At 41.6% G+C, this 144,179-nt stretch overlaps 1 protein-coding gene and 1 non-coding gene across 2 annotated transcripts; both read right to left on the bottom strand.

Moving 5' to 3' along the window:
- Positions 1-13,130: 13,130 nt before the first annotated feature.
- On the bottom strand, positions 13,131-116,701 carry LOC145406713 (flavin reductase (NADPH)-like). The gene is made up of 5 exons (XM_080277813.1): positions 116,567-116,701; positions 80,122-80,228; positions 67,716-67,807; positions 55,582-55,749; positions 13,131-13,291 (listed from the first exon to the last, which is right to left on the bottom strand). Exons 1-5 carry the CDS (start codon positions 116,699-116,701, stop codon positions 13,131-13,133), a joined length of 663 nt encoding a protein of 220 aa, XP_080133939.1.
- A 15,251-nt stretch (positions 116,702-131,952) lies between these two features.
- Positions 131,953-132,071, bottom strand: LOC145407000 (5S ribosomal RNA). The gene has a single exon (XR_013898664.1). It is a non-coding gene; the product is annotated as a 5S ribosomal RNA (ribosomal RNA).
- Positions 132,072-144,179: the final 12,108 nt, after the last annotated feature.

Below are 144,179 nucleotides of genomic sequence, written 5' to 3' on the forward strand. Positions count from 1 at the left end.
CAAACAAGGGATAATGCTATGGCACACCTATTGTCTTACTTGGCTCGTATCTCTGACTGGGGTAAAAATAATCTTGTTGTTTTTAATGCATAAAAACCTCAGTTTTTACACCTACCATCCCGACACAGTCTTCCACAGGAGTACCCTTTAAGGTTTAATAATGTCCAGCTCAATCCTGTATCATCCTTGAACATGCTTGGGATTTCATTCATTCGGGACTTATCTTGGAAAAATCATATTGCATCTCTTGTAAAATCTGCTTCCAAGAGATTAGGTGTGCTAAGCCGACTCCGTACCTTCTTTACCCCTGCACAGTTGTTGACTTTATACACGGGTTTTATTCCCCCCTGTTTAGAGTACAACTCTCATGTTTGGGGAGGCTTCCTACATACAGATCTTCTTAATAGGGTGGAGTCAAAGGCTTTTCGTCTCTTCAACTCTCCTCCTCTTACTGGCTCCCTTCAACCTTTGTCTCCTCGCCACACTGTTGCATCTTTATCTCTTTTCTATCGCTACTTCAATGGTCACTGCTCCTCTGAACTGTCTGCTTGCATCTCTCCACCTCTACGACGGGTGCGTAGCACCCGTCAAGCAACAAATTCTCATCCCTTTTCTGTCCAACTCTCTAATGCAAAAGTTAACCGTTACTCCAAGTCCTTCATTTATGCAGTAGGTCAGCTCTGGAAATGTCTTCCTCTGTCTGTATTTCCTGCTTCCTATGATTCCCAGGTTTTCAAACTCAGTTTGTCCAGGCATCTCGAAATAATTGGATCTTGAATTTGTCTCTCTTGTTTATTGTTTTTGTTTTTTTCTGGGAAGGAACGGTTTGCGGGCTCCTAGCCTTTGGTTCCTTCTTTCTTGCAAAAAAAACAATAGGGGAAGACAATACCATCTTGAAAAAACGCGAACAGCAAAAACATTCATTGGGAAAGCATCCATCACCCTGAACTACTTTTTGGAGGTACTGTATAATCGACATCGAAAGTCCAGTCACCTCCTCTGCTCTCTCTTCAGACTTTGAAAATCATTGAGGTGAATCCGCAACACCCGACACTGTTGACACTGATCTGTTGTCAAGTGAAGTCATCAGTCGTCAGCACTGGACACTGATGATACTCATCTCTTGCCAAGAGAAGTTATCAGCCGTCAGCGACTCAACAAGACACTGGAGACATTGATCTGTTGACAAGTGAAGTCATCAGTTGTTAACAGTAGACACTGATGACACATATCTGTTGCCAAGTGAAGTAATCTGTCGTCAGCATTAAGCACCGATGACACTTATCTGTTTCCAAGTGAAGTCGTCAGTCGTCAGTAACAGACAATGATGACAGATTTTTTTGCCAAGTGAAGTTGTCACTCGTCAGCAATGGACACTGATGATACTGGTCCCTTGCCAAGTGAAGGAATCAATCGTCAGCAATGGACACTGGTGATACTGGTCTCTTGCCAAGTGAAGGCATCAGTCGTTAACAATAGACACTGATGACACTTATCTGTTGCCAAGTGAAGTAATCAGTCGTCAGCATTAACCCCTACACCGCGGGCATGTTTACCAATGTTCTGCGTGTCATGCGGGGTTATTCGGGCTCCGACAGACTCTCAAAAAATATTTGCCAAAAATCAGTTATTCGTCCTAGAATATTAAAATTAAGTATGCTTATGGTATATACCTTCAGCTTTCTCCTGGAATGTTTGTTGAGCCTTCGTCTGTTACCGTAGGACTTATGGAGACCTCTGAAGTTGGGTAACGAAGTCTCCACTTTACACTTCCCGACAACCCCTAATATGATTACCACAGCCAGATAATAACACTATAAACACTACTCTATGATTTTCAAGTAGTTTGGGATACATACTCCAAAAAAAAAAAAAACACTGTGAAAGCAATGAAAATTACGAGCGCGTCTGACCGTCGCACTTGCGCTAGTTCGCTCTTGGTACTCTTGTCATTTATTATTCATAAAACCCCTCACACTTTATATTTCTATTACTGTATCACACTTATATATATCTGGAGTTTTTCTCCATAAGTTTCCTTCAGTAGTATTAGTTTATTGTCACTGAAGTCATTCAATTTTTCATTCAGTAAAATACGTAGAGAGCCATGGATTCACTTTCACTGTTATAACATAAAGTATTTGTACTCATATTCTTATATTACTAATTACTTACATTACTATTTACATTTTCTGTTGTATTTTCAATATTTACCCTTCTATTTCATTTACACTATGTTAGTCACTGTCACTTTCAGTAAGATAAAACTATAATACACTGTTCAATCATATGTACTGAACATCCATTGCTTTCACTTTCTATTTACACATTATTTCCACATTACTCTCCTCTCCCACTTGCACTTTTAGAACTGCTTCTGGCTGTGGTAATCAAAGAAGCAGGTAACACAGAGGGGAACCTGGCACTCAGCGCACTGCCAAAAGGTGCGTTTATGCTCAGGTGTGCAGCAGGTGGTATGTGCACACACATGACACCTGCGGATCGCAGCCTTCTTTTTACTTGTGGCAGGCATTAGCTCCAGTCTGTGCCGATCCATATACGCCCTCTGCTCAAGTCGGTCGGAAAGTGTTACTGGATGGCGCCTTGGAGTTGCTGCTGTCACCCTACCATATCTTTCCAGCAGCTGCTGGACACAAGTCCTGGCGAACAACCTCAGGGAGAAGGACTTGGGTGGCTTGACCTTCATCTTGTACAGGATGAAGGCGTTCAGCATCGTCATATCTGTGAGATGCAGAAAAACTTTCCTGTACCACCTAGTATTCTTCCTGAGGCAGTCGATCTCACCAATCATCATGTCGGACTTGTCCACCAGCCGCATGTTGATACTGTAGTCTAACACAGCATCAGGTTTCATCACAGGTTCGCCTGTCCTACGGTCGACCTTCCCACTGTCTGTCATTTCCCCCTTATGTACGGTGGTAAGCATGTGCATGACCCTCTTGTCATGTCACTGTATTGCCAGCATCTTCTCAGACTTGCGTAGGTGCACGTCTCCTCGCTGCGAGGTTCCTGCCTCTGTGAATTTAGGGAAGTGGCCACGATTACTTTTCACAGTGCCGCAGGAGCCAATGCCGTGCTCTGAAAGGTATTTGGCAAGTTTCGGTGCTGTATAATAATTGTCTGTATACAGCACATGATTCCCACCAAAATACTTTTCAAGGAGCACTTTCACTACACAGCCTGAGAAGCCAAGGGGGGGTGTTTTATCCAGATCGACAGTGCTGGCTGAATAAATGACGAAGTCAAGGATGTACCCCGTCTTACAGTCGCACAGTACAAAGAACTTAATTCCAAAGCGGTGGCGTTTGCTTGGAATGTACTGTACAAACCGAAGACGTCCTCTGAACAAAACCAAGGATTCGTCAATGACAACCTTCTGAAAGGAGTGGAAGAATGACATAAACTTATCCTTCATTCTGCTCAGAATCTCCCGGATCTTCCAGAATGGGTCGGTTTGGGAAGGTACATCGTTGTCGGCAAAGTGCAGGTTTCCCATGATGTTCCGGAAGCGATCTCTGGCCATGTACTTATTGAAGGTGGGTGAGGGTAGTAAGGGGTCCATGGACCAGTATTCTTCCAACTCATGCTTCTTGGAGTGTGGCATGAGAAGCATGAGGGCAAAGAACACATACAGCTCATGCACTCCCAGCATGGACCACTGCTGCATCTTGGCTGCACCTGTACCACTTGCAGCACATTGTGATTCATACCTGTTGGTCTCATCACATATGTGCTGCATGACTTCGTCATCTAGGAAGGCCAAAAGGTAGTCCACACACTCAGCATTATCGTCAAGAGTGAAGGCAGGCTGTACTCCTGAGGAGCTCTCATCAAAAACTAAATGTTCTGGCACAAAATCGGACCATTCCGTCCACGCGAAGGCGTCCAGGATACTCTGTCGTGGCGGTGTAGGGTGGGTGAGGGTGGTGCGTGGCTGTGAGGCAGATTTACCCCGTTCAAGGTCACTCGCACTGACCCTGGGTTGCCGTACAGCACTAGCAGCCCTTACTCTAGTACCAACTCTACTTTTACTTGTCCGGGATTTACCTCTTCCTCTACGGCCTGAATTCACTGTTGATGCTGGTGGTGACTCCGACGACGAAGACTCCGGAGATAACTCAGCAGACAAAGAGGAAGAAATGAGTGAAGTGGGGCTTGGGGAATGGGGAGGTGAATCAACTCGGGACTCATGGCGGTCTGGGTCATGCGGGGCCATTGTTCTGGGGCTAATACGCCACCTTTTCACTCCCTTCCCAAATTCCTTCCCTTGCTGCACTAACGGCTCCTTTCCCTTGGAGCTAGGGATAACTTCCGATACTGAAGCACTCGTACTAGCACTTTCTGGCACGATTACCTCACCCGGCTCATCACATGATTCACCCGAATCATCAAAATCACTATCCATCATCACCATAGACAATTCTGCTAGTTCACATGCCACTGCAGAGTCACTAAGTCCTTTCCTGATTCCCTCACGACTTTTTATGGGTGTAGAGGTCACGGGGCCCTTTGCAATGGGCGCAGAAGTGACAGAAATGGCGGGGCATGAGTGCGACATGGTTTGACCACAGCGGAGGACAAGGAACTAAATGCCGTGGCTTATCTGAGAAGGCAAGGGTTGACAATGACACTGAGGCTGACAGCTGCTAACTTACATGCTAATAAATTATTGGTAGAAAATCTCGGCAATACATAAAGAAATAGGTAGTTCCAGGTGAATGTAAATGTCACTTAGGCTTCTCCCTTCCTTTCTGATATATATTTTTATTACAGACATAGATTACAAGGCATAATTCCAAGGGGAAATTACCGTGGTAATGTAGCGAATGAATGCACGTGAGGTGTTGTCAGGTGATAATTAGCCAATTCCTGGTGTATAACACTATCACTTACCTTATTTTTTTTTGTATATATTATTTTGTATAAGTATAGGGCATAGGGCTTATTTCAATGGATAAAATCTGTGGAAAAATCCGGGGGAGATTTGCTTAGCGCAGCGCGGCCTGGGAGGTGAGAGGACAGGGTAATGGAGGGCAGGTAGGCAGGGGAGTCAGGAAGGGGGGAAAATCGCTGAAATGTCAACAATGGATGGGAGTACAGATGAGATTTGGAGTGCTGACTAGTGTTGGACATTGGCAGTACTGACAAATGATACAAGCCATCACTTGAAAGCCCAGGATAATTCAAAATAACACAGAATCACAAAAGTGACGCCCCGCGGTATGATCCATTGCGCCCGAGCGTCACGAAAGTGACGCCCCGCGGTTAAGGGGTTAAGCACCGATGACACTTATCTGTTTCCAAGTGAAGTCGTCAGTCGTCAGTAACAGACAATGATGACAGATTTTTTTGCCAAGTGAAGTCGTCACTCGTCAGCAATGGACACTGTTGATACTGGTCCCTTGCCAAGTGAAGGAATCAATCGTCAGCAATGGACACTGGTGATACTGGTCTCTTGCCAAGTGAAGGCATCAGTCGTTAACAATAGACACTGATGACACTTATCTGTTGCCAAGTGAAGCCATCAGTCATCAGCAATGGACACTGATGATACTGGTCTCTTGCCAAGTGAAGGCATCAGTCATCAGCATTAAGCACTGATAACACTTATCTGTTGTCAAGTGAAGTCATCAGTCTTCAGCAATGGACACTTATGATGTTGATCTCTTGTCAAGTGAAGTCATCAGTAGTCGGCAATAGACACTGATGCCAGTGATATTTTGGCTGTGAAGTCAGTCATCAACAAAACACTGATAACCCGATGTGTTGTGAAGTTAGCATCTGTTAGTAAAGGGTGGTGTTTCAAATGGAGTGGAAAGGTATATGAGAGGGGGATTTGAGCTGGGGGGAGGGCAGTGAAATGGCGGGGGTCAGGCTACATGGAGGCGATTTGTTTGTGGCTACCCCTTACGGGATTAAGGCGTCTGGCAATAGATAGATAGATACTTTTAGGTGGCATAGGTGACTTTATAGCACCTTTTCCTTACAGCTTTATTTAGCTGCTTCATCGTAATATTCTCTCGTGATATTTACCGGTATATCGATTTAATACTGACAGCGTTTGCATGAGCGACATCCAAAGGGATATTAGGTGCAATGTACAAAATTCATCATCAAGGAAGAGTTGTTACTACAGTGTATCTCCGAAAGCCGCTCAGAATACATAACACTCTCAACAGTGCAGGCTGCTGCAGTCACCACATTAACCATTGAGAGACAAGTAGAAAGAGCGACAAGACTTTTAGTGGTGACTGAACAGCATATTGGTGTTGCTTTGGTCTATGCAATATATTAGTTTTGGTCAATAATTATCATCATCATTATCATCATCATCATCATCATCACCATCATCATTTTCGGTTAATATCTGCTTCTGTTTATACGGGTCAGACGGGTTAACCTTCACCTTGTTCTGCGCAAGCTCATTACTTATATTATTAGTGCCCAATTTTCTAAATGAAATTTCATGAAAAACAAACACTTTATTGCATATTCCACATTATAATGAAAAAAGAAAAAGTCCGTTGCAACACTATTTTTAAAATTTGTGTCTATTTAAATGTTGATCCTTTTTTAAGGACCATGAGCACATGGATGACTGATATGACCCGGTTCCCCCATTCTGCTGTCTTTTCATAACATAAAATCTTTCAACTGTTTAAACTGCTTTAATCCTTTCTGTCTAATGAAATACAATCGTATGACTTGAGTAACACTGAAACTGAAAGGTTCTTTTTTATTTTGAGCATGGACATAAATATTTCTCTTGATGTGATTCATTTCATTTACCTATTTTGTATGCCATTGTCGATCACAGTTGCCGCCCATATGGAAATCAACATTGCATTTGGTAGAATGCTTACTTGCTTTCCTTTTGCACTGTGCGCATTTCTTTTGCTTCCCACCTTCATTTCTTTCAAGTCCGTGTCCTGTAGGATCAAATATGATGTCTTGAAGTATTCTTCCTTGCATGTTTTTGGGACGTCCTGCAAACTTTGGTGTAGAAGGTGATGAAACCTTTAAGTAATACACTGCATGAGAGCGCTTGAAGTCCAGTAGTGGTGCATGTGTTCATGAAATTATGGTATTTGGTATCCAGGCATTCACCACAGCGATATCAATGAAGTTCGTGAAAAGACTAAAGTACCATTTCCTTCCTCTCACACCAGTGCGGTATTTCTGAATCAACCAGTCGAAACGATCTGCTCCCCCATGTACTTGCTATATTTGCTGATCAGATCTGACTGTGGGATATACTCGTATATGAACCTGTTTTCTTTGCTGCATCAAGGTTTGGCAGAGCCAAGTGGTGTGATACCCTGATGATTACTTCCAATCGTGACAAAACTGTTGTCGTGCCGATTTATAAACAAGATTTCATTTCATTCATCAAATCTGCAGTCTTATACTCCGCGTTCTCTGATTCTTATGTCTGCGTTGCTCTGTAATGGACATTTAACAGTGCGTGTAGCACGTGTTAATGCAATTCAACTGTACCACTTACATGTGGTGGAAAGAACGTAGGGTCCCTGTCATCTGTGATAGCATCATCGAAATCTTCATCATCTGTCAGCTCATCAACTTTAGTAATGTCATTTCTGCCCACTACTTCAGATACAGGTGCACAAAATAGTACGAAAAATCATGGTCCTAAAAAAGTGTGTGGAGGGGGGGGGGGACCATAGGCTATAATGAGTTAATTTAGTGTGGATCCCCTGCATGTGTTGGTCTGCAGTAGCCTATGTTAGTGTTGTTTTACACTACGTTAATTATGGTTCATCCAACTTAACATCGAGATTTTCGTTTTTTTCCAGGATATTTATTGTAATACAGTGACATAATAAACTATACTATGGCTCTTCAGCCTTTCCATTGCACTTCTTCATGACCAGCGTTAAATGCTGATGATAATCTCTTGTTGAATTTTAGTATTCAAAACAGCGAGAGGCAGTTTTAGGTAGTTTGTCTATGGAGGCCCTCTGCCTGTAGAGAGGGAGGGGTAAGGGGTGGTAGTAGCATTAATAGTAGTAGTAGAGCAACTCCGGTCTGTCTGGCCGAGCAGATGCATTGACCGTAGGTAAGCAATCACCCCTCCAGGGACATCCCTTACAGTGAACCGATGTTCACATGCAGTGGACAGCACCTCACCACAACAAAGCGTGGCAAGTGTGAGGAGGTTTGGTTCCTGGATGGACGTCATTTTACCACTTAGCAGGGGTACCACAGTAAGCTGCACATCACTCTGCTATTTGGTTACGTGGTTAACACCCAGCGTTGTAAATGGTTTCGTGGGTTACAGTGTAATTAATAACCGAACTGAAACTTTACAAATTAATCACACTGTCCTGGCCGAGATTTGATCTCAGATCCTTGCGCTTCACAGGCTCGCACGTTACCACTGGGCCAAAGAGAGGATCCGCACTTTGCCATTAATCAACGCGAGCATTTATACACCCCATTACATCACTCTTTTCTCCCCTTGGTGATTAATTTGGTCAGTTTCTAACACACGGTACCGTAGCATCAGAGGCCACCATTCGGGGTGCTGCGGACCACACTGGACAGCTCACCCCCCTGGGATGTAAGGACTAAGATGCTGTCAACAACAGCATCGTTGCCCTCAAGGCCTCGCCTCACATCCCACACCGCTGCCACCCAATGCAATAGTCGAACTGAAACTTAACAAATTAATCACATTGTCCTGACCGAGATTTGATCTCAGGCCCTTTCACTTCATAGGTGCGCACGTTACCACTGAGCCAAAGAGAGGATCCCCGCTTTGTCACTATGCAACGTGGGCTTTTATGCACTCCATTACAACAGGAAGCCATTAGACTTGTCACTCTGCAATAACTTTTGGAGGAAGTTGGCAGCGTTACATCAAGGGAGTGGATGATGGCTGGCAGTACTTACCACTTAGGGGGAAAGGGGTTATATGGAGCAAGCCTTTACACCAGGATGAATTATGTTTCCTGTGGGGAAAAGGAAGAAAGGAAAAAAAAAAGAAAAGAAATCGAATCTAACTAAAGCTATTTGCAGGGGATAATACATATTAGAACATAAGGGTGACATACAGTAGTTCTAGTAATACGGATGTTTCTTTTTATTAAACATGAATTAAAAACAGCGTGTGTTACCCCCAGACTCCCTCAGATCGCGACCTCTAGAAGAGCATTGCACTTTGTAGTGAAGGTCACAGCACACTGTCACAGTAATGAGGACTGTTATATGGTACACACATAGTTCGTGTATTAATATACCGTATGTGCTTGCAAAGTTGCAATTACCTATAACACTAAACCACACCACAGAATGAAGTTCTGATGGCATTAAAAGCACAATGCGATAAGTTTTGCGGCACTGTTACGAACTTAGCAACGTTTCTCTTTTTGAGTAACGAATGTGGTAAATCGGTTGAAGTTGAGCTTTTGTTTCGCAAACAACAATCTTCCAAATGATAATGATAAAGGTTGATTTTCTATTCAGTTTCTGAATAATTACAGGCAGGATATATATATATATATATATATATATATATATATATATATATATATATATATATATATATATATATATATATATAAACATGAGATATTTTAAAAGCCCATCATGGGTCTTCCTCCGTAGATTATTTTCATGTATTTTGTGCGTATTTGAGGTCAAATTCCCACTCCCTCTCGTAGTCAGGTTCACTGTGTTAACAAAAAAAATTTCTTTCAAAATTTCTGAAGATTAGCAAATTTGTACACTTTTAGAATCATCAGAGCATGGAGAATCAGAAAATCAATTTTGGCATTTGCACACACCTGCATGGCCGCCATTTTGGATTTTCAAAATGACCACCATAAAATACAAAGTTTGCGCTATCTCAGCTTCTAGTCAATCTAGAAACATAATTAACTTTCCTTATCCTATGTTTTCTGGATCAAGGAAACCAATAAAGGCCTCAGAATAGTGCTCAGGTTTATAGAAAAGCAACAAACAAAGGCAACTGAAAACCATTGTCTTTATATTCGTGATGTAACTGTATTACATAGTACATGTTGCAAGTCCTTTGAAGTTATAGGTATGGGTTTATAATGAAAGAAAGCAGCCATGTTAGTTGTCAGGCTGAACTATACTGTTAAGTTCTATTCACAAGCTTCATCACTGTCCTGAGTGTCATTTTCGGCATTACAGTCCACGTCATTTTCGCTGTCACTTCCACACAAACAAAGGTCTGTGCAAGCCAAGTTGTATCTCCTGCATGAACACCCCTGGGTTGTGGAATGGACTTTACACTGACATCTTACCAACTCTACAATGGCCTGTGGTGCAGGTGGAACTTTCGTGATGGTAGGTTGTATCTCACCATGGTCATCCTGATAATAGCCATGTTTGAGTCGGTTGAACAGACGTTGCCACATCACGGTGGCTTGGCGTCACAACCTACTCTGTACACGCACACGTTCAATGTGCTGCTCAAGGGCACCAACTGTAGGAGGCAACTTGCTGCTTCCTGCCAGATGTTCGCAAAGTAGATGCCACCTTATGTCAGGAATACTTGTTATATGCGTGCCGTTTGGGCAGCAAATTAAGCATACAGAGTTGACCAATGCATCCTTCACCTCCTGTGTTAGGCGGCTTTCCTCTGTCAGTTTCATCAGTGCTGAGATGATGTTCCGATCAACCTTCATGTACTACTGAAACCACTTGCTTTTGCCTGCTACAGAGAATCTTCCATTGTCTGCTCCAGTGAATGAGTGGAATACCGATAGTGCTTATCCCAGCGCACTTCAGATTAGCTCAATCTCCAAAGTACCCTGATACCATACATATTGTAGTGTGTTTGCAGAACTTGTCGCACTGTGCAACAGCCAGAACCAAAACATCGGTATCTGGGCTGAAGACGACCATCCGTGCTTCTGGAAAGCACTGTGATGCAGCTGCTGCTAAACAGATAATCAGTGTATCACCCACCTCACGGTTGTTATCTTCAAACTGTACGTTGCGGTTGCTTCTTGTGTGGCCTGATGCTGATGTGATGACTAACTTTTGGGAGCCTGCGTTATTCTTGAGTACTGCTTGTGCAAGGTATTCAATTAGATCAGCTTTCGTCTTTTCGTGAGATAGGAAGCGTCCCATTGGTATGTGTTTAAAGTTTGTCTTCGGCAATTTGGTACTGAATGGGATGTTTACCCTGTCGTCGTTTCTCCCTTGTTTTCTGCATCTTAGTAGGTGTCATTGACCACAATAACCTCGTTGAAATCTACTGCCAACACCAGGAGTCTGTCATGGAAGTGTTGGTCAAGATTTTTGACTGTGCTGAATGTCCCAGGTTTCTTTGCCATCTGTTGGACGAGCACCATTCCATCCACAATGGCAATTTTGGGATTCTCAGAGGGTGCTGAAGATGTTTCTGCTTCACCAACATGTTCCTCAGATGCTGGTGCCTGTGCATTTTGAAGGGTTTCATTTTTTTTTCTAGCTTTTCGAGGCAATGTATGAGCTTCGACTTGTCAGTACATGGAAAGATGGATCCATCTGGGGCAAACAGTGTCCTGGGAGTCAGAGTAAACTCGTAATTCCCGACTGTAGTCTTCAGATCGATGTCCCGGTTCGATGTGGCTAGAACCATAAACCGACCATCGAGTTCTTTTGTTTCTTTCAGATCCACCGATTGGTCACGGACCTTGACAGTTTCCTTCTTGTTTTCTGACAAGAACAAGGCGTTATTCTCCTTCTTGACTGGTGCCCACATACTGACGTCTCTATTGATGCATCCAGCAACGTACTCTTCATACAGTTTCTGGCCACTTTTGCCAACATTCAGAATCTGCGACACTTTCTTGGGGAACATATGCATGTGTCATGAAGTTGCAAAGCTAATCGCTTTCTGCATCAAAGGGATTCCCGTTACTCAGTATGGCAGCCTTGATCTTGTTGACAGCGTCTTGCTTTTCCTTGACAGCACTTGGTTGTACCTCATGGTGCTCTTGTGGTTTATGAGCAGTGACACCAAATTGTCCTTTAAAGTCTGTTGAGAGGCGTGACATCTCTGGTATGGCCAGAAAGAACCGCTGCCGTGCGTTGCCATTATTGGAAATACCAATTAACCCAGAGTGTATCTTCGTCACCTATTTAGTTGTTCGCTTGCGTGGTCTGCGCCAATTGAGACAAACAGAATATTTTTTTTTTTTTTTTGTATCAGTGGCATATATACGCCCCTGGTATCACCGCCCTCTGGAAAGATAAAAAGTCCTAAAAGTGATGCAAGTGTTAGAATTAGAAGTCTAATGAGGCCACCAGTGGTTTTCTTGACTCAGAAAACGTAGGATTAGCCCATTTAATTGTGTTTATAGGTTGACTAGAAGCTGACATAGCACAAATTATGTATTTTATGGCGGCCATTTTGAAAATCCAAAATGGCGGCCATGCAGATGTTTACGCAAATGCCAACATTAATTTTTCGTTTCCCCATGCTCTAAAGATTCCAAAAGTGTATAGTTTTGCTATCTCCAAATATTTTTAACGAAAAAAACATACTGAACCTAACTATCAGCATCAGCCCGCATTTTGAACCCCGATTTTAAGCAAATAAAGTGGAAAGAACATAGCATGTTAAAGTATGCACTTTATTAGCTTTTATGGTATGTTATTATATTGTGCAATTAATTAATTTGTATAGTACCTAAGTCAGTATATTAGATTTAGTTTGTAGTACAGCATATTAGTATATTAGATCGTATAGTGTAGCAGGTTGTACAGTATATTAGCAGCGTAGCTATTAGTTGATTAGAGTCACTTAGTATAATAGACTGTAGTATCAGTTTGTACAGTATATCAGTTAATGTACTGGACTAAAATTCACTAGTTTGTACATTACATAAGCTTTGTTAATTGTACAACATATTATTATATTTGATTGTGCAGTGTATTTAAACTGAACAGTATATTATTGCTGATTGGCAGCAGTGCCTACTGTGGTGATAACTCAAGTCCTACTGCTTGCTTGTTGAGGCAGGAAAGGCACCGACTATTATTGCCGAATATACTGTATATTTGTTCACTGTCAATTGAACGGTATATGCCTTTAGTATATCAGTTTAGTACGTTAGTTGCGTGTTGGTCTACATCAGTGCTTTCTGTGTGGTGACAGCAACCATCTTCTGGTCGTACCGTTCGGTGTTAAGGCAGGACAGCATGAAGGCAGCCACGTCAGCTCTGGTGGTGCTATTAAACCCAGTGCCTGTCTCGACCACAAAGTCCTCCCTCACCGTCATCTCGAGACCTGTGACCGGGAATATATATACAGTATATTTGATTGTGCAGTGTATTTAAACTATACAGTATACTGTATTATCGCTGATTGGCAGCAGTGCCTGCTGTGGTGATAACTCAAGTCCTACTGCTTGCTTCCTGAGGCAGGAAAGGCACCGATTATTATTGTTGATGGTGGAGAGTGAAATCTGAAGCAGCTACTGTTTGCAGATGATACTGCACTGGTGGCTGATTCAGAGGAGAGATTGAGACAGTTGGTAGAGGAGTTTGGAAGGGTGTGTGAAAGGAGGAAATTGAAAGTAAATGAGAATAAGAGTAAAGTGATGAAGTGTACGAGGTTGGTAGATGGTAGGGGGATGCAATATAGTTTTGAATGGTGAGTTGCTTGAGGAGGTAGAGTGTTTTAAATATTCAGGGTCACATGTTGCTGTGGATGGGAGAATAGATGCAGAAGTGAAGTTTAGAATGAATGAAGTAGGAAAGGTGCTGGGAGGAATGAAAAAAGTGTTTAGATGTCGTTCGCTTAGAATGGATGTAAAGAGAAGGCTGTATGAGGGTGTTGTGGTACCGAGTTCATTATATAGGGCTGAAAAATGGAATATGGGTGTAGCAGAGAGGAAAAGTTTGAATGTAATGGAGATGAGGTGTCTGAGGAGTATATGTGGAGTGATGCGTATGGATCGAGTGCGAAATGATGAAGTGCGAAGGAGAACTGGAGTTGTTCGGGAGATGGCTGGTAGAGTTGAATAGAGGGTGTTGCGATGGTTTGGGCATATGGAGAGAATGGATAATGAGCGATTGGTGAAAAAGATAACTAGATCTGATGTGAGAGGTGTCAGGCTGAGAGGGAGACCACGAATAGGATGGATGGACAGTGTGAAGAGAGCGCTGGATGCGAGAGGGATGTCTGTTGAGCAAGGAAGAGTGGCTGTGCGTGACAGAAATAAATGGAGAGAAATTGTGAATGAATAAATGATGACGCAGCCCTGAGGGGATATTCTCCCGCATTTGGTCTGATCAGCTACTCAGGTCAGGTGCGGGTAAGGGGATGGGTCTATTATGATGTGGCAGGGGTAAACCAGCCCTGTTGTCGGGCCCTGCTGCGGATGTCACTGATTGCATTGCGCAGTTGACCCTTGTGTGGTGTGATTCGGTGAGGATCTGTCCCTTCTTCCCTTTGGGGCTAAGATGCGAATGAATGTGTTTGAACGGATGAGTAATTTGGGAGTGTGTCGTCATGTCTCGGCTACCTCCCTTTCCTTGGGGGAAGCAGCCTAGGTATACAGATAGATAGAATATAGATAGATAGCTAGATAGCTAGCTAGCTAGATAGATAGATATAGATATATACATTCTTAAAATTGTTAAAATGCCAGAAATATATATATATATATATATATATATATATATATATATATATATATATATATATATATATATATATATATATTGCCAGACGCCTCAATCCCGTTTGGGGTGCCCACAAACAAATCGCCTCCAAGTCGCCCTGTACCCCGCCATTTCAGTCCCCTGCTCCCAATTCACACACCCCTCTCTCATATACCTCTCCACCTCATCCCTCCATCTCATCCTCGGCCTCCCCCTCCCTCTTCCCCCCTCCACCTCATTCACATACACTCTCTTCGTCAGTCTTTCACCCTCCATTCTCTCCACATGGCCAAACCACCTCAGTGTGTTCCTCATAACGCTTCCTATCACATCCACATCCACACCACAACGCTCCTATATATCCTCATTTGTCAGCCTGTCTCTCCATGTGACTCCACAGGCTCCTCTTAAATAACTCATTTCCACTGCTCTCACTCTTGACTTGTGTCCTTCCAACAACGTCCAGGCTTAACTTCTATACGTTTGAGTTGGTATCACAATACTGTCATGCAGTAACTTTTTCACTTCCATGCTCACTTCCCTGTTTCTTATCACTGCTTTCAAAGAACCAGCAACCTTTCTTCCTTGCTGTACCCTTTCAAGCACTTCACCCTCCAAACCTCCATCCTTACTCATCACACTACCCAAGTACTTAAACTTACTCACATTATCCAATTCCTCATCATCCAGCCTCGCTGTACATTCACTGACTTGACCTCTCTCAAAGACCATCACTTTACTATTCCCTACATTCTCCTTTAGATTCCGTTTCTTACACACTCTCCCAAACTCATCCACCAAGCCTTGCAGCTCCCCTTCGTCTTCATTCAACAACACATTATCATCTGCAAACAATAGTACAGGGAGTTTCCAAACACTATCCTCTCTCACCAGGGCCACTCCAACATCCACTACCCTACCTTGTACCTCTTTTATTACCCCATCCATGTGCAGATTGAACAACCATGGAGACATGACACATCCCTGTTTCAACCCAACTTTCAAAGAGAAAAATTCACTTAGTTCACCATCCACACGCACTGCAGCCTTCGCACCATCGTACATACTCTTCACAGCATTCAACAACTTCCCATCTACTCTATATATTCTTAACACTTTCCACAATCCTTGTCTATCCATTCTGTCATATGCTTTCTCCAAATCCATGAAAGCCGCATAGAACTTCTTTCCCTTCTCTAGAAACTTTTCCACTAAGGATCTAAGAATGAATATCTGATCTACACGACCTCTTCCCTTCCTAAAGCCTCCCTGTTCTTGTCCAACTAATTTCTCTGTTCTTTCTCCAACTCTGTCAATAAGTATCCTACCATACATTTTTCCTATTATACTAAGAAGACAAATGCCCCTATGATTACCACACACTTCTTTTTCCCCTTTTCCTTTGTACAAGGGAATAATTATACCTGACTTTCAATCCTCCGGGACTCTACCTTCCTCCCAGGCCAATCTGCACATCTTCCACATCCATTCTACTACTATCTCTCCCCCATGTTTCAGCATTTCACCACACACTCCATCAATTCCTGGGGCTTTCCCCGATGTAACTTTCTTCCTTGCTTCCACAACTTCTGTCCTACTGATTTCTTCCTGTCTTCTCATCTCCCTCCTTCTCCCAGCCATTCCCCAGCCACTTATACTCGCATTACTTCCATCCTCTATGTTCAACAATTCCTTAAAGTGTTCTCTCCATCTGCTTAACTTTTCTCCCTTCTCCACTAGTAATCTACCATTTTTATCTTTCACTCCCCTGCTAACTTCACTTCCACCCTGTCTTACTCTTTTCACCTCTTTCCAGAACATTTTCTTACAGTCCCTCCACTTTACACTCAAATTCCTTCCAAAGTCCTCATCCACTCTCTTCTTACTCTCTCTTACTAATATTTTCACCTCTCTCTCTCTTTCCACATATAACTCTCTCTTCCGCCTCTCAACTTCTTCCACGCCCCTATTTCTCATCCATTCATTGTATACTTTCTTCTTTTGTGCCACAGCCTGTCTCACCTCTTCGGTCCACCACGCTGTTCCTTGCACCTCCCCTCCGTCTTCTCTTCCTTCCACACACCACATCACATGCTGCACATATTTCTTCCGTAAACACACACCTTCCACGTCTCCCATATGTTCCAATTCATATTTGCCCAATCGTTCCTCCACTTCTGTCTGATACTCTGCCTTTTTCTCATCCTCTTGTAACCTTTCCACTCTCCTTGCAACTACTCCTTCCTCTCGTCTTTCCCTTCTTCTATTCCTCCATCTTACTTGAATCCTAATTCTGGCCACCACCAAGTAGTGGTCAGAAAGTCCACTCCCCCAACCTCTATAAGCTCTTGCATACATTACACATCTTCGCATCCTTTCATCCACACACATATAATCAATCATTGCCTTCCTTTCATTCAGTTCACCACCCACCCTTCTCATCACTCGCCATATATACCTGTGGATCATTTTATGCCTGAAGAGGGTATTGGCTATCTATCTATCTATCTATCTATCTATCTATCTGTCTGTCTATCTATCTATATACTTAAAGTTGTCCAAATGCCAGAAATGAGTCATAGCTTGGGAAGTGGTGGCCTGATTTGACTGGAAATTGCTTTATTCTTCAACTTTGAGGAATTTAATCGTACCTTCCTATAACAAAAATTGCACTAAGTTCTGTACTTTTGGTTGTTATTGTAACTTCAGAGCCCACAAAGAAGTGATCCGCCTAAAGGCCACCGAGTGAAAGGCCAGAAATGAGTCATAACTCGGGAAGCGGTGGCTCAAGTGGACTGGATATTGTGTTTATATATATATATATATATATATATATATATATATATATATATATATATATATATATATATATATATATATATATATTGTTACATAGCCTATGATTTCATCATCCTTTGTGTAATTTTAACGCACAGTATGCTGCATGTTTGATCACGAGCGTGTTCTGCCTCAGTTCCCCCCTTCTACCGTTATAGTAGAGTGAGTCGACATCTCTGTTATACTTTGCGGGATTGTCATCTCTTTGTCCCCATGGCTTCATTTGCGCGTCCTCATTACAAGTTGTATCAGGCTCTGCTGGCCCCTATATAATGAGCTCAGTCTCTGCATCATTGCCACTTAGATCTGCTCCTCATTTTGTTCACATCTCTGTCCTCCCCTGTACAGATATTATTATTGTGAGTGCTCAAGAAATCTCCAACCATCTAGCAGCTGTGTGTAATTTGAGTATAACTGTTGTTGCATTTTGTTCTTGTACTGTATAGCATAAGTTTAATTTGTAGGCCTAGTGAAATTGTAATTTATGTAGGGTTCTTTGTCAGTCATTTTTGATAATAGTTTGTATCTGTAATAATTTATCTGGCATTCACTGAGTATTATCTGGTATCTCATTTTATCAGGGCTGACTTAGATAAATTTACTCTTGCTAATTTCGTGTTAATAGAGGCTATTGCAGTTAACCATATATTTAACCTGTTTATTTGCCATTACATTATCCTTATGAGTTCTGAATGTTTTGTTGTTAATTTAAGCATTAAACTTTAACTTGTAATTTTACCTAACTCTTTTGTTTTGAACCTGGAACTTTACGGGACAGTAGTGACTCTTCGTATTCTCACTTAAAGTGTACGTTATCTTTCTCTGTTCCGTAACATAAATTTGGCGACCTCATATCAGGATATTCAGGATATTATCATAAGGATATTGTTTGATATTTTGTGACTGTGATATATTCATGATGGCTACTATTTCTACACTTGATGAAGCCAAGGACTTTTTGTCAAATGTGCAAACAGTGTGTGATATAGAAAACAGAACAAAGAATGAACTTAAGCTTGTTGCTCAACAATTGGGAATTGCAGTTCACTCTCATCATTCTAAGGATCAAATTGTTGGCATGATTAATAAAAGCTTGTTTAATGTAACTCCTCCAAATGAGCAAACGCAGATTGAATTAGCTAAGTTACAGCTAGCTCTGCAGGAGGCTCGTGCTAAAGAAGCTGAATTTCAGGCAAATGCTAAGCAGGCGGAATCTCAGGCTCGTATTGAAGAGGCACAGATACAGGCTCAGGCACAAGTTGAACTTGCCAGGATTCAGGCAGACCATGAGTATCGCATGAAACAAGGTGGAACTGGATCATCTAGCTCTGATGATTTTGATGTGGCTAAAAATGTTAAACTTGTCCCTCCTTTTAATGAATCTGATTTAACAAAGTATTTTCAGTTGTTTGAGAGGGTAGCTACAGGTTTTAATTGGCCTAAGGAGTATTGGCCAGTACTCCTTCAAACTGTTCTCACCGGTAAAGCTCAAGTAACTTATGCATCTTTGCCTCAGGATCAGTCTGATAATTATGATGTAGTTAAGAGCTTGATTCTTAAGGCCTATGAGCTTGTCCCTGAAGCCTATAGAGTAAAATTTAGGACAACTTACAAGCAAGATAAGCAATCCCATGTTGAGTATGCAAAAATCAAAGAAGATTTGTTAGAGCAGTGGTTAAATTCTAAGAATGTGGATTCTGATTTTGGTAAATTTAAGCAGATGATTTTGCTGGAGGATTTCAAAAGGTGTATTTATAAAGATGTAAGCCTATATCTTGATGAGAAAAGAATAGATAATTTGTCTGATGCTGCAGTTTTAGCTGATGAGTATGTTCTCACTCACAAGAGATATTCTAGAGAAAAAGGGAAAGCTGAGAGTAAGTACGTTGCCTCTACTCAGAGTACAGGTAACAGGAAAGAGAATAAGGATGATGTTTCTCAGGAAGTAAATACCAGCTTCACCTCTAGATTTCAGAAAAGTAAATGTACTTATTGTAGTAAGCTTGGTCATACTACGGAGAGATGTTTCAGGAGACAGCGTGATGTGAACAAAAAGGAGTCTTTAAATATTCAGTCAATTGGTCTAGTGTCCACTCTTGAGAGTTCCCAGAATTCTTTAACTGAGTTAACTGAACCTGCTTTGAGGGGTAACTTAAATTCTCATGATGGAGCTCCTCTTTTGAGCAGTAACGTGGGTGACACTCTCAAGAGTTCATGTGCTAATTTCCTGTCTGATGGTTTTGTCAGTCCTCTGGACAGTAATGACAGGAAATCAGTTCAAATATATCGTGATACAGGTGCTTGCCAATCCCTTATGCTGACCAGTGTTCTAGGCTCTAATGTTAATTCCTCTGATGAAACTGTAATCTTACAAGGTGTAGGGAATAATTACTTCTCTGTTCCTCTGTGCAAAGTGAATTTAGAGTCTGGTTTTGTTAATGGTTCTGTTATGGTTGGGTTGGTTGAGACACTCCCAATGTCAGGTGTAACTTTCTTACTTGGAAATGATATTGGTGGAAGTCAAGTGTGTCCAGCTCCTCAGTTGTCTAGTGAGCCAGTGGCTGCGTCCCAGGATTGTGATGTCCCTGATGTGTTCCCTGCATGTGCTGTCACTAGGGCTAAGTCTAAAGTTACTGGTGATTTAGAGGATAATGATGATGATGATGTTATCCTAGCTGACACTTTTCTTGCTAATTTGGACCACTCACCAGATGAGGCAGTACCCCGTAGTGTTGATAATTTGTCTCGTCAAGAGTTGGTTGAGTTGCAGGTTGCTGACCCTGAGTTGAAAGGTCTAGCTAACTCTGCTTGCAGTGAGGAAGAGTCAGCTGGTGCTTCTACTTGTTATTATGTAAAGTCAGGAGTACTTATGAGGAAGTGGAGACCCCCAACAGCATCAGCCGACTGTGAATGGGAGGTTGTACATCAAGTTGTCATCCCTCGTGTTTGTAGGCAGGATATCATTCGAGTGGCTCATGATTCCAGTTTGGCAGGACACCTTGGAGTGAGGAAGACTGTGGCACGCATTTTGAAACACTTCTACTGGCCAGGTATCTTCAGGGATGTTTCCTGGTATTGTAAGTCTTGTCACACCTGTCAAGTTGTGGGGAAGTGTAATCAGACCGAAAAGGTTGCACCTCTAGTTCCCATTCCTCCTTTTGAGGCGCCTTTCACCCGTGTGTTGGTGGATATTGTGGGCCCTCTTCCTAAGACTTCTTCAGGATTTTCTTATGTGTTGACCATGATTGATATGGCTACTCGTTATCCTGAAGCCATTCCACTTAGAAATATCTCAGCAAAGAACGTGGTTAAGGAAATGCTAGGGTTCTTCACAAAGTTTGGTCTGCCCAAGGAGGTACAGTCAGACCGGGGAAGTAATTTCATGTCAAATGTTTTCAAGCAGTCTCTGAAAGAGTTGGGCATCACCCAGATCACGTCTTCAGCTTACCATCCCCAGACCCAAGGAGCGTTGGAGAGATATCATCAAACACTCAAATCGATGCTCAAGAAATACTGTTTGGAACATCAGAAAGACTGGGATAAAGGTCTTCCATTCGTTGTGTTTGCTGCAAGAGAATCTCCAAATGAATCACTGGGCTTCTCACCTTTTGAACTACTGTTTGGCCATGAAGTAAGAGGACCCCTTAAGCTACTCAAGGAATGCTGGCTGTCGGAGGAAGATGACGTCAACCTGCTGGAGTATGTGATGAAGTTCAAAGAACGGCTGTCCACTGCTTTACAGCTGGCGAGAGAGAATTTAGGAGCTGCTCAGGAGAAGATGAAGACTTGGTATGACAAGAAGTCCAGGTTACGCCACTTTCAGCCAGGAGATCAGGTTTTGATTCTGCTACCAGTTCATGGGCAACCTCTTCAAGCCAAGTTTAGTGGCCCTTATTTCGTGGAGAAGAAACTCAGTGATGTCAGCTATGTCATCGCCACACCAGATCGTAGAAAGAGCAAGCAACTATGTCACATCAACATGCTAAAGTTATATCACAGGCGGGACGAAAATAATCCAGTCTGCACTGTAGCTGTTCCACCCGAGTCTACAAGTGAAGTTCTCCCATGCAGCATGAGCCTGAGTGATAGTTTGGGGAAGAATCCTGATATCATGAATGATCTCCAGACTAAGCTTTCTCATCTACCACCCAAGGAAAGGCAGGAGTTTTCGGCATTACTGCAGGAGTACCCGCAAGTGTTCCGTGCCACTCCAGGAAGAACCACTGTGTTGATGCATGATGTCGATGTTGAAGACGCAAAGCCAATTAAATTGCCTCCTTACCGTGTGAACCCAGTGAAAGTTCCTCTCATCCAGAAGGAGCTTGGCTACCTGTTGGACCACAAGATGATTGAGCCCTGTCAGAGCGAGTGGAGTTCTCCTGTCACTCTGGTCCCTAAGCCAGGTGGGTCACAGCGGCTTTGCATTGACTACAGACGTGTTAATCAGATAACTAAAACAGACACTTACCCTCTCCCTCGTGTGGAAGATTGCATAGACGAGATCGGAAAGGCTAGGTACATAAGTAAGTTTGATTTGTTAAAGGGATACTGGCAAGTACCTATGACTGAACGTGCTAGGGAGATCTCATGTTTTGTAACATTAGGAAAGGCTTTTGCATGTTCAGTAATGCCGTATGGTATGAAGAATGCACCAGCCACATTTCAGAAGCTCATGAATGTTGTAACAGAGGGTTTGGCAGGGTGTGTTGTTTATATTGATGATGTATTAATCTTCAGTGACAACTGGAAAGATCACCTATGCCATGTCAGTAATTTTCTTGACCGTTTAGTTCATGCTAATCTTGTAGCTAATTTATCAAAGTGTGAGTTTGGTCAAGCTGAAGTTCAGTACCTTGGGTATGTAATTGGTGATGGACATGTTGCACCACCAGGAGCTAAAGTTCAGGTTATAAGTGATCTTCCCAGACCTAAAACTAGGAAAGAGCTACAAAGATTTTTGGGAATGGTAGGTTATTACAGGAGATTTGTTCTTAACTTTTCAATTCTTGTATCACCACTTACAGACCTACTGAAAAAGGGAGTTAAATTTGTCTGGACCGATTACTGTGAATCCTCTTTCAACAAACTTAAAGCTATTTTATTAAGTCAGCCAGTGCTCGCTACTCCAAATTTTGCTAAGCCTTTTAAGATGGCTGTTGATGCAAGTGATACAGGAGCTGGGGCTGTTTTGCTGCAAGAGGATGATCAGAGTGTTGAGCACCCTGTATCTTATTACAGTAAGAAGTTCACTCCACCTCAAAAGAACTACTCAGCTATTGAGAAAGAGCTTTTGGCCTTGATTTTGGGTTTACAGCATTTTTCATTTTATTTGTGTTCTGGTTTTGACCCCATAGTCATTTATACCGATCATAACCCACTGAAATTCCTTAGTAAGTTTAAAGATAAAAATCAGAGATTGACAAGATGGAGTCTACTTCTTCAGGAGTATTCATTAGACATACAACATGTCAAGGGGAAAGAAAATGTTATTGCAGATTGCTTATCTAGACTTTAGACAGATTGTTTTAGAGTAATAAGAAATTTCCTTTGTAAATTTCTTTTTTCTTTGTGGGGAGGTGTTACATAGCCTATGATTTCATCATCCTTTGTGTAATTTTAACGCACAGTATGCTGCATGTTTGATCACGAGCGTGTTCTGCCTCAGTTCCCCCCTTCTACCGTTATAGTAGAGTGAGTCGACATCTCTGTTATACTTTGCGGGATTGTCATCTCTTTGTCCCCATGGCTTCATTTGCGCGTCCTCATTACAAGCTGTATCAGGCTCTGCTGGCCCCTATATAATGAGCTCAGTCTCTGCATCATTGCCACTTAGATCTGCTCCTCATTTTGTTCACATCTCTGTCCTCCCCTGTACAGATATTATTATTGTGAGTGCTCAAGAAATCTCCAACCATCTAGCAGCTGTGTGTAATTTGAGTATAACTGTTGTTGCATTTTGTTCTTGTACTGTATAGCATAAGTTTAATTTGTAGGCCTAGTGAAATTGTAATTTATGTAGGGTTCTTTGTCAGTCATTTTTGATAATAGTTTGTATCTGTAATAATTTATCTGGCATTCACTGAGTATTATCTGGTATCTCATTTTATCAGGGCTGACTTAGATAAATTTACTCTTGCTAATTTCGTGTTAATAGAGGCTATTGCAGTTAACCATATATTTAACCTGTTTATTTGCCATTACATTATCCTTATGAGTTCTGAATGTTTTGTTGTTAATTTAAGCATTAAACTTTAACTTGTAATTTTACCTAACTCTTTTGTTTTGAACCTGGAACTTTACGGGACAGTAGTGACTCTTCGTATTCTCACTTAAAGTGTACGTTATCTTTCTCTGTTCCGTAACAATATATATATAGATAGATAGATAGATAGATAGATAGAAAGAGATTGTATATAAATATACTGTATATCTATCTACCTATCTATCTATCTATCTATCTATCTATCTATCTATTTATATATATATATATATGTTTATATCTATCTATCGATCTATCCATAACTATCTATCTACCTATCTATCTATCTATATATATATATATATCTCTCTCTACATATCTATCTATCTATCTATATATATATATATATATATATATATATATATATATATATATATATATATATATATATATATAATATGTATATACATATATATAAGGTTGTAGGTGGGGGTACTCACCATCCACTTACTCGATGTAGTGCTGCTTTGGGTGTCTGCCCTTTCTTCTCTTCCTTCCTTCCTCTTCTGTCTTTCTTTCCTTCATTCTTTCCTCTTCCTTATGCCAATGGGTGACTTTACACTCCCTTTTCTCTCTTTCTTTCCTTCATTCTTTCCTCTTCCTTCTGCCTATGGGTGACTCCACACTGAGTGACAAGCCAAATTGTTTCCTGTACACCAGGAAACCATTTACTACCACGCTGGGTAGAAACCATATAACCAAATTATGGCGACTGGTTATTAAGGAGCTCAGATCGGATTTAGCAAGTGCAGGTTTATATCGAAGGGATGGTTGGGGTTTATTGCTCACTTAATGCCACTCAGGGATGAGTGAGGCTGGTCACTTATTTTAAATGTCAGGACCAACTTGCCTAACCCCGGGCTCCTACGCTCCTCATGGGGCAACATAGGATTGGATGATGGATACACACACACACACACACACACACACACACACACACACACACACACTTGTTTATGCCAGTCTGTTTTTCCTCTATGCCCTTGCTCTCCTCAGGTTGAAAACCACTGTTCTGGAAACATGGGTGATTCTGGCCACAGTACATGTTTGGAGTTTGGCTAAAGTCGCTCAGGTCTGCGGGCGTGAAGAGGGAGCATCAGAACGCTAATATGGTATTTCACTGATGTTGCTACAGTCTACGGGGGTGAAGCATCTCTTTTGAATGAAACGTTATGAAGGACAGACCGACAAAGCCGTCTCTAGAGATGCTCCCACATTAATTAAAAAAAAAAAAAAATCACAACTGAAGGGGATTGTGTATTTTATACTTTCATCCTTTGTCATACATACAACCAAACAAGAGTTGCTTATAACAGGCTATACTACAGTATTATTACCTATCACTCATAAGGCAGCCAAACAGTTTCCAAGCCAGACTTTCTTTGCTTAAACTTTGTAAAGTACTGCTTGCTTATACTTCTATCTTCATCCATATAGCTACCAAAACATTTAACAATCAAAGTAAGGGAAAAAAAAAAACTATCCGCAAAAAATATTTTGCTGGTAGTAATTAACCCATTAGCTCCCAGGGTCCCTGCCCCCGCGGGCAGGCACCTTGTCATGGTGGGGGGACTTGTGTGCCCCTGTGATCCCACAAGCCTGTCCACGGATATAATTACATCTGGTAGGGTCTCCCATGCGGGTAGGGTTGTGGGTGAGGGGACTGACTAAGAGCTGCCCGAAAGGTAGGTTACCCACATGGGTCATCAATGCTGCCCTCCACAGGGGTCACTTTGGTGCTGTCCTGAGTTGGTTGGTTGGATGCCTGGGCTGGAGGGTGCTGGGGAAGGGGGTCTTTGCACTGGTGGGAGTGAACTTTCGTATCACGGGGTGTCCTTTTTCTGGTCACCCTCTGGGGACGAGGTATCCCGCTCTCATCAGACCACGTCTGGTCCCGTCACTCCCTGGTAGGCGGTTGACCTTGGCTCCTGGTGAAATTTTACCTCTCACATATGTACAGTCACGCGTACTAATTTCTGCTCAGGGGTTACCCCTTCCTTCCCCCCTCTACCCTGGACAGAGGGAAGGGGGGAATCGCGAACAAGTCTACCCAGCCTTCTGCCCCCAACTCCCCCACCCTCCACCTCCAGCTGCCAGTTACTGATTAGACGCAAATTTTCTCATGTCCTGTAAACATGACTAAACTGTCGTCGCACACGCTTTCAACGGCCAAGATTTGGACTATATTTTTAGAATAAATTATTACCGTATTGAACTGCATTCTCAAATTGAAAAAATTCACCATCATTGTAATCCAGTGTCGTCCGCTGCACAATTCTGGGTTCCAGTGCTTACCTTTTCACTTCCCCCAGCTGTCTGTGTGTCTGTCTGTCTGTCTGTCTGTCTGTCTGTCTCTCTCTGAATTTACTTTTCCCACTCACTCTTTCTTTTTAAATTTATATAACTTTCTCTTTGTTTCTCTCCCCCTCTCCCCCTTCTCTCTCGTTCTTTGTCTTAAGTCTTCCCCACCTCTCACCCCTCCCCTCCCCCCACCTTAGGCCTGATCAGCAGTCAGTTATACCGTCACCGCTCCTTCGTATATCGTGTGCAGGCAACATTTATCACACAAACTTAGGTCAGATGTATGGAAAGCTATTTTTTTTTATATGTATAATTGTATTTCTCATTGTGCCAAGTTCAAATAGAGAAAACCAGACCAATAATCGTAATTTTTATTAGAGTGACCGTTCCACTTCACATAGGTGGGTAGCTGGGCTTATAAACTGCACACACACACACACACACACACACACACACACACACACACACACACACACACACACACACACACACACACACACACACACACACACACACACACACACACACACACACGACTTAAATTTTGCACTGACAGCGTGGCGACTACATATATAGTCATTCTAACAACTGGATCTGCTGGCTCCAAACCTTCCCTGTCCCAGTCAAACTCCTCATTCAATAACCGGTTATTGAATGAGGAGTTTGACTGGGACAGGGAAGGTTTGGTGCCAGCAGATCCAGTTGTTAGAATGACTATATTTGTAGTCGCCACGCTGTCAGTGCAAAATTTAAGTCGTGTGTGTGTGTGTGTGTGTGTGTGTGTGTGTGTGTGTGTGTGTGTGTGTGTGTGTGTGTGTGTGTGCAGTTTATAAGCCCAGCTACCCAACTATGTGAAGTGGAACGGTCACTCTAATAAAAATTACGAATATTGGTCTGGTGTTCTCTATTTGAACTTGGCACATAATGAGAAATACAATTATACATATAAAAAAAAAAATTAGCTTTCCATACATCTGACCTAAGTGTGTGTGATAAATGTTGCCTGCACACGATATACGAAGGAGCGGTGACGGTATAACTGACTGCTGATCAGGCCTAAGGTGGGGGGAGGGGAGGGGTGAGAGGTGGGGAAGACTTAAGACAAAGAACGAGAGAGAAGGGGGAGAGGGGGAGAGAAACAAAGAGAAAGTTATATAAATTTAAAAAGAAAGAGTGAGTGGGAAAAGTAAATTCAGAGAGAGAGAGAGAGACAGACAGACAGACAGACACACAGACAGCTGGGGGAAGTGAAAAGGTAAGCACTGGAACCCAGAATTGTGCAGCGGACGACACTGGATTACAATGATGGTGAATTTTTTCAATTTGAGAATGCAGTTCAATACGGTAATAATTTATTCTAAAAATATAGTCCAAATCTTGGCCGTTGAAAGCGTGTGCGACGACAGTTTAGTCATGTTTACAGGACATGAGAAAATTTGCGTCTAATCAGTAACTGGCAGCTGGAGGTGGAGGGTGGGGGAGTTGGGGGCAGAAGGCTGGGTAGACTTGTTCGCGATTCCCCCCTTCCCTCTGTCCAGGGTAGAGGGGGGAAGGAAGGGGTAACCCCTGAGCAGAAATTAGTACGCGTGACTGTACACCCATGCACCAAAGTTTCTGTACACCCCCCCTCGGTGGAAGGAAGTGGAAGTCAGGGTTAGAGTGAGGGCAAACGAACGGACAACCGTGAGCGGTGGTTTGGCACTGAGCTACGAAGCGATTGGCTTCGAATTGGCTTCGAAACATTTCCATGATATCCACCTGCAAAACATTATGCTTTTGTAACATACATAGCATATAATGATTATAACACAAATGACTACTCTGTTATCATGGAGTCCTGTGAAACTGGTCCATCTGTTTCGGATCCTCATCATACAGATAGAGCGCGCTGCGACTGGTCATTATCACTGCAGTGGTAATTTTTGTGAATATGTTGTTCCTGGATTGTCTATAACTACAATATAGATTGATTGTGGATTTAATGCTGATTCCTACAGCAGCTGTCCGGATGGTTGTAAATGATTATTATTTTATGTGGACGAAGAAACCACATTGTGACGGGCAACGGAGGGCATTTACCAATAATTATATATAACCAGATGAAATTCGAAGTAAATAACACAAAATAATATGAGACAACGAAGATAAAGATGTGATATCCTGCTCTGCCTCGTTATCCAGGGCTTAACCGTTGATTCACCTCATAAGTGCATTATTTTCCTTCAGTCTCTGTCTCTTTTATTATTCTTACTTCTCGGTATTCTCTAACTGCTTGGCGTCATATTCCTTGGGGGATCTCTAGTCGTCCGGTCCTATACCCCTACTGTATTACACTATTCGTCACATCATCACTTCCACGCAAACAACGATAGCACAAGACTGCTGAATCTGCTACTACCATTATTGGCTCTACCACTATTAACCCCCATTTCTCACTGACTGTGTTTAATTTCCCCCACAGTACTACTTCTGCTACTCTGCTACTAATCCCCTATAAATCCATAATTATACATTTGATTGTTCTTATGTCTGTGCTTCTGCTTACCACTTTGTCCTTGTCCCACTGTCGACGACTCGTCATTTATCCCCCACCTCCCCCACCGCTACCCCAGTTGCACCCCCCTCTCTCCCACCCACCATCGACCCTACTCCTCCCCTACTCCAACACCACACTACCTCTCACCTCATCCCTGGGCTACCAGGCCTGTTGTCCACCGTTTTACCGGTGAATATACGTGGTATGCATTAATGATTATAATTATAATAACAGCAACAACATGGAAGTGCAGTGTTCCTAACATTACATAATAAAAACTACTAACCCAAACGTGCCTATATTATGGAGCACTGATATATTAACCACAGAACCGACCACAGACCATTCTTATTACCACTAGACCTTCCCTATAGCACTTCACGATAGTAATACAACCCTTTGTAGTAATTTGTGGGATCACTACAGTTGTTTAGGAAAAATAACATAGTGTACGACATGCCTACAATCCACTAAAATACACCTGTGACGTTTCACTGACATCCATCAAATAGCCTAGGAGGGGTTAGTGGACAAACAAACGACTGGACATAAACAGAGGCCGAATGTCTCGCATCGGTATATGACGACCTGACAAAACTGTTACCACCCTGTTTTTGCAGGTGTCATCATAATTATAGCAATAATAATAATAATAATAATAATAATAATAATAAATAAAAATAATAATAATCACATGTTATTAGGCACGATACAGAGGACAAACACTGAAACAGTATGTGTTGACGCAATGCAGTATCTCTTTGTCGTGACAGAAGGTGGGGTTGCTGTCACACATTAATTTACCCAGTATTACTATAACCCTACCATTACAGCATATTATGGTACTGTTTGGTTTCACATGTCAAAGATGTGTTCACGTGTTTTATAAGGGAGATTATGGTGTTTGTCGTCCTCTGTATCGTGCCTATTAACATGTGATTACTACTACTACTACTACTATTGCTATTATTACTATAACTACGATGACACCTGCAAAGCAGGATTTTAAGTTTTGTCAGGTCGTTACATACCGATGCGAGACATTCGGCCTCTGTTTATATGCAGTCGTTTGTTTGTTTGTCCACTAACTCCTAGGTTATTTGATGAATGTCAGTGAAACGTCAGAGGTGTATTTTAGTGGGTTGTAGGCATGTCGTGCACTATATTATTTTTCCTAAACAGCTGCAGTGATCCCACAAATGACTACAATGGGTTGTATTATCATGGTGAAGTTCTATAGGGACGGTTCATTGGTGATGATAAGAACTGTCTGCGGTCGGTTCTGTCAATAATATATAAGTGCTCCGTAATAAAGGCATTCTTGGGTCTGCAGTTTTTACATGTAATGTTAGAACCACTGCATGTCTATGTTGTTGTTGTTATTATTATGACTATTATTATCGCCCACCTTTAGAAGACATAGCGATAATGTTTTTACCTGCTTCTGTGTGTGTGTGTGTGTGTGTGTGTGTGTGTGTGTGTGTGTGTGTGTGTGTGTGTGTGTGTGTGTGTGTGTGTGTGTGTGTGTGTGTGTGTGTGTGTGTTGCCATCATATCTCATGAATGGCTTAAGCTATCAACATGAAACCTTCAGGGTACCATGATATGGCCAATATCTTGGCCGAGTTAAAAAAATGGGCACTCGGGGTTAAGGTCAAGGTCACCAAAATGGCTGCCAAAAATCAACTAGTTTTTATCGCCCACCTTTAGCACCATTATATATCATGAACGGCGTGAGCTATCAACATGAAACCTTCAGGTTATCAAGATATGGCCAAAATCTTGGACGAGTTCGAATATTTGCACTCGGGGTCAAGGTCAAGGTTACGAAACTGGCTGCCAAAGATCAACTAGTTTTTATCGCCTGCCTTTAGCACCATTATATCTGACGAACGGCTTGAGCTATCAACATGAAACCTTCAGAGTATCAAGATATGGCCTAAACTTGGACTTGGCCAACAGCATTTTCTGGCAGGCGATTAGCATTCGGCTCCCAAATACTTTCTTACATTATTAATGCATAGCATGTATATTCATAGTTAAAGGGTGCACAACAGACCTGATAGGCCAGGGATGAAGTGAGGGGTAGTTTAGTATCGGAGAGGGGGAGGAATAGGGTCGATGGCGGCTGGGAGAGAGGGGGGTGCAACTGGGGCAGCGGTGGAGGATAAGTGACGAGTTGTCGATGGTGGGACAGGGACAATGTGGTTAGCAGATCTACTGACACAAGGACAATCATATGTATAATTATACAGATTTATAGCAGATTAGTAGTGGGAATAGTAGCAGTAGTATTGTCAGGGAAATCAGACACAATCAGTGGGAAAAGGTGGGTTAGTAGTGGCAGTGCCAACAATGGCAGTAACAGATTCAGCAGTCTTGTGCTACAGTTGTTTGTGTGGGAGTGATGATGTGACAAATAATGTAAGACAGTAGGGGTATAGGACCGGACGACCAGATACCCCCTAAGGAATATGACGGCTCACAGTAAGATATTACCGGGCAATAAGAGCAATAGAAGAGGCAGAGATTGGAGGAAAATAATGCACGCATGAGGTGCAGCAACAGTTAAGGCCTGGATAACGAGGTGGAGCAGGATGCTACAGGTTTATCTTCGTTGTCTCATAATATTTTGTATTGTTTGCCTCTAATTTCATTTGGTTATAGTTAATTATAGGTGAATGCTCTCCACCGCCCATCACATTGTGGTTTATCCGTCCAATCATCCGCACAGCTACTGTGGCCATAGACAATCCAGCAACAACATATTCATAAAAATTATCACTGCAGTCATAATGACCGGTCACAGCTCATATACAACTGGCTCGGTGCTTCATTTGCATGTTGGGGATCCGAAACAAATGGATCGTGTCTGGACGAGTTTCAAAGGACTCCAAGATAACATAGTAGCCTATGTTACAATATATGTTATGTATGTTAGGAACGCATAGTGTTTTGCAGGTGAATAGCGAGATAAGGTTTCGAATCCAATTTCACCCTTCGCCTCGTAGCTCAGTACCAAACCACCACTCACGGTTGTCTGATCGCCTGCCCTCTCTTTAACCCTGACTTCCACTTCTTTCCACCGACGGGGGTACAGAAACTTTGGTGCGTGGGTGTACATATGGATACATTAACCCGCGCCGTCCCGAGGACGTACTTCCACGTCCTCACGTTTTGTCACAGCCAGTCCCGAGGACGTACTTCAACGTCCTGCAATTGCAAGGTTCATAATTTCCACAAATTTCAAAATTCGCGGGAGATTTTCGTTTCGCCCGGGTACCCAAGCCTCCCCTACCTGCCGCCAGGCGGGCAGCGTCCTAGACCCCGCGTGACCCGCGCTCGCCCTTGTCTCGGTCACTCACCTGCCAGCAGTGACCCAGGTCAGACATGGTGCGGAAAGGTCTCTCAGATGAGCAAATTGCATCCGTCCTGGAAGCCTTCACTGGAGACAGTGATTCTCCACTCGATGATGATGTGGTGGATCGCGATTACGTCCAGCCAGAGGAAGAAATAAGTAGCAGTGATGAGGAGGTCCCTTCGCCCCGAAAAACGCGGTATGTGACATACCGTAAGGCAAGGGAAGGCCAGGCTGCTCCCCAACCACGTGCACAGCTATCTCTCCATCACGATTCTGATCAGGACGAGGATGAGGACGATGAGGATGACGGAGGGCTAGGACGTGATATCGCCGAGTGGTTGGGAAAGGAAAAAATATCACCACGTGGATCAGAAGGTGGGGCGAGACGACACCTAAGGTATGGTTCAAGTACTTTGTCTGGGGAAGTAGCAAGTGGTGTGGTGGGATTGCTGGGAGAAAGGGAAAGTGTTGTGGCGGCAGCGCGGGGTGAAAGTGAGAGTGGTGTGGGGGTAGTGCGGGGTGAAGGGACCATTGGTGGGAGGGAGGCAGCACGAGCACGTGGTGCTCCTAGGCCTAGGGGAGAGGACGTTGAGTCACTCCCCAGCACTTCTTTCGCCCCTGAATATGCCCAAACTTCCTCCCCACAGCCCCAGGATGTGGGGAAAGGAAAGAAAGGGAAGGGAAAGGGTAAAGGAAAAGGGAGAGGGAAGAGAAGTGCGAGTGATGAGAGGCGCCGCTCTCCACCTCCCCAACCTCCCCCACCACTCTCACCTCCCCACCCTGACGAAGGGGACGATGGTGACATGGCTGGAGACGGTGGTGTCACGTGGAACTGGGAGGATGGGAGTAATTTTACTCCCATCATTCACCAGTTCACTGAGAAGTGGCGGTCAGGTTGCACGGCTCCAGGTGTAAATGCTGGGTCGTCACGTTTAGATTTTTTCAATTTGTTTTTTGATGAGGCGTTTGTTGGGCGCATAGTAGAACAGACGAATATATTTTCACAATCCCAGTGCCTTGAAAGTGAACGCCTAGGAACCACAAGCAAGCATGCAGAACAGTATGACTTTCCCGTGACTATATCAGAGATGTTCCTATTTTTGGCCCTGGTAATCTTGATGGGTGTGGTGAAGAAAAATCAAATTCCTGCCTATTGGACAACGGACCCAATCATCCTAACACCTTTCTTTGGAAAGGTGATGGGTCGTAATAGATTTCAGTTTATTCTCGGCCGCCTCCACTTTTTTGATGCAGATGATCCAGCCAATGCAAATAACACCGATAAAATGAGGAGAATTAGGCTGGTATTTGATCATTTACGGGAAATGTTCCGCTCCTCATTTTATCCCTACAGAGACCTCGTCATAGACGAGAGTCTTGTGTTGTGGAGAGGCAATATTTCCTTTAGGCAGTATATACCCAGCAAGAGACACCGTTTCGGGTTCAAGATCTTTGTTATGTGTGACTGTAAGACTGGTTATGTGCAAGACATAGTCTTGTACACGAGCGCACAGACAGATATAATAGAAGATCGGAGTATAGGACTCTCTGGGGCCGTGGTGAAGACAATGATAGAAGAGTACCTTCATCGTGGTCATGTTTTGTACCTGGACAACTGGTACACTAGCCCTCTTCTCGCTAGGGTTCCTCCACCAACACGACACCGGAGTCTGTGGTACAGTCAAGAGAAACCGTCGCCATATGGTCAAGATAGGGAGGAAACTTGACAAGAATGAGGTGGTTTTCTTCCAGGCCAATAACATCCTTGCAACCCTGTGGAACCACAACAGGGAAGTTTGCCTCCTATCAACTGTTCACAGCCCCCTGATGCACCGCACAGACTCCGTGGATCACCGTAGCGAGAGGAGGCGCAACGTATGGAAACCAGAGTCTGTACTTGCCTATAATCTGAACATGAGGCAAGTTGATCAGTCAGACTCGATGATTTCAAGTGTTGACTGTGCCAGGACAACGATGAAGTGGTACAAGAAACTCTTTTTCCACTTGCTCGACATCACGGTCCTGAACGCCCACTACCTGCACGCAATGACCACCGGAGTATCCGAGACCTTTGAGGGGTTTGTGAGGGAGCTGGCACGTGAAATAATCGCCAAGCATGCCCAGGAAAGACCCCCACACCGCCCCCGCGCCCCCCGTGCTGCTCAGACTCCCCTACGTCTTGCAGCCCGACACTACCCCAGCGCAATCCCTTCCGAACCAAACCGTCGTAAACCCCAGCGTCGCTGCCATGTATGTAAGCACTCGACAGTCAGACCATCAACGCAGAGAAAAGACACAAGATACGAGTGTGTCGAGTGCAATGTTGCGTTGTGCCTTCAGCCTTGTTTCAAGGAATACCATAATCTCGTACACTTCTGAAACTGTGTGGGAAGGCGAAATGACGCTCATGATAATGGTAAGGCCAGTCAGTAGTTGCTAAGTGAAATATAAAGTTGAAACGGGTGTTATTTTTTCAGAAAAGTAATGTATAAGATGAGAATTAGTGTAAGTGGAAAGAATTGTTATCAAAACTACACCCACTGTGTAAATCTGGTCAGTAAATATGTGATAGCAAGGAAATAAAGTGGAAACGGGTGTAATGTTAGCATGAATAAAACGTATAAGTTGAACATTACTGTAAGTTGTCATAATTGATGTCACGATTACACCCACATTCTGGTCAGTAAGTATGTGATAGGAATTATATACAGTGGATGATGTTGTAATGTTAGTAGTAAGGTATTTTATAAGTTGATTACTTGTGTAAGATGAAACAAATGATATCGCGATAACACTCCCTGTGTAAGTACGCGCAAATATGACGCTAAGTTCCACCTTACGTTCAGAAATGATGTAATATAAATTATATCAAGTGTTTACATGTGCAATGTTAGTGTAGAATAATTATATAAGTAAAAAAATAGGTTGTAAGTTGAATTAGTTGTCATAGCGACTTCACCGTGTGTGTTGCTATGCGCTATTATTACGCTATATATTTACGTAAGGCCTGAAATAATCTCAAAACAGTTCTATAAAGTTGAAAAGTGTATAATAATATTAGAAAGGTATTATGTTAGTAGAAAAAGCACAATACGAGTTGAAACATCAGTCACAGCGAGTTCACTCACTACGTAAATAAGCGCTAACATTACGCTAAATGTTATCAAAAGGCCTGTGAATACGTAAAAACAGTTCAATATAATGTAAAATGGTATAATGTTATTGTAGAAGTATTATGTAAGTAAAAAAAATTATATGTATCATGATTTTAGAATGTTAGCGATTCATCAGAACCAAGTTGGCCGATTTTGCTCGTTTCTCACGATGGTACAATGGTTATTTCTGCTCTATTTTTGTATAAAATCCAATATACTCTTTTATCACATGTTTTTATGTTTGTAATAAATTCATTTCTACTTACTTTCATTGGTTTCCCAAACTTATAATACCATAGAAAACGTTTGATGCTCACACCGCATAGGGAGAACGCGGGGCCAGGTGGGACCATCGCATACCTGGTTAAGCTAATTAGGGACCCCAGGGACCACTTTCTTTGCCACCGGCCATTGTTTCTGACCAAAAGCGAAAGTTTAAGCAAAAAAAAAAAAGGTCGAAAATTGCCCGGGATTGGGGGGTACCAGTGGTCGAAAAGTTGCCGGGACGGGGCGGGTTAAACACTTCTTTAGCCACTCATGTGGTCGGTGACCAGCCGCACGAATCGCCATCACCTGGTCACTCTGGCCAGTGGCCCTTTACCGTCCGGGTCATCTATCAAAACTGTGCGTCCAGATGTCCCTTCTATCGAGCTGTTACTTGGAGCCTTTCTGAAACACTCTCATACAAAATACATAGTACTCAAAATGGCTGATGGTACTTTCTTCTGGAACCTGAACTGTTTTCAGATTCACAATGGTACCCCCAAGGTCTCCTTGCAGACCAATGGTTCTCCGTTGCTAGAGGCCAGGAATCAATGGGAGAGTTCACACATCCAGGCCCTTACTATGGTCGCCGGTTATCCAGTGTCTGCTTCTCGTCACTTTGCCTTAAATCAGTCCCATGGGGTTGTGTATTCTGGTGACTTGGTCTCTTATTCTGATTCTTCCCTCCTGGAGGGCCTGGCTCCTCAGGGAGTTGTAGCAATACAAAGAATTATGAAGAAAGTTGATGGGGTTTTAACACCTACACCCACTCTTATCTTTATTGCCTTACTTTGCCAGAGGTTGTCACTGCTGCGTGGTGAAAGCTTAAGGTTAAACCCTATGATCCCCAACCCAGAAGGTGCTCTTATTGTCAAAGGTTTGGTCATGTTCGCCGTTCTTGCCGGCAGGAAGCGTCTGGTCTTCCTATGGTCTGTGGAAATTGTGGTGGTGTTTCCCATGGTATGGTTGTTCTCAACCCTCTAAATGTCTGAACTGTGGAGGAGCGCATGTGGCCTCCACAAGGGATTCCGATATGTACAAGTTTGAGTGTGAGACTGTTTCTGTCCGTATGAAGGAGAAAATTTCCTTTTCTGAGGCAAAGGCCAGGGTAAGGGAGAGGTTCTTTTGCCCTGGGGTTACCTTTGCTGCTGCCTTGTCTCGCCCTAAAGCTACCCAGCAGGTGCCACTGCTATCACACAATACCCCACCAACTTCTCGGGGTCCCGCTTCTCGGCCTTCTCAGCCGGGGGGTTCAACTGAAGGGGTGCAGCCTGGAAGCAGCTTCGCTTCCCCTAGGGAGGCGCCTCCTGTCTCTGGGGGTGTCCCCTCTGGGGTGGTGCTTCCTGCATCTGGAAATGCCTCCCTCATCCCGGTTCCTGCTGTGGCAAACGTCTGTGTTGATGCTATGCCTTGCCTTGACAAATCCAAACCTCCCAACGTCCCTCCTGTGCATGGTAAGCATCGCCGTGGGTCCTCAGAGTGCTTAGAGATTAAAGCACAGCTACCAAAGATTTCTGCTGAGGAGCCCACTACTCCTCTTACTCAGGATGCCCAGGGGTCAGGGCAAGTGCAGGCTGAGGATGGCGTTTCACTGACGGCCCCGCCACCACCAGGCAAAGGCAGTACCTGGGTCATTGATGTCCCTGCTCAGCTGCATGAGGCCTTGCCCTCTCAGGGTTCCAGTACTGTGTGGTGCGCTACCAATCGTGCTCCTTCTCATGGTGGAACTGCCTGCTCTATTCTGGCTAGGGCAGCTTGTGGTATCCCTGTCAAGCCACCTCTTGCTTCACCGTAGAAGGAGACCATTGTCTGGCCCTCTTCTTCTTCCTCCAGGTTATCTTCAGCCAGCGGCACACTATGCACCATAACAGTGCCAGGGAGTCCTGTTCTAAGGGCAGTTCTAAACAGCAATCTAAATCTGGCTGCTTGTTGGAGGAGAGGTTGTCTCGCCCCTTATCCTGATTCTTCCTTCGCTTTGGGTACTATGGCGTTCTCAATGAGTATACTATAATGAATTGTCAAGGGCTGCGTGGTTACTGGGAGGAGCTGCAGACCCTCCTGACTTCTGCTTTCTGCGTGTGTCTCCAGGAAACTCTTGTAGGGTTTGCCACTCCTCATACACCACCTGGGTACAATGCTTTTTACTCAGCACCAACTCTGGGTCTCATTGGAGGTGGTGCTGTTTTGGCGAGGGCTAACATCCCTCATCTACCAGTTCACCTCCAGTCTGACCTCCAGTGTGTTGCTCTCCGGTTGTATGCCCACCGCAGGTATACAGTTTGTTCCATTTATTTACCATCCAACACAGCAGGTGCTAGGGTGGAACTTAACCTTCCTAGTCAGTTACCTATGCCCTTTCTTCTCTTGGGGGACTTTAATGGTTGCCACCCTTTGTGGGGTGACTGTCTTGTTAACCAATGTGGGAGTTTGTTGGCGTCCTTGTTGGAGGATTAGGATCTTGACCAGTTCATTACTAGGCCGTTTACACATTTTCATCCCCAAATGGGTTCTTCTTTTTTTTTTATGTGAGGAAGAAGGAACCAAAGGCAACAACCCCACAAAACTGTTCCTTCCAAGAGAAAAACAAAATACATGACAGAGCCAGATTCAAGATCCATTCATTTCGAAATGCCTGGACACACTGTGTTTGAAAGACTGGAGATCATAGGAAGCAGGAAATACAGACAGGGAGACAGTTCCAGAGTTGACCTGTTGCATAAATGAAGGACTGGGAGTAACGGTTAACTCTTGCATTAGAGAGTTGGACAGAAAAAAGGTGAAAGTTCGCTGCTAGACGGGTGCTACACGCCAGTCATAGAGGTGGAGGAATGCATGCAGACAGTCCAGAGGAACAGTGACCACTGAAGTAGCGATAGAAAAGAGATAAAGATGCAACAGTGTGGCGAAGAGACAGAGGTTGAAGGGAGTCAGTAAGAGGAGGAGAGTTAATGAGACAAAAAGCCTTTGACTCCACCCTATTGAGAAGAGCTGTATGTGGGGAGCCTCCCCACACATGAGAGTCATACTCCACGCAGGGGCGGATAAAACCCCTGTATAGAGTCAACAATTGTGCAGGAGTAAAGAAGGAACGGAGTCGGCTTAGCACACCCAATTTCTTGGAAGCAGATTTTACGAGATGTAATATGATCTTTCCAAGATAAGTCCCGAGTAAACGAAAAGCCAAGCATGTTCAACGATGATGCAGGACTAAGCTGAATATTATTAAACATTAGTGGGTATACCTGTGGAAGATTTGGTCGGGTTGATAGGTGCAAAAACTGAGTCTTTGATGCATTAAAAACAACAAGATTACTTTTACCCCAGTCAGAGATACGAGATAAGTCATACATTACGTGTGCCATAGCCTCATCCCTTGTTTGTTGATGTAACTGCTGAGATGGACGTTGTGGGAATCGAATGGAAAGGTGAAGGGTGGAGTCATCAGCGTATGAGTGGATAGGGTTAGATGTACAGCTTAGAAGGTCATTGATGAATAAAAGGAAGAGAGTTGGTGATAGGACAGAGCCCTAAGGAACACCACTGTTAATAGATCTAGGAGAAGAACGATGGCCGTCTACAACAGTGGCTATAGAACGACCAGAAAGGAAGCTAGAGATGAAGGCACAGATAGAAGTATAGAAACCGTAAGAGGGTGGTTTGGAAATTAAAGATTTATGCCAGACTCGATCGAAAGCCTTTGAGATGTCAAGTGCAATGGCAAAGCTTTCGCCAAAGTCCCGAAAGGAGGATGACCAGGAGTCTGAAAGGTAGGTGAGCAGATCACCAGTGGAGCGTCCCAGACGGAACCCATACTGACGATCAGAAAGAAGGTTGTGATAGGAAAGATGCTTTAAAATTTCTCTATTAAGAATAGACTCGAAAACTTTTGAGATACATGATGTTAAAGCAATTGGACAATAGTTAAAGGGTTGGGAATGGTCACCCTTCTTTGGGACTGGCTGAATGAGACCAAACTTCCAGCAAGATGGAAAGGTACAAGTTGACAGACAAAGGAGAAAGAGTTTGCCTAGGCAGGGTGTAAGCACAGAAGCACAGTTCTTGAGAACAACAGGAGGGACTTCATCAGGCCCATATGCCTTATTAGCCCTTTCACCCCTACACCGCGGGCTTGTTTACCAATGACTTGCGTGTGCCGCGGGGTTATTTGGGGTCCGACAGACTCTCAAAAAATATTTGCCAAAAATCAGTTATTAGTCCTAGAATAATAAAATTACATATGCTTATGGCACATACCTTCAGCTTTCTCCTGGAATGATTGTTGAGCCTTCGTCGGTTACCGTAGGACTTGTGGAGACCTCTGAAGTAGGGTAACGAAGTCTCCACTTTACACTTCCCGACAACCCGTAATATGATTACCACAGCCAGATACAAACACTATAAACACTATTCTACAATTTTCAAGTAGTTTGGGATCCATACTAAAAAAAAAAACACTGTGAAAGCAATGGAAATTACGAGCGCGTCTGATCGTCGCACTGGCACTAGTTCGCTTTTGTTACTCTGTCATTTATTATTCATAAAACCCCTCACACTTTATATTTCTATTACTATATAACACTTATATATATCTACAGTCTTTATCCATAAGTTTCCTTCAGTAGTATTAGTTTATTGTCACTGTAGGGATTCAATTTCTTTCAGTAAAATACGTAGCATTCACTTTCTCGTCCTGTATACTGGCATTGAGAGTGAATGTCACTTTCATCTTCACTCTCATAACTCATAGCATTCAGACATGCTAGAGTGAAACTTTCACTTTCATTACTCCTAGGGTATATACTCGTATTCTTATAATACTACTCATTTACATTTCTATTTTCGTTCTCTATTTTATTTACGTTATTTACATTTCTATTTTATTTACACTGTGTTGTGCACTGTCACTTGAAATAACTTATAAAACTATTTTCCATTGTTCACGTATATTTACATTCATTACTTTCACTTGCTGTTTACACATTATTTACACATTATTTACAATTCCACCTGCACTGTTTTACTCAATAGAAAGATCGTAGTCACTCTTTTATCAATTGTCAGCCCTTTACCTCTTTCCACACGAGGTTTAGTAGGGGGTAAAGGTCACAGGGCCATTTGCATGGGGGTGAAAAAAGGCCTTGAAGTCAGCAAGAAGAAACATACGTACCCTCGCTTCGGAAGATGAGAGTAAACTGATAACGGAGGGCCAGCGTGGAGGCCTGCTTAGGGGTTATTCAGAGTTACCAATATTGGTCCTTGAAACAGCTAAGTCAAGCACTGATATGATTGGCAGGAAATCTAGACAATACATTATAAATTTGGTAGTTCCAGGTGAATGTAAATATCACTTAGGCTTCTCCCTTCCCTCCTTACATGTATATTTATTACGAAAATAGATTAGAGGCCTACTTAGGAGATATATATTCAGAGCTACCAATGTTAGATCTTGAAACAGCTTTGTCTAGCACTGATATGACTGGCAGGAAATCTAGACAATACATTATAAATTAGGTAGTTCCAGGTGAATGTAAATATCACTTAGGCTTCTCCCTTCCCTCCTTACATGTATATCTATTACGAAAATAGATTATACGGCATATTTTAAGGGGAAAAAAACAGCGAAAATTAGCGAACGAGTGCACGTGAGGTGTTGTCAGGTGATAATTAGCCAATTCCAGGTGTATGGCACTCTCACTTACCTTATTTCTTTCTTGTATATATTATTTGGTATAAGAATAGGACATAGGGCTTATTTCAATGGATGAAATCAGTGAAAAATTCCAGGGAAGATTTACTTAGCGTAGCACAGCCAGGCAGGCGAGAGGATAGGGTAATGGAGGGGGGTTAGGGAGGGGAGTCAAGAACGGGAAGAAATGGCTAAATTGTCAACAATGGATGGGAGTACAGATGAGATTAGGAGTGCTGACTAGTGTTGGACATTGGCAGTACTGATAGATGATACAAGCCCCCACTTGGAAGCCCGGGTGAATTCAAAATAACACAGAATCACAAAAGCGACACCCCGCGGTATGATCCCTTGCTCCCAAGCATCACGAAAGTGACGCCCCGCGGTTAAGGGGTTAACCGCGGGTGTCATTCCAGAATGACATTGACAAAACTGGACCAAACCGCGGGTGTCATTCTGGAATGATCGTGAATATTTTGAACACCACGCGTTTTTCCTGCGCGCAAAGTGTCTCACGCAAGAGTAGCTGTCGAGTTCTTTCACACCAGCCATCCCACACCTCCCTCCTCCAACCCCGAGGGGGCCCCCCCCACCCCTGCCCTGACCCGCATCAGTCAGTATCTGTCCAGCTCTGTGCGTGAGAATGGCGCTCCGTCCCGACTCATCGTCGCTCGCTTCCTCCTCGAAAGTGATTAGTGCTAGTGTTCCTTCTACCTCTACACCGGTGAAGGAACTGCCGACGGCGAGGCAGAAGGGGTTGAGGACTCCTGAAATTAGAACTGAGCTGGACAAAACAGTAAGTACTACTCTTGATTGTGGCAGTGAAAGTGACACACTCACAGCAAGCAGTGACGATTTGGCAGTGATTGGTGGTGAACCATTTTCCATTGATAGTGACAGTGATGAAAGTGATTGTGTTGTTTCCCCCCCACCACCCCCAACTTACTCTGGGAAAGGGAAGGCCCCTATGGGCAAATCTGGTATTGCACGTGGGAAGGGAGTGAAGCGCAGGCTTACGTCTCCCACACCAGGCCCTAGTAAGCATTTCCCATCAATTTCTCGTTCCCCTAGCCCTATTGCCCTCACATCATCATCATCATCTGCCGTGCCCTGTCCTCAGTCTACATCATCTGAGGAGTACAAATTCCCAGAGCCTGCAAAGTGAGGGAAGGCAGGCCGTGCAGGCAGGGCAGGCAGGCCTAGAACAAAGGGGATGCGTGGCAGTTGGAGGGCAAAGCTGGGCGATAAGCGAGGAGATAAGCGAGGTGATAAGCGGGGTAGAAAGGGTCAAGTTTCACCACGCACCAGGTCAGAAACCCCCCCGCCTGCCCCCCGCTCAGCTCCCTCACCCTCGCCACCCCCCCACTCACCGCCCCCGCACTCACCCCCCTCCCCGTTGCCTCCTGCCTCACCCCCCTCCCACTCGCCTCCTGCCTCACCTCCTGCCTCACCCATTGCCTCACCCATTGCCTCCACCTCAGCTCCTTCTCACAGGGAAACGAGTGCAATGCAACCTGCCACTTCCACTGAACCACGCACAGGGAAGGTGGATGCATTTGTTTGGTCTGACGGTGCAGATTTTCAGCCACACAATCCGCCGTTTGACATGACAAATGCTGGAATACAGCCTGCCTTTCCATGCAACGCAGGAGATGACTTTGTTGACTACTTCCTGGCCTTCATGGATGATGAAATCGTGCAGTATGTCAGCGATGAGACCAATAGGTATGCAGCTCAGTGTGCAGCAGAAGGGCTGGGACCTACTGGCTCACCAAAGCAAGTGTCGTGGTTGCCTGTCGGAATCAGAGAGCTGTATGTTTTTTTTGCACTAATGTTTCTGATGCCCCATAAAAAGAGACATGAGTTGAAGGAGTACTGGCTCGTGGATGACATTACTACTATCCCAATATTCGGGAAGTATATGTCACGGGATCGGTTCCGACAGCTGCTTGGATACCTGCACTTCGCTGGCAATGCAAACCCGTCCCAAACTGACCCTTTGTGGAAAGTGGGGGATTTTCTCAACAGGATTAGGGATCGATTTATGCGATTTTTCCGGCCTATGCAGAAAGTCGTCATAGACGAATCCCTGGTATTGTTCAGAGGACGTCTCAAATTCATGCAGTACATCCCCAGCAAACGCCACAGCTTTGGGATAAAGTTCTTTGTGCTGTGTGACTGTGAGATGGGGTATATCCCGGATTTTGTCATCTACTCGGCTAGTACAATGGACGTGAACAGGAAAGACCCCCTTGGCTTCTCTGGCTCCATTGTAAAAGTGCTGATGGAGAGGTATTTTGGTGGTAATCATGTGCTGTACACAGACAATTACTACACAGCACCGAAACTCTCCAAATACCTGGCTGAACACGGCATTGGCACTGTTGGCACTGTACGGATCTATAGGAAAGAGTGGCCAAGTTTCCCCGAAGCATCATCATCATCCAAGGGAGATGTTCACCTGAAGAAGTCAGACAAGCTTCTGGCGATCAGGTGGCATGACAAGAAGGTCATGAATATGATCAGCACCATCCACAAGGGGGAATTGCAGAGAACTGGGAAGGTCAGCTACAGGACGGGAGAGCCAATCATGAAGCCTGATGCCGTCATTGATTACAATGTCAATATGAGACTTGTTGATAAGTTTGATATGGTGATTGGCGAAATTGACTGTCTCAGGAGAAACACCCGATGGTACAGGAAGGCTTGCCTGCACATGCTCGATATGTGCATGCTCAACGCCTTCATCCTCTACAAGACACAAGTTGGGGGCATAAGGCAACCATCACTGAGACAGTTTTCCAAGACTGTCGTGCAGCATCTACTTGCACGATTTGGTCAGGTGATGGCATTGATCCCAAGGCGACACTCTGACACACAACCTGACCGTCTTGAGTGCCGCAATTACATAAGCCGGCACCAGCTTGTGAAATTGCCTCTTACAGCAGGCGGCAGGTTGTCACAGGGCCGCTGCAGAGTATGTCATAACACCACACGGAGGCCTAGGACGAGAAAAATGAGCACACACCAGTGCCTGGAATGCCAAGTCGCTCTATGTGTAACTCCGTGCTTTGCCGAGTACCACTCTCTGAGTAAATACTGAAAGTGACAGTGATATATAGTGATGCGACAGTGACGTGCTTTGCCAATAATTGTATAATGGATAATGTAGTAATAAGGGATATTTTGCCTAGAAAAAAATGTAAATATTGGCCAGTATAATAAGTGATATTGTAATAAGAGAATCTGCGGCACTTGTGTAATTCTGCGGCACTTGTGTAATTCTGTGATGTGACAGTGATGCAATATAGTAATAAGTGCAGTGTAAATATAATGTATATTGCCCAGATTATATGTAAAATAATATTAGGAGTTAGAAATAATGAAAAGATCGCATGAAACGTCAGTGAGCGGGTGCCGCCGCAGTGAAGTGAGGCGCAGCCGCAGTGAAGAGCGGGCGCAGCCGCAGGGAAGTGCCTTTTACCTACCTCATTGAACACAGAGTGGGTGTTTATCGTATGTACAGTGTTCATATATGTTTATATTACTATTATGAGAGAGTGGTTGGCATTTGGTACTGGTGTGTGGGGCGTAAAATAGTTATTTCACACCCCTCACTTGTAACGACTCTCCCCGTCCTGTGAAAGTCAACAAAGTCATGAAACCTACATCAATGGAAAGCTGAAGGTTAGTACTTTCTAATGGTACCTTATTTTTTTCTCTAGCTTTATTCTGTGCAGAGTTATTAAGGTTTAAAGGTTTGTTTACATTTGGCTGAAACCCCCGCGGGAGAGGACAGTCAGACCAAAATAATACCCGCGGTTAAAGGGTTAGTATTGAGGCCTGTGATGGCAGAAAATACATCAGCTGAAGAAATTTTAATGTTATCCATTAGGAAGTCAGAGGGGGGAAGTGATGGAGGAACAGCACCGGAATCGTCTAAGGTGGAATTGGAGGAGAAAATCCGAGCAAAGAGATATGCTTTATCAGTAGAAGAAATAGTTACAGAGCCATCAGAGTAGAAAAGAGGAGGGAAGGATGATGAGGTAAAGTTGTTAGAAAGGTTTTTGGCAAGGTGCCTGAAGGACCGGGAAGAATTCGAGTTAGAGAGTTGAGAACATTTTGTACGGATGAAATTATTTTTAGCAGAGCGAAGAACAGACTTAGCACAGTTCTGGCCAGAAACGTATAAAAGATGTGATTCAGGGGTGGGTTGGCTCTGGTACCATTTATCAGTAGTGGGCAGTGCAAACGAAGAAGGACCTTGCACAAGCGCAAAGCGCAATCCACAGTTCACTACCTTGCGCAAGCGCAAATGCGCAATCTGACAAATATTTAGCATGTGTAATGTCACAAAGCGCAAGCGCAAACCATTTGCATATATTTTGGGGAATTACCGAAAAATATTGAGATATTATTATTTTCTATTATTTGTAATTTGCGCAAGTGCACAATCTAATATTTAGCTTATGCAATGTCGCAAAGCGCCAGCGCAAATCATTTGCATATATTTGTGGGAATTACTGTAAAATATATATTGGTATAATTAAATAACTTACTAAAGTAGCAACCTGCCCACCACCCGCGGTGACTGAGGTACAGTAGGTCATTGTCCGGGAAAAACAGCCTTTATTTACCAAGGCATTGGCAAAGATCACTTGATTACTGTATCATCAACTCTCTCTCTCTCTCTCTCCGACAGAGGAGGGAGGGAATGGAGAATAAGAGAGAGAGGAGGGAAGGAATGGAGAATGAGAGAGAGAAGAGGGACGAAGTTTATGCCTTATCTCCTCACTCAAAGGGACGCTCCTTCGCCATTCCCGCGTATTTATTCTCTCTCTCTCTCTCTCTCTCTCTCTCTCTCAGAATAATGCTCTTTATCTCTCTCTCTCTCTCTTGTCTTGTCAAGACAATTTATTTATTAATTTATTATAGATATACAATAGCATATGTAATTCGTTACAAAAAATAAAAAATCATGAAACGTATTTATTCTCTCTCTCTCTCTCTCTCTCTCTCTCTCTCTCTCTCTCTCTCTCTCTCTCTCTCTCTCTCTCTCTCTCAGAATAATGCTCTTTATCTCTCTCTCTCTCTCTCTCTCTCTCTCAGAATAATGCTCTTTATCTCTCTCTCTCTCTCTCTCTCTCTCTCTCAGAATAATGCTCTTTATCTCTCTCTCGGTACTTATTCTCTCACTCTCTCTCTCTCTCTCTCTCTCTCTCTCTCTCTCTCTCTCTCTCTCAGAATAATGCTCTTTATCTCTCTCTCTCTCTTGTCTTGTCAAGAGTATTTAATAATTCAATATAGATATACAATAGCATATGTAATTCGTTACAAAAAATTAAAAATCATGAAAACAGAGTATTTAAATCAAATATCCACAGCCTAATAAATTATTAGGCTGTGGGTATTTGATTTAAATAATATGTTTTAATGGTTTTTGTAAGGAATTGCATATGCTAATCTTAATAAATAATGTATATTTATTATCATTTACTACTAATAATAATTTAAGCACAACTAAGTTTGCGTTTGCGCACCTGCCTTTTCATGCGCACAAGCGCAAAATTGCGCATGGTCTCGTGTGGTGCACAATGCGCAAACGATATCACCAGAGCGCAAGGGTGCGCAATTGCTTTTGCGCAAGTGTTTGCGCACCTGCCCAGCACTGCCATTTATAGGCCCTCTCCTTGTTGCAGACAGCATTAGAACAAGCATGATTAAACCAAGGCTTTCGTGCATTAGTCAAAGGATATGGGAAAGGAATGTATGCTTCCATGCCCGAGAGAATAACCTCCGTAATGTGCAAGGCACACCCAGATGGCTCCCAGACGTGGAAGCAATAATCATTCCAGGGAAAATCAAAGAAGTACTGCCTGAGGGCCTCCCAATCTGCAGCTCCAAAGTGCCACAGGTGACATTTCTTTGGAGGGTCCACAGGCTGTACTGGAGCGATAGGACAAGTTAAGGTGATAAGGTTGTGATCGGAGGAGCCCAACGAAGAGAAAAGATTAACAGTGTAAGCAGAAGGATTAGTTGTAAGGAAGAGGTCAAGTATGTTGGAGCTCTCTCCAAGGCGGTCAGCGATATGGGTAGGGTGCTGTATAAGCTGCTCTAGGTCATTAAGGATAGAAAAGGTGTAGTCTTGTTCACCAGGTGGATCAGTGAAAGGAGAGGAGAGCCAAAGGTGGTGGTGAACATTGAAATCTCCAAGAAGGGAGATTTCAGAGAAAGGAGAAATGGATAGAATGTGTTCCATCGTAGAAGTAAGATAATCAAAGAATTTTTGATAGTCAGTAGAATTAGGAGATAAGTAAACAGCAAAGATATATTTAGTCAGAGAATGACAGGAAAGCCGAAGCCAGAGTGTAGAGTATTCAGAAGAATCGAGTTCAGGAACACGAAAGCAAGATAAGTTGTTGCTTATATATACACAACAGCCACCTTTGGCTTTGAAATGAGTATAGAGAAAGTAGAAGGATACAGAAAAGGGTCTGCTGTCAGTTGCCTCAGACAGCTGAGTCTCAGTTAGAAAAAGAAGGTGAGGTTTATAGGAGAGGTTACTGCCTTTGACCTCTCTGTCTGCTTTCCTGACTGTATCCTGGACTTTACCTGGGAGGTTATGGAGGATCTCCATGGAAGTGATCACTTTCCCATCTCGCTTACTGCAGTGGTATCTAGTCCCTGTTCCCATCTACCGACGTGGAGATTGGATAAGGCAAACTGGTCCCTTTTCCTTTCTTTGATTTCTGTTTATGTCTCAGTTGAAGACTTTCCACATACTGATGAGGCTGTTTCATTCTTTACCTCCATTCTGCATTCTGCTGCCCCTCATGCTGTTCCTAAAACCTCAGGCGTGTATTGCTATCGACCTGTCACATGATGGAATGAGGATTGCAATGTTGCTGTACATGCTAAGAAGTTAGCATTCTCCCATTATCGTAGATGCAGGACAGAGCATTACCTTGTCGAGGTCAGAAGGGCGCGGGCTAAGGCTCGTCAGGTAGTCAAGCTAGGCGGAACTCTTGGATGGCTTTTGTGTTATCTGCAGACTCAAAGACGCCAGTGTCTCAGGTGTGGAAGAGGGTGTGAAAGATTTCGGGAGAATTCACTAAAGGCAGGTCTTCTGTGCTGATATCTTGGGAAAATTCACTAAAGGCAGGTCTTCTGTGCTGATGTCTAGTGGTAAGCCTGCTGGTGACCCTGCACTTGTGGCCGAAATTTTTGCGCCTGCCTTTGCGGTGGTCAGTCATAGAGATACTAGCTCCCCAATTTTTGCCAGACATCAGGAGATAGAGGAGCCAAGGTGTTGGACTTCCGTTCAGGGAATGTGGAGTCTTACAACCTCCCTTTCACTGATCACAAACTCCAGTCTGCCCTTTCCCTCTGTCACGACACCTCACCAAGGCCGGATGATATTCCCTACATGATGCTTCGACACCTGGATGATGATGCACTGTCTTTTCTCCTCAGCCTTTTTAATAGAATCTGGAGGGACTCTTCCCTTCCCACCTCTTGGCATGAGGATATTGTCCTACTATTCCAGAAGCCAGGGAAGGCAGGTTACAGTCCCCTGGAGTATCGCCCAATTACAGTAACTTAGCATCTTGCTTGTGTAAATTATTTGAGAAAATGGTCAATACATCGCCTAATGTATTTCCTAGAAAGGAATGAATGTCTCTCTCAGTGTCAGTCTGGTTTTCAAAAATGTCGCTCAACAACAGATGCACTTGTCCATCTTAATGCTGCAGCATGTGATGCTTTTGCTAGGTAGCAGCATCTGGTGTGCTTTTTCTTTGACCTAGAAAAGGCATATGATACTACATGATGGTTTGGTATCCTCCAACAACTCCATTGTTTTGGTTTATGTGGCAGGCTGCCCCTATTTATATTAAATTTTCTATGTGACATCATTCAGGGTTAGGGTTGGTGTCACCCTGTCTCTTTCGTACCCTCAGGTGGAAAGGTGCCTTAAGGAAGTGTTCTCAGTGTAACTCTTTGCTATAGCAATGGACGGTATCATGTCTTCTATACCAGAGGGGGTGTCGGTCTCACTGTATGTTGATGATTTGGCTCTATGGTATGCTGCTTCCCGAATGTCTGTGGCTGAACGTCACTTGCATCTCGCCCTGGACAGGGTCTCTTGGTGGGCCACCACACACGGCTTCCGTTTCTCCCCAACAAAAATGGTGGTCTTGCATATCTGCTGCTTGAGAGGTGTTCTCCCTGACCCAGACCTCCAGTTATATGGCCACAGAGTGCAATGTGTGGACGGGACAAGGTTTCTTGGACTTGTTTTCGACAGGAGACTGACGTGGGTACCTCATATCCGTTCGTTACGACTATCATGCCTCCATGCCCTCTCTCTCCTACGGACTCTATCTCACTTGACTTCGAGCGCTGACAGAACTATCCTGCTCTGCCTTTATTGTCCCTTAGTAAGGAGCAAATTGGACTGTGGGTGTGTGGTATACTCTTCTGATACTGAGGCACGGCTGCGGCCACTAAATTCGGTCCATCATGCTGGGACTCGTCTGTCAACTTGGGCTTTCCAGTCTTCCCCGATTGAAAGTCTGTTGGTTGATGTGAACGAACTGCCACTGGATCTCCGCCAGCAGTCCTCAATGGTGGAGTGTTGGCACAGCCTTCACTGTCCTCTGGCCTCACTGAGTTGTAAGGTTGTCTCTGAGGTTGCTCTTCTCCCCTTTTATAACACCCATCCTCGCTATCCATACCCGTTTGGGTACAGGGTGAGGGCTGCCATGGGAGAGTTAGGTGTTCCATTCTCCCCTGTTTGCCCTATGCGTGTCCCCCAAGTGGCTCCCTCGCTTCTCCCAGAGGTACAACCAAGTCATTACGTTCTTGAGAGGCAGGCCTCTCTTTCCTCACAGGCAGCTTTGTCTTTTTGTCTGCTCACAGATCCCTGTATATACTGATGGCTCTAAATCCCGTATGGGGACAGGCTTTTGTGTCATTTTTCGTGATTTTAGCCGTGGTGGGAGTCTCCCTTCTTCAGCATCTGTTTTTCCACTGAACTTACTGCTAAATTAGTTGAACTGTAGTTTCCCTTCAGCGTCTTTTACCATTTTTAGTGACTAAGCCAGTGCCCTACAAGATTTGTCTCGTTTCTTCCCATCACATCCCCTAGTCCTGTCTGTCCTGGAGTGGCTCTTCTTATTATGCAGGCGAGGATACTCTGTACAGCTGTTTTGGGTCCCTACGCATGTGGGGGTCGTGGGCAATGAGCGTGCTGACTCTTTGGCGAGAGCTGCTTCCTCTCGCCCTTCCTCTCCTCATAATCGTGTCCCATCTGGGGATTTATGTACAGCCACAATGGAGGCTGTCCGTTTTTGTTGAGGGAGGAGGTGGGATGCAGCAGGGGTGAACAAACTCCACATCATTCATCGGAACCTGGGCGATGGGGAATATGTGGGACTGTCCCGACAGTGGGAAACAGCTTCGGCCCTCCTCAGGATCGGCCACACAAGGCTGACTCACGGTTTTTTAATGGAGAGGGCGCCACCTCCCTATTGTGATGACTGCCGGGTTCCTTTGACTGTGAGGCATCTTCTTGTGGAATGCCCCAAGTCGGCGGCAAATGTAGGACATTTCGGCCACGGACGTTTGGGCCATGGGCCACCAACCTAGGACGTTATGAAATGTGGAGTGTTGTGAACCTTACCTAACCTAATCTAACCTAACCTAACCCATGATCGGCGGTACCTTTTCGAGTGCTGAGCCGGCAACAGATCGTACCTTCTCTCCTCGGTGCTTGGGGAGGAGGCTTGTGCTGTGGGGGGAGATACCTTCTCCACTGTGTTGAATTCTGGCCTTTTCCACAAGCTGAAGGGCTTTACCATATATTAGTTTGTGTTTTAATGATAATGTTTCCTTTAACCATTATCTTTCCACCATGTTTTAGTTTTGGTTGTTTCTTTTGTACTTTTGTACTGCTGGATTTTATGTTTGATTTTCTTTCAATGTTTGTGTTCGGCGGCATATAACCTCTGCTGTTGCTCCACCGTGTCACATTTTCATTCATCCATTCATTCCCGGGGTTCCTGTGTGAGGGATGTGCCGGAAGGGTACTAAGCATACTGCCCTAAGCCTATAGGCTCATGGCTGCTAAGCTCATAGGTGCCAACCCTGGTGTTCTCTTCTTTATTAACTTGGAAATGCCCAGTTCCGTCCTATACTGAGGATACTGGGCGCAAATTATTAACTCCGGTGGAGAATGATTCATCATAAAATTTAGTTAAGATTATTTATTCAAACTACCCATTTGACTCACAATACAAACAGTAAATAGTATTTTCCTTGGCATAAAAGATTCCCTGACTCATCTTCTGCTTTTTGTATTGTCCAATACACCTTAACACTCAGGTTTCGATGACTCGTGTTCACATGAATATAATCCTATGGTGCAAACTGTAATAGAATACTAAATTTGTCCCAATCATGAGAGGGTTAATGTTATCAGTATGTATGTATGCATACAGACATTGCAATGACTGCTTGAGCTATCAGGAAAAACAAAAAAAAAGGAGCATGAATTGTGTGTGTGAGTTGGGAAGTGATTCCCTTTTGGTCCAGCTCAACCGAAAGTTAAAGTCATGGGTGAAGGCCAAAGTTCAGAATGCGTCGTTATCTCATTAATGCCTGATCCAGTTTGGATCAAACATGCCATTTAATTTTGTGCGGAGATGAGAAAAAGGATGTAGGCTAATTTCATTTTGGTGCAACCAGTTATCAGACGCAACGTCGCGTTGTTCCCTGAGGACTTTTCTGATTCAGCGTTTAACCCATCACGTCCCGAGGTTTTCCGCACCTCCGACATCCCCCAGTCCCGAGGTATTTTCGATTTTTTTTTTTTGGCTAAAACCTTCGCTTTTGGTGAGAAACATCGAAAATTCATAGAGAAATCGCTCACCTGAGGTTTAAAGTGCCCAATCCAGGTAGGAGTTCCTCCTTACCTGAGTGGGTTTTCTAACATGCTGGCACCAAAGAAAACGAGTTCTATGGGAGGGTAACTATTTTATCCACTCATAAACGGTATTTATTTATTTACTTGGTACGAATGTATATGTAGTATGTGAGTATATTGGTTTTCAAGCAGTAATAAAGGCATTATAAGCATTGTTTCACTCACTAACTAATCACCATACCTGACCTTTTTTTGCCACATTACCTGATCATTATTTCTGGTCATTTCTTCTTCTAATGCTATGTAAACATTGTCCTCCACATTGTCATCGATTGGGGAATCATTCTGGCCCTGAATATCTTTACTAGGCAGGTCACTGGTAACAGGTCCTTTGCCAAGACAATGGCATGAGGGGGGGAGGGGGGAGGTTATGCAGTGTAAGGCATTGTCCTTGCTTGGCATCTTGTAGAGGAATAGAGGAAGGTGTCCCGTGTATACATACGAAAAATCACGTGCGAAAATTGAAAATTGTGCAAATTAGGGACCTTGCAATTGCACGACGTACTGGTACGTCGCCGGGACTGGCAAATGCAAATCGTTGCAATGTACCCATACGTTGACGGGATGGGGCGGGTTAAAACATATTAACATCGTTGACATAGTGGAGGATGACTCTCTCATGATCGGGAAAATTAGCATTTTATTCATGCTAATGCCAGACTATTTTATTCAAATGACAGTGAATCACAGAAGTCTGGGAGTTCTAAAATACAATAGATTAAGCCCTTAGTTAATCCTCAATCTTTCCACCAAATTTGGTCCAAATTAAATCAAAACTGCTTTAACTAGTCACACACAGACACACGAGTCGACCTTTGCCTTTGCCTTGTGATCTTTAACTTTGACTGGCTGTTCTCAAAATCGAATCTCATCGTTCATAAATTACTCTCAGCCCTTTCACTGACTGTGGTGTAAATCGGATAAGAGCAGTTTACGATGACTTTCCTAGATCAAACTCTGGATGATATTCTTTTCACCTTAGGTGGCTTCTTAGTACCTCTTACTTATCAGCATATTCCTGCATGTGGCACCGTAATATTCTCATGATGATCATGATCACCATTATCATCACTGTCACCCCGCCACTTTTCCCCACCTCCAGCTGGGGTGAGGCAAGGTTCATAAGGCAAGGAAAACGAAACAGTATGATGGTGGGAGAACTAATTAGCAGCATGCCCAATGAAGTGGGCCACACTCCCATTCATTCACCATCCAAGCCCCCAACATCCTAGCTCCATCTCAAATGTACACATTTCTACACGTAGCTTCATAGTTACGTATCAAACAGTCAGTCGGATGACTGTAAAGTTAAAAAAAAAAAGAAGAAGATGAAGAAGAAGAAGAAAGAGGGGTTACCAAAATTTTGTATGCTCTCCGTGCAAATCTCATCTAGCCAGCTTATCTCTTACCAGTTTCCTCAGCTCGTCAGGCTTCATACCTCTCTCACACCCTCATTTATCAAATCTATCCACTGGCTTGGCCTACCACGCTACCACACCTCTTCCCATCCCCACGACCCACTCACCTGTATCCTTTTCATCATCCTATTCATACCCATTATCTTCATACGAACATGTCATCTAAGCACTCTCCCTTCAGCTCTGTTTTTCACGGGCTTCCTTATTCCATATCTTACTAATCACATTATTTCTTGTTCTATCCCCTCTCCCCACTTCACATATGTTTCTTAAGAACAACATCACCACTTCAGCTCTTGACCTTTCGTTTTCATGCCACACCCATAATGTTAATGCGGGTAGTATCACCCAAGCTTAGACTTGTTTCTTATCAAAGCCTTCATAGCACCAACCAGCTTCGTTCCTTGTGCCCCTCTATTTTCCACTTTCTTTGCACACTGCACCAAAATACTTAAATTCTCTCGTCACTTCAAGTCTCTCTCCATTCACTGTACCATCACACTGAGACTCAGCTTCTGTCTCATCAATCATCACTTTTCTCTTACAGACATCGACAAATCTCCGAACCAGTCTGCGGAATTCCTGTTTACTATTTAGCCAGCGACATAATATCATGTGTACATGCTCCATCCTTTATCTTCCATTACTGTCTTCACCCCTCTCTCTATCAGTCGAATTTTTGACTCCCTCATAACCCCATCCATATAAATGTTTAACAGCCAGAGGGACATCACACAGCCTTGTCTTACTCCAACCCTGATGTTAAACTAGTCACTTAGACAACCGCCTACTCTAATGCAAGCTTCACTACCACATAAAAACTCCTAACTTCATTCAGTAGCTTTTCCATCCACATTATAAGTAAGCAAAACCTTCCATAAACCCTCTTTATTTACCTTGTGGTATGCTTTTTCTAGATCTGTATATGCCATGAACATCTTGCTTTTTTCACGAGCTTTCTATAGTATCTGCCTCATTGCAAGTATTTGCTCCACTCATCCCTTACCACACCTAAAGCCTCCCTGTTTGCCATCCACCAGTCTTTCTGATATATTCCTTACATTCTCTATGGTAAATCATCCATATACTTTTCCTGCTACACACAACAATTTTGTACCACGACAGTTTTTCCATTCGCATCGATTACCTTTATTTTGTACAGGGGCACAGCCTTCTACCACTCAGCTGGTATACAGTAGTTCCACTCATCCAAGATGTCTTACATATTTTCAACAAACACTTTATCTTCCATTTTCTCCTCTGTTTTTGATAATCTCTGTATATACTTCAACACTTGATGCTTTCCTATTCTTCAGTCTTCTCACAGCATTCTCTATTTCTGAGAATGTCACGTTTTCCAACACCAATTTCCATCACTGCACACCATGAAACTCAGTCCTGTTTAATACCGCTCGGCTCTCACTGTTCCCATACATCACTTCTTCAAAATATTCTTTCGATTTGCTCCCTGTTTCACTTTAATTTGTTAGTATTCATCCACTTCCATTCCATATATTTTTCACTTTTTATTTATTTAATTATTTATTTACTTTCGTGTCTACATTTTCGCGCCTCTTTCCAGAATAGTATGATATTTTCAGACTAGTATGCATTAAATCTTTTTCCAAGATTATCGTTTACCTCTTTTTTCATCTGTTTACTAGTCTTCACAAGTTTATTACTCTCACCACAATCTCTTTTATTTAATTTAAGCACTCTATGCTGCCTTTAATAAGATATAAAAAGCATACAGGAGAATTTTGAGGTGTACTTTTCAAGTTATATCGCTAAGGCTGGGAAAGAGGTGCTACAATACCTCCAAGGTCGATCGAAAGATCTAGTCCTGTGGCTTTTGTCTTTGGGCTATTTTTCTCAAAAACAGTATATTACCCCTCCCCCCGCTGACCCTTAACCCGTCTAACAAAGTTTGGTTAAAATCGAATAAAAACAGTTCGAGTTATTTTGTTCACACACACACACACACACACACACACACACACACACACACACACACACACACAGAATGATAGAAAGACAGGCACGCGCCGACCGAAACAATACCACGGTCTCACTGTCGCCAGCGTGGATATAAAGAGTTAATATGTCTGACCTGTTTTCGGTGCATTTGTGAGCCTTGGTGGCCTGACAATGGTGTAGTTGATATCAGGACAAGACGCCTCTAAGTGGTTCTCCATTTCTCTCATGTTGGTCAGCATGGGTCGTATGAGTGGTACGACCACCCAGTTGGCCAGGAAGCCCATGCGAGCAGCTGACGACGCTGAAAATTAAAGTGATGTGGTGGTGGTAGTATTGGTGGTGGTATTAGTAGTCGTCGTCGTAGTAGTAGTAGTAGTAAGAATAAGAATGAGAATAAAAATATTACCGTACTAATACTAATACTAACACTAATACTAATGATATAAAAACCCAACCGCGTTGTCTGTGTTATTAGCCACAAAGCTGCTGGCACAGTTAGTGAAGCAGGTAAGTGAAATTTTAGGGCAGAATTATTATGCTCTATCCCTTACCAGCAATGTACTTTGCACAGTGACAGAAATTAATATACTGTTCAGAGATCCATCAGGGGCAACAGATTTTAACCTTGCAATAGTCATAGTTGCAATGCAACCAAAGGACAACAGCGACTTCGTTTTTTTTCCACTCAGTCAAGAATATGCCATTTATTTTTTAAAATAAATCTTGTGAGCGAATGGTACATTAAGGAGACTATTTCTACCTAGTCCAGTTTTAAGTTACAAAGCACAAATTAATCATCTGGTGGTTGCAAAGAAGAACATCTGGTACAAATAGGTCACCATCCTGAAAGGGTTAAAGAAGGCTGTAATATCTATCCCGTCTAGTTCTAACAGTCACTCTAAAGATTAATAGCAGTCTATAGATAGCAAGAATATAATACAAAAGACGACTTGGTTCCATTCTTGATACAGCCCTTGTTTTGCAGTTTGGCACAAAAGTTGATATATTATTCCACTGCTTCCTTTTCACAATTATGGCATGTCCGTCACTTCCTTGCATGACTCATTATATTAGAAGCATCTATGGACAAAGAAACCTACCATGACTCTCTCAGCAAATGAATATTAGCCAACAGAGGTAAATGACATGCAGAATAGGTGAAAAATAGGTGTTTTTGTCCCCAACTGTACAGAATAATAGCTGTGTGTGTGTGTGTGTGTGTGTGTGTGTGTGTGTGTGTGTGTGTGTGTGTGTGTGTGTGTGTGTGTGTTCTTACCTTACCTAATTGCATCTTTACAGGAATGAGTCAAGCTCGTACTGTCCCGTGTCTTAAACCATATTTATCGTACATATCCTTAAATTTGTGAATTGTTTTGGCACACACTATTTCATTCGGTAGTGCATTCCACTGATCAATTGCTCTGTTTGGGAAACTGAATTTCCTTACGTCTTTATCACCTCTCTTCTTATGCAGTTTTTTGCAGTGTCCTCTTGCTGATGCTTCCCCATATGTTAAGTAATCATTTATGTCTATTTTCTCCTTCCCTGATATGCATTTATATAGCATTATCATGTCACCCCTTTTCCCTCTCTCCTGTAGTGTTGGTAGATTCAGTTTATTTAGTCTTTCTTCGTAGCTTAGATCCCTTAAGCTTGGTATCCATCTTGTAGCGGCCCTTTGAACTTTTTCAATCTTGTCTATGTGTATTTTGAGATGAGGACTCCAGACTACTGATGCATACTTCAGGGTTGGTCTGATGAATGATGCTATTATCCTTCTTAGCATGTCTTCATTTATGTATGTGAATCCTGTTCTCATATTTGCAAGCAGTGTATACATGTTCCGTACCTTCTCACTGATGTGGTCAGCCGGAGATAGTCTGTTATTGATAATCACACCTAGGTCCTTCTCTCTTTCTGATGTGTGTAGGGTTTTATTTCGTAACGTATAATCCCAATCAGGTCTTTTTCCACTTTTACCAAACTTGATTACATGACACGTGTCCACAGTGAATTCCATTTGCCATGTATTACTCCATTCATGAAGTTTATTTAATTCTTCTTGTAGCTCTTTACAAGAGTCTGTGTTAGCAATTCTCCTTTGTATTTTTGCATCATCTGCAAAGATATTTAGATAGCTTTCATTTCCAGTGTTACTGTCTATATCATTTATATACACTAAAAACATGATTGGTGCCAGCACTGAGCCCTGTGGTACTCCACTAGTCACTTCTTTCCATGATGAGTAATTTCCCCTTAGTACTGTTCTCATTTCTCTTTTTATGAGAATCTAGCATCCAACAAAACAGTTTGCCTCGAATTCCTCCTTGATGGTACAGTTTCCATAAACGTCTTTGGTGTGGTACTGTGTCAAATGCTTTCTTGAAATCTAAATAGATTCTGTCCACCCATCATTCTCTTTCCTGTATTGTGTCTGTTACTCTGTCATAGTAACTCAACAGATTAGTAACACAAGATTTTCCTTTTCTGAAACCAAACTGTCTTTCTGTTATCATATTGTGTTCTTCTAGATGATTTACCCAAGCTTTTCTTATAAGCTTTTCTAATACCTTGCTTACAACACTGGTCAGTGATACTGGTCGGTAGTTGAGTGGATTTTGTCTATTTCCTTTCTTGAATAAGGGGACAATATTTGCTTTCTTCCAAATATCAGGTAGTTTACCTTGACTCAAGGATTTCTTGAAAATTAAAAATAATGGTTTACTTAACTCCTTTGCACATTCTCGTAGCACCCAACATGAAATTTCATCAGGACCATTTGCCTTTCCTCTGTCTAATTTACTTAACTCCTCCTGTATTACTTTTTCTGATATTTGTATATCTGGTAGTATGTGTGGGCATGCATGTTCCACACAGTCCCTCTCAAAATTTTTTTCTTCTGTAAAAACTGATTGGAAATTCTTATTTAGTGCTTCACAAATATCTTTCTTTTGTGTATAGGTGATTCCCTCGTCCGTAATGGATTGTATTTTATCTTTTACTTTGGTTTTGCTTCTGATGTAGCTGTTAATTAGCTTCGGTTGATCACTACTTTTATTTATGATATCCTCCTCAAACTGTTTTTGGGCTTTCCTCCTTATTCTTGTATAATCGTTTCTTGCCTGTTTGTAATTATTATATGCCCTTTCACTATTGTGTCTTCTGTATCTATTCCACAACAAATCTCTTCTTTCTTTTGATTTTTTACATTCTGTAGTGACATATTTCTGTATTTTCTTTTCTGATTCTTTGTGCTGTGGGATGTACTTCTGGACTCCTAATTCATAAAATTCACAGAATTATTTATATACAGCATTTAAATCTTGTCCTCTAAGCTCATTTTCCCAATCATTCTCTAAGAAATACTTCTTTAGGTCATGATAATTTCCCTTTTTATAGTTTAGGCTCTTTTTGTAACTTTCATTGCTGTTAACTATGTCATATGCTAGCCTGAAGTTGCAATTTAGTACTGCATGGTCGCTTTTGCCGAGTGGAGGGTGATATATTAAACTGTCAGTATCATTTTCTTGCCTAGTAAATATGAGATCTAGCATTGAAGGTACATCGAGTCTTCTTTTTCTGGTGGTTTTCCTCACATGTTGCGTTAGGAAAAACTCTTGCACGAGATCCAGGAGCTTTTGGTCCCAACAGCTTTCTTGGCTTATTATATCTAGAGTATTCCAATTTATATTTGTATTAAAATCTCCAGTTAGTATAATTCCGATTTCTCTTCCATTTTATGTAGTAATGTTCTTAAACTCTGAATTGTACTTTCTGCAAGGTCCTCATATTCGTCTCTTTCCCATGTGTTTGATCTGGGTGGCATGTACTAATTGGCCACAATTACTTTCCCTTCAGATGTGTTGATCTCTACTGCAATCAGTTCTACTTGTGAGGGTATATCTAGTTCTAGTTCTTTGACTTTTAGATTTTTCTTAGTTAATATTATAATTCCTCCTTTATTTGTGTGTGTGTGTGTGTGTGTGTGTGTGTGTGTGTGTGTGTGTGTGTGTAATTCACCGGGTCGGTCAGGATCACTTGATGGTCGTGATCGTCAGCTTTTACCCTCCCGGAAGGGAGCTGAGAGCTCATATAGTCCGATCTAAGGGCAAGGCTGTGACCTTCACACACGCACACACCCATCCCCTTGCTCAAGGGGGACAGTAACCACCCACTTCGTCAGTGAAACTTTTCGCAACCTGAGCGAGGCGCGAACTCCCGTCCACCAGTTGGCAAGCGAGAGCGTTACCACTGCACCAGCGAGCGGTGTGTGTGTGTGTGTGTGTGTGTGTGTGTGTGTGTGTGTGTGTGTGTGTGTGTGTGTGTGTGTGTGTGTGTGTGTGTTCTCCGTGATGTTTGCATCAAATAATTCATCTATCAGCACTGATTAGACATCAGAGGCTCCAAAATATCATTCACTTTCTCATACGCTGAGAAATATAAACCCGTGTGTACATCGGTAGAAAAATGTTAGAGCAGTGCCATCTTCCACTCCTTGCTGGAGTACACACAATAAAAAAAAAAAATAAAAAAAAAATAAAAAGTATGGCGCAGGAAGGTCCTGTGATATCCTTGTAATATCACAGGGTCATTAGAACGTCAACCCAGTGTAGCGCAGGATAAGATGCCCATCTCCTACAGTCCACCATCTCTCGGAGCAGCTAAATGCAATTTTTCAAGAGAATCATGCAAATGGTGATACAAGCACCAAATCTGGCCTGGTAATTCTCAAATGGTTACTAGTCAAGTCTGCCTGATTGGCCACTTGAAAATTCAAGATGGCAGCCATTATTCAAGATGGCCACCAAACTGACCTTCAAAAGTTGATTTTTCTTATAGAAACTGATGTAGTTGGTCAATGTGCGTGATCTTGGTGTCGATATGTATGTTTTCAGACATGCTCAGATGATTTTTTTTTATAGTTTTAAGTCCACTGTAACATTTTTATCAACATAAAATAACACATTCAGTTAAGAAAAATAACAAATAACTTACTAAAAATGAAAAAAGTACTCACCATTAGCGCTGGTTCCTGTGGTGTCTCCTGACTGTATATCATTGTGCATTTACTGCTGTTTACGTATGTAGCGGAAAAGTGCTGTGCAGGAAAGACCAGAACGAAAGCATTTGCATATCTGGTTGCAGTCTTTCATACAGGAATATTTGGTCAGCTCTTGACAGCATGTCGCGATCGGGGGAAGAGTCGTCCAACGTATCTGCCATGCCTGTCCCTTCTGCATCCATCCCCAGTTGACAGGACTGCTGGTTTCTGGATTGGAGATTGTTGCCTGGCCCCAGATGATGCCAGCCTGGTAGGGAGCCCGCGCTGCATGTTCCTTGAAGGCTGCCTGGGTGGGTGGAATGGAGTCATATGGTCTCAGCTTGCGGCAAAAGAGATTTAGTCTTACCCCATCTACACCAATGGCTGCACTATATCTGTAGTACATGAGGACAACAAGTCTTTCCAGTTTCTGCAGGTCAACATCAGCAACTGTTATTGGACATTGGCTGAGTTTGGTGAATGTTTTTCAAACGTCGTCACAGACATTCCATGTCTGCCATGCAGCCTTTTTTCCTTTCCCACGGAAGCCAGGCACAACGTCACAGCCGATGAAAGCATGAAAGTATAGGATCCCACTGGTTTTCTTAGACCCTATCGCAGAAACTACATCATGAACTGGAATCCATCGATGACTGGCTCCTTGGCCAAAGGCAATCCACATGTTATCAAGACCAAGCTCCTGTTGTGATGACAGTACAGATACTGCTATGACGACCACGTCAGTGTCATTGGCTTTGATGTTGAGGGACTTACCATCAACAGCTGCATCCCTAGCATACACAAGTATTCGTGTGTCTGCTACCTCATGACAACATGGAACCACAGTTTCTGGAGACTTCTCTGTGTTGCTAATGGCATCTTCTCCCTCTATTACAACCGCCGTGCTTGTCGTCTGTGCTTCACACATTTTCTCCGCGGGTAATGGAATAGTTATGTCTTGTTTTTCCCATCTTGTAGAGAGCTTCTCTAGTTTTGGGGAGTCTTACTGGTTCCTGTAGCTCTTCTGATCCTGTGGATTTGTGTTCCTACCTTGTAAATGGCAAATCAGTTGTACTGTAAGAGCTGTGACAGAAAGGTCAGACTTCGATGCGCCAGGCTGGAGTTGAGATTTAATATCTGTTCCATGTTCGATCATGCATACAAATTGAAGCAGTGATGGTGGAACAGCCTGTTCAATCCATCCTTTATGAATATTATGCTGAAGTGTGACTTGTGCTGAAGCATGTCCTGTCGTATCATCCCAGCGGCCTTGGCTAGATGGATCGCGTCACCATAGTTGCTTGTTTGTGCCAGGATTAAGCCAACATCCTTCTCAAAGGCCAGTAGGATATCTCTTCCTTGGTGATGAGGTTGCAGCTGGTGGATGTGAAAAAGCAGCTGGTCCTTCAGTAGAGTAGCAAAAACATCGGGCGATCCAACACCCAGCTGCTCAAATCTCTCTCTGTAGAATTTGACCAGGTCAGCAAATCTGAAAATGGGTGGTTCAGTACCTTCACTAGAAGCTTTCATCTGAGTTACGTAAGTTACCAGTTCAGAGAAAGCAAATGGGTATGCATCTTTGCCTGGATGAAGCTCATGTGCTTCTTGCTCATGAGCATTTGTGTGTGTTCTTTCTCGGCTGTATAGATTTGCAAGGCAGCGAGGGTGATACTTCATTTCTTGTGCCACAACATTTCCTGCACTTAGTTTGACAAGAAGGTTTCCATCGCTAAGTGTCTTCGCACAATTATTCAGTCTTTTATTCAGTTTCATTGTCATTTCATGTCTTATGTCTATCTATCTATCTATCTATTGCCAGACGCCTCAATCCCGTTTGGGGTGGCCACAAACAAATCGCCTCCAAGTCGCCCTGTCCCCCGCCATTTCACTCCCCTGCTCCCAACTCACACCCCCCTCTCTCATATACCTCTCCACCCCATCTCTCCATCTCATCCTCGGCCTCCCCCTCCCTCTTTCCCCCTCCATCTCACTCACATACACTCTCTTCGTCAGTCTTTCACCCTCCATCCTCTCCATATGGCCAAACCACCTCAGTGTATTCCTCATAACGCTTCCTATCACATCCACATCAACACCACAACGCTCCTTTATATCCTCATTCGTCAGCCTGTCTCTCCATGTGACTCCACAGGCTCCTCTTAAATAACTCATTTCCACTGCTCTCACTCTTGACTTGTGTCCTTCCAACAACGTCCAAGCTTCACTTCCGTACGTTAGAGTTGGTATCACAATACTGTCATGTAGTAACTTTTTCAATTCCATGCTCACTTCCCTGTTTCTTATCACTGCTTTCAAAGAACCAGCAACCTTTCTTCCCTGCTGTACTCTTTCAAGCACTTCACCCTCCAAACCTCCATCTTCACTCATCACACTACCCAAGTACTTAAACGTACTCACATTTTCCAATTCCTCACCATCCAACCTCGCTGTACATTCACTGACTTCACCTCTCTCAAAGACCATCACTTTACTCTTCCCTACATTCACCTTTAGATTCCGTTTCTTACACACTCTCTCAAACTCATCCACCAAGCCTTGCAGCTCCCCTTCGTCCTCACTCAACAACACAGTATCATCTGCAAACAACAGTACAGGGAGTTTCCAAACACTATCCTCTCTCACCAAGGCCACTCCAACATCACTACCCTACCTTGTACCTCTTTTATTACCCCATCCATGTACAGATTGAACAACCATGGAGACATGACACATCCCTGTTTCAACCCAACTTTCAAAGAGAAAAATTCACTTAGTTCACCATCCACACGCACTGCAGCCTTCGCACCATCGTACATACTCTTCACAGCATTCAACAACTTCCCATCTACTCCATATATTCTTAACACTTTCCACAATCCTAGTCTATCCACCCTGTCATATGCTTTCTTCAAATCCATGAAAGCCGCATACAACTTCTTTCCCTTCTCTAGAAACTTTTCCACTAAAGATTTGAGAATGAATATCTGATCTACACAACCTCTTCCCTTCCTAAAGCCTCCATGTTCTTCTCCAACTAATTTCTCTGTTCTTTCTCTAACTCTGTCAATAAGTATCCTGCCATACACCTTTCCTATTATACTAAGAAGACAAATGCCCCTATGATTACCACACACTTCTTTTTCCCCTTTTCCTTTGTACAAGGGAATAATTATACCTGACTTCCAATCCTCCGGGACTCTACCTTCCTCCCAGGCCAATCTGCACATCTTCCACATCCATTCTACTACTATCTCTCCCCCATGCTTCAGCATTTCACCACACACTCCATCAATTCCTGGGGCTTTCCCTGATTTAACTTTCTTCATTGCTTCCACAACTTCTATCCTACTGATTTCTTCCTGTCTTCTCACCTCCCTCCTTCTCCCAGCCATTCCCCAGCCACTTATACTCGCATTACTTCCATCCTCCACGTTCAACAATTCCTTAAAGTGTTCTCTCCATCTGCTCACTTTTTCTCCCTTCTCCACTGGTAATCTACCATTTTTATCTTTCACTCCCCTGCTAACTTCACTTCCACCCTGTCTTACTCTTTTCACCTCTTTCCAGAACATTTTCTTACAGTCCCTCCACTTTACACTCAAATTCCTTCCAAATTCCTCATCCACTCTCTTCTTACTCTCTCTTACTAATCTTTTCACCTCTCTCTTTCTTTCTACATATAACTCTCTCTTCCGCCTCTCAACTTCTTCCACCCCCCTATTTGTCATCCATTCATTGTATGTCTTATGTCATCTCCTGAAATTTCTTCCTCACGTAGAAATCATTCTGTTGCTTTGAGGTCTCTGACCATTCATGGTACAGTCATAAGAAAAAATATCGTTACCCCCAGGACTGCTCAATTCGAAACGAACGTTAGTTGGGCTATGTGGGCGGGTCCTTGCTGTTCGCCCCTCCCCTATCTAGTGTTGCCATAGCACAATTCCGCCACCTGGCGGGGAAATATACAAGAAGTGTTTGCGTTACCCTGAGCGCCCCGCCGGGGATTAATGAAACTCGGCACGTTTATTATTTTCCTACTATTCAGCACTTATTATCTATAGAATACAACAAATAAATTATTTTGAATGGTATTAAGTCTGTAAACATCGACTGTGTGTGTGTGTGTGTGTGTGTGTGTTGTTAATGATAGTCTAGCAGGGGTACATGAGTTCATTTGTTTGCTTTAGATGGGTGGTTAAATGCTTCAGATGGATGCTTCAGACGTCTAGAAGCTGTTTTCGAAGCAGGGGGTGGGTATACAAAATATTAAAGCAATGAGACTGAACATGTATTAATTTCTTCTTTCTACTCAACATTTATTATATGTAGAAAGCAATACATATCATTATTATCCTGAAATTTACTAAGTTGGCTTGTATCGGATGAATTACTAACATACGTCTGGCATGGGTGCACATACTCATTGCCCGTCTGCATGTGTGTTGCCGACTTCAGACCATTCGGTTATATTTTTATTTAATGAATACGGTGCCGGATAATAAAACGTACTGTCTCTATGCACAGAGGCCAAACGATCTAATTATCTTTTATTACCTCTAGCACAAATTCTAATAACTGTGTCTGACATAACCGACATGGGACAGGTTTGAGGTATAAACTTTCTGTCCCTTCATTCCACAACACTTCGTCGTTGTGTCGTAGTGCATAGCTCTGAAGGGTAACGATAGTTTTTCTTATGACTATACCTCTACAGCTGCTGTCCTCCGTTGCAACTGCAGAGGTTCGCCTTTTCTATGAGCCATATTAACTTTGTGTCGTTGAACAGAAGTTTGCAACTCTCATGACACTGCCTCGTTTCTCCTGAAGGTCTCCTCTATCCCATCATCTTCAATAAGTCTTGTCGTGGTCAAGCTTAATTGGCAGTGCATTGACTGAATGAAATAACTGGAATATTCTTTGCCAAGCTCTTGTAACCGCCATCTCCTTCTTTGGTAGGATTTGCATGTGGATACTTAAGATAATCCTCCTTATCCTGTTGACAAAGACAACACTTTGCCCAGTCAGTGAGGAATGATTTGTTGGTAGATTTTGTGTCCATAACTATTTTTGATCTTCCAGGTCGAGGGTTTATCCTTTTATCACCCTAGTGAGCACTTTCTTGTATGGGATACGACTAGATTCATATCTTTTGCCCTACACCTAGTTCGATCGTTCATCCAGTGTCATTAGTTCCGTGCGATGTGTAGGCCTACACCATGCAGGTAACTAAAACTTCGTTATCCTTGGCTCGACTCTCCCTCACTGGCACATCTGGTCAGTTCAGGTGCGGCTGCTTAACTGATTTGCGTTTGGTTAAGCAGTAATTGGGACACTAAGCTGTTGCAATGAGACATGCTTTTTCCTAGCTGACACTGAACCCAATGCTGGGTTGCACAGCAATGATGTCACCAGTGTGCCCTGCTACTGCCCGACAATCACTCCCTCACATGCAGACCCTCTGCTGCTCTGCATCCTACCCTCACCTAGTTTAGCCAGCGAGCCAACGCGGTGTACATGTGTCGTATGCACGGAGTGACTTATGCTGGAAGTAACCTTTTCGCTCAGTGCGCATGCGCCGAGTGGCCGTTTAGCTTCTATTTTGAAAGTATCCGCATGTTATCTCAAATTTTGTGCCATTTATCAACAACATTGTATGAAATACATGTGTCAGGAAGATAGCTGGATGTCTTATCGACCTGTAGGTAACTATAGGTCGATATATGGATATACATAAATATAAATTTATGTGGCAGATTGTGAAATTAGTCATTTCGTGAATTAAGATTAGCTTATTTTAGGTTTATTTAGGTTAGGTTGATCTAGGATAAGGTTAGGTTAAGGTTAGGTTAGGTTTGGTTAGGTTAGGTTAATTTAGGCTTAACAGAGAAGGAAACGGTCACTTCCAGTATAAAGTCACTCCGTGCATATGACACCGGGGTGTGGCCGTTGCTGTGTACATGCAACTTCTAGGAGCCATAAGCGAGAGCTGGGCTAGTGTCAGCAGTCCATGCACAGTATGTGGCTGAATGCTGAAACAAAGGTACTGCCTCTACCACAGGATCCTACACCCCATGCATTATATTAGTAGCTATTGATATGGCTAATGTCACAAGCCAGCAAGCCATGCACTCAGGAAAATACATAAAACCAGTACATAAAACCTGTCATGAATAAGACAGATATATATCAGAGTAACAGAAATAGAAAAAAAAAAAACATCTGAGCATGCTTGAAAACATACATATCGACACTAAGATCATTTAAATTGACCAACTACATCAATTTCTATAAGTACAAAAAATCATCTTTCGAAGGTTAATTTGGCCGTCATCTTGGATTTCCAAATGGCCAATCAGGCAGATTTGGCAAGTAGCCCCCAGGGTATGGTCATAACATAATTCATGCTTGTATCATCATTTGCACGATTTTTCCAGTATCCGCTCTACTAATCCTCCTTTGAAGGGAAAGGGAGGACGTTAAATATACAACTGGGCAGTGGAGTCGCCCAGTTATATTGGTGCCACCACGTGATGGCATCCCACGCCGGCACTGATGATATCCTAAATAATCAATATTGATAGTCATTTCCCAAGATGTACTGGATATGTGATAAAATTACTGACTAGAATATGGCATAAGCAAGCGTCATCCGGCATTCTCATCAAAGTAGGGTTACCAAAGTAGGATAGAATCATCGGGCATTTTGCAAGTCATCGTCCATGGAGTTCAACTGTTACCAGCCATGTGTGCGCATATTATTTTGTGATCGAGTGCACACTATTTTCCCTTAAAAAACCCGGCTCAGAAAGGAATAGCAGTATGCAAAATAATTTTATCGGTTGTGCTGTAACGTGTTCTACAGCATATTTTATTATGGATCCAGTTCCTTAGGAGAGAGAGAGAGAGAGAGAGAGAGAGAGAGAGAGAGAGAGTTTCTGAAACCCAGAGGTGAGACTTTGTGTGGCCAGCAATGTTATAGCCTAGCATAATAGTTTTATAAAGTAAGGTCGTATTGTAGGTGCTATTGGAGACTTCGTTGCACCTCTTATTTTGCTATTAATTTTGCTTTATTTTTGTTTTAATATAACCAATCTGCATCAGTAACATACAGTGTGCAGAATAAGTAGCTAAAGAAGAGGCGCTACGAAATCACCAGTCATTTAGAGTACGAGCCTAAAACGTAGATAGCTATTACCGTCTGCAGTTGCACGAGTCGAGCCACTTACTGTCAGTGTACCAGGCTGTCATGGCCACAATTCGTCTTACGTTGGCCTCTCGCATAGCACTGATCACAGCTTTTGCCGACTCGATGTACCCACTGCAATAATAAAAACAAACAACAATAACACCACCGCAGTACACTAATGGACGTATTGTTAACAACTTCACTCCGATGACGTACTTTAAATATATTTTCGCCAAATGCAGACGATACTTACCTGTACTAGAGGTCTTTTCTAAGCTGGAATAAAATCATCCTGAGGGAGCAGGAATAAGCTGAAATATGCGTCATCAAACCGAAGGGGTTCAAACCGAGTGGGTGGCGGAATGGACAAGCCTCCGATTTTTGCTGATAGTCTTAAGGATGTGCTGAAGATAGAACACGCCTGACACTACTGTATCATAGCTGTAATGTGGGAGGCAGACCAATCAGTTCCAGTAATTACAGTACAGGCATTCATACTCTTCCGAAGAAAAAGAAAAAGAAATGAAAAGAAGAAGAAAGGAAAAGGGGGCGTTGGTTTGGTTGCACTTTCCCATTATTTCAGTGATACAGCAGAACAGGCAATCAAGTCTACATAGTGTCGCGATCGTAAGTCCTCTGATACATCCCTGCCGGTTGTGGCGATAGAAGGTGTTACACTAAGTATTTTTATGTGATAAGCATATGAAGCACACAACAAAAGAGCATGAGAATGAGGGATACTCTGTGGGGTTCGGAAGGAATGAAAATATGGGAAAAAAATCTCTACGTAAGAGCAATGTAAGGCACACAAAAAAGTATCCGAGAAGCAAGGATATTCTCTATTGTTCGGATCAATTCTGGTTGGCAGAGATTTGTCAAGGAACTTTTTCTTGTGATAATAACCTCTGTAGTCTTTGCCATGAGTAGAATTTATTTATTTATTTTTTTATTAGTCATTTATTTATTATTTATTCATAGTTATTTATTTATTTAGGTTCTTATATTTTCAGAAAGAACAGGACATTGCCATTAACTTCTTCAGTCGACTGCAGTTTTAAGTCTTGCTGCCACCAGACGAAATTGATATATTTGGGGAAGACGCCTTATGGCGAAGGGGTTAAAGGAAGATTATATATATAGCCCCTCTAGCTCGAAAAGCCTATCTTAAACTGAATATAACTGCCAGAAGAGAGCAAGAACAAAATGAAAATTAGGTCATCGTGGTGGGAGGCTTAAAATGCCAATGTTACCCAAATAGTTCATAGACACTTTCCACTACAGTATTGTCTGGAAAAGTCAGTAACACTTTGGAACACATCCCTGACTTAGAATGACCACTGACTGCACTCATAATTGTAATAATGTAGATAGTATCATCATCATTATGATCGTCATCATCAACCTGACCTCTCTTGCCACCCGAGGATGGGATTAGGTAGGGTTCAGACAGCAAGATAACATGATTGAGGGAGAACTATCAACGACACGTCCAGTTAATTGTTATCACCACCACTCACAAACACATGAAGTATAATCGGTAATGATGTAAATACAGGATCAGTATTATAAAGTACTAGGGTTATAAGTGAAAGCTGTATCTAACCCCTCCAGTTTAAAATGTCCCCTAAACTGAATAAAATCGTCTGAAGGCAGCAGGAATGGAATTAAAAAAAAAAAAAGCTATGCATGAACTTGACGAAAAGAACGGGGATTCATAAACGGTCTGACGATTGATTCTTTCTCGTTAGTACGTTTTTGGTACAAATAGGAATCACATCATTTAAGTTATACAGTATATGTTTTTGCAGGAAGGATATGGGGAAGAGTATGTAGGGTCATGCCTTGTCTTGCTGTTCCAGTGAATAAACAAATCATGGTTACTATAGTTAATTGATCTTAAACTTGTCTGCAGTCCAGTCACCAGAACTGGGCGATACTATGAGTAGAATTGGAGGCTTCGTAGCACAATTTCCGTATAGATATTATTTTTCATTAGCATTCTTTCGGAAACAAATTAAACACTTTTAATACTAACATACTTTCCTTCAATAGCATACAGTAGGTTACTGGTACGTAAGGCGCAGAATAAACCGCAAAGGAAGGGATGGTGCGAGGTTTTCAAAGCCACTTAGAATACAAGCCAGTGAATCATTGTTGTAAATCGACTTACTGTGTTTTTTGCTCATAAATGCACATAGAATTACAGAAAATTAGCCTATTAAAGTTCTACTGATACACCTCCACAGCTGGGGTGAGATTCTTAAGCATATTGTTACGTCCCCGTCCCACACTGCCACAGGCTTAAACAGCAGTAGATTAGTTTGGGAAAGAAGTTGCCCATAAGTTGTTCTTCCTTGAGGCAGCCTAACGGTGTACAGTACACAAGATCAGCTCAGGCGTGGTGAATAAACACTGGTTTGTAAAGTTCACTGTTAATATTTTCCAAATAATTACACTTAATGCTTTCCAACTTCACTTCACTATTTTCACAAGCATCGAAGATACACAAGCTGCGATAAAACTTCACTGTTTGCCAGCAACACTTCACTATTTTCACAAGTACCGAAAATATACAAACTGCATTGCAGTGACACTGAAATACACTCAAACTGAACTGAAACTGAAACTGCTCTAGTCTCTCATATAGCCTTACATTACTTTGAAGCTGCTGGTACACTCACGAGACAACAGTTAAAACAGTTACCAACTCGGAGACATCCAAACCATGCCAAAGTTTTCTTACATTACATAACACTAAATTATTATAGCAGTCAGATAGATTATTTTCTGGTTAGGAGGGCCGATAGGAGGTTAGTGAGGGATGTTAAAGTTATAGGAAGTGAGGAGTGTGTGCAGCAGCACAAACTATTGATTTGTGATATGGTGCTTAAAGAACAAGTGATGAAAAAGAGGATTTATGTACCTAGGAGGAAAATATGGAAGCTGAAAAACCAAGTAGTAAGGGATGCCTTCTATAGCGAGTTGAGGAGAGTGGTGGCTGAACAGGGAGCTGTAGACAGAGGCGTTAATGAACAGTACAGAGCCCTCAAGAACAATTTCTTGAGAGTTACTGATGTAACATGCGGCTGGACAAGAAGACCACCAAGACATAAAGTAACTTGGTGGTGGGATGAGGGTGTAGAAGCTGCAATTAAGGAGAAAAGAAGGCTTTTCCGGGAATGGAAGAAGGGTGGTAGCAAAGAGGAATATTTGGCTGCTAAGCGTAGGGCTAGAAGAGAGGTATACAGGGCAAAGTCTGAGTCACAGAGAATTTTACTTGATAACCTAAATCATGGGGAAAGGAAAAATATATTTAGGGTGGCAGGTCAGGTGAAGAGGGATAATCGGGATATCATAGGTGAGCAGAGTGTGAAGAATGATGAAGGAAGGGTAGTGGTGAACAGTGAGGATATTAAAGAATCATGGAGAGAGCATTATAACCGGTTGTTGAATGAGGAGTTTGACTGGGACAGGGAAGGTTTGGAGCCAGTAGATCCAGTGTCTGGCCCTTGGCCTTTGATTGATACTGCTACTGTGAGTGAGGCAATAGGCAGGATGAGGATGGGGAAGGCAGCAGGTGTGTCTGGGTTGACTGCCGAAATGTTGAAGGCCTCAGGCGATATAGGGGGTGAGTTTAGTCACTGACCTGATAAATAGGATTATTTATGAGTGTGTTGTCCCAGATGATTGGCTGAAGAGTGTAATTGTAAATGTGTATAAAGGGAAGGGTGATGCCCTGGAAAGAGGAAATTATAGAGGTATAAAGCTTTTAGATCAGTTAATGAAGGTAATGGAAAGAGTTTTAGAAGGTATGATTAGAGAAAGAGTGAATATTGATGAGATGCAGTTTGGGTTTATGCCAGGTACAGGGACCACTGATGCCATATTCATTGTTCGACAGCTTCAGGAAAAATATATTGGTAGGAGAAGGGATCTTTATTTTGTTTTTGTTGATTTGGAAAAGGCCTTTGACAGAGTCCCTAGAGAGGTGGTGAAGTGGGCAATGAGAAAGCTTGGCTTGGAGGAGTGGCTGGTTTGGGGTGGTTATGGCCATGTATGTGGGTGCTCACACCCAGGTGAGAGTGAATGGAGATATGAGTGATGAGTTTTCCGTGAATGTTGGTGTGCATCAGGGGTCAGTCTTGAGTCCCATGTTGTTTATCATGGTACTTGAAGCCCTTTCACGTGACTTTAGAAACGGACTCCCGTGGGAGTTGTTGTATGCTGATGATTTGGTGTTGATTGCAGAGAATGAAAGGGAGGCGGAGGAAAGGTTTAGGAAGTGGAGAGATGGTATGGGGCAAAAGGGTTTAAGGGTAAATGCAGATAAAACAAAAGTGATGCTATCTAGGGTTGGTGGCGGTACTGTCAAAGACGAGGAAGAGTGGCCATGTGCAGTCTGCCACAAGGGCGTGGGAAGTAATTCCATCTTGTGCGGTGTGTGTGATAAATGGGTGCATAAGAGATGTAGTGGTATCAGAGGTAGACTGCGAGATAATGATGATTTTATGTGTATGGCGTGCCGGGGTGAGCAGGTGGAGATTGTCAGGCGTGAAAGGATTGAACTTGCTGGTGAATCTCTTGAGTGTGTGGAAAAGTTTTGTTATTTGGGAGACATGTTGTGTGCTGGAGGTGGGGCTGGAGCTAGCTCTGTGGCTAGGGTGAGAAGTGGTTGGAAGAAGTTCATGGAGCTCTTGCCTCTCCTGACATTGAGAGGGCTCTCCCTACGTGCTAGGGGGTCTTTGTATGCAGCATGTGTTAGGAGTGTAATGCTGTATGGCAGTGAGACCTGGGCAGTGAAGGAGGAAGATATTCGCCGGCTCAGACGTACAGAAATGACAATGATTAGGTGGATGTGCAGTGCGTCTCTGCGTCCAAGGCCTGGAGGGGCTGGGTTTACAATGGAAGAGTTGAGAGGTAGGATGGGACTGGAGTGTATTGGTGTTGTGATGAGGAGAGGTAGATTGAGGTGGTTTGGACATGTGGAGAGGATGGGGGATGATAACTGGGTGAGGAAGGTGAGAAGTGCTAATATTGGGGGTGGGGTTATGAGGGGTAGACCGAGAAAGACATGGGACGAAGTCATTAAGTGTGACCTTAGGGTTAAGGGACTGAACAGGGAGGCTGCAATGGATCGTGCAGAGTGGAGAGCCGCCATTAGGTGACCAAGGCCGACACATGCAAGCATGTTGGAGCCTTTAAAAACGAAACAAACTTAAATTACATAATTTAACAATCAGTGATGAGAAATAGGGAGGTGAGTATGGAAGTTAAGAAGTCACTGCATGATGGTATTGTGATCCCTACCCTGACGTATGGAAGCGAGGCGTGGACCTTGCAAGAGGGGAACAAGTCAAGAGTGAGAGCAGTGGAAATGAGTTACTTGAGAGGAGCATGTGGAGTGACATGGAGGGACAGGTTGACGAATGAAGAAGTGAAGGAACGTTGTGAGGTAGATGTGGATGTGGTTGAAAAGATTAGGAGAAATACACTGAGGTGGTTTGGACATGTGGAGAGGATGGAGAATGAAAGACTGACTAAGAGGGTGTATGTAGGTGAGGTGGAGGGAGGGAGAGGGAGGGGTAGACCGAGGATGAGGTGGAGGGATGGAGTTGAGAGGTATATGAGGGAGGGGGGGGTGAGTTGGGGGGAGGGGAGTCAAATGGTGGGTGACAGAGTGACTTGGAGGCGTTTTGTCTGCGGCCACCCTTTGCGGGATTAGGGCGTCGGGCTATAGATAGATAGAGACATAAGTAAAACATTATAGAGAAAAAGAGCACAAAAATTAATGTACGACTTACAAAGTAACTTGCTCAAAAAAACAGCAGGCTAACTGGCAACTCTGACTTGTAACGGACGTACAGAACTACGAGAAACATTGGGAAACGTTGGGAATACTCTAGCACTAACTGTCAAATCCCACTCCTCAACACTACCCCCTCCCTAATCCTTTGTCGTCCCGACAAAACTACACAATGTATACAAAATAATTAATCATAATGAAACATCTAACTACTGTATACACAAAATAATCCTTCAACTTATCAGGTCTTCTATGCCGCTTCCGACGACGTCCCTGCTCTTCCACACAGTCCACTCCTCCTGGAATGTCTTGTTCCTCTTCCTGATTCACTTCTTCCCTTGGGAAACTGCCACCATCCTATTTTACATCAGCTCCTTGGTCCTCCTCAACATTCTCAGCTGCGGGAGAGCACGATTCCTCGGAGATGCCCCAGCTGTACTGTCTTGACCCATGGTACTGTCACAGATGGTTCACGTGCACCTCTTTTGGACGAGACTTCCTGCCTCCCTGAATCTGATATATTACGTCTGATAGGAGGTCCAACATAGTGTAAGGCCCATCCCACGGGCTCTGCAGCTTCAGTGACTGTTCCTTCTTTCGCTGAGGATTGTATAACCAAACTTGGTCACCATCCTTGAAGCTCACCTCACTTGCGTGGGCGTCATACTTGCACTTCATCACCTCTCCTGAAAACTTGAGGGCTCCTCACACTTGATGATGTCCCTCAGCCAGCCTTTCCTGAAGATGCTTTGCATAGCTGGAGGTGTGTGTACACAGGTCTTCACCAGGTGGTCTTCCCATTAACAAGTCAACAGGTAAACATAACTCATGGCCCAGCATCAGTTTTACAGGAGTGTAGCCGGTAGACTCAAGAGATGCAGACCAATATGCCATCAGCAATGCACATAATTTCTGATCCCTTTCCGTTTGTCTCTCTATGCAGTACTTCGCCAGTTCTTGTCCAAGGATCCACTCACATTTCTCCACCATCCCTTCTGACTGTGGCCTCAGTGGTGTAGTCCTGGCCTTCTTGATCCCTAGTAACTTGCATCACTCACGGAACACAGCAGACTGAAGTTTCTACCTGGTCTGAATGTAGCTCTTGTGGCATCCCAAAATGACAGAACAACTAGTCAACCAACAACTGAGCAACTTTTTTTTTTTTTTTTTTTTTTTTTTTTTTTTTTTTATGTGTCCGACTCTGGACGTAGGCTTCACAGCCTGCTATCAAGGCCCAGCAGTCCTCCTACATGCCATACACCTCTACATGTCACCACTTCGGCGCTAACACCCACCGTCCATATTGAATACATGCTAGGGCTGTCTCATACAGGACTGGTGTATTGGTATTAGCGGGGGTATTTTTACGACATGTCGGCGGGTCTTCTGGTAGATCAGTAAAGCCTGATTTAATGAAATTCAAATCCTTAAACCGTTCCCTGCCCCAGCCGGGATTCGAACCTGGGTCCGTAAGGACTTCAGGCCACCTCTCTACCGATTGAGCCACCGCCTCCCCTCTTGATCAGGGACGGCATAGGCTTCTGGCCACTTTGTGAAGTAGTCCATGGCGACACATACAGTATACCGGTTTCCTCTCTCAGTGACTGGCAAGGGTCCAGCAATGTCCACCGTGACTCCTTCCATTGGTGCACCCATTTGGTACAGCTGAAGAGGGGCACAACCACGTTTCTTGGGTTCCTTCTCGGCACAGCATACATCACAGGCCTGACACCACTCTTCAGCATCTTGCCACATGCCAGTCCAGAAGAACCTCTGTTGCAGCCAGCTTAGAGTTTTCTTCATTCCCAGGTGCCCACTAGTGATCTGGTTATGAGACTAATCCAAGATCTCGGACCTCATCTTCTTCAGAACCACCAGTTGCCAATACTTGCTGAGGCCATCTGGTGTCTCCCACTGATGCACCAGTAGTCCTTTGTTCAAACGAAGAGGGGACAAGTAGCTTTTGGTTGTAGGGGTGAAACTGGAAACCTCTTCCCAAGATGATCGCACTGTACACCACTGCAGCCACTTTAGCACTGGTTGTAAATCTGCATCCTCCATCTGCATCCTCTTCAGGTCTTCCGCATCTGATGCTGGCCCTGTCACAACAGTACGGTGGTATTTCTTGTCAAAATTCCCAATCCTACTACGCTGCTTGGATTCTGTTCTTCCGTTTTCTCGCACACTATTCATCAAGGTTCTCCTGCATTTCCTCAGTGGTGGGGCTTCTTGGGAAAAACTGGCTGGTTGTTGCCTCTTGTCACCAGCCTTCACTAATTTACCCTCACCCTTCTCATTTGTACACTCATAGCAGAAGTGTCCCACCTCACTACATGTCCATCACCTCTGTTGCAATCGTGGGTTTCCTTGCACTGTTCCATTCTTGTTCCTTTTTCCATTTGTAACAATCCACTTTCTTGTGTCCCAGCTTCCCGCAAAACCAACAACCTTCTCCGATCTTCTGTTCTCTCTTCCACTTGTTGCAATCCACTTTCCGATGTCCTGGCTTCATACAGTACCAGGAACTTCTTCTGATCTTCTCCTGTCCCCTCTTCCACTTTTAACAGTCCTTTTTCCTATGTCCTGGATTTTCACAGTACCAGTACCTCCCTTCTAAATTTTCCGCTTCACACATCTGCGCCTTTCTTGCCTTGAATCCAGCACTACGACCTGCCTGAAAAGTGGATGTACTGGACCTGATGCACGACTCAGATTCTAGAGCCCTCGCTTGTGCTTATTGCATGCTTCTGGGCTATGCCTGCTTCTCTTGCACTTTCAACACTGCACTATTAAGAGCATCGATGAACTGGTCCCTTAGAAGAATAGCCTACAGGTTAGGTGCTGCTCCAGGGTACGCCTTGTATGCCATACTCTCCAGGTCATGAGCAAACTGCTGTAGAGATTCGCCTCGAGCCCGTTCACGGCTCTGGAATCTTGCTCTGTAAACCTGTCTGGTATATGGTCCCATATCTGTATTCCAGTACTTCTACTAAGGACTGATAACTGTTCCTCTCCTCTACTGAAGTCAAGTCTGGCTCAGTATTTCCATTGCGGCACCCTTGAGGCTAGTAACAAACTGCACTGCCCTCTGCCTATCATCCCAACCATTCTGATCAGCAAGAAACTCAAACTGTGCACGGTATGCTTCCCAAGATACTCTACCATCAAATTCCTAAGGTTCCTTTTTAATTGGACCCCCATTATAGCCATGTACACCCTATAAAAAAAGAATCGGGACCCCACGAGCTGATGCGTCTCGCAATGACCACTGATACGCACCAGAACTCAGTTGGGGCTTCAGATTCCTTCGTGCGGTGTGGCATATTGTATCGTGCAGTAAGGGTCCCGATTCTTTTTTTATAGGGTGTACATCAGAGGTTTGGGGCCTAAAAATTGGGGCACCATAATTAAGTCCAGGACTTCAATCTCCTACATTCTGATTATTCAACCCTGTAATGCTACCTTTAGATGCTTGGGATCTGTCAAGATCCACCATACACTGTCCATTCTTTTCATATACTCCCTGTACACTAACCTGAGGCTCAGCAACCTCAATTCCCTCACTAATAATCTTCGCATGGTCGACTACTTCCTTCAGCTGGTTATCTACATGCTGTCTGCACTCCGTCACTATTCCCTCGCTAATCTTCAACTGGTCGTCTACATGCTTCAGCTGGTCGTTTAGAAGCTGTCTGAACTCCATCACGTCATTGCTTACCTCACACTTCTGCTTGTAGCTCAGTGTATACTTCCTCCTTCAACTGTTGCTGCTCTTCCTTCATTTCCCCCATGAAAGCATCTAGCTGTCCTTGCATCCTCAGCTGTAATTCCCTCTGTTGCTCCTGTAATGCCTCTTGAGGCCGTTCACTCTGTGCTTGCAACTGTTCTTTGATTTCTTTCTGTCCTTCATTTTGAGCCTGTAAATGTCGTTTGAGTTCTTTCTCTCCTTCATTCTGAGCCTGTAGTTGTGCTTGTAATAGCTTCATTATTGCATCCAGCAATGCATCCTCCTGCCTAGCTTGGCCTCTTGTCTGTACACCTTCTGCCTTCATGTCGAAGGTTAGACTCACTGCAGCCCTAAGTGATCCTACTCCTGAGTACACCTGTGTTAAGTCCCCGTCCCACACTGCCACAGGCTCCAACAGCAGTAGACCAGTATAAGATTGACGTTGCCTAGCGAGTTGTTTTTTCCTGGAGGCAGCCTTACGGCATACAGTACACAAGATCAGCTCAGGCATGGTGAATAAACACTGGCTTCTAAGGATCACTGTCTTTATTTTCCAAATAATTACACTTAATGCTTTCCAACTTCACTTCACTGTTTTCACAAGCACCTAAGATACACAAACTGCAATAACACTTCACTTTTTGCTAACAATACTTGTCTATTTTCATAAGTACCGAAAATATACAAACTGCACTGACACTGAACTACACTCAAAATGAACTACACTCAAAATGAACTGAAACTGACTGACACTGCTCTAGTCTCTTCCGCATCCTTCTATAGCCTTTCGAAGCTTCTGGTACACTCTCGACGAGGCAAAAGTTAAAACAGTTACCAACTCGAAGACATCCAAACCATGCCGGGGTTTTCTCACACTGCATAACACACTAAATTATTTAGCACAGAAAATTATATTACATATTTTAACAAACAGTCACATAAATAACACATTACAGAGAAAAAGAGATCAAAAATTAATGTACAAACTTACAAAGTAACTTGCTCAAAAAAACAGCAGGCTAACTGGCAACTCAGACTCATAACGGAACTACGGAACTACGAGAAACATCGGGAAACCTTGGGAACACTCTAGCACTACTTAACTGGTGAATCCTGCTTCTCAGCAATATTTACGATCAATATGCTGTCGTAACTTTGATCTGTGCATGCAGGAAGAATTATAGACATGAGAAGTGTCTTCACTCTCCTTTCCTTGTTATTTATGCAAAAAATATGTACAACGTAGGACGGTCTTCTTTTGTGACTAACTTGGTAGGAGGAACAGGACAAATAGGAAGATTCTGCACTCTCCCATCCTTGTCCTTCCTGATTCATGATTAAGACAGGGAATCGATCTTAAATATGTACGAGAATCCTGCCCCGATGTTATACTCTTTTTACTCTAACCTGGCCCAGAATTCCGTCCATTTACTGCTTATTTCACGTGACTCAACGACATATTGATAATACTACGGCTGTACATCCCTTTCATGGCATTTCTTCGTGACAATTTGCATATTCAAATGCTAATGTATTCTTACAACTCAGCATTCATGACGGATAGATAGCACTTTTAGGCCAAGTTAATGTTAAAACAGCATGTCTCCCGGTGCACAAAACCGTATGTTTGGTAAAACTATGATATTCTGGCACATCCTGACTTGTCATGATGACTGAGTCATCTCGTAGCTACTGTAAAGTATTGCACTTTAAGTATAGTCATCTGTACAACAACACTGAATTTCTTCACTTTAACCTGACTTTAAATTGCCATACCTCAATCCTGAATGCTGATTTCTAACAAGAGGTTAACCCCTTGGCACCCAGAGCTCCTGTGCGAGGGATTTTGCTGGAAGGGTGCTAGGCGTATCGCCCTCCGCCTGTTGGCTCATAGTCGCAAAGCTCATAGGTCCCTACCCCGGGGTTCCCTTCTGTATTAAGTTTTGAAAATGCCCAGTTCTGTCCCATATCGGGGACGTGGGGCAAAAAGAGGTTAAAGAAGTTGGTTGATTGGTCAGTGTTTAACCCCTTAGCTCCCAGAGCTCCTGTGCGAGGGATTTTGCTGGAAGGGTGCTAGGCGTACTGCCCTCCGCCTTTCGGCTCATAGTAACGAAGCTCATAGATCCCTATCCCGGGGTTCCCTTCTTTATTAAATTTGGAAAATGCCCAGTTCTCTCCCATATCGGGGACGCGGGGCACAAAGAGGTTAACATTAGAATATGATGCTGGACACGGAGAAGTGCTTTGGAGAGGATGTAGAGCCGTTGCATTGTCATATAACCTATTGCCACTGAGTTATGCTTGAAATAATCTGCAGAAAAGACGAAAACCTAGACCAGGTTAAGATGAAGGAACTGTAAGCTGAAGTATTACGGTTAAATACAAACTTGAATAACATCTTAACTGAACCCAAGTTTTCGTGAGATTTGAAGGCTTTCTTGCGCATTTTCTTAGTAATTCATTCTGAGCTTTACACTGCAGTATTTGCTTTTGTTTAATATACCTCTTTAATACTGGGACAGACTGCATAAAGAACACACGACAGAAGATTAAGTGGCCCTATGCAGAAATAAATTGCTATGAAAGACTTACCAGAAAACCTCGTAACCTGGTAAGAATACGGGGACCGAGATACAGACACAAAGTTACGATCAATTTCCTACCATAACTGTGATTTGTTTTCCCAGGAAGAAAATGGAAAGGAGAGCTCAGATTTTCCCCATACATCTTGTTTCTCCTTCAATAACTAATACCGGAGCAAAAAGAAAAGTATTGCAGGCTTTTGTATTTGATTTAGCTGGAAGGACATGGAAAGAACAGTGCAGAGTCTTCCCATGCCTTGTTCTTCCTGCAAAAACAAATCTAGGTTATGATACAGAATCGATCTTAAGCATGTTTCCCTCCCCTGGGTCTTACGTGACTGGCTGGGGATTTCTGGGGAAGCCGAGACACGACACAACAGCGTCGTGCTCCGCTACGATGGGCCTCAGAGCAGACTTGTCAAAGATGTCAGCCTTCACCACCTGACAAAAAATCATCATGTTAGCCCTCAGCACCTCACAAAATTGTTATGCCAGTCTTCACCACCTGACAAAATCGTTATGTCGGTCTTCACCACCTGACAAAAAGTGTTATGTTAACCTTCACCACGTAGCAAAAAATCATGTTTGCCTTCATCACCTAGTAAAAAAATATGTTAGCCTTCAACACCTGACACCCAATACTGCATTTTACCTTCAGGGACAAAAGTTCAATCCTATTTCACTGTGTCATTAAGGCATGTCTGTCACTTTCCCTCCTGAAGCTTCATATAAGAATCATCGTCGGGAAGAGAAACACAGTCTCAATCTTTCTGTTTAGTTATTGCAGCCAGGGGAAGAAAATGAGAGGTAGTAAAGGTGAAATCTAAGGCGAATTTTTGTCCCCAGCAGTACACTCAATATATTTGCACTCTCCAGGCACAGACTTCTCTGTAAAAGGTATAAATATTAATCTATCAAACAGAGGTTGTAATCATTAGAGGGCACAGCCAGTCTTACCAAAAACAAGTCACCATAGCTGTAAATAATATCAGTAACGGTGCTGTCTGGTTGTATTTTCTATTCAATTCTGACTTTGGTTTGGCTGTGAAGTGTTCGGTAGATGTGTGAGTGAAAATAAAATTATAAGCAAACAATCTCATTCACAACTTAAGCGAAAGAAAGTTTATGAATATGAGCCCAGGATGGCTGCCCTGCAACGTAACACTCATAGGCACAGCAGCACAATATCCTTTTTACTCAAACTTGGCCTAAAATTGCCATATCTTCATCATGAGTACTGAGATGCAACATGCTTACAACACTAGAATCACAGGGTATTGCTATGGATAGGATGCAGAACCACACTATGTTTTATTCTGCTAATGAGCTTTGTAAAATAGCTACAAAAGAACAAAACTCTGGGCCAAGTTAAAGTAAAAGGACTACAGGCTCCTGACTAGAGAGAAATTTGTGTCCAGCTTCCTCTTCGTGCAACAGTATGTAAAAATTTACCTCAATTATATTCTGAACATGCCTATCTGATTATCTATGTCTATCTCTGTTTATCTGTCACATAACCTTTTATTGTCCCATCAGCAGCGTAGAGGTTCGGGGTTAGGCTATCAGTCCAAACAATGAAGGTGAGTCACAAGTCGCTTTGCCTGAGTGACATAATGTGAGCGAAAATCCCCACCCACCCACTGAGTTCAAACCCTAATGAGCCAAATCCAGTTGTGGTGCCTTAACCCACTAGACCACCAGGCATCCATTTGCTGGCTAAATTTTTACGAAGCAGCGAAGTAAATGGTTTTCTGGATTAGAGGATATTCATTAGCTTGACACATTTTAGACTCATCCGAAGGTTCTCTATTTCCAGTGAGTGGATGGTGAGCAAAAATTTCAGATGCATATATGACGGCGATATTTTATGGAAGGCGACATAATAAATTTGGCAGTCCTCTTGTGAAGTATGTGCAATTTTTATTTAAAAAAAAAAAAAAAAAAAGGCACAGCACATTACACAAGGGATCCACACTGTTTTCACGGCCCAAAATCATCAACAAGCTTACCATAATATCCCTCAGCGCTCTGACTGGATTTTGCAGGAAGAACAAGAGACATGGAAAAATCCCGTACTCCCTTGCCCTTGTCCTGTCTAAAAAGATACAAAGACACATACGTCGGGGGACTGATGGTAATTTTGTTTGTGAATCAACGTCTTGGTTATTAGAGTCCTACATTTTTTTTTTTTTTTTTCCGGGAAGAAATCATCGTCACGACAGGCAGCTGTCGCAGGCATGTTACAGCCGGTGTGTTCCCACCTGACTAAACTGGTTTACTCCCACAACTTTAAATACAATGATGTCATTCCATGAACTTCAGTGAGCCTTATTTGTGAGGTAGAAATGAGTCCCCTTCGCTACTAATCACGCGAATCCCCCAATCTTATTATACTAGACCAATAACTGAGCAGAAAGGGATCATGGATTTTTGTTAGGTTAGAACAAAAGCGCAGCAGTAAACCTACCTCCAGAACGCGTAATCATTAGAGAAGCGACGGTCACTTGGCACTGCTTTATTACCTGATAGCGCAGTGAGTGTTAAGACTGCGGCGCCACTGCGAAACAGCAACATACAGCTACCTGTATATGCGAGTATATATTGCCGCGTTTTCGTGGGGCTTTTAGACCAGTATCGGCCGGTTTAGACCAGTCTTACTGCTGTTCTGGCGAGACAATTAGACCGGTACAGACTGGTCGAAAGCATTCCTGCCTCAGAAGCTAGCCTAGGCCAGACTGGTCTGCGCACAAACATATGCGTCAGCAACAGCCAAGAAGGAGGCCAGGAGCGTCCGTGGCAGGGTGTAAACATCGATGGTCAACAATGGCGGACTTGGGAAAAAGGTTTATTTTAAATTAGATTTCTAACGCTAGTAGAAGCCCTTGATCATCCAAGAAGGGAACCAAATAAATCTCACCATGAACTAGAGGCTTATTATTACTTTAGATCGCATGAAATAAGATTATTAAAGCATTAATGGCCGAAATAAAATTCGGGGGGAAGCAGAAGAATAGATCAAAATTCGTCGAAAGAATACAGACTCAGTTATGTTCAACTTTAAATGTATTCTGTGAACCTTTAAGGCAGGTTTCATCCCAATTTCTTTGGGAATTCGGCAGAAATTTTGTATTTCTTACCATAGTGACATTCTTCTAGGCCACTCCCAATCACTCTTGCATCCAATAGGAGGCTTGGACAGGATCGGACCGACATTAGCCTGTTCTCACGACCACTCATGAGTCCAGCCCGGTCTAAACCGGTCCAAAATTGCCCGCGAAAACGTGGCTTATATATATATATATATATATATATATATATATATATATATATATATAGATATATATATGGAGCCTCTGTGGTACAGTGGTAGTGTGCGTTTTCGTACACTGGAGAACGAGGGTTCGCGCCCCGCCAGGGTAATAATCTTTGGGATCGTTCTCCCGACCACGTACTACTTTGCCGGACATAAGGGGTGCCGTGGTTGAACCAGTGTCGCATACTATAGAGCATGCTTCCACTCAGTCGGCTTGCGCGGCCGATTACACATGCTTCACAGACTACATACACATCCAAAGCCATTCCAACACTACAGTCACACTTACACGCACTTCTCACCCTACATACAATCTCTTCTAGACAGCCTAAGACCCCGTTCACACATCGCCGAAAGAGAAGCCGAATGCATGCCGAATAGGCTTCGGGAAACGTTCGGTGGTCAATTCTGGGCTATTCGGCGCACTTCGGGAACGTTTCGGGGTGTTCGAAATGGGTTCGGGCAAGTCACCGAATATTTCATCAAACATGAAATATTCGGTGTGACCTGCCCGAACTCACTTCCTCGGGACGCCCTTGGGTCGCATTCGGTAGTCCTTCGGTATGCATTCCAAGCATTCATTATGCATTCGCCGATGCATCGCCGACAAAATGACCGTTATAAATCGGTACGATGTCGGCGATGAATCGGCGAATATGGACAGAATACATACCAAAATTATACCGATTGTCCCAAGAATGTATACAGAATTTTGAACAACACCGCCCACCGAGGCATATATAAAAGGCCAAAGCATCCCAGTCACACTTTCCAGAGCTAGGAGAACGGGCGCACTACAGCATCTACAGCAGAATGGAGGCGGCATCCGAAGACCTGTTCCCAGAGGACTCCAACCCCATTTCCAAGATTCCTGCCTGTCGCAGGAGAGCCAGACAGGTAGGTCAGATACTTGACGCAGAGCAGGAGTCAGTCTGTGCTTTGCTCCACAGGGCCGCGGCTTGCTTGTTGACTTCGCTGGGGATGACTGCTGTGATGTCCATCGTTGCTCTGTTGGAACTGGGAGTGTGATGGGCTTTTGGTACGCGCATATTTATACACCCCTGGGTGGGTGTGGGAAGTTCGGTATGCATTCGGGATGCCCTTGGTACAGCATCGGCGATGCATCGTTCATGCATCGCCGATGCATCGTCGATGCTGTACCGATGTCGCACCGAAAAAATGACGGTTAGTTTTCAAAATAAGAGTTTCGGGTTGGCGTCTGTGCGCATTCTGTTTGCGTTCTATTTCGTCGGTATACTGTCGGCGACATCAAACAGACAGCAGACAGAAAGGCCGAATTCGGGCAGTTTGCGCCCGATTCTGGCCGAATCCCGGCCGAATACGGTTCGGCACGCATTCGGCATCTCATTCGGCGATGTGTGAACGGGCCCTAAGCCACTTGGTAGAGATACATTGGCTGTATCGTTCTCACTTCGGTCGGGATAAGCCGGTCCTGCAGTGGACACTCAAACGGCTGCTGCATATATATATATATATATATATATATATATATATATATATATATATATATAGGGTGTCTCGTGAGAAAAGAGCATAACTTTGGGAAATGATAGATGAGGGAATTCTAAAAAAAAAAAAAAAAAAAAAAAAGTCTCCAAATCTTAACCGTTACGGAGCTACACTTACTCGTACTGATGACCTTATGGGGAAATTCTGCAGATCAGTTTCGCCCATCAGGTCATCAGCAACTGGAGCTCCGTAACGGCTGAGATTTTGACATGTTCATTTAACATTTTTTGCTCAGAATTGCCTCATCTATCATTTCCCAAAATTGTGCCCTTTCCTCTCGGGACGCCCTGTACTTACTGTATATACTGTATATACTGTATATATATATATATATATATATATATATATATATATATTGCCAGACGCCTCAATCCCGTTTGGGGTTGCCACAAACAAATCGTCTCCAAGTCGCCCTGTCCCCCGCCATTTCACTGCCCTGCTCCCAACTCACACCCCCCTCTCTCATATACCTCTCCACCCCATCCCTCCATCTCATCCTCGGCCTCCCCCTTCCTCTTACCCCCTCCACCTCACTCACATACACTCTCTTCGTCAGTCTTTCACCCTCCATCCTCTCCACATGGCCAAACCACCTCAATGTGTTCCTCATAACGCTTCCTATCACATCCACATCAACACCACAACGCTCCTTTATATCCTCATTCGTCAGCCTGTCTCTCCATGTGACTCCACAGGCTCCTCTTACATAACTCATCTCCACTGCTCTCACTCTTGACTTGTGTCCTTCCAACAACGTCCAAGCTATACATATACATATATATATATATATATATATATATATATATATATATATATATATATATATATATATATATATAGTAGGTGGGGGCTCTCACCATCCACTCACTCAATGTAGTGTTGCTCTCGAGTGTCTGCCCTTTCCTCTCCCCCATCCATCTTTCCTTCCATCCTCCTCTGTCTTTCTTTCCTTCAGTCTTTCCTTGTCCTTCTGCCTACAGGTGACTTTACACTCCTTCTTCCATTTTTCATTCCTTCATTCTTTTCTCTTCCTTCTGCCTGTTGTTGATTCTACACTGTGTGACAAGCCAAATGGTTTCCTGTACACCAGGAAACCATTTACTATGCTGGATGGTAACCATATAACCAAATTTTGGCACCTGGTGGTTTAGTGGGTAATTATTGCGCTCCAATCGGATTGAGCCAGTGAAGGTTTATATCTAAGGGATGGTTGGGGTTTATTGCTCATGTAATGCCACTCAGGGATGAGTGAGGCTGGTCACTTTCATCTTAAATGTCAGGACCAACTGCCTAGCCCCGAGCTCCTATGCTCCTCATGGGGCAACGTAGGATCGGATGATGGATGAATGGATGAATATATATATATATATATATATATATATATATATATATATATATATATATATATATATATATATGTGTGTGTGTGTGTGTGTGTGTGTGTGTGTGTGTGTAGATATAAAATACAGTCAAGCTGTGTGTATGTGTGTGTGTGTTCTTACCTAATTGTTCTTACCTAATTGTATCTTTACAGGAATGAGTCAAGCTCGTACTGTCCCGTGTCTTAAACCATATTTATCGTACATATCCTTAAATTTGTGAATTGTTTTGGCACACACTATTTCATTCGGTAGTGCATTCCATTGATCAATTGCTCTGTTTGGGAAACTGAATTTCCTTACGTCTTTATCACCTCTCTTCTTATGCAATTTTTTGCAGTGTCCTCTTGTTGATGCTTCTCCATATGTTAAATAATCATTTATGTCTATTTTCTCCTTTCCTGATATGCATTTATATGGCATTATCATGTCACCTCTTTTCCTTCTCTCCTGTAGTGTTGGTAGATTCAGTTTATTTAGTCTTTCTTCGTAACTTAGGTCCCTTAAGCTTGGTATCCATCTTGTAGCGGCCCTTTGAACTTTTTCAATCTTGTCTATGTTCTTTTTGAGATGAGGACTCCAGACTACTGATACATATTCAAGGGTTGGTCTAATGAATGATGTTATTATCCTTCTTAGCATGTCTTCATTTATGTATGTGAATGCTATTCTCATATTTGCAAGCAGTGTATACATGTTCCGTACCTTCTCGCTGATGTGGTCAGCCGCAGATAGTCTGTTATTGATAATCACACCTAGGTCTTTCTCTCTTTCTGATGTGTATAGGGTTTTATTTCCTAACTTATAATCCCAATCAGGTCTTTTTCCACTTTTACCAAACTTGATTACATGACACTTGTCCACATTGAATTCCATTTGCCATGTACTACTCCATTCATGAAGTTTATCTAATTCTCCTTGTAGCTCCCTACAAGAGTCTGTGCTAGTAATTCTCCTTTGTATTTTTGCATCATCTGCAAACATATTCAGATAGCTCTCATTTCCAGTGTTACTGTTTATATCATTTATATATACTAAAAACATGATTGGTGCCAGCACTGAACCCTGTGGTACTCCACTAGTCACTTTTTCCATGATTAGTTTCCTCTTAGTACTGTCCTCATTTCTCTTTTTATGAGAAAGTCTTGCATCCAACAAAACAGTTTGCCTCGAATTCCTCCTTGATGGTACAGTTTCCATAAAAGTCTTTGGTGTGGTACTGTGTCAAAAGCTTTCTTGAAATCTAAATAGATACTGTCCACCCATCCTTCCCTTTCCTATATTGTGTTTGTTACTCTGTCATAGTAGCTCAACAGATTAGTAACACATGATTTTCCTTTTCTGAAATCAAACTGTCTTTCTGTTATCATACTGTGTTCTTCTAGATGATTTACCCAAGCTTTTCTTATAAGTTTTTCTAATACCTTGCCTAGAACACTGGTCAGTGATACTGGTCGATAGTTGAGTGGATTTTGTCTATTTCCTTTCTTGAATAAGGGGACAATATTTGCTTTTTTCCAAATATCAGGTAGTTTACCTTGACTCAAGGATTTCTTGAAAATTAAAAATAATGGTTTACTTAACTCCTTTGCACATTCTCGTAATACCCAACATGAAATTTCATCAGGACCACTTGCTTTTCCTCTGTCTAATCTACTTAACTCCTCCTGTATTACTTTTTCTGCTATTTGTATATCTGGTAGTATATGTGGACATGCGTGTTCCACATAGTCCCTCTCAAAAATTTTTTCTTCTGTAAAAACTAATTGGAAATTCTTATTTAGTGCTTCACAAATATCTTTCTCTTGTGTATAAGTAATTCCCTCGTCTGTAATGGATTGTATTATATTTTTTACTTTAGTTTTGCTTCTGATATAGCTGTAAAACAGCTTTGGTTGATCACTACTTTTATTTATTATATCCTCCTCAAACTGCTTTTGGGCTTCCCTCCTCATTCTTGTATAGTCGTTTCTTGCCTGTTTGTAATTATTATACCCCCTTTCACTATTGTGTCTTCTGTATCTATTCCACAACAAATCTCTTCTTTCTTTTGATTTTTTACATTCTGTATTGAACCATTTCTGTATATTCTTATCTGCTTCTTTGTGCTGTGGGATGTACTTCTGGATTCCTATTTCATAAATTCACAAAAATTTTTATATACAGCATTTAAATCTTGTTCTCTAAGCTCATTTTCCCAATCAACTTCTAAGAAATACTTCTTTAGGTCTTGATAATTTCCCTTTTTGTAGTTTAGGCTCTTTTTGTAACTATCATTGCTGTTTACTATGTCATATGCTATCCTGAAGTTATAATTTAGTACTGCATGATCGCTTTTGCCGAGTGGAGGGTGCTATATTAAACTGTCAATATCATTTTCTTGCCTTGTAAATATTAGATCTAGCACTGAAGATACATCAAGTCCTCTTTTTCTGGTGGTTTCCCTCACATGTTGCGTTAAGAAAAACTCTTATACGAGATCCAGGAGCTTTTGGTCCCAACAGCTTTCTTGGCTATTTATATCTAGAATATTCCAATTTATATTTGTATTGAAGTCCCCGGTTAGTATAATTCTTTCCGATTTCTCTTCCATTTTATGTAGCAATGATCTTACGCTCTGAATTGTACTCTCTGCCAGGTCCTCATATTCGTCTCTTTCCCATGTGTTTGATCTGGGTGGCATGTACAAATTGGCTACAATTACTTTACCTTCAGATGTGTCGATCTCTACTGCAATCATTTCTACTTGTGATGGTATATCTAGTTTTATTTCCTTGATTTTTAGATTTTTCTTAGTTAATATTATAATTCCTCCTCCTTTTTTTAAATATATGTCTCTTCTCCATATATTGTATTCCTCTAAGTTTAGTATGTCATTTGATATCCTAGGTATTAATTTTGTTTCAGTTAGGCATATTATTTGTGGTTCATTTTCTCTGACATAATCATTCATCTCTAGTAATTTAGATACCATTCCATCCACATTTGAGTACATCAACTTTATCATCTTGTTTATATACTTGTCATGACATGGTTCTACTACCTTCTTCCTTTTTCTTCCATCCTGTTTGTGTACCACTTTCGTACCTGCAATCCTATTACTTTGTAAAAAAAATTTCTTCTTCTCCTCTTCTGATCTTCCCTCATTTTTTGTTTTTGCTTCCTCCCTTTTCTCTTTCAGTAATTCCAGTTCCTCTTGTGTTAGGCATCTTTTTATCCATACATTTTTGAACTCCTCTTTTTCCTTTAGATTCTATGCATTTTTTAGTATCGCTTACACAGTGTTTACACTCTGGAAAGTCGCCTTTAGAGGTCTTGTCTTGCTTTTCTCGTATTTCCCTAACCTTTTGTGTTCCTCTATGTCTATACTAAAGATTTCCTCTGATACTTCTTTCAGTAAGCTCATTACATTTGCCATCTCCTTTTTGTCTCTTGTGATCTTGTTTTTAACTTCTTCCTCTTCTATACCAGAGATTACAATTGATTTGTTTATCTCTGCTGAATCTCTGACTAACTTTGGATTGTTTTGGATTATTCTTTTCACCTCCTTTTTAATGCTTTTTTTCCTCCACCCTTGTTTCTAAGTCTTTCTTTACTTTCACCATTTCAGCATACGTGGTTTCTACATCATTTTTGTAGCTTTGCACAGCTTCATTCACTTGTGTTATCTTCTCCTCAATATCACTGCTCTGGTCAATAAGACTGCTAACTTGCCTAATTGTCTCTGTGTCGTTTTTGAACTCTTCCATAACACTCTCGTGATTGACTACTGTACTTGCCATTTCACTCATTTTCTTCCTAAGTGTACTCAGTTCCACTGTTAGTTCACTGATGGTTGTGTCTTTCTTATTGGCCTCCCTTCCTAGTTTTTCTATTTCTTCCTTTTGCAAGTGCATCTGCTTCTTTATTTCATCAATTTCATTTTTGAAAGCCATTTCTAGTTTGTTTACACGTTGAACCAGTCTATTGTGGGTCTCTACTTCAACCAGTTCTTGGTAGAAATCATCATTTTGCTTTTTATCTTTATCCCATTTCTTTTCCAAATTTGTTTTACTGAAGTATGTATCCATTTTGCAATACTTAAAGTGCAAAGCATGTACTTACAAACTCCGTGTTGTTGTAGTCTAAACAAACCTCAGGGATGACTCAGCGTATTCTTTCGTCTTGGTTCTATTTCCTGTTTGTACAAGTCTTGTTTAAACTTATTATTTTTTTCCTTTTAATAATGAACAATCATTTAGTCTAACCTGGTACTGAGCTTGACTCATACAAAGATACTATTTAGGTAATGCCACTGGCCGTGATGATTTGGTACAGTGCGCCGGTGTCTGTACATGTCCGCCTAGATTGAATCCCTGTGTGTGTGTGTGTGTGTGTATCTTCATTTCTTTCACGAAAACGATAATAGATATCGACCTAATACTTTCTATATTAGGTCGGGTTAAGTCAAGGGAGTGCCAGAAAAAAAAAAAAAAAAAAAAAAACATGGCCATCGGAGCGACCTGATGACGCAAAACAGTCGGAAATCCCGACACGGGAAAATATGCAAAACCATTTTTTTCTACTTTTTGGTCGGAAATGGTCATTGTGGACTCAACAACGGTATGGAAACAGAGATAATGGCATTTGCAAACATTTTGTGATCGAACGGCCTTTAGTTAGTCCCACAAACTTTTGCAGGCAAGCACTAGTGTGTGTGTGGTGTGTGTGTGTGTGTTCTTACCTAATTGTTCTTACCTAATTGTATCTTTACAGGAATGAGTCAAGCTCGTACTGTCCCATGTCTTAAACCATATTTATCGTACATATCCTTAAATTTGTGAATTGTTTTGGCACACACTATTTCATTCGGTAGTGCATTCCATTGATCAATTGCTCTGTTTGGGAAACTGAATTTCCTTACGTCTTTATCACCTCTCTTCTTATGCAGTTTTTTGCAGTGTCCTCTTGCTGATGCTTCTCCATATGTTAAGTAATCATTTATGTCTATTTTCTCCTTCCCTGATATGCACTTATATAGCATTATCATGTCACCTGTTTTCCTTCTCTCCTGTAGTGTTGGTAGATTCAGTGTATTTAGTCTTTCTTCGTAGTGTGTGTGTGTGTGTGTGTGTGTGTGTGTGTGTGTGTGTGTGTGTGTCTAAATACAAAGGAATTCTTAACTAATGTTTATGTACCTCTATTAGATGACCCAGTTTCTCTTAATGAGGTTCATGAACAGGTAAAAGTATTGAAGTCTGAGAAAGCAAGTGGACCCGACGGGATACCACAAAGTGTTATGAAAATGTTGCCAGTGCAGTGGATGTTGTATGTTACAAGTATCTTTGATTCTGTATTTGTGTCTGGAAGTTAACCTCAGAGTTGGACTAGAGTTAATTTATTTACGATACATAAAAAGGGTAGCAAAGCAGATGTAAGGAACTATAGAGGGATAAATGTTATAAACAGTATGGCTAAGTTATATGACATGGTGCTGTGTTCGAGACTTGCTTGGTGGTTTAAGCCATGTAGAGTGCAGGCCGGAGTGCAAAGGGGCAGAGGGTGTCTCGAGCAAATTGTTTGCCTGCGATTGTTATGTGATTTGGCTAGGAAAAAGAAGTTTATTCTTTTTGTAACATTAATTTCAAGCAAGCCTATGGCAGGGTTCCGAGACATGTTCTGTTTCGTGTGCTTCGGCGATTAGGGTGTGGAGCAGTGTTGTTGTTAGCTCTGGTTGCGATGTATTGTGTGACAGAAACTTGGATAGGAACCGCCTTTGTGGGTATTGCATTGTGGGTGAGACAGAATTCTCCTACGTCATGTAAGTTATTTATTATTTTTGTTGATGAATTAATACGTATGATTAAGAGAATCAGTTGTTATGATGAGTTCTTGAAGTGGTTACATATTTTGGTTTTGATGGATGATACAGTACTGTTGTCTACTGTACGTCACGTAAAAACATGTTGAATAAATTATCACTATTATAGTTATACTGTCAAGAGTATGGCATGATAATTAATCAGTCCAAAACGAATTTTTTTGTGATAAATGGCAGCAGAGATGACGTTCGTCCGTTTAGTCTCTGAGGCATGCGAATCCTATGTGTACCTTGGGTCGCCATTCACCTGCGACGGATCGGCGTCCTCTGGTGTCAAGTTACATGCCAAGTTAAAAATGTCACATGTATTAAAATTTCTTTCATTTATCAAGAATTGTACCTTTTGTAAAAAAAAAAAAAAAAAAAAAAAAAAAAAAAAAAACGCGTTTTTTATGCTGCATTAATTTCGTCACTTTTATTATGGTGCTGAGTCATGGATTGGAGCCAGTTTGAAACTGATGACTAAACTTTATAACTGGTGTTTAATTAAAGCAGTTGCTGGGTGTGTGACGAGCAACTTGCAATGATGTATGTTACATAGAATCAGGTTACCCTCCTTTGTCAACCATGGTTCGTTCTAGACGGCATAGTTTTTTTTTTTTCGCAAGATGTGGCCGGAGAGAGCAATGTATGATGACGACCCATTATTATTTGCTATGCAATTACTTAGGGATATGGGCATTGATACTGGTAGGATAATAACAGAGTTGTTGGATGAGGATATACCTAATAATAATGATTGTCAGAAGATAACATCTAGAATCACGGATGGGACGTCATCAAGAACAACATATTTTAGTCTGAACTCGACGATGGTTGTTCATAGTATTTATACTGCGAGACATACTATTGATGAAAAGCATCGGTTGTCAATTACCTAATTTAGAACAGGTAGTCATCGGTTAGTGTGTGAGACAGGGAGGTGGAATAGACGTCAAGGCCGTTTGCCTCCTGAGGAGCGGCTGTGTTTGTGTGGTGAGATACAGACAGAGGAGCATGTAGTGGAAGAGTGTACTTTGACCCAGAATATTAGAGAAGCGTATCAGTTCAATACCATGGATCAGCTGTTCTCTATTCAATATGTACCAGAGATGACCAGTAAAATAATACACAATATCTTGAATGTTTACTACTGACTACCACTATAAATGATCGTTGTTTGCTGGACTACAGTCTAAATGTATTGTTCATGTGATATTTATATTTTATATTATGTACTGCTCTGGTCAATAAATTATCTATCTATCTATCTATCTATGGGCAGGCACTAGTGTGTGTGTGTGTGTGTGTGTGTGTGTGTAAATATATATATATATATATATATATATATATATATATATATATATATATATATATATATATATATGTGTGTGTGTGAGTGTGTGTGTGTGTGTGTGTGTGTGTGTGTGTGTGTGTGTTCTTACCTTATCTAATTGTTCTTACCTAATTGTATCTTTACAGGAATGAGTCAAGCTCGTACTGTCCCGTGTCTTAAACCATATTTATCGTACATATCCTTAAATTTGTGAATTGTTTTGGCACACACTATTTCATTCGGTAGTGCATTCCATTGATCAATTGCTCTGTTTGGGAAACTGAATTTCCTTACGTCTTTATCACCTCTCTTCTTATGCAGTTTTTTGCAGTGTCCTCTTGCTGATGCTTCTCCATATGTTAAGTAATTATTTATGTCTATTTTCTCCTTTCCTGATATGCATTTATATGGCATTATCATGTCACCTCTTTTCCTTCTCTCCTGTAGTGTTGGTAGATTCAGTTTATTTAGTCTTTCTTCGTAGCTTAGGTCCCTTAAGCTTGGTATCCATCTTGTAGCGGCCCTTTGAACTTTTTCAATCTTGTCTATATGCTTTTTGAGATGAGGACTCCAGACTACTGATGCACATTCCAGGGTTGGTCTAATGAATGATGTTATTATCCTTCTTAGTATGTCTTCATTTATGTATCTGAATGCTATTCTCATATTTGCAAGCAGTGTATACATGTTCCGTACCTTCTCGCTGATGTGGTCAGCCGCAGATAGTCTGTTATTGATAATCACACCTAGGTCTTTCTCTCTTTCTGATGTGTATAGGGTTTTATTTCCTAACTTATAATCCCAATCAGGTCTTTTTCCACTTTTACCAAACTTGATTACATGACACTTGTCCACATTGAATTCCATTTGCCATGTACTACTCCATTCATGAAGTTTATCTAATTCTTCTTGTAGCTCCCTACAAGAGTCTGTGCTAGTAATTCTCCTTTGTATTTTTGCATCATCTGCAAACATATTCAGATAGCTTTCATTTCCAGTGTTACTGTTTATATCATTTATATATACTAAAAACATGATTGGTGCCAGCACTGAACCCTGTGGTACTCCACTAGTCACTTTTTCCATGATGAGTAGTTTCCTCTTAGTACTGTCCTCATTTCTCTTTTTATGAGAAAGTCTTGCATCCAACAAAACAGTTTGCCTCGAATTCCTCCTTGATGGTACAGTTTCCATAAAAGTCTTTGGTGTGGTACTGTGTCAAAAGCTTTCTTGAAATCTAAATAGATACTGTCCACCCATCCTTCCCTTTCCTGTATTGTGTTTGTTACTCTGTCATAGTAGCTCAACAGATTAGTAACACATGATTTTCCTTTTCTGAAATCAAACTGTCTTTCTGTTATCATACTGTGTTCTTCTAGATGATTTACCCAAGCTTTTCTTATAAGTTTTTCTAATACCTTGCCTAGAACACTGGTCAGTGATACTGGTCGATAGTTGAGTGGATTTTGTCTATTTCCTTTCTTGAATAAGGGGACAATATTTGCTTTTTTCCAAATATCAGGTAGTTTACCTTGACTCAAGGATTTCTTGAAAATTAAAAATAATGGTTTACTTAACTCCTTTGCACATTCTCGTAATACCCAACATGAAATTTCATCAGGACCACTTGCTTTTCCTCTGTCTAATCTACTTAACTCCTCCTGTATTACTTTTTCTGCTATTTGTATATCTGGTAGTATATGTGGACATGCGTGTTCCACATAGTCCCTCTCAAAAATTTTTTCTTCTGTAAAAACTAATTGGAAATTCTTATTTAGTGCTTCACAAATATCTTTCTCTTGTGTATAAGTAATTCCCTCGTCTGTAATGGATTGTATTATATTTTTTACTTTAGTTTTGCTTCTGATATAGCTGTAAAACAGCTTTGGTTGATCACTACTTTTATTTATTATATCCTCCTCAAACTGCTTTTGGGCTTCCCTCCTCATTCTTGTATAGTCGTTTCTTGCCTGTTTGTAATTATTATACCCCCTTTCACTATTGTGTCTTCTGTATCTATTCCACAACAAATCTCTTCTTTCTTTTGATTTTTTACATTCTGTATTGAACCATTTCTGTATATTCTTATCTGCTTCTTTGTGCTGTGGGATGTACTTCTGGATTCCTATTTCATAAATTCACAAAAATTTTTATATACAGCATTTAAATCTTGTTCTCTAAGCTCATTTTCCCAATCAACTTCTAAGAAATACTTCTTTAGGTCTTGATAATTTCCCTTTTTGTAGTTTAGGCTCTTTTTGTAACTATCATTGCTGTTTACTATGTCATATGCTATCCTGAAGTTATAATTTAGTACTGCATGATCGCTTTTGCCGAGTGGAGGGTGCTATATTAAACTGTCAATATCATTTTCTTGCCTTGTAAATATTAGATCTAGCACTGAAGATACATCAAGTCCTCTTTTTCTGGTGGTTTCCCTCACATGTTGCGTTAAGAAAAACTCTTATACGAGATCCAGGAGCTTTTGGTCCCAACAGCTTTCTTGGCTATTTATATCTAGAATATTCCAATTTATATTTGTATTGAAGTCCCCGGTTAGTATAATTCTTTCCGATTTCTCTTCCATTTTATATAGCAATGATCTTACGCTCTGAATTGTACTCTCTGCCAGGTCCTCATATTCGTCTCTTTCCCATGTGTTTGATCTGGGTGGCATGTACAAATTGGCTACAATTACTTTACCTTCAGATGTGTCGATCTCTACTGCAATCATTTCTACTTGTGATGGTATATCTAGTTTTATTTCCTTGATTTTTAGATTTTTCTTAGTTAATATTATAATTCCTCCTCCTTTTTTTAAATATATGTCTCTTCTCCATATATTGTATTCCTCTAAGTTTAGTATGTCATTTGATATCCTAGGTATTAATTTTGTTTCAGTTAGGCATATTATTTGTGGTTCATTTTCTCTGACATAATCATTCATCTCTAGTAATTTAGATACCATTCCATCCACATTTGAGTACATCAACTTTATCATCTTGTTTATATACTTGTCATGACATGGTTCTACTACCTTCTTCCTTTTTCTTCCATCCTGTTTGTGTACCACTTTCGTACCTGCAATCCTATTACTTTGTAAAAAAAATTTCTTCTTCTCCTCTTCTGATCTTCCCTCATTTTTTGTTTTTGCTTCCTCCCTTTTCTCTTTCAGTAATTCCAGTTCCTCTTGTGTTAGGCATCTTTTTATCCATACATTTTTGAACTCCTCTTTTTCCTTTAGATTCTATGCATTTTTTAGTATCGCTTACACAGTGTTTACACTCTGGAAAGTCGCCTTTAGAGGTCTTGTCTTGCTTTTCTCGTATTTCCCTAACCTTTTGTGTTCCTCTATGTCTATACTAAAGATTTCCTCTGATACTTCTTTCAGTAAGCTCATTACATTTGCCATCTCCTTTTTGTCTCTTGTGATCTTGTTTTTAACTTCTTCCTCTTCTATACCAGAGATTACAATTGATTTGTTTATCTCTGCTGAATCTCTGACTAACTTTGGATTGTTTTGGATTATTCTTTTCACCTCCTTTTTAATGCTTTTTTTCCTCCACCCTTGTTTCTAAGTCTTTCTTTACTTTCACCATTTCAGCATACGTGGTTTCTACATCATTTTTGTAGCTTTGCACAGCTTCATTCACTTGTGTTATCTTCTCCTCAATATCACTGCTCTGGTCAATAAGACTGCTAACTTGCCTAATTGTCTCTGTGTCGTTTTTGAACTCTTCCATAACACTCTCGTGATTGACTACTGTACTTGCCATTTCACTCATTTTCTTCCTAAGTGTACTCAGTTCCACTGTTAGTTCACTGATGGTTGTGTCTTTCTTATTGGCCTCCCTTCCTAGTTTTTCTATTTCTTCCTTTTGCAAGTGCATCTGCTTCTTTATTTCATCAATTTCATTTTTGAAAGCCATTTCTAGTTTGTTTACACGTTGAACCAGTCTATTGTGGGTCTCTACTTCAACCAGTTCTTGGTAGAAATCATCATTTTGCTTTTTATCTTTATCCCATTTCTTTTCCAAATTTGTTTTACTGAAGTATGTATCCATTTTGCAATACTTAAAGTGCAAAGCATGTACTTACAAACTCCGTGTTGTTGTAGTCTAAACAAACCTCAGGGATGACTCAGCGTATTCTTTCGTCTTGGTTCTATTTCCTGTTTGTACAAGTCTTGTTTAAACTTATTATTTTTTTCCTTTTAATAATGAACAATCATTTAGTCTAACCTGGTACTGAGCTTGACTCATACAAAGATACTATTTAGGTAATGCCACTGGCCGTGATGATTTGGTACAGTGCGCCGGTGTCTGTACATGTCCGCCTAGATTGAATCCCTGTGTGTGTGTGTGTGTGTGTATCTTCATTTCTTTCACGAAAACGATAATAGATATCGACCTAATACTTTCTATATTAGGTCGGGTTAAGTCAAGGGAGTGCCAGAAAAAAAAAAAACATGGCCATCGGAGCGACCTGATGACGCAAAACAGTCGGAAATCCCGACACGGGAAAATATGCAAAACCATTTTTTCTACTTTTTGGTCGGAAATGGTCATTGTGGACTCAACAACGGTATGGAAACAGAGATAATGGCATTTGCAAACATTTTGTGATCGAACGGCCTTTAGTTAGTCCCACAAACTTTTGCAGGCAAGCACTAGTGTGTGTGTGGTGTGTGTGTGTGTGTTCTTACCTAATTGTTCTTACCTAATTGTATCTTTACAGGAATGAGTCAAGCTCGTACTGTCCCATGTCTTAAACCATATTTATCGTACATATCCTTAAATTTGTGAATTGTTTTGGCACACACTATTTCATTCGGTAGTGCATTCCATTGATCAATTGCTCTGTTTGGGAAACTGAATTTCCTTACGTCTTTATCACCTCTCTTCTTATGCAGTTTTTGCAGTGTCCTCTTGCTGATGCTTCTCCATATGTTAAGTAATCATTTATGTCTATTTTCTCCTTCCCTGATATGCACTTATATAGCATTATCATGTCACCTGTTTTCCTTCTCTCCTGTAGTGTTGGTAGATTCAGTGTATTTAGTCTTTCTTCGTAGTGTGTGTGTGTGTGTGTGTGTGTGTGTGTGTGTGTGTGTGTGTGTGTCTAAATACAAAGGAATTCTTAACTAATGTTTATGTACCTCTATTAGATGACCCAGTTTCTCTTAATGAGGTTCATGAACAGGTAAAAGTATTGAAGTCTGAGAAAGCAAGTGGACCCGACGGGATACCACAAAGTGTTATGAAAATGTTGCCAGTGCAGTGGATGTTGTATGTCACAAGTATCTTTGATTCTGTATTTGTGTCTGGAAGTTAACCTCAGAGTTGGACTAGAGTTAATTTATTTACGATACATAAAAAGGGTAGCAAAGCAGATGTAAGGAACTATAGAGGGATAAATGTTATAAACAGTATGGCTAAGTTATATGACATGGTGCTGTGTTCGAGACTTGCTTGGTGGTTTAAGCCATGTAGAGTGCAGGCCGGAGTGCAAAGGGGCAGAGGGTGTCTCGAGCAAATTGTTTGCCTGCGATTGTTATGTGATTTGGCTAGGAAAAAGAAGTTTATTCTTTTTGTAACATTAATTTCAAGCAAGCCTATGGCAGGGTTCCGAGACATGTTCTGTTTCGTGTGCTTCGGCGATTAGGGTGTGGAGCAGTGTTGTTGTTAGCTCTGGTTGCGATGTATTGTGTGACAGAAACTTGGATAGGAACCGCCTTTGTGGGTATTGCATTGTGGGTGAGACAGAATTCTCCTACGTCATGTAAGTTATTTATTATTTTTGTTGATGAATTAATACGTATGATTAAGAGAATCAGTTGTTATGATGAGTTCTTGAAGTGGTTACATATTTTGGTTTTGATGGATGATACAGTACTGTTGTCTACTGTACGTCACGTAAAAACATGTTGAATAAATTATCACTATTATAGTTATACTGTCAAGAGTATGGCATGATAATTAATCAGTCCAAAACGAATTTTTTTGTGATAAATGGCAGCAGAGATGACGTTCGTCCGTTTAGTCTCTGAGGCATGCGAATCCTATGTGTACCTTGGGTCGCCATTCACCTGCGACGGATCGGCGTCCTCTGGTGTCAAGTTACATGCCAAGTTAAAAATGTCACATGTATTAAAATTTCTTTCATTTATCAAGAATTGTACCTTTTTTAAAAAAAAAAAAAAAAAAAAAAAAAAAAAACGCGTTTTTTATGCTGCATTAATTTCGTCACTTTTATTATGGTGCTGAGTCATGGATTGGAGCCAGTTTGAAACTGATGACTAAACTTTATAACTGGTGTTTAATTAAAGCAGTTGCTGGGTGTGTGACGAGCAACTTGCAATGATGTATGTTACATAGAATCAGGTTACCCTCCTTTGTCAACCATGGTTCGTTCTAGACGGCATAGTTTTTTTTTTTCGCAAGATGTGGCCGGAGAGAGCAATGTATGATGACGACCCATTATTATTTGCTATGCAATTACTTAGGGATATGGGCATTGATACTGGTAGGATAATAACAGAGTTGTTGGATGAGGATATACCTAATAATAATGATTGTCAGAAGATAACATCTAGAATCACGGATGGGACGTCATCAAGAACAACATATTTTAGTCTGAACTCGACGATGGTTGTTCATAGTATTTATACTGCGAGACATACTATTGATGAAAAGCATCGGTTGTCAATTACCTAATTTAGAACAGGTAGTCATCGGTTAGTGTGTGAGACAGGGAGGTGGAATAGACGTCAAGGCCGTTTGCCTCCTGAGGAGCGGCTGTGTTTGTGTGGTGAGATACAGACAGAGGAGCATGTAGTGGAAGAGTGTACTTTGACCCAGAATATTAGAGAAGCGTATCAGTTCAATACCATGGATCAGCTGTTCTCTATTCAATATGTACCAGAGATGACCAGTAAAATAATACACAATATCTTGAATGTTTACTACTGACTACCACTATAAATGATCGTTGTTTGCTGGACTACAGTCTAAATGTATTGTTCATGTGATATTTATATTTTATATTATGTACTGCTCTGGTCAATAAATTATCTATCTATCTATCTATCTATGGGCAGGCACTAGTGTGTGTGTGTGTGTGTGTGTGTGTGTAAATATATATATATATATATATATATATATATATATATATATATATATATATATATATATATATATATATATATATATATATATATGTGTGTGTGTGTGAGTGTGTGTGTGTGTGTGTAGATATACAATACAGTCAAGCTGTGTGTGTGTGTGTGTGTGTTCTTACCTTATCTAATTGTTCTTACCTAATTGTATCTTTACAGGAATGAGTCAAGCTCGTACTGTCCCGTGTCTTAAACCATATTTATCGTACATATCCTTAAATTTGTGAATTGTTTTGGCACACACTATTTCATTCGGTAGTGCATTCCATTGATCAATTGCTCTGTTTGGGAAACTGAATTTCCTTACGTCTTTATCACCTCTCTTCTTATGCAGTTTTTTGCAGTGTCCTCTTGCTGATGCTTCTCCATATGTTAAGTAATTATTTATGTCTATTTTCTCCTTTCCTGATATGCATTTATATGGCATTATCATGTCACCTCTTTTCCTTCTCTCCTGTAGTGTTGGTAGATTCAGTTTATTTAGTCTTTCTTCGTAGCTTAGGTCCCTTAAGCTTGGTATCCATCTTGTAGCGGCCCTTTGAACTTTTTTCAATCTTGTCTATATGCTTTTTGAGATGAGGACTCCAGACTACTGATGCACATTCCAGGGTTGGTCTAATGAATGATGTTATTATCCTTCTTAGTATGTCTTCATTTATGTATCTGAATGCTATTCTCATATTTGCAAGCAGTGTATACATGTTCCGTACCTTCTCGCTGATGTGGTCAGCCGCAGATAGTCTGTTATTGATAATCACACCTAGGTCTTTCTCTCTTTCTGATGTGTATAGGGTTTTATTTCCTAACTTATAATCCCAATCAGGTCTTTTTCCACTTTTACCAAACTTGATTACATGACACTTGTCCACATTGAATTCCATTTGCCATGTACTACTCCATTCATGAAGTTTATCTAATTCTTCTTGTAGCTCCCTACAAGAGTCTGTGCTAGTAATTCTCCTTTGTATTTTTGCATCATCTGCAAACATATTCAGATAGCTTTCATTTCCAGTGTTACTGTTTATATCATTTATATATACTAAAAACATGATTGGTGCCAGCACTGAACCCTGTGGTACTCCACTAGTCACTTTTTCCATGATGAGTAGTTTCCTCTTAGTACTGTCCTCATTTCTCTTTTTATGAGAAAGTCTTGCATCCAACAAAACAGTTTGCCTCGAATTCCTCCTTGATGGTACAGTTTCCATAAAAGTCTTTGGTGTGGTACTGTGTCAAAAGCTTTCTTGAAATCTAAATAGATACTGTCCACCCATCCTTCCCTTTCCTGTATTGTGTTTGTTACTCTGTCATAGTAGCTCAACAGATTAGTAACACATGATTTTCCTTTTCTGAAATCAAACTGTCTTTCTGTTATCATACTGTGTTCTTCTAGATGATTTACCCAAGCTTTTCTTATAAGTTTTTCTAATACCTTGCCTAGAACACTGGTCAGTGATACTGGTCGATAGTTGAGTGGATTTTGTCTATTTCCTTTCTTGAATAAGGGGACAATATTTGCTTTTTTCCAAATATCAGGTAGTTTACCTTGACTCAAGGATTTCTTGAAAATTAAAAATAATGGTTTACTTAACTCCTTTGCACATTCTCGTAATACCCAACATGAAATTTCATCAGGACCACTTGCTTTTCCTCTGTCTAATCTACTTAACTCCTCCTGTATTACTTTTTCTGCTATTTGTATATCTGGTAGTATATGTGGACATGCGTGTTCCACATAGTCCCTCTCAAAAATTTTTTCTTCTGTAAAAACTAATTGGAAATTCTTATTTAGTGCTTCACAAATATCTTTCTCTTGTGTATAAGTAATTCCCTCGTCTGTAATGGATTGTATTATATTTTTTACTTTAGTTTTGCTTCTGATATAGCTGTAAAACAGCTTTGGTTGATCACTACTTTTATTTATTATATCCTCCTCAAACTGCTTTTGGGCTTCCCTCCTCATTCTTGTATAGTCGTTTCTTGCCTGTTTGTAATTATTATACCCCCTTTCACTATTGTGTCTTCTGTATCTATTCCACAACAAATCTCTTCTTTCTTTTGATTTTTTACATTCTGTATTGAACCATTTCTGTATATTCTTATCTGCTTCTTTGTGCTGTGGGATGTACTTCTGGATTCCTATTTCATAAATTCACAAAAATTTTTATATACAGCATTTAAATCTTGTTCTCTAAGCTCATTTTCCCAATCAACTTCTAAGAAATACTTCTTTAGGTCTTGATAATTTCCCTTTTTGTAGTTTAGGCTCTTTTTGTAACTATCATTGCTGTTTACTATGTCATATGCTATCCTGAAGTTATAATTTAGTACTGCATGATCGCTTTTGCCGAGTGGAGGGTGCTATATTAAACTGTCAATATCATTTTCTTGCCTTGTAAATATTAGATCTAGCACTGAAGATACATCAAGTCCTCTTTTTCTGGTGGTTTCCCTCACATGTTGCGTTAAGAAAAACTCTTATACGAGATCCAGGAGCTTTTGGTCCCAACAGCTTTCTTGGCTATTTATATCTAGAATATTCCAATTTATATTTGTATTGAAGTCCCCGGTTAGTATAATTCTTTCCGATTTCTCTTCCATTTTATGTAGCAATGATCTTACGCTCTGAATTGTACTCTCTGCCAGGTCCTCATATTCGTCTCTTTCCCATGTGTTTGATCTGGGTGGCATGTACAAATTGGCTACAATTACTTTACCTTCAGATGTGTCGATCTCTACTGCAATCATTTCTACTTGTGATGGTATATCTAGTTTTATTTCCTTGATTTTTAGATTTTTCTTAGTTAATATTATAATTCCTCCTCCTTTTTTTTAAATATATGTCTCTTCTCCATATATTGTATTCCTCTAAGTTTAGTATGTCATTTGATATCCTAGGTATTAATTTTGTTTCAGTTAGGCATATTATTTGTGGTTCATTTTCTCTGACATAATCATTCATCTCTAGTAATTTAGATACCATTCCATCCACATTTGAGTACATCAACTTTATCATCTTGTTTATATACTTGTCATGACATGGTTCTACTACCTTCTTCCTTTTTCTTCCATCCTGTTTGTGTACCACTTTCGTACCTGCAATCCTATTACTTTGTAAAAAAAATTTCTTCTTCTCCTCTTCTGATCTTCCCTCATTTTTTGTTTTTGCTTCCTCCCTTTTCTCTTTCAGTAATTCCAGTTCCTCTTGTGTTAGGCATCTTTTTATCCATACATTTTTGAACTCCTCTTTTTCCTTTAGATTCTATGCATTTTTAGTATCGCTTACACAGTGTTTACACTCTGGAAAGTCGCCTTTAGAGGTCTTGTCTTGCTTTTCTCGTATTTCCCTAACCTTTTGTGTTCCTCTATGTCTATACTAAAGATTTCCTCTGATACTTCTTTCAGTAAGCTCATTACATTTGCCATCTCCTTTTTGTCTCTTGTGATCTTGTTTTTAACTTCTTCCTCTTCTATACCAGAGATTACAATTGATTTGTTTATCTCTGCTGAATCTCTGACTAACTTTGGATTGTTTTGGATTATTCTTTTCACCTCCTTTTTAATGCTTTTTTTCCTCCACCCTTGTTTCTAAGTCTTTCTTTACTTTCACCATTTCAGCATACGTGGTTTCTACATCATTTTTGTAGCTTTGCACAGCTTCATTCACTTGTGTTATCTTCTCCTCAATATCACTGCTCTGGTCAATAAGACTGCTAACTTGCCTAATTGTCTCTGTGTCGTTTTTGAACTCTTCCATAACACTCTCGTGATTGACTACTGTACTTGCCATTTCACTCATTTTCTTCCTAAGTGTACTCAGTTCCACTGTTAGTTCACTGATGGTTGTGTCTTTCTTATTGGCCTCCCTTCCTAGTTTTTCTATTTCTTCCTTTTGCAAGTGCATCTGCTTCTTTATTTCATCAATTTCATTTTTGAAAGCCATTTCTAGTTTGTTTACACGTTGAACCAGTCTATTGTGGGTCTCTACTTCAACCAGTTCTTGGTAGAAATCATCATTTTGCTTTTTATCTTTATCCCATTTCTTTTCCAAATTTGTTTTACTGAAGTATGTATCCATTTTGCAATACTTAAAGTGCAAAGCATGTACTTACAAACTCCGTGTTGTTGTAGTCTAAACAAACCTCAGGGATGACTCAGCGTATTCTTTCGTCTTGGTTCTATTTCCTGTTTGTACAAGTCTTGTTTAAACTTATTATTTTTTTCCTTTTAATAATGAACAATCATTTAGTCTAACCTGGTACTGAGCTTGACTCATACAAAGATACTATTTAGGTAATGCCACTGGCCGTGATGATTTGGTACAGAGCGCCGGTGTCTGTACACGTCCGCCTAGATTGAATCCCTGTGTGTGTGTGTGTGTGTGTGTGTGTGTGTGTCTTCATTTCTTTCACGAAAACGATAATAGATATCGACCTAATACTTTCTATATTAGGTCGGGTTAAGTCAAGGGAGTGCCAGAAAAAAAAAAAAAAAAAAATGGCCATCGGCGCGACCTGATGACGCAAAACAGTCGGAAATCCCGACACGGGAAAATATGCAAAACCATTTTTTTCTACTTTTTGGTCGGAAATGGTCATTGTGGACTCAACAACGGTATGGAAACAGAGATAATGGCATTTGCAAACATTTTGTGATCGAACGGCCTTTAGTTAGTCCCACAAACTTTTGCAGGCAAGCACTAGTGTGTGTGTGTGTGTGTGTGTGTGTGTGTGTTCTTACCTAATTGTTCTTACCTAATTGTATCTTTACAGGAATGAGTCAAGCTCGTACTGTCCCATGTCTTAAACCATATTTATCGTACATATCCTTAAATTTGTGAATTGTTTTGGCACACACTATTTCATTCGGTAGTGCATTCCATTGATCAATTGCTCTGTTTGGGAAACTGAATTTCCTTACGTCTTTATCACCTCTCTTCTTATGCAGTTTTTTGCAGTGTCCTCTTGCTGATGCTTCTCCATATGTTAAGTAATCATTTATGTCTATTTTCTCCTTCCCTGATATGCACTTATATAGCATTATCATGTCACCTGTTTTCCTTCTCTCCTGTAGTGTTGGTAGATTCAGTGTATTTAGTCTTTCTTCGTAGTGTGTGTGTGTGTGTGTGTGTGTGTGTGTGTGTGTGTGTGTGTGTGTGTGTGTGTGTGTCTAAATACAAAGGAATTCTTAACTAATGTTTATGTACCTCTATTAGATGACCCAGTTTCTCTTAATGAGGTTCATGAACAGGTAAAAGTATTGAAGTCTGAGAAAGCAAGTGGACCCGACGGGATACCACAAGGTGTTATGAAAATGTTGCCAGTGCAGTGGATGTTGTATGTTACAAGTATCTTTGATTCTGTATTTGTGTCTGGAAGTTAACCTCAGAGTTGGACTAGAGTTAATTTATTTACGATACATAAAAAGGGTAGCAAAGCAGATGTAAGGAACTATAGAGGGATAAATGTTATAAACAGTATGGCTAAGTTATATGACATGGTGCTGTGTTCGAGACTTGCTTGGTGGTTTAAGCCATGTAGAGTGCAGGCCGGAGTGCAAAGGGGCAGAGGGTGTCTCGAGCAAATTGTTTGCCTGCGATTGTTATGTGATTTGGCTAGGAAAAAGAAGTTTATTCTTTTTGTAACATTAATTTCAAGCAAGCCTATGGCAGGGTTCCGAGACATGTTCTGTTTCGTGTGCTTCGGCGATTAGGGTGTGGAGCAGTGTTGTTGTTAGCTCTGGTTGCGATGTATTGTGTGACAGAAACTTGGATAGGAACCGCCTTTGTGGGTATTGCATTGTGGGTGAGACAGAATTCTCCTACGTCATGTATGTTATTTATTATTTTTGTTGATGAATTAATACGTATGATTAAGAGAATCAGTTGTTATGATGAGTTCTTGAAGTGGTTACATATTTTGGTTTTGATGGATGATACAGTACTGTTGTCTACTGTACGTCACGTAAAAACATGTTGAATAAATTATCACTATTATAGTTATACTGTCAAGAGTATGGCATGATAATTAATCAGTCCAAAACGAATTTTTTTGTGATAAATGGCAGCAGAGATGACGTTCGTCCGTTTAGTCTCTGAGGCATGCGAATCCTATGTGTACCTTGGGTCGCCATTCACCTGCGACGGATCGGCGTCCTCTGGTGTCAAGTTACATGCCAAGTTAAAAATGTCACATGTATTAAAATTTCTTTCATTTATCAAGAATTGTACCTTTTGTAAAAAAAAAAAAAAAAAAAAAAAAAACGCGTTTTTTATGCTGCATTAATTTCGTCACTTTTATTATGGTGCTGAGTCATGGATTGGAGCCAGTTTGAAACTGATGACTAAACTTTATAACTGGTGTTTAATTAAAGCAGTTGCTGGGTGTGTGACGAGCAACTTGCAATGATGTATGTTACATAGAATCAGGTTACCCTCCTTTGTCAACCATGGTTCGTTCTAGACGGCATAGTTTTTTTTTTTCGCAAGATGTGGCCGGAGAGAGCAATGTATGATGACGACCCATTATTATTTGCTATGCAATTACTTAGGGATATGGGCATTGATACTGGTAGGATAATAACAGAGTTGTTGGATGAGGATATACCTAATAATAATGATTGTCAGAAGATAACATCTAGAATCACGGATGGGACATCATCAAGAACAACATATTTTAGTCTGAACTCGACGATGGTTGTTCATAGTATTTATATTGCGAGACAAACTATTGATGAAAAGCATCGGTTGTCAATTACCTAATTTAGAACAGGTAGTCATCGGTTAGTGTGTGAGACAGGGAGGTGGAATAGACGTCAAGGCCGTTTGCCTTCTGAGGAGCGGCTGTGTTTGTGTGGTGAGAGACAGAGGAGCATGTAGTGGAAGAGTGTACTTTGACCCAGAATATTAGAGAAGCGTATCAATTCAGTACCATGGATCAGCTGTTCTCTATTCAATATGTACCAGAGATGACCAGTAAAATAATACACAATATCTTGAATGTTTACTACTGACTACCACTATAAATGATCGTTGTTTGCTGGACTACAGTCTAAATGTATTGTTCATGTGATATTTATATTTTATATTATGTACTGCTCTGGTCAATAAATTATCTATCTATCTATCTATCTATGGGCAGGCACTAGTGTGTGTGTGTGTGTGTGTGTGTAATATATATATATATATATATATATATATATATATATATATATATATATATATATATATATATATATATATATATATATATGTGTGTGAGTGTATATATGTGTGTGTGTGTGTGTGTGTGTGTGTGTGTGTGTGTGTTCTTACCTTATCTAATTGTTCTTACCTAATTGTATCTTTACAGGAATGAGTCAAGCTCGTACTGTCCCGTGTCTTAAACCATATTTATCGTACATATCCTTAAATTTGTGAATTGTTTTGGCACACACTATTTCATTCGGTAGTGCATTCCATTGATCAATTGCTCTGTTTGGGAAACTGAATTTCCTTACGTCTTTATCACCTCTCTTCTTATGCAGTTTTTTGCAGTGTCCTCTTGCTGATGCTTCTCCATATGTTAAGTAATTATTTATGTCTATTTTCTCCTTTCCTGATATGCATTTATATGGCATTATCATGTCACCTCTTTTCCTTCTCTCCTGTAGTGTTGGTAGATTCAGTTTATTTAGTCTTTCTTCGTAGCTTAGGTCCCTTAAGCTTGGTATCCATCTTGTAGCGGCCCTTTGAACTTTTTCAATCTTGTCTATATGCTTTTTGAGATGAGGACTCCAGACTACTGATGCACATTCCAGGGTTGGTCTAATGAATGATGTTATTATCCTTCTTAGTATGTCTTCATTTATGTATCTGAATGCTATTCTCATATTTGCAAGCAGTGTATACATGTTCCGTACCTTCTCGCTGATGTGGTCAGCCGCAGATAGTCTGTTATTGATAATCACACCTAGGTCTTTCTCTCTTTCTGATGTGTATAGGGTTTTATTTCCTAACTTATAATCCCAATCAGGTCTTTTTCCACTTTTACCAAACTTGATTACATGACACTTGTCCACATTGAATTCCATTTGCCATGTACTACTCCATTCATGAAGTTTATTTAATTCTTCTTGTAGCCCTACAAGAGTCTATGCTAGTAATTCTCCTTTGTATTTTTGCATCATCTGCAAACATATTCAGATAGCTCTCATTTCCAGTGTTACTGTTTATATCATTTATATACACTAAAAACATGATTGGTGCCAGCAACGAACCCTGTGGTACTCCACTAGTCACTTCTTTCCATGATGAGTAGTTTCCTCTTAGTACTGTCCTCATTTCTCTTTATATGAGAAAGTCTTGCATCCAACAAAACAGTTTGCCTCGAATTCCTCCTTGATGGTACAGATTCCATAAAAGTCTTTGGTGTGGTACTGTGTCAAAAGCTTTCTTGAAATCTAAATAGATACTGTCCACCCATCCTTCCCTTTCCTGTATTGTGTTTGTTACTCTGTCATAGTAGCTCAACAGATTAGTAACACATGATTTTCCTTTTCTGAAACCAAACTGTCTTTCTGTTATCATACTGTGTTCTTCTAGATGATTTACCCAAGCTTTTCTTATAAGTTTTTCTAATACCTTGCTTAGAACACTGGTCAGTGATACTGGTCGGTAGTTGAGAGGATTTTGTCTATTTCCTTTCTTGAATAAGAGGACTATATTTGCCTTTTTCCAAATATAAGGTAGTTTCCCTTGGCTCAAGGATTTCTTGAAAATTAAAAATAATGGTTTACTTAACTCCTTTGCCATTCTCGTAATACCCAAAATGAAATTTCATCAGGACCACTTGTTTTTCCTCTGTCTAATCTACTTAACTCCTCCTGTATTACTTTTTCTGCTATTTTTATATCTGGTAGTATGTGTGGATATGCGTCTTCCACATAGTCCCTCTCAAAATTTTTTTTTCTTCTGTAAAAACTAATTGGAAATTCTTATTTAGTGCTTCACAAATATCTTTCTCTTGTGTATAAGTGATTCCCTCGTCCGTAATGGATTGTATTATATCTTTTACTTTGGTTTTGCTTCTGATATAGCTGTAAAACAGCTTTGGTTGATCACTACTTTTATTTATTTTATCTTCCTCAAACTGTTTTTGGGCTTCCCTCCTTATTCTTGTATAGTCGTTTCTTGCCTGTTTGTAATGATTATACGCCCTTTCACTATTGTGTCTTCTGTATCTATTCCACAACAAATCTCTTCTTTCTTTTGATTTTTTACATTCTGTATTGAACCATTTCTGTATATTTTTATCTGCTTCTTTGTGCTGTGGGATGTACTTCTGGACTCCTATTTCATAAAATTCACAAAAATTTTTATATACAGCATTTAAATCTTGACCTCTAAGCTCATTTTCCCAATCAACTTCTAAGATATACTTCTTTAGGTCTTGGCAATTTCCCTTTTTATAGTTTAGGCTCTTTTTGTAACTGTCATTGCTGTTTACTATGTCATATGCTATCCTGAAGTTATAATTTAGTACTGCATGATCGCTTTTGCCGAGTGGAGGGTGCTATATTAAACTATCAATATCATTTTCTTGCCTTGTAAATATTAGATCTAGCACTGAAGGTACATCAAGTCCTCTTTTTCTGGTGGTTTCCCTCACATGTTGCGTTAAGAAAAACTCATGTACGAGATCCAGGAGCTTTTGGTCCCAACAGCTTTCTTGGCTATTTATATCTAGAGTATTCCAATTTATATTTGTATTGAAGTCCCCAGTTAGTATAATTCTTTCCGATTTCTCTTCCATTTTGTGTAGCAATGATCTTACACTCTGAATTGTACTCTCTGCCAGGTCCTCATATTCGTCTCTTTCCCATGTGTTTGATCCGGGTGGCATGTACAAATTGGCTACAATTACTTTACCTTCAGATGTGTCGATCTCTACTGCAATCAATTCTACTTGTGATGGTATATCTAGGTTTATTTCCTTGACTTTTAGATTTTTCTTAGTTAATATTATAATTCCTCCTCCTTTTTTTTTAAATTTCTGTCTCTTCTCCATATATTCTATTCCTCTAAGTTTAGTATGTCATTGGATATCCTTGGTGTTAATTTTGTCTCAGTTAGGCATATTACTTGTGGTTCATTTTCTCTGACATAATCATTCATCTCTAGTCATTTAGATACCATTCCATCCACATTTGAGTACATCAACTTTATCATCTTGGTTATATACTTGTCATGACATGGTTCTACTACCTTCCTCGTTTTTCTTCTATCCTGTTTGTGTACCACTTTCGTACCTGCAATCCTATTACTTTGTAAAAAAAATTTCTTCTTCTCCTCTTCTGATCTTCCCTCATTTTTTGTTTTTGCTTCCTCTCTTTTCTCTTTCAGTAATTCCAGTTCCTCTTGTGTTAGGCATCTTTTTATCCATACATTTTTGAACTCCTCTTTTTCCATAATATTCTTTGCATTTTTTAGTATCTCTTCCACAGTGTTTACACTCTGGAAAGTCACCTTTAGAGGTCTTGTCTTGCTTTTCTCGTATTTCCCTAACCTTTTGTGTTCCTCTATGTCTTTACTACAGATTTCCTCTGATACTTCTTTCAGTAAGCTCATTACATTTGCCATCTCCTTTTTGTCTCTAGTGATCTTGTTTTTAACATCTTCCTCTTCTATACCAGTGATTACTATAGATTTATTTATCTCTACTGAATCTCTGACTAACTTTGGATTGTTTTGGATTATTCTTTTCACCTCCTTTTTAATGCTTTTTTCCTCCACCCTTGTTTCTAAGTCTTTCTTTACTTTCACCATTTCAGCATACGTGGTTTCTACATCATTTTTGTAGCTTTGCACAGCTTCATTCACCTGTGTTATCTTCTCCTCAATATCATTGCTCTGGTCCATAAGACTGCTTGCCTGCCTAATTGTCTCTGTGTTATTTTTGAACTCTTCCATAACACTCTCGTGATTGACTACTGTACTTGCCATTTCACTCACTTTCTTCCTAAGCGTACTCAATTCCACTGTTAGTTCACTGATGGTTGTGTCTTTCTTATTGGCCTCCCTTCCTAGTTTTTCTATCTCTTCCTTTTGCAAGTGCATTTGCTTCTTTATTTCATCAATTTCATTTTTGAAAGCCATTTCTAGTTTGTGTACACGTTCAACCAGTCTATTGTGAGTCTCCACTTCAACCAGTTCTTGGTAGAAATCATCATTTTGCTTTTTACTTTTATCCCTTTTCTTTTCCAAATTTGTTTTACTGAAGTATGTATCCATTTTGTAATACTAAAAGAACAGAGTATGTACTTACAGAGTATGTACACTTTCCCCGTGTTGCTGTAGTCTAAACAAACCCAGCTGACTCAGCGCATCGTGGTTCTTTGTTCTGTTTGAACCAGTCTTATTTAAACTTTTTTTTTTTTTTCCTTTTAATAATGAAAAATCATTTAGTCCAACCTGGTACAGAGCTTGACTCATTCAAAGATACTAATTTAGGTAATGCCACTGGCCGTGTTGGTCTGGTATGGAGCGCCGGTGTCTGTACACGTCCGCCTAGATTGAATCCCTGTGTGTGTGTGTGTGTGTGTATCTTCATTTCTTTCACGAAAACGATAATAGATATCGACCTAATACTTTCTATATTAGGTCGGGTTAAGTCAAGGGAGTGCCAGAAAAAAAAAAAAAAAAAACATGGCCATCGGAGCGACCTGATGACGCAAAACAGTCGGAAATCCCGACACGAGAAAATATGCAAAACCATTTTTTTCTACTTTTTGGTCGGAAATGGTCATTGTGGACTCAACAACGGTATGGAAACAGAGATAATGGCATTTGCAAACATTTTGTGATCGAACGGCCTTTAGTTAGTCCCACAAACTTTTGCAGGCAAGCACTAGTGTGTGTGTGGTGTGTGTGTGTGTGTTCTTACCTAATTGTTCTTACCTAATTGTATCTTTACAGGAATGAGTCAAACTCGTACTGTCCCGCGTCTTAAACCATATTTATCGTACATATCCTTAAATTTGTGAATTGTTTTGGCACACACTATTTCATTCGGTAGTGCATTCCATTGATCAATTGCTCTGTTTGGGAAACTGAATTTCCTTACTTCTTTATCACCTCTCTTCTTATGCAATTTTTTGCAGTGTCCTCTTGCTGATGCTTCTCCATATGTTAAGTAATCATTTATGTCTATTTTCTCCTTTCCTGATATGCATTTATATAGCATTATTATGTCACCTCTTTTCCTTCTCTCCTGTAGTGTTGGTAGATTCAGTTTATTTAGTCTTTCTTCGTAGCTTAAGTCCCTTAAGCTTGGTATCCATCTTGTAGCGGCTCTTTGAACTTTTTCAATCTTGTCTATGTGCTTTTTGAGATGAGGACTCCAGACTACTGATGCATATTCCAGGGTTGGTCTAATGAATGATGTTATTATCCTTCTTAGCATGTCTTCATTTATGTATGTGAATGCTATTCTCATATTTGCAAGCAGTGTATACATGTTCTGTACCTTCTCGCTGATGTGGTCAGCCGGAGATAGTCTGTTATTGATAATCACACCTAGGTCTTCTCTCTTTCTGATGTGTATAGGGTTTTATTTCCTAACTTATAATCCCAATCAGGTCTTTTTCCACTTTTACCAAACTTGATTACATGACACTTGTCCACATTGAATTCCATTTGCCATGTACTACTCCATTCATGAAGTTTATTTAATTCTTCTTGTAGCTCTTTACAAGAGTCTGTGTTAGTAATTCTCCTTTGTATTTTTGCATCATTTGCAAACATATTCAGATAGCTCTCATTTCCAGTGTTACTGTTTATATCATTTATATACACTAAAAACATGATTGGTGCCAGCACTGAACCCTGTGGTACTCCACTAGTCACTTCTTTCCATGATGAGTAGTTTCCTCTTAGTACTGTCCTCATTTCTCTTTTTATGAGAAAGTCTTGCATCCAACAAAACAGTTTGCCTCGAATTCCTCCTTGATGGTACAGTTTCCATAAAAGTCTTTGGTGTGGTACTGTGTCAAAAGCTTTCTTGAAATCTAAATAGATACTGTCCACCCATCCTTCCCTTTCCTGTATTGTGTTTGTTACTCTGTCATAGTAGCTCAACAGATTAGTAACACATGATTTTCCTTTTCTGAAACCAAACTGTCTTTCTGTTATCATACTGTGTTCTTCTAGATGATTTACCCAAGCTTTTCTTATAAGTTTTTCTAATACCTTGCTTACAACACTGGTCAGTGATACTGGTCGGTAGTTGAGTGGATTTTGTCTATTTCCTTTCTTGAATAAGGGGACAATATTTGCTTTTTTCCAAATATCAGGTAGTTTACCTTGACTCAAGGATTTCTTGAAAATTAAAAATAATGGTTTACATAACTCCTTTGCACATTCTCGTAATACCCAACATGAAATTTCATCAGGACCACTTGCTTTTCCTCTGTCTAATCTACTTAACTCCTCCTGTATTACTTTTTCTGCTATTTGTATATCTGGTATTATGTGTGGACATGCGTGTTCCACATAGTCCCTCTCAAAATTTTTTTCTTCTGTAAAAACTAATTGGAAATTCTTATTTAGTGCTTCACAAATATCTTTCTCTTGTGTATAAGTGATTCCCTCGTCCATAATGGATTGTATAATATCTTTTACTTTAGTTTTGCTTCTGATATAGCTGTAAAACAGCTTTGGTTGATCACTACTTTTATTTATTATATCCTCCTCAAACTGTTTTTGGGCTTCCCTCCTTATTCTTGTATAGTCGTTTCTTGCCTGTTTGTAATGATTATACTCCCTTTCACTATTGTGTCTTCTGTATCTATTCCACAACAAATCTCTTCTTTCTTTTGATTTTTTACATTCTGTATTGAACCATTTCTGTATTTTCTTATCTGCTTCTTTGTGCTGTGGGATGTACTTCTGGACTCCTATTTCATAAAATTTACAAAAAAATTTATATACAGCATTTAAATCTTGTCCTCTAAGCTCATTTTCCCAATCAACTTTTAAGAAATACTTCTTTAGGTCTTGATAATTTCCCTTTTTATAGTTTAGGCTCTTTTTGTAACTATCATTGCTGTTTACTATGTCATATGCTATCCTGAAGTTATAATTTAGTACTGCATGATCGCTTTTGCCGAGTGGAGGGTGCTATATTAAACTGTCAATATCATTTTCTTGCCTTGTAAATATTAGATCTAGCACTGAAGGTACATCAAGTCCTCTTTTTCTGGTGGTTTCCCTCACACGTTGCGTTAAGAAAAACTCTTGTACGAGATCCAGGAGCTTTTGGTCCCAACAGCTTTCTTGGCTATTTATATCTAGAGTATTCCAATTTATATTTGTATTGAAGTCCCCAGTTAGTATAATTCTTTCCGATTTCTTTTCCATTTTGTGTAGCAATGATCTTACACTCTGAATTGTACTCTCTGCCAGGTCCTCATATTCGTCTCTTTCCCATGTGTTTGATCTGGGTGGCATGTACAAATTGGCTACAATTACTTTACCTTTAGATGTGTCGATCTCTACTGCAATCAGTTCTACTTGTGATGGTATATCTAGTTTTATTTCCTTGACTTTTAGATTTTTCTTAGTTAATATTATAATTCCTCCTCCTTTTTTTAAATATCTGTCTCTTCTCCATATATTGTATTCCTCTAAGTTTAGTATGTCATTTGATATCCTTGGTATTAATTTTGTTTCAGTTAGGCATATTATTTGTGGTTCATTTTCTCTGACATAATCATTCGTCTCTAGTAATTTAGATACCATTCCATCCACATTTGAGGACATCAACTTTATCATCTTGGTTATAACTTGTCATGACATGGTTCTACTACCTTCCTCCTTTTTCTTCCATCCTGTTTGTGTACCACTTTCGTACCTGCAATCCTATTACTTTGTAAAAAAATTTCTTCTTCTCCTCTTCTGATCTTCCCTTATTTTTTGTTTTGGCTTCCTCCCTTTTCTCTTTCAATAATTCCAGTTCCTCTTGTGTTAGGCATCTTTTTATCCATACATTTTTGAACTCCTCTTTTCCCTTAAGATTCTTTGCATTTTTCAGTATCTCTTCCACAGTGTTTACACTTTGGAAAGTCACCTTTAGAGGTCTTGTCTTGCTTTTCTCTTATTTCCCTAACCTTTTGTGTTCCTCTATGTCTTTACTACAGATTTCCTCTGATACTTCTTTCAGTAAGCTCATTACATTTGCCATCTCCTTTTTGTCTCTTGTGATCTTGTTTTTAACGTCTTCCTCTTCTATACCAGTGATTACTATTGATTTGTGTGTGTGTGTGTGTGTGTGTGTCTAGCAATGTGCATAGCATATAACACTTTAGCATTCACCTGTATACAATATGCCATTATGTTGATTAAGCACCTCTAAGTGCGAGGTCTCGTAGTCACCTTGCCAACGCTGGTCTAAAATATATGGGAGCACCACCTGTAGGGATGTTTCTATTCAGATTATCACACCCTGACTATTGCAGTTGGGGCGACGATGATTTTTTCTTGCTGCCATGTATTTGTGATCCATCGTAACTTATATGCATTGTTGTCCCCACTGCAATGGTTTGGGGTGTAAGAATCCGAAAGGATGCACCTCTGTATGGGGGTTTTCACATCTTTTAGACAAGCAGTGCAGTGGCGGTGGTGGCTGCGAAGTCTCTCACACTGAGGAGTTTCTTATCGACCTCATTGTATATTACAAACTATTATTTTGGAAATGTATATATTCATCTGTATGTTACTTATGTCGTTTTGATTTCGACATAATTTGCACCAGCAACGTAGCAGAGGTTATTGGAAGAGAAATGTGCGGGATAGTCCGCTGAAACGAGTTATTACGAAATCTCCAGGGCAGCGAGTGGATTTACTTTGAAATTTAGGATTAACTTCTTGTAACTATGTTTTGTTTCACCTGAAAAGATAAAATTAATTTTTATAGCCAGAGCATATTATTAGCCAGGGTGTTAATTGACACTGTATTATCAGCAGTTCCCCGTCGCAGGCAAGATTTTTTTTTTTTTTTTTTTTTGAGGAAGGATAAGGAGGGCTAAACGGCAGAATACAGTACTTCCATGTCTCTTCATCTTCCTGCAAAAACAAATCAGAGCCACGAGAGGGGAACAATCGTATGCTTGTTACTGAATCTGGGCCGCAGAACTCACGGAACTGCTATTCGTGTCCCCAGACTACCCACCTTTAAATTTTTGTGCGAGGTCGTGACTTTGGCGGGATCTCTGACGACGGCGGTGACGGAGTGGCCTGCATCCAAGGCTTGTTGCACCACCTCTTTCCCGGTCAGCCCAGTTCCTCCTAGTACCACCAGCCGCATCCCTGTAACATCATCATCATCATTATCAAAACTACAATCATCATCATCATCATCATCGCCAAAACTACGATCATCATCATCATTATCATTATTATCACACCATCATCAGTGATGGAAACTGAGGAAGTAGTGGAGGGAGAGATGGAGAGAAGGAGGCCGAGTACGAGATGGAAGGGAGAGGGAGAGAAGGAGACTGAAGATTGAGATACAAGGATGGGGTGAAGAGGTATGTTAATAAGGGTAGTGTGGGCCGGAGGAAAGGCAGACTGGTAGTGAAAGATTGATCGACATGGAGGCAATTTTTGTTCTTGGCTACCCTCGGGGATTTAGGAGTCTGGCTGTAGATAACCAGATAATTGAATCTCTTCAACACGATTACGTCTAGTTTATTGTTCAAGCAAGCGGGCAAACAAGAGTACTTACACTGTCAAATTTTGCTCCCAGGCCTGCAGGCGGATGAGAAGTAAATTGGGGCAGCCTCTAATCGTGGAATTTTGTGGAAATACTGAACATACACATGTGAATCATCTTCATCATCATCATCAGCCCGCGCATCTTTTTCCCTCTCGCAGGTGCGATAAGGTAGGGGACAGAAAACCAGGAAAGAAAAAATATATATATATATATATATATATATATATATATATATATATATATATATATATATATATATATATATATATATATATATATATATATATCGATATGTATCTATCTATCTATCTATCTATATATGTATATATATCTATATCTATCTATCTATCTATCTATCTATCTATATATATATATCTAGGCTGCCTCCCCTAAGGAAAGGGAGGTAGCCGAGACAGGACGACACACTCCTCATTTACTCATCCATTCAAACACATTCATTCACATCTTAGCCCCAAAGGGGAGAACGGACAGATCCACACCGCACCACACCGCGCAAGGGTCAACTGCACAGTGGAATCAGTGACATCCACAGCAGGGCCCGACAGCAGAGCTGGTTTACCCCTGCCACATCATAAGAGACCCATCCCCTTACCCGCACCTGACCTGACTAGCTGATCAGACCAAATGAGGGAGAATATCCCCTCAGGGCTGCGTCATCATTTATTCATTCTCAATTTCTCTCCATTTATTTCTGTCACGCACAGCCACTCTTCCTTGCTCAACAGACATCCCTCTCGCATCCAGCGCTTTCTTCACACTGTCCATCCATCCTATTCGTGGTCTCTCTCTCAGCCTTACACCTCTCACATCAGATCTAGTTATCTTTTTCATCAATCTCTCATTATCCATTCTCTCCATATGCCCAAACCATCGCAACACCCTCTGTTCAACTCTACCAGCCATCTCCCGAACAACTCCAGTTCTCCTTCGCCCTTCATCATTTCGCACTCGATCAATACGCGTCACTCCACACATACTCCTCAGACACCTCATCTCCATTACATTCAAACTTTTCCTCTCTGCTATACCCTTATTCCATGTTTCAGCCCCATATAACGCAGTCGGTACCACAACACCCACATACAGCCTTCTCTTTACATCCATTCTAAGCAAAGACATCTTAACACTTTTTTCATTCCTCCCAGCACCTTACCTACTTCATTTATTCTAAACTTCACTTCTGCATCTATTCTTACATCCACAGCAACATGTGACCCTAAATATTTAAAACACTTTACCTCCTCAAGCAACTCACCATTCAAAACTATATTTATCCCCCTACCATCTACCAACCTGGTACATTTCATCACTTTACTCTTATTCTCATTTACTTTCAATTTCCTCCTTTCACACACCCTTCCAAACTCCTCTACCAACTGTCTCAATCTCTCCTCTGAATCAGCCACCAGTTCAGTATCATCTGCAAACAGCAGCTGCATCAGATTCCACTCTCCACCATAAACATTCAGCAGACTCAGACCTCCACCTAAAACTCTTGCATTCACCTCCCTTACAACACCATCCATATAAATATTAAACAACCAAGGCGACATCACACATCCCTGTCGCAGCCCCACTCTCACGGAAAACCAATCACTTACAACATTTCCCACTCTTACACACGCTCTACTATTTACATAAAAACTTTTCACCCCTTTTAGTAACCCACCATCAAGTCCATACAATCTTAAAACAGTCCACAAAGCCTCCCTAACAATTCTATCATATGCTTTCTCTAAATCCATGAATGTCCAAAACACATCCTTGCCTTTCGCTAAATACTTTTCACACACTTGCCTCACAGTGAACACCTGATCCACGCATCCCCTCCCTCTCCTAAAGCCACACTGCTCATCACCAATCACTCCCCCTGTACCCTCTCTAACTCTCATAATCAACACTCTACCATACACCTTACCTACAACACTCAACAGACTTATACCCCTAAAGCTAGTACATTCATACTTATCACCCTTGCCTTTATACAACGGGACCACACACGCACTTGCCCAGTCAATTGGCACCATACCTTTCACAAAGCACACATTCAACAATCTTACTAACCAGTCAACAATAGTCACTCCATCATCCTTCAGGCATTCCACAGCACACCCATCCATACCTGCAGTTTTCCATGTTTTCATCTCCTTTACTGCCTTCTCCACTTCCTCCTTCGCGATCAAAGAATTATTCAACTCTCCCAACACATTTATTCATTGCACCCTTCCATCCACCACAATCTCAGCCACCCTTTCCTCCTCTACATTTAACGATCTTTCAAAATACTCTGCCCATCTCTTCCTTACTGCATCCATCTCAATTAACATCCTTCCATCCTCTGCTTTTACTCGTTCTCCCTTCCCAGACTCTCCCTTTCGCACCCTTTTAACCTCCTTCCAAAACATTTTCTTATTCTGTTGAAAATTCTCAATCAGCCGCCTACCCCACCTCTCATCTGCTGCCACTTTAGCATCACGCACAACCCTTCTCGCCCTATTCTTTTTTTCCTTATACCTTCCATATGACACTTCATCCTTCCTCTGCAGCCACACTTCATATTCACGTCTCTTCTCAGCCACAGCCATACTTACTTCCTCGCACCACCATTCACTTCCCTTTCTTACACCACCACCCACACGTCTCACACCACACACCTCTTCTGCATGCCCCACCACAGCACTCTTAAACAACTGCCATTCCTCCTTCACACTGCCATTTTCCTGATCTGTCACTGCATTCCATTCATCTTTCAATTTCTCCTGATACTTTATAATTTTCTCTCTTTTATCCAACTCACTTTCAAAACCTCCCTGCCTCACCTAACCCTCCTAGCTCTCACCCATCTCTTACCTACTCTTAACTTTCCCTCCACCAGGTAGTGGTCAGACATACCTCCACCCTCCCGTCTCAGAACTCTCACATCCAACAATCTTCCTATTACATTCCTAGACACAACCACATAGTCCATCAGTGCTTTATCCACAACCATTCCACCCTCCTGTCTCACCTATGTATACTTATATATATATATATATATATATATATATATATATATATATATATATATATATATATATATATATATATATATATATATATATATATATATATATATATATATATATATATATATATATATATATATATATATATATATATATATATATATACATACATATATATATATATATATATATATATATATATATATATATATATATATATATACATATATATATATGTGTATATATATATATATATATATATAAATATACTATATATATATATATATATATATATATATATATATATATATATATATATATATATATATATATATATATATATATATATATATTTATATATATATGTATATATATATATATATATATATATATATATATATATATATATATATATATATATATATATATATATATATCCCATTGGAGTCTGGTGTCTTGAGTTTTGGACAGAACTGGGATTTTTCAAGTCTTATTAAAGTAGGGAACCCCCAGGTAGGGACCTATGAGCTTTGCGATTATGAGCCGATAGGTGGAGGGTGGTACGCTTAGCACCCCCCCAGTGCCATGGCTCGCCCAGCACCCCTGGGATCCAATGGGTTAATGACTGGCAAACCTATCAGTCTCTTTAACCCATTGGAGCCCGGTGTCCAGAGTATTGGACAGAACCGGGATTTTTCAAGTCTTATTAACCCTTTAACCGCGGGTGTCATCCCAGAATGACATTGCAAAAACTGGACTAAACCGCGGGTGTCATTCTCGAATGTTTGTGAATATTTTGAATACCCCGCCTTTTTTCCGTGCGCCAATTGTTTCAAAGGAGAGTAGCTATTAAGTTCTTTCACTCCAGCCAACCCCCACCTCCCTTCTCCCACCCCCTGGGCCCCCACCTCCCACCCCCCGGGCCCCCACCTCCCACCCCCCGGGCCCCCCACCCCACCCCTGACCAACATGCATCAGTATCTGTCCAGCTGGGTGAGTGACAACACCGCTGATGTGGCAGTGAAGTGCGGGCAATTACAGTGCCTTTTACCTGCCTCAGTGAACACAGAGTGGGTGTTTATCGTATGTGCAGTGTTCATATATGTTTAGAGTATTATTATCAGAATGAGGTTGGCAATTGGTAATAGTGTGTGAGCGAATGTAATGGTGTGTGAGCGAAAAATAGTGATTTTAGATTGCTCACTTCTAACGGCACTGCCCATCCAGTGATAGTCAACGAAATCATGAAACCTACATCACTGCAAAGCCAAAGGTTAGTACTTTCTAATGGTACCTTATTTTTCGCTCTAGATTTATTCTGTGCAGAGTTATAAAGGTTTAAAGTTTGTATACATTTTGGCTGGAACCCCCGCAGGAGAGGCCAGTCGGGGCAAAACAATGCCCACGGTTAAAGGGTTAAAGTAGGGAACCCCCAGGTAGGGACCTATGAGCTTCGCGACTATGAGCCGATATGTGGAGGGCGATACACTTAGCAATCTCCCAGTGACATGCCTCGCCCAGCATCCCTGGGATCCAATGGGTTAAATATATATATATATATATATATATATATATATATGTAAGTAATCACTAGATTATCTGGTTGGTCCTTATCCGACATGCTCCGTATCTGAATGTTAGGTCCTGGCTCTATTATATCCATATCCGGATTTGTCTGTATCCAAACATACAATTTCCGACATCGCTGGTTGGGCGGCCTACAAATTTAAAAGAACAGTTTGGCGGCCAGCCGGCCGCTTTGGCCAAGCATGGGTAATAGGCTCTAACCCACAGCAAGCTGAGCTAATATGGCTGTCCAGCTCCTTGCCAAATGGTCAAAGTCCTCAGGCCACCCGATCACTTGTACACTACCAGCCGCGCACGAGTAATACAGACACTAACGCACAAGCTCAGCAAATATGGCTGTCCAGCTCCTCACCAAACAGTCAAAGTCCCCTGGCCACCCAGATCACTCAAACACTATCAGCCGTGCGCGAGTGATATGGACCCTAACCCACAAGCTCAGCAAATATGGCTGTCTGCCTCCTCACCGACCTGTCAAAGTCTTCTGGCTGCCCAGATCACTCTGACGTTACCCGCTGCGTGTGAGTAATACAGATCCAAACCCACAAGCCCAGCAAATATGGCCGTCCACCTCCTCACTGAACGGTCAAAGTCCTCTGGCCGCCCAGATCACTAGGACACTCCTGGCCATGCTCAGCCATCTGCCTCCGTACCAAATGGTCAAAGTCACCTGGCTGGCCGGATTACTCAGACACTACCTAAGGTCATGATATATGGGGCTACAGTGTTGCCCATTTGCCTGGCCAAGCGAAATTTACCCTTGTGCTCATGGGTCAGTTTGGTGCATTTAACTTGTGTACTGATAGCCAAGCCTAGGTAGAGACATGGCAGCACAGCGTTCACGTGGCAGTACTTCATCTCAGCTCCCACCTTTCTCTCACGAGTGTGGACGTGCTTGTAACCATGGCTGTTTCCATTGTTGCATTTGTTGTGGTCCCCTACCTTCTTCAGGCCTTGATTTTCTTCTGTGGCATTCTCATGTGTGTGATGATGGCCCCACCACAACCTGAAACACAAAAGAGGAAGGTTTTGACTCTGGAGAAGAAGCGTGATATACTGAGCAAGGTCAATGTGGGCTGAACCACTTCACGCATTCTGAAGGAATATGATCTGATTCAATCGTGTTTTATATAAAGAAATCGAGGACCAAGCTGACTCAGTATGGACTTGACTATGGCAATAACACTCGGAAGGGTGACAGGAAAGTGATGTCTCGGCCCTGCCATGCCGCCATTGACCAGTCGACTTTGGTTTGGTTCTGCCAACAATGGGGTGCCAGTGTGCTTGTACATGGGACTGAGCTGAAGGTGGCAGCTGAGAAGTTAGCATGCCTACACAGTGTCCACGACTTCAAGGCATCTTAACCCGCCGCGTCCCGTTGGCATATATATATGTCCACACGTTTTGTCACTGTCAGTCCCATTGACGTATATAAATGTGCATCAATTGCAAGGTCCCTAATTTGCACAATTTTCAATTTTCGCAAGTGATTTTTGGTACGTTAACACAGGACACCTTCCTCTACAAGATGCCAGGCAGGGACAATGCCTTACCCCGCATGACCCCCCCCCACATATTATTGTCTCGACAATTCACCTGTTACCAGTGACCTGGCCAGTCAAGACATGTCGTGCCACGGTATGAATTTCAGGGCCAGAGTGATTTCCCAATCGATGGCAATGTGGAGGACAAAGTTTACATAGCATTAGAGGAAGAAACAGTCAGAAATGATGATAAGGTAATGTCGCCAAAAAAGGTCAGGTATGTTGATGTGTTTGGTGAGTGAAACAATGCCTATATTGCCTATAATACTGTGTGGAAACCAATATACTCTCGTACTACATATAAATTCGTACCAAATAAATAAATAAATACCGTTTATGAATGGTGTGGAATAGTTACCCTCCCATAGAACTCGTTTTCTTTGGAGCCAGCCTGATAGAAAACCCAGTAAGTTAAGAGGTACTGCTACCTGTATCGAGTATTTTAAACCTCAGGTGAGCGATTTCTCTATGAATTTTCGATGTTTCTCACCAAAGGCGGAGGTTTGAGCCAAAAATTTTTTTTTCCAAAATTGGTCAGGATTGGGGGGAGTCAGTGGTGGAAAATTGGTCGGGACGGGGCGGGTTAATGTTAGCTCTTCCAGTTCAAACTTCAGCATGGATTTACCAGTCATAAGACACATGGCAAGGCTTTAGATATGACAGTGGAGGATGTTGAGCCATTTTGCCAGAAAGTGCAGCACCTGATCGAGAGCGAGGGCCTTGCACTTGGTCAAGTGTACAATTCTGATGAAACTGGCCTCTTCCACTCCTTGCTCACCAACACCCTGGCAGAAGAGAGAGAAGACTGTGTCTGTCAGAAGTTGTCCAAACAGTGTGTCTTGGTCTTGTGCTGCGCCAATGTTAACAGGATGCACCACCCCAAGCCTGTTATTTTTGGATGCACAAAACAACCACACTGGCTCTGTGGGTTAATGGATAGCCTGCCTGTTGTGTGGTACCATTCAGTGAAGACCTGAATTACCTGTAAGATCTTCAAAGATTGGTTCCACAGACACTTTGGCAAGGAGGTTATCTGTTATCAAACAGAGGAACTTCGTCTCCCTCATGACCAGGTGAAGGCACTCCTGATCCTCGACAATGCCCCTGCACATCTGTCTGAGAAGGAACTGGTTGCTGATAACGGTCATATCAGATGCATGTTTTGCTACCTAATATGACTGCTCTCATTCAATCAATGGACCAAGGTGTTATCTTGGCAGTGAAGAGACTGTACTGTTGAAGGTTCCTGGACATGGTGATGGTGGCGCTAGAGGACAAATAAGGTGTCAACACATGTGGGGAGCAGACCTTGGAAAATCTTCACCATTACAACATCAAGTTTGCTGTGTTAGGCTGGGCGAATGCTTGGAAGGAAGTCTCTGTCAAAACCCTCGAAAGTGGTTGGTCTTATCTCCCTCAGGGATACGAGACCATGCACGACTTTGAGGGATTTGACGTGGACGATTTTCACCTTTGTCTACATATGGCAGGCGAGGATGTGGATGTCGACAATTTGAGGGAGTGGTTGGACGATGACAGTGGCAGTCCAGGTTATCAGACAGTGTCTGATGAGTAGATCGTTGCTGCTGTCTCTGTGGAGCAGAAGGAGGACAGCAGTGAGGATGAGGACGAGGACCCTGACTCTGAGCACCCCACCACTCCATCACTCCCTCATCTTGGTGCATTATCTGTTGGCATTGAGCAGGTGCTCAATTATGCTGAGAACCTGCACTGCGACATGGAGTTGGTGCCACTGAAGCTGGTGATGGATCTGTGGGCAGCCATCCTCCATCAGAATTGTCTCACATATCGTCAGACCAAGATCGAGTCCTTCTTCAAGCCTGCCATCCCCACATATGCAAGCCTGTTCTCCCCACCACCACATCATCATCCCTAGTCTTCATTCTCAAACCCACAACAGAGCACATTGACAGCCATTGAGTTACCGTTAGACATAAGCTTGCGGCCATCTTCAGAGTTTCCTGAAGTGGGTAGGCCTCCATTGCCTCAGCGCATGTCCCCACTCATCGCCCAGCTCCAGCAGATGGAAGAGGAGGAGGAGGAGGAAGAGATGTTTACATTTGTTGAACACCAGCTGAGGGATAACGGGTTACAATGCCTGTTCGCCGTTCGCTGGATGGTAAGTACTGTATTGCGATTTTTTTTGTATTTTTAATGTTTATACATTGTTTTCTTGGTGTCTAGCATTATACTGGATATCCCATGAGTATTTGATGTCTAAATACGGTACTGAAAGACCGAAGAACACTGCCACAATTTGGTGGGGGACTGTGCATATAGGATCGGTATGGGTAGGGTATTGGTAGGTAGGATATTGCTCCGTATCCAGATTTCGTCCATATCTGGACATACCGATGGCTCTATTACGTCAGATAATCGAGGGATTACTGAACGTATGTATGTATGCGTATGCATACATGTGGAGGTCTGTCAGATCATATGATTGTGGCATGCAAGATCAAGCTGAGAGGAGTGAGGTGGATCAGAAGAGAGAGGAGCAGTCAGGGCGAAGGACTGAAAGTTGAGAAGTTGAGGATCAAAGAAATGGCAGATGAATACAGGACCAAAGTAGGGGAGGAGTTAGAATCAGTGAATTGGAATGCATATAGAGACTGCTTAGTTCGAAATGCTGAAGCGGTGTGTGATGTGGCAAGAGTAACAATGAAGAAGAAAGGTACGGCATGGTGGGATGATGAGGTCAAGAGAGCAATGGAGGAAAAGAGGAAGAAGTGGCCTTGGTTACAGGACAGGGGTTCCGTTGAAATAAGAACTGAATATACTGAAAGCAAAAAGCACGTAAAAAGACTAGTGAAGACGAAAAAGAAGAAGGTAAATGATGATCTAGGAAGAAAATTGAATGCAAACTACTCTGAAAATAGGAAGTTATTCTGGGAATAGGTGCGAAAATGTATTAGTGAAAGCGGAAAGAAATGTGAAAGTGTGAAAGATGTAGGTGGTAGATTATTAACCCATGGGGATGAAGTAAGGACCAGATGGAAAGAATTTTTTGAAAGAGTAATGAATGGGAATAGAGAGAGCAGAGCGGCTGTAAACATAATTGGTTTGGGGAGGAAGGTGCAGGGAAGGAATGCAGTGCCAGGAGACGTGACACTTGCAAAGGTGAAGGGCGCTGTGAAGCAGCTGAAAAATGGAAAAGCAGCTGGGGTTGATGAGGTGTATGCAAAGATGATTAAATGTAGTGGAAAGAGTGGAATGAAGCGCTTGTTGGAGATACGTAAGAAGGCATGGATGAGTGAAACTGTGCCAGCAGAATGGAAAAAGGCTGTGATTGTAACCCTGTACAAAAATAAAAGTGAGCGAATTGAATGCAAGAATTATCGTAGCATAAGTTTATTGAGTGTGGTAGGGAAGGTATATGGAAGAATTATTACAGAGAAAGTACGAGAGATATCAGAAGTCCTAGTGAGTGATGAACAAGGTGGCTTTAGGAGTGGCAAAGGATGTGCGGATCAAATATTTGCAGTGAGACAGATAGCAGAGAAGCTTGTAAGAAGGACCATATGGTGTTTATAGCATTCATGGATCTGGAAAAAGCATACGACAAAGTGGACAGAGAAAGACTGTGGAAAGTTTTGCGCACGTACAGTGTAGATGGTAACCTGCTAGGTGCCGTCAAGTTTTTATGATGGTCGTGAAGCATGTGTAAGGGTTAATGGGCATCTAAGTGAATGGTTCACGATCGGTGTGGGCGTGCGACAAGTTTTTGTGATGTCCCCATGTTATTGAATAAATATATATATATATATATATATATATATATATATATATATATATATATATATATATATATATATATATAGATAGATAGATAGATAGATAGATAGATATATTTTTATAGATAGATAGATATGGATGGGGTGATGAGAGAAGTAAAAATACGATTAATGGAGAAGGGGATGGCGTTGGTTATGAATGGTGATGGATGGAATATCTCAAGTTTGTTGTATGCTGATGATGCAGTGCTACTTGCAATTACCGGACAAGAGCTTGGTAGGCTAGTGCACAATTTTGCTGATGCCTTGAGAGTAAATGTAGAAAAGAGTAAAGTGATGGTTATTGGGAGAGAAGATGACTTCCAGTGCGATGTTACAGTGAATGGAGAGACAGGAATTGGTGAGAGAGTTCAAATTCCTGGGTACAGTGATAGAAAAGAGAGGAAAATGTGCAAAAAGAAGTGGAAAGTAGAGCGACACAAAGAAGAAAAGTAGCTGGTGCAATGAAGGCCTTAATAAGAAACAGAGGCTTGAGTGCTGCAGCTGCACGAGGCTTACATGAAAGAGTGTTAGTGCCAGCTTTAACATATGGATGTGAGACTATGGTGTGGCATGCAAATGAAAAGGCAGGAGTAATAGTAGTGAAGATGGTATTGCTGAGGAATGTATGTGGAATACAAAGGGTGGATAATATACGGAATAATGTGATTCGTGAAAGATGTGGAGTGAGGAAGTCTGTAGACACCAGAATTAAAGAGAGTGTACTGAGATGGATTGGTCACGTGGAGAGAATGGATAACAATTGGGTGGTGAAAAAGGTATATCTGAGCAAATTTGAAGGAGGAAGGAGGTGAGGTAGGCCAAGGAGAAGGTGGAGAGATATGGTGGATGAGTGTGTGAGGAAGAGAGGTTTGGAAGTCGGTGAGGCTAGGGAACTGACAAGAGATCAAGCTGGCTGGATGAATGTTGTGAGGAGAAGTGCAAGATCAGGAATTTGGCACCCTTTTTCAACATGGCAGCGTCCGGATTGACTCTATCGGATACGTTTGTGTGAAGCTACAGAACGTGGTGAATTTTTTTGACGTATCTGATAGAGTCAGGATTTCAGGGGTTGAATGATGAGTGAATGGAAGAGTGGCCCATTGGACTGGGCAAATTTGGACTGTCTGGACATTGCTACTCCTCACCCTGCCCTAGGGTGGGGAAGGAGGTCCGGATGATGATGATGATGATGATATACTGTATATATATAATATATATACATATATATATATATATACATACATATAGATAGATAGATAGATAGATATAGATATACAGTGTTATGCATCATGTCCAGGGCTCAACTTCTTGAACACAGAATACACGCACGGACTTGGGTTCTTTTGTTCAGAACTGGGCAAGAGCATGCAACAAAGGAATAGGGCTCAAACACAGGGTAACCAGTCTAACACGTATATTACCTTACAAAAATACAATGGACTGCACAATACTTGTAACACAAAAGAACAGTAATTGGTAAGAAGTGGAATGTGGGAAATATTTTCCCCCAAAGCAGTTGCCTCTCTACTTATAAAATAGTTGTCCCTGGTTACAGAGCAGAGGAAAACATGAGATCGTTAATACCTATTCAAGCGGTTTTTATAGCCCAGATACTACGTTCTCTTTAATAATTTTTATTATTAATAAATTAAATGCTACTGCGTCTAACACTCGTGCACAACTATATTGTAAATACATGTAATTGCTTGGAAAGTTTCATTGACCTAAACTGTTCTGCGCGTTAGATGACATACCCAGAGGATGACAAAGCCCTCATATATAGGCAGATGTAGGTTTAACATATTTACATTGGTGAATGGAGTTTTTGGTTTGGATTTAGTTTAATCAAAACTAAGATTAATTAGTTAGATTCGCCCTGTATACTTCATGATGTAATCTAACTGTATTTAGAATTGTAATTAAATATTAGTTGGCACCTCTACAATTCTATGAGGCCCGCCATTTTCACGCACTCTGCTCCTAGACTTCGTCGAGCTAGCACGTTGTATATACACACCTCAAGGACGCTTGGATGCCCAGGCAACCAACCTAAAGTCAGGCTTGTCATCATCTGCTGTCTGACTTTCTAGCTAAGTAATCTTTATGAACTGGCCAATTCAATGGGAGAGTAATAATTAGGTGAGGCAAGGTATCAGTTATGGTCAGTGCTGGATAGGTGTGCAAACACTTGCGCAAACCGCAATTGCACACCGTTGCGCTTCGGTGAATATCGGCCGCACGAGGCCATGCGCAATATTGCGCTTTCGCACATGAAAAGGTATGTGCACAAGCGCAAATGTAATTGCGCTTGCACAACTAGATTTGCGCTTGAGCACCTGCCTTGTGCACCTGTCCTGTGGATTGCGCACTGCGCAATCCAAGGGACACGTGGTCTTGGGATCTTTCCGTATGTCTGGACAAGGGATGGGGGAGGCTCGGGCGGGTCGCGAGGGTTCTGCTGTGGGGAGGCGGGAGGGATGGAGGGTAGTAGCATTTCTTAAAATGCTTCAACAGAGATAATGTATTTTAATATTTTTAAATTATTGTTAGTAGTAAATAATAAATTAAAAATACATTATTTATTAAGCGTACCATATGCAATTCCTTACAAAAATAATTAAAACATACTATTTAAATCAAATATCCAGAGCCTAATAATTTATTAGGCTGTGGATATTTGATTTAAATAATATGCTTTAATGATTTTTGTAGGGAATTACACATGCTATTTTATATCTGTACTGCGAAAATGCAGGTTAAAGTAAAACTGGCAACATCACAGCCTTTGCTTCCCTGCCCCTCCGCATCGCAGCTCGCTCGCTTCTCTGAACTTCCACGAGTAAAAAAGTTACTACATGACAGTATTGTGATACCAAAACTCTACTGTATGGAAGTGAAGCTTTGACCTTGTTGGAGGGACAGAAGTCAAGAGTGAGAGCTGTGGAAATAAATGAGTTATCTGAGAGGATCATGTGGAGTTACATGGAGAGACTGACAAATGAGGAAGTGAAGGATCGTTGTGGTGTGGATGTGGATGTGATGGGAAGCGTTAGAAGAAACACACTTAGGTGGTTTGGTCATATGGAGAGGATGGAGAGTGAGAGACTAACGAGGAGAATGTACGTGAGTGAGGTGGAGGGGGGGAGAGGGAGGCCGGGGAGGCCAAGGATGAGATGGAGGGATGAGTGGAGAAGTATATGATAGGGGGGTGTGATCTGGGAGCAGAGCAGTGAAATGGCGGGGGACAGGGTGACATGGAGGCAATTTGTTGCTTGTTTGTGGCCAGTGGCCATCCCTTACGTGATTAAGGCGTCTGGCAATAGATAGATAGATAGAATAATAATAAAAGTAAGTATGCTAAGTTATATAAGTATCCCAATATTTTACAGTAGTTCCCACAAATATATGCAAATGGTTTGCGCTAGCACTTAGCGACATTTGCGCAAGCTGAATATTAGATTGCACACTTGCGCAAATTACAAATAAGAGAAAATAATAATAATAAATAAAAGTAAGTGAATAAGTATGCTAATTTATTTAAATATCAATATTTTACAGTAATTCCCACAAATAGATGCAAATGGTTTGCACTTGCGCATTGCGACATTGTGCAAGCTAAATATTTGTCAGATTGCGCACTTGCGCTTGCGCAAGGTAGTGAACTGTGGATTGCGCATTGCACTTGCGCGAGGTCCTCCTTCGTTTGCGCTGCCCACCACTGGTTATGGTACACTCAAACCTAAGAGACTTATGTGAGTTTACTTAAGGATAAATTTTTGGTGCCTCGAGTGAGGACCAACGATTTGTTTACTAGAAATTTCTTAATTCTTAGTGTCGAGTGAGGATACCGACTTATATAAAATATTTCTGACATTTTTGGTCCCCTAGAGAGTAAGGAGAGCAGATGTGTGCCGAAGCACTGAATGTTTAAAGTTACTTTTGTTGAGCATAGCCTGTTACTGCGTTCGTTTGAAGTGGATGACGTGGAAATACGTATATACCACGCTCCGGGTGGAAGGGCAAGTTCCTTCTCCAAAGATGAAAGGCTGAATGCCGTATTAGATTGGGAGCATGACCGCACTATCCTTTTCCTGGGAGGAAATGATATTCATGAGGCGGTGGAAGTTAATGAAGTTGTAGAAAATATTCTAGCCGTGGTAGGAGCCATAGAAGGTCCATGTAAATTCTCGGTAGCCATAACCTTCCTGGAGCCAAGAAACCTATCATATGGCTCTCCAGTTTGCTATGGAACATATAAATTAATTAACAGAGCTGTGAATAGGAAGTTGCAATGAATTAGGAAGGGGAGGGATTTCTTCCACTTTAACGCCAAGCCCTTCCAAGCAACACTGAAGGCCGATGGTATACACTGGAACCATCGTGGCAGAGAAGCGGTTCTGCAGGAATTTATTAATTATATAGAGCTCAAGAAAGGACAGTTCTATGCTGTACAAGCAATGGGTGGGCCTATGGTGGACTAGGAGATAAATATATTGAGCTTGGGGAATACGGGTATTTTGGAAATTGATTATGGAGATGAAATATAACCCTAGAGGTTTAACAATCCAGGGGGATAGAGTTGATTTTGTGAACCTAATCCCTATACACTTCTCAAAATTTAAATGATTAATTAGCTGAGCCGGAAAATGAGTATTTGGAAATTGAGTAGGGGATAAAATACAACCCTAGAGCAGTGGTTCTCAACTCGTTTCAGGCCATGGACCACCAGCCCAATTAAAAAAAAAAAATATCCTGGACCATTTCATTCATTCATTGCCAGACGCCATGTATCCCAAACGGGGTGGCCAAGGGCTTAGAGTTAACTGTTTTACAGGGAGGGGCACTAATCCCTCACCAACCCCACTTGACACGTAGGGAGAACGTTATGCCAACAGCATCTGGTGTTCCCAGGCAGTCACCCATCCAAATACTAACCAGACCCAACGTTGCTTAACTTCGCTGATCGGACGGGCAGCGGTGTACTCAACGTGGTAAGGCCGTTGGCACTTTTGATTAATGATAAATAAAGTGAAGTTAGCAGGGGAGTGAAAGATAAAAATGGTAGATTACTAGTGGAGAAGGGAGAAAAAGTGAGCAGATGGAGAGAACACTTTAAGGAATTGTTGAACATAGAGGATGGAAGTAATGCGAGTATAAGTGGCTGGGGAATGGCTGGGAGAAGGAGGGAGGTGAGAAGACAGGAAGAAATCAGTAGGATAGAAGTTGTGGAAGCAATGAAGAAAGTTAAATTGGGGAAAGCCCCAGGAATCGATGGCGTGTGTGGTGAAATGCTGAGCATGGGGTAGAGATAGTAGTAGAATGGATGTGGAAGATGTGCAGATTGGCCTGGGAGGAAGGTAGAGTCCCGGAGGATTGGAAGTCAGGTATAATTATTCCCTTGTACAAAGGAAAAGGGGAAAAAGAAGTGTGTGGTAATCATAGGGGCATTTGTCTTCTTAGTATAATAGGAAAAGTGTATGGTAGGATACTTATTGACAGAGTTAGAGAAAGAACATAGAAATTAGTTGGAGAAGAACAGGGAGGCTTTAGGAAGGGAAGAGGTTGTGTAGATCAGATATTCATTCTTAGATCTTTAGTGGAAAAGTTTCTAGAGAAGGGAAAGGAGTTGTATGCGGCTTTCATGGATTTGAAGAAAGCATATGACAGGGTGGATAGACTAGGATTGTGGAAAGTGTTAAGAATATATGGAGTAGATGGGAAGTTGTTGAATGCTGTGAAGAGTATGTACGATGGTGCAAAGGCTGCAGTGCGTGTGGATGGTGAACTAAGTGAATTTTTCTCTTTGAAAGTTGGGTTGAAACAGGGATGTGTCATGTCTCCATGGTTGTTCAATCTGTACATGGATGGGGTAATAAAAGAGGTACAAGGTAGGGTAGTGGATGTTGGAGTGGCCCTGGTGAGAGAGGATAGTGTTTGGAAACTCCCTGTACTGTTGTTTGCAGATGATACTGTGTTGTTGAGTGAAGACGAAGGGGAGCTGCAAGGCTTGGTGGATGAGTTTGGGAGAGTGTGTAAGAAACGGAATCTAAAGGTGAATGTAGGGAAGAGTAAAGTGATGGTCTTTTAGAGAGGTGAAGTCAGTGAATGTACAGCGAGGTTGGATGGTGAGGAATTGGAAAATGTGAGTACGTTTAAGTACGTGGGTAGTGTGATGAGTAAGGATGGAGGTTTGGAGGGTGAAGTGCTTGAAAGGGTACAGCAGGGAAGAAAGGTTGCTGGTTCTTTGAAAGCAGTGATAAGAAACAGGGAAGTGAACATGGAAGTGAAAAAGTTACTACATGACAGTATTGTGATACCAACTCTAACATACGGAAGTGAAGCTTGGACGTTGTTGGAAGGACACAAGTCAAGAGTGAGAGAAGTGGAAATGAGTTATTTAAGAGGAGCCTGTGGAGTCACATGGAGAGACAGGCTGACGAATGAGGATATAAAGGAGCGTTGTGGTGTGGATGTAGATGTGATAGGAAGCGTTATGAGGAACACACTGAGGTGGTTTGGCCATGTGGAGAGGATGGAGGGTGAAAGACTGACGAAGAGAGTGTATGTGAGTGAGGTAGAGGGGGGAAGAGGGAGGGAGAGGCCGAGGATGAGATGAAGGGATGGGGTGGAGAGGTATGTGAGAGAGGGGGGTATGAGTTGGGAGCAGGGCAGTGAAATGGCGGGGAACAGGGCGACTTGGAGGCGATTTGTTTGTGGCCACCCCAAACGGGATTGAGGCGTCTGGCAATAGATAGACAGATTGAATAAATAAAGCATAGACAACAAACATTTTGGTTAGAATTATATTCCTTACAAAGAGAATTTCGAGAAATGATATAAAATAGTAGACAGCTGACATTTTGGTCTGAAATATATTTCTTCCAAACATAATTTCCAGGAAATACATGAATATTTCTCTAAGATTTTGCTGTGAAATTTATTTCTAACAAACAGAATTTTGAAATTATGTAGGAGTATACAACTAACATTTTTCTTTGCAACCAGACTTTTGGATTCTCTTCTCACTGACAAGCTTTTCAATGTTTGGAGCGGTACTTGATAATGCACAATGAATATCGCTTTCCACTGCAAGCCGATTCCCCTGCTTGGACTTTATGTGCAACAAACATAAAAATCTGCTCTCACACATGGAAGTTGATGCAAATGGCAGAAGACATCTGACTGCATGTGTTGACAGATTTGGGTAAGTACCAATCATACTGGAATAATCAATAGGAATAATACAATAAAATGAATGGCCAATTATTTATTTTGCTAAAAAAAAAATCGTACTTAATTTTCAATAAATTAAAAAATATATGCACCAATCTCCAGTTTATTACCAAATATAGTGAACGTCCTGTGGACCACCCAAAAAGTCACCATGTACCACCAGTTGAGAACCACTGCCCTAGAGGTTTAACAACCCAGGGGGATAGGCTTGATATAGCGGAATTAATCCCTACACTCTTCAAAATTTAGAATGATTAGATAATTACTAAAATGGGGAGAATTTGTAGTTGAAATTAATAGTTAAATTATTAAAATAGAAATCAGTCAACATGTCTCTTTCTTTGTTGCAGAGATCTTCTAGCAAGGCAGGATGGGTAACAAGAGCCATAAATGATTGCAAACAATCGTTAGATTAAATACCCTTGTCCAGGGAGAAATTAAATAGTCTCCTAAATATACTGAAAGACCGATGGACTAAGTATGAAGAAAGTTATATAAATTTAGAAGTGGCCATAGTAAAAGCTGATGATAAGGATCTCTTAGAGTCAGAGACTACGAAATTTGAAGGCAAATTAGAATATTTAACCGTAGTAAAGTCACTAAAGTCAAAAGTAGCTGAGACTCCGTGGAAACACAAGTTGTGGAACAGCGAAGTACTGTAGAGCTGTACTACCACAAATAACGCTTCCGGAGTTTGATGGGGAGCAAAATTGGAAATCCTTTTGGGATCAATTCAAATACTTAGTTCATAATAGAACCGATCTCCCTAAGGTTAGCAGACTCACGTATCTCTTAGGAGAGGTCAAAGGAACACCTTATCAGCTGATAAAGGAATTACCAGTAGAAGAAAATAATTATGAAGTGGCCTTGACTATCCTTAGACAAAACTACAGAGATAGGGAGCAAGTTATTACTCAATTACTGAAGGCTCTAACTGAATTACCCATACCTAAACACGATTTTGATTCCTTGCAAAAAATTTAGAATTGCAATGAGTTGTAATTTAAAGGCCTTAGGAACTTACGAAGATATTAAGGCTTCAGATTGGGTACTTTCAAGAAATGTGTCCTTAAAGCTTCTACCAAAAACCAAGGATGCCTTGTACTGTAGGCACCAAAAGGATAATTTCTCCTGCGAAGAGATTGAGGAAGGCTTGATGCAACTCGGTAAACATTTGCAAGGAGCAATAAAACCTACAGAGATTAAACAGAAGACTGAAATAAAGAAAAAATCCACTAACCAACTGGTTGAGAAACTTAAGTCAGAGAAGACTAAGTATGTGCCTAAGGAAGAGATAGGTACTTTCCTTTCTTAAAGGCTGAGGATAAAGTTTTAAAGACAAGGAATAGACAAGCTGATGAAATTAAGGAAGTAAAACCTTCCATGGTAAAGGACAGGAAAGTTTGTGAATTTTGCGGTGAACAACATTCCAGTGTATCTTGTCAACATTACCCTGATTATGCTTCTAGATGGGAAAGCTTCAGGAACTGGGATGTTGTATAATCTGTATGAATTCCGAACATACTTCCGCGGACTGTAAGACTAAATTAAATCTTTGTTTTAAATGCAAAAAGGATCATCATCATAGTGCTTTATGCCCAAGGATGAAAAATGAGGTTCCTAAACCTGCAAGCGTGAATATGACAGTTGCAAGGGGGAATGCTCCAATAGTAATGTCAGCTGCAATTCCAGTAGCAAATGTAAAGGTATTGACTGAGAATGGAAACCTATTATTTAGTATGTACCCTTTTTGATACGGGTGCTCAGAAAACCCTCATTTCTGCAGACATTATGAAGAAGTTAAAGTTACCTATTATTGGCAAGATAAATCTAGCCATTACAGGATTCTTAACAACTAAGGAAGCTCAGTCTTTTGATTTAGTTAGACCTGTAATACAATTAGACAGATATAAATGCCGTATAACAGCAGCTGTACATGATAATATGGAGACAAGTATATATATATATATATATATATATATATATATATATATATATATATATATATATATATATATATATATATATATAAGGACTGAAGGAAGCCTCTGATCAGCTACAAAGCTCAGGGATAAAGTTGGCAAAACGGTATGTAGAATCAGATAACGTGGGTCCCATAAAAATGATAATTGGTTCTGATTACTGTGGGAGATTCCTACAAACGACTCTGAAGAAGAATAAGGTACAGTTGTTTAAGGGCCCAGGAGGTAACCTCATTATGGGTCAGTTGCCTTTTCCAAAACAAGTTAAAGGAGAGGCCAAACTAGTAGACTCAGTCTTAGTTACCCCACACAGTCATTGATGGTAGCTAGAATAGGTGCAGAACTAGAACCTACTCAGATAAATGACTTGTTGAATGAAAATATTGAACCTGTACACAAATTGTGGGACCTAGACAGTGTAGGAATACACTCTGAGGAACCAACCCATGCAGATAAAATAACTTTGGATCTGTATAACCAGTCAGTGGAATTTAAGGACGGACAGTATTGGGTAGGATTACTATGGAACCTAAAGCATTCGGAGTTACCAACAATTACCAAGCAGCTAAGGCTCAGTTAAATTCTCTTCTAAGAAAGTTGAGAGATAAACCAGAACATCTAACCATATATGATAATATTATAAAAGTTCAATTGAAGAATAATTTTATAGAAGAGTTAGAATTCCCTGTTAACCACAAGGAAGGACATTATTTGCCACATCATACTGTAAGCAAGGATTCAGTAACTACTCCCATAAGGATAGTTTTCAGTTGTAGTAGTAAAGCGTCCAAAGGATCAGCTAGCTTGAACGATTGCCTATGCTCTGAACCTACACTAACGGAGAAGTTGGGGAATGTGTTACTAAGATTTAGAGAGAAACCTTATGCTTATACTGCAGACATTAGTAAGGCTTATCTCAGAATAGGACTGAGAGAGGAGGATAGGAAATTTACAAAATTCCTCTGGCCTCATGATCCTCAAAATAAGGATAGTCCATTGAAGACTTACTGTCTCCGATCGGTGCTCTTTGGCTCTTGTGTTAGTCCTTTCCTACTTTGCAACACTTTAAACCATCATTTTGAAAGTGCCAAATGCTCAGAAATAGGGCAGGCTTTTTACATGGATAATTTGCGAGGTGTTGCTGATACAGAGTCGGAAGCTTTGAAGGCCTATGAAGTGGCCAGTTCCGAATTTGGGAAGGCAAATTTGCCGTTACAGAACTGGAATACAAATTCATCGCTTTTGAGGAATAAAATACAAGAGGACTATCCAAATTCTGACATTCCCAAAATTCAATATGTGTTGGGTCTTAACTGGGATACAACAGCTGATGTAATAAGTTTGAAACCAATTAAGTTCTCTGAAGTCACTCTCACCAAGAGGTCCTTGCTAAGTCAGGTCTCCACGTTATTTGACCCATTAGGTTTGGTCAGTCCTGTAGTTATTAGAGGCAAATGTTTAGTGCAGGAGGCTTGGCAAGAAAAGTTAGACTGGGACACGGAATTAGGTGGGATTTATGTGGAACAATGGGAACAGATCAGAAAGGAGTTTGAAACCACATCAAGCACATGTATTCCCTGGAAAATAAACAGTAATGAGAAGTTGCATTTACACATATTTTGTGACGCTTCTCAAAGGGCATATGGAGCAGTAGCTTATTGAGCAACAGGAGAGGATAGTAAGATTATGTCCAAAGCCAGAGTTGTGCCAATTAAAGGAAGGATCCTATCTCAAATGGAATTGGCTTCCATAGAAGCATGAATTAAATTGGCCAGGTATATAACCACTACTCTTGATATTCAGTTTGAGAATATTTATACATGGACTGACAGTGAGATTTGTCTTTACTGGATAGGAAAGGAAGACGGTAAAATCCTTTCGGCCGCAATAGAGTGAAGACTATTAAAGAACTGTCTTCCAAATTTAAATTCATGCATGTATCCTCCAAACAAAACCCGGCTGATCTGCTCTCGAGGGGTTCGACTGTAAGGAGACTGATCAAAGATAATTTGTGGTGAAAAGGTCCTAAATGGTTACTCACTAAAGATTGGCCTGAGCAGAAACAGTATACTGTAGTGTTGCTGAGGTTGGTGTTGTAAACTCGGATCCTGTAGTACCTGAGCCAGAAGTAATTGACATCAGCCGATTGTCATCAATAAGACAACTTATTAACAATACTAAATTAATTGTTGAATTTTTGAATAAGAATGTGGGGTTTCAGAAGTTAGATCCCATGCAATATTGGCTGAAAAGGATACAAAGGAATAATTACGGAGAGATGTATGACCTTTTAGGCCAAGGCACTGGGAACAAGAATAAGCTGATACGGGATTTAGACTTGTTCTTAGACGGAAAGAGTCTGATTAGATGCCGGGGCCAAATAATAAAAACTGATATGCCTTTCCAAACTAGACATCCCATATTATTACCCAAGAGTGGATACTTTGTACAGTTAATTATAAAGGAAGCCCATGATTTGACTCTTCATGGAGGTGTGCCGCAGACTTTGGTCCGAATCCGGGAAAGGTATTGGTTCCCTAAGGGTAGACAGGTCATAAGGAAGTATCTCAAAGGTTGCATCACATGTAGGAGGTATGAACAACGACCATATGACTATCCAGGACCACCTGCCTTACCAAGGGATAGGGTAAATGTGAGTCGGCCCTTCAAGGTAACTGGGTCTATAACTGTTACTGGTGAGGGAACTCCCGATAAGGTTTACATATGTTTGTTTACTTGCACCTGCACAAGGGCAGTCCATCAAGAAATGGCGGAAGATGTGTGTTCAGAGACTCTCCTGAACGTATTTCGAGGATTTGCCGCTAGAAGGTCTTGTCCTAACAAATTAATAAGCAACAACGGAACTAATTTCGTTGGAGCAGCACCTTTACTTTTGAACATAATGAATGACCCAAAGGTTAAGTCGGCACTAGGAATCCGAAATTGTACCTGGCAGTTCATAGCTCCAAGAGCACCAGGGCAAAATGAATTTACCGAACGAATGATCAGTATTGTGAAGAACTGCCTAAGGAAAACATTACACAGAACTAAGATCACAAGAGAAGAGTTAAGAACAGTGATGACTGAAATTGAAGCTAGGATTAATAATAGACCCCTAACCTACTTAGATGACACTAGCGTTTCAATTGAGGCCTTGACGCCGGCTCATATGTTATATTGCAGAAAGCTTCATCTGGTTCCTTGTGCGGATGTCCAAGAAGAAGTAGATGATCCTACCATAGAAAATAATGAATTAGGACAACATCTGCAGGAGGGATATGAACGTCTGAAAAGGGTATTGGATACTTGCAATAGACACTGGAGGGAAGAATATCTTTTGAGCCTATGAGAAAGATTTTATGGGGCTCAGGCTGCCAGTAACAAGTCTGCTATAAACGTAGGAGATGTGGTCTTGGTGAAAACAGAACAATCAAGATCCCAGTGGCCATTAGCTAAGGTGATCTCCACGCACCCAGATTTAGAGGGGGTGCTGAGACTCGGTTTTAGATTGGTATGTAGGGGACATACCAACATAAAAACTATTGATAAACTGGTATCCCTTGAGTTAGTGGCTACCCCAGATACAGGGGATGGTGGAGATCAAGCGGGTCAAGATGTGCAACCTAGAAGGGCCACAGCACAGGGTTCTCGAGACCTATGGAGAGAACTCCTGGCTAAGGGTCACATTACATGATACAGCGTATCATTTTTTGCCCGGCCCCAAAACTGTGGGAAATATTTTCCCCCAGAGCAGTTGTGCTCTCTACTTTTAAAATAGTTGTCCCTGGTTACAGAGCAGAGGAAAACATGAGATCGTTAATACCTATTCAAGCGTTTTTTATAGCCCAGATACTACGTTCTCTTTAATAATTTTTATTATTAATAAATTAAATGCTACTGCGTCTAACCCTCGTGGACAACTATATTGTAAATACAGTATATGTAATTACTTGGAAAGTTCCATTGACCTAAACTGCGTCTGCGCGTTAGATGACGTACCCGGAGGATGAAAAAGCCCTCATATAAAAGCAGATATAGGTTTAACATATTTACATAGATGAAGGGAATTTTTGATTTGGATTTAGTTTAATTAAAACTAAGATTAATTAGTTAGATTCGCCCTGTATATATCATGATGTACTCTAACTGTATTTAGAATTGTAATTAAATAATAGTTGGCACCTCTACAATTCTATGAGGGAGATAGAGGCCCGCCATTTTCACGCACTCTGCTCCTAGACTTCGTCAAGCTAGCACATTGTATATACATACCTCAAGGACGCTTGGATGCCCAGGCAACCGACCTAAAGTCATGCTCGTCGTCATCTGCGGTCTGACTCTTTCTAGCTGAGTAACCTTTACGAATTGGCCAATTCAATGGGGGATTAGCTAGGTGATAGGAGAGTAATAATTAGGTGAGTCAAGGTATCAGTTATGGTACAATTAAACTTAAGAGATTTATGTGAATTTACTTAAGGATAAATTTTTGGTGCCTCGAATGAGGACCTATGATTTGTTTACTAGAAATTTCATACATTCTTGGTGTCGAGTGAGGATGCCGACTTGTATAAAATAAATATTTCTGACATGGAACATAGAGACCAAATCACAGGTAGGTGCAGGTGGTGGCCAGGTGTGGGAGGGGGGCCGTCCGGGGTGTGCTCTTGGGAGAGACGCTTGTCTCGGGCTGTGTAGTCGGGCGTCCAGTGTGGGCTGAAGGGCGGCATTGTGGAAGGACCTCTCCTGGCGGGGCCCTGAGGAGAGTGGTGGCCCTTGGGACTGGGGACAAATAGGACCAGTAGGTCCACTGCTTGGCACCTGCCTTTGGAAATGGTGGGAGTCCTGGTGAAGGGTTGGGGCTGGTCCTGGCCCGGGGTTGTCGGGACTCCCCTCGAGGGTCAGGGGCTGTGGTCTCACCAGGAAGGGGAGGCCATCAGGAGCTGCCTGCGGCTGCTCGCTCCTGGGGAGTCCAACAGCTGCTGGGGGTATCAAGGGTTTGGCTGCAGGGACAGGACACCCAGGCTCACGACGGGTCCACTCCAGACGTCCTCCAACTGGAACTCTGTAAGGGCACAATCTCCACCCCTAGTGATACGGGGGGAGAGTGAGGGATGTCTCACTCTGCCTCTGGAGGGGCGGGCCGAGCCAGGGACACTGCCCTCAGTGGGAGCCTCCGGGGTAGTGGAGGAGGGAAGACCAGTGGTTGTTCCCTCAGCCTGGCAAGTCCAATGGACGTTGCCGGAACTCCACTCCAGGGCAGTGGAAGGAGATCCAGTGGATGCTCCCTCCACCTGGCAAGTCCGGTAGACGTTACCAAGGCTCCCTTCTGAGGTAATGGAGGAATGAAGTCCAGTGGACGTTCCTTCCACCTGGCAAGTCCGGTGAATGTTGCTGGGGCACCACTCGTCCCGGGAGCAGCAGGGAGACGAAGTCCAGCAGACGTTCCTGCACCTGTGGTAAGGCTGGTGGACGTTACTGAGGTCCCGCTGCCGGAGGAAGGACGCGGCCAAGGGGAATCTGGTGGAAGTCCCCATTATGGCAGGTCTGGTGGATGCTACCAAGGCTCTGCTCCCTTCCCTGGGATGACAGGTGAGGGAAGTCCGGTGAATGTTCCTCCAGTGGCAAGTCTGGTGGATGTTACCGTGCCCCTGCTCCTGTAGATGGGTGACAGAAGATGGAGATCCAGTGGACACTCCCTCCACAGCAAGTCCGGTGGATGTTACTGTGCTGCTGCTCCCATTGGGGTGTGTAGGACTGGAAAGACTGTGGTCTTTCCTCCTCTAGTGGCAAGTCCGGTGGACGTTACTGAGGACCTACGTGGGACTGTATGGAAACAAGTCCCACTCCGAGTCTGGTGAGTGCTGTCCTGGTTCGAGAGTAATGCACCTGGGCAATGCACTTCCCGCTGGTCTGGCTGGGTGGAAGAGGGGCATATGGTAGCGGGGGACATGGGCTGGTGTAGCTCGGGGTCCCTGTACACCTTCCCGTGGCCTCCTCTTGGGGTGGGTGTCTCCCCTTCCCCGGTGTTTCCTCCTCGGGTGGGTATTTCATACATACATACATACATATATATATATATATATATATATATATATATATATATATATATATATATATATATATATATATATATATATATATATGTGTGTGTGTGTGTGTGTGTGTGTGTGTGTGTGTGTGTGTGTGTATGTATGTATGATGGATGGAGAACTAATCAACAGCATGCCCAAAGAAAATGGGCCATACATGCATTCATTAACCATCCAAGACCCAGGAATCCTGGCTCCATTGATAGGTACACCTGTTGACACGTGTGTACCTATCACACCTGTTTGAAATCCTTATTAGAAAAATAATATGAAAATGAGAAATAGCTTTAGGCCTATGTAGATTTCTCCAAAATTTTGATAAAAATTATCAGAAGTAGTCTTGAAACTATCATAATCATAACACTACATTTAATCAACTGAGGATTTTTTGATGCGCATTTGTTTCGATTGGGCATATTTAAAAACAGGATTTGCCACTTAACGGTGAAGATTCGTTCAGAAACGACGATTTTATGACAGATTTATATCATCAGTTTTGTTTGATGTCTAGTACTGTTGATGCCTTACACAAAGCACACGAATTTGAACTCTGGCATGTATTACAAATGGCGACTTGCATTTTTTTTTTTTTTCAGAGAGCGAAAAACAAACCAAAAATCACTTCATCCAAAGCCAAAGGTAAAACTACAGTCTTCATCCAAAGCCAAAGGTGAAACTACAGTGGTCAGTGGTGAAGCTGGATAACATATGTGCTTAACATCATTTTCACCAAAAGCTCCCTGATACAAACCACTGAGCAGGAGGGGCTATCTCTGCAGCGAGCATGTGGCTCTGGCCGCCACACTGAAACACTTGCATTCGTCGCAAGTGGAACACTGTTCTTAGCTTGCTGTTTCTGTTTCGCTGTTGCTTACGTAAGCTGAGCAGGGCCATGGCGCTCTATTTTTGCTGCGCAATGGACTATGGCACTATATTTTCCGAATTCATCAGCTGATTTCAAAAAGCCCAGGCGTTGTGTGTAGTGCATAAACATCATCTGCGCCGCCCTGGACCCCTGGTGGTGGGCACACAAACTACACGACGTTACCCTTGAGAAAGCCTCTCCATACTATAGAGCTCAGTGACTCAAACACAGTCCACTTGTTCGAACACACTCCACACCTATGGCCTACTGTAATTTTCCAGACTGAAATACCCGCGCGGTGGGGTGAACCCAACACCACCACCCCATTAGGAGAGTATGAGGGGGTGATACCCACCCCACAATGGGATGATGGAGAGGCTGGCTTACCTGGCTCACCATCCAGGCAAAAGTGACATATCTCTCCCGTGACCCGGCGCCCCTCTTCCCTGCAGCCAGGCCGCCCGCCAGCGTAGAGGAAAAGTACACTACTCTTCAGCAGGAGGAATGCTTGCCAGACTCGGGGTGGGACTCGTAGTGGCAAAGTCCCAAGCGAACCCTCGGACGCCAAGTCCCCTGGGTCGGCCTCCTATTTAACAGAGGACTCAGGAGAAGCATCAAAGGTTGCTATCCCCCTACCCCAACGGAAGGAGGGCATGCTCCGTCGGAGCTGTGGCATAGGCCGAGAGTTCGTCCAACCTCTTCCTCTCGACGTCCCTGGGACAAACCCTTCCCTGACAGAAGGAGGCCACATTCCATCGGAACTGTGGCGTAAGCCGAGAGAGTTCGTCTGACCTCTTCCTCCCGACGTCACAGGGACAAGAATCCTGATCCCAGCAGAAGGAAGGCACGTTCCGTCGGAGCTGTGGCGCAAGCCGAGAGAATATGCCCAACCTCTTCCTCCCGCCGTCATTGAGGCGAGAGTCCCAGGCTGTACGGCTGGAGTG

Source organism: Coenobita brevimanus, chromosome 71 (assembly GCF_032717465.1).
Source record: "Coenobita brevimanus isolate Jiangsu-jjx chromosome 71, ASM3271746v2, whole genome shotgun sequence".
Classification (NCBI taxonomy): domain Eukaryota; kingdom Metazoa; phylum Arthropoda; class Malacostraca; order Decapoda; family Coenobitidae; genus Coenobita; species Coenobita brevimanus.

Bases quoted from the DNA above. Each gene is read 5' to 3' on its own strand.
- LOC145406713 (XM_080277813.1), bottom strand. From the start codon at position 116,701: ATGCGGCTGGTGGTACTAGGAGGAACTGGGCTGACCGGGAAAGAGGTG. The intron at 80,229-116,566 runs GTGGGTAGTCTG...ATTTTTTGTCAG, and splicing joins CCTCGCACAAAAATTTAAAG to GTGGTGAAGGCTGACATCTT. The intron at 67,808-80,121 runs GTAAGACCCAGG...TTATTATTGCAG, and splicing joins AGAAATCCCCAGCCAGTCAC to TGGGTACATCGAGTCGGCAA.